This window comes from Erinaceus europaeus, chromosome 7 (genome assembly GCF_950295315.1).
Source record: "Erinaceus europaeus chromosome 7, mEriEur2.1, whole genome shotgun sequence".
NCBI lineage: Eukaryota > Metazoa > Chordata > Mammalia > Eulipotyphla > Erinaceidae > Erinaceus > Erinaceus europaeus.
This window is the reverse complement of record NC_080168.1, coordinates 56901804-57045982: the sequence shown is the minus strand read 5'-3', so window position 1 is coordinate 57045982 and position 144179 is coordinate 56901804. Positions and strand designations below refer to the sequence as shown.

General features: G+C 41.5%; 1 protein-coding gene across 2 annotated transcripts; it reads right to left on the bottom strand.

Annotated features, from left to right (window-relative positions):
* Positions 1 to 35105: 35105 nt before the first annotated feature.
* Positions 35106 to 137683, bottom strand: AEBP2 (AE binding protein 2). Of its 2 annotated transcripts, none has more exons than XM_060194471.1 (9): positions 136786 to 137683; positions 108959 to 109166; positions 93090 to 93197; positions 72126 to 72312; positions 67460 to 67584; positions 60056 to 60123; positions 55474 to 55587; positions 49835 to 49861; positions 35106 to 35321 (listed from the first exon to the last, which is right to left on the bottom strand). In XM_060194471.1, the coding sequence occupies exons 1-9, from the start codon at positions 137463 to 137465 to the stop codon at positions 35300 to 35302; spliced, it is 1539 nt and encodes a 512-aa protein (XP_060050454.1). In that variant the 5' UTR covers positions 137466 to 137683; the 3' UTR covers positions 35106 to 35299. The 2 variants fall into 2 exon arrangements, with proteins under 2 accessions (XP_060050454.1, XP_060050453.1); XM_060194470.1 differs by lacking the exon at positions 35106 to 35321 and adding an exon at positions 47715 to 49290.
* Between the last annotated feature and the right edge of the window lie 6496 nt (positions 137684 to 144179).

The following is a 144179-nucleotide window of genomic DNA, read 5'->3' as shown; positions in this document are numbered from 1 at the left end:
ACTGCTACACCAAAATAAACAAACAAACTGCTACACCACTCTGTTGTTCCCACAAGGTCACAGGGTGGCCTGGGGCTGCACCCCCAGGTCCTCACATGTGGTGATATGTGCTCTGTACCAGGTAGGCCACCTCTTGGCCCCCTCCAAAAACTCTTTCACTCTCAAAAGGTCCTGTGTATCTGTGTACCTTAATTACATGTGCCTACAAGGTCAGCTGTAGTTCTAGCTCTGTGTTCAATGTGATGGGGTCTCACCGTGTGAGGATGTGCTGGAGTTCTGAGCACAGGAGACCATCATTCCCCAAATGGAACCTGAACTGACCTGCTATTTCTTGTGACCTAGAAAACTGGTTTAGAGGGATATGTACTTCAAGGGCTTTCAAAATTGTTGTAATTATGAACTATTTTTAGAATGATTCCCCTCAGAATCTGATGAGAAAGTTTGATGAGTCTCAGAAAGATCTAAATATAGTCCTAAATCTCTCTTTAACACCTGCATGGTCAGAAACTGTTATTCCAGAAGGACTCTCTTAATTTTAAAGCAAGATCTGTAAATCGTCCCAAAATGACTGAGGAGATTACTTGATGCCAAAAACCCATGAGCCATAGGTAAAGCCACACCCAAAGTCAAAGCTACAGCATCCAAAGCCTTTTTTTTCTCCCCCTTCAGGGTTATCGCTGGGAATCGTGCCTGCACTACGAATCCACTACTCCTGAAAGGTCATTTTTTCCCTTTTGTTGCCCTTATTATTTATCATTGTTGTTATTATTGTTGTTGTTGTCATTGCTGTCATTGTTGGACAGGAAAGAGAGAAATCGAGAGAGGAGGGGAAGACAGAGACGGGGAGAGAAAGACAGACACCTGCAGACCTATTTCACCGCCTGTGAAGCAACGCCACTGTAAGTGGGGAGCCTGGGGCTCTGACCAGGAACCTTATGCAGGTCTTTGAGCCACGTGCTCTTAACTCGCTGCACCACTGCCCGGCTCCCAATCCAAAGCCTTAATGTGTATCAATATTCAAGTCAAAAGCAACTAGTGTAAATGTAAGACATCAAAATTGAGCACGAGGGTGGAAAGATGGCTCAGTAGGGGAGCACAGGCCTAGCATGTGGGAGGCCATGAGTTCCATTCCTGACACTACATAAAAACAAGGAGGGGGAAATAGAATAGCTCAAGTGGCAGAGCATTGCTCAGGTCTATCTTTCACAATAAAAAACAAACAAGCAAACTAAAACAATGTGTATATACAAAATCAAAACTACCAATTACAGGTTCAATAAAGGCAGTCTAGAAGGTAAACCAGTAGACAAAGCATTGAACTCTCAAGCTGTGGTCCTGAGTCCCATCTCTGGCATGGCATATGCCAGAGTCATGCTCTGCTGTCTCCTCTCCCTTTCCCTCTCCCTCTCCCTCCCCCTCTCCCTTCCCTTCTCTCTCCCTCCCCCTCTCCCTCTTTCTCTCTCAAATTAGTCTGTAATAAAGGCTCAGAAAAATAGCTCACTTGGACAGTGTGCAACTTTGCCATGTAAGTGATCCACATTTAAGCCTAGTCCACATCACATTGAAGGAAGATTTTCTTCCATAGTTTCTTTCCTCTCTATCTGACTCTCTTTGTTTCTATCTGGGGGGAAAAAAAAAGTTAGCCTGGAGTAGTGAAGCTCTGGAGATGACATCATAATAATAATAATAATAATAAATTAAAATACAGGAACTATCAGGAATATTTTTACTCAGAAAGCAATAAAGTAATAAATATTTATAAAACAAATGAGGGATTACTTATACTTTAAAAAATGGGGCCAGGTGGAGGTGCACCTGGTTGAGCACACATGTTACAGTGCGCAAAGATCCGGGTTTGAGCCCCCAGTCCCCACCTGTAGAGGAAAAGCTTCACGAGTGGTGAAGCAGAGCTGCAGGTGTCTCTCTATCTCTCTCCCTATTTCCCCATTCCTCTCAATTTCTGGCTGTTTCTATCCAATAACAATAAAGATAATTTTAAAAAAATTTAAATCAGATACAGAAGGGCAGAAGGTAGCTTACCCAATAGAGCACTTGCCTTGCCAAACAGAGGGCCCTGGTTCAAGCCCCAGCACCATATGGGAACACCAGGGCACTGAGGGAATCTCCATGGGTGCTGAAGCAGTGTTGTCTCTTCCTCTTCCTGTATGAAAAAATAAAACGAAGAAGGCAAGAACTGGCCTGGGAGCAGTGTAGTCATGCATGCACAAGACTCTAGCACCAGTTCAAGTTAGATGGAATCCCAGGAGCTGTGTTACATAGGCCTGGAATCTTCCCTTTCCCTTTTGTAAGATTTATTTACTAACAAGAGGCGGAAGCAAAGCATCACTACGGCACACACAGTGCCTGGGGTCTAACTCAGGCGACAGAAGTCAGGACCTCACGCCTGCCAATCCTGGGCTCCTCTGCCCTACTCTCTCCCAGGCTGCACAGGCCTGGTGTTTTGTTTTGCTTTTTCTTTGCTTCCAGGGCGTCACTGGGGCTTCAGGCCTGCACAATTCCACTGCTCCCAGCAGACTGTTTGTTTCAGAGAGAGGGTGAAAGGCAAAGAGAGAAAATCGAGGAAGAAGGACATTACAGCATGGCTTCACCTGGGTATGGTGCTCCCATGTGGTGGCTGGAGGCTCAAACCTTGGTCCTCACACACAGTAAAGTATGTGCTCTACTGGGTGAGTGAACTCCTGGTCCCTGGGCCTGTTGTTGTCTACAAAATAATAGCCGTAGGAACCCAATAATGGTACACCTGCTTAAGCACTCACATTATAGTGCACAAGGACCCCAGTTCAAGCCCTGGTCCACACCTGCAGGGAGAAAGTGGTGCAGGTGTCTTTCTCTTTACTTCTATCTCACCCATGTCCTCTTAATTTCTGCCTGTCTCTATCCAATAATAAATTAATTAATTAAAAGATTAAAAAATAATACTAGACCTGTGACTGGGAAGGTGGCTCAACTGGCAGAGCACTGGACTTGTATGCCTAAATTTCCCTGTCTGAGCCTTAGCACTGCATGAGTTGTGTCCTGGTCTGTCTTTTTCTTTCTGTCTCATGTGAACTTCTGTCTCTTTCATGTGTAACAAATAAAATAAATATTTAAAAAAAAAAGAAGAAAAAAATGCTCCAAGTCTTTGACTGTCAGAGAAATGCAAATAAAGACAACAATGAGATGCCACTTCACTCCTGTGAGAATGTCATACATCAGAAAAGGTAACATCAGCAAATGCTGGGGAGGTTGTGGGGTCAAAGGAACCCTCCTGCACTGCTGGTGGGAATGTCAATGGGTCCAACCTCTATGGAGAACAGTCTGGAGAATTCTCAAAAGGCTAGAAATGGACCTACCCTATGATCCTGCAATTCCTCTCCTGGGGATATATCCTAAGGAACCCAACACACCCATCCAAAAAGATCTGTGTACACATATGTTCTTGGCAGCACAATTTGTAATAGTCAAAACCTGGAAGCAACCCAGGTGTCCAACAACAGATGAGTGGCTGAGCAAGTTGTGGTATATATACACAATGGAATACTATTCAGCTATAAAAACTGACGACTAGATAGCAGAGTAGCGCAGCAGAAGCGTGCTGGGCCCATAAAAATTGGTGATTTCACTGTTTTCAGCTGATCTTGGATGAACCTTGGAAAATTCATGTTAAGTGAAATAAGTCAGAAACAGAAGGATGAATATGGGATGATCTCACTCTCAGGCAGAAGTTGAAAACAAGATCAGAAAAGAAAATACAAGTAGAACCTGAACTGGAATTGGCATATTGCACCAAAGTGAAAGACTCTGGGGTGGGTGGGGGGAGAATACAGGTCCAAAAAGGATGACAAGAGGACCTAGTGGGGGTTGTATTGTTATATGGAAAACTGGGAAATGTTAAGCATGTACAAACCATTGAATTTACTGTCAAATGTAAAACATTAATTCCCCAATAAAGAAATTTAAAAAGAAAGAAAGAAAGAAAGAAAGAAAGAGAGAAAAAGAAAGAAAGAAAGGAAGGAAATTAAAAGAAAAAGATCTCTGGGGCCAGGTGGTGGCACACCCAGTTGAGGGCACACATTACAAAGTGCAATGACCTAGGTTCAAGCCCCCAATTCCCACCTTCGAGGGGAAAGTTCAGGAGCAGTGAAGCAGTGCTGTAGGTATCTCTCTTTATCTCTATCTCCCCTTCTCTTGATTTGTCTCTATCTAATAAATACATAAAATTATATATATACATATATATATATTTCTAAAAAGGTAGTAAGTAGACCTTTAACTTTCTAATACTTTCTGTGATTATTAGTCTGTTTTGGTTTACCACCTCTTATTTGGTCACATAGAACAGTTTTTATTTTGGTATAGAAAAATCAACCGTTTTCTTGAAATTTTGGAATAGATCACTATATCAAACTTTTAAATTTATCTTACCTATTCTCAGCCAGAGAGTTCCTTTGTATTTTATGCACCATCATGCTCCTATTAACATAATAAAGATGATTCAAAAAAGAAAACTATAGGCAAATTCCACTTAGGAATAATGATTTGACAATTAAAAACAATGCAAAGTGAACCATTCTGGAAGTCTATTAAAAATTCATCATGACTAATTTTTATATCATTTGCAGGTCACAGCAATGGCCAAACATGTGAGAGAATGCAATGATTCTCTCAGTGGAACATACCACCCCAGTTCTCTCTCACACACAGGCACACACAATCACTTCAGCCATACGGATAGACCATGTTTTAAAATGCATCTGCTTGTAGTGTGCCCCCTCACTGCGCAGCCAGCCATGGCAGGAGGGTGCAGGGGTCTTCAGGGACAGCCCATGCTATCTTCCACAGGGACCAGTGCAGCCTCAGAGGAAAGGAGCCCCTTCCTTCATTTATTTTATTTTATTTTATTTTATTTTACTTTACTTTATTTTACTTTATTTTTACCAGAGCACTGCTCAGCTCTGGTTTTTGGTGGCATGGGGGATTGAACCTGGGACTTTGGAGCTTCAGGCATGAGAGTCTCTTTGCATAAGATGCGTCTTTCTTTCTTTCTTCCTTTCATTTATTTGAGATTTAATATGGATTTAAAAAATTGTAAGATAATAGGGGTATAATTCCATATAGGTTCTACCACCAGAGTTCTGTGTCCCATCCTCTCCACTGGAAACTGCAGCAGTTCTCCCAAGGAAATATGGGTTGATTTTATAACTGTCTGTCTACTGATTCTATAACTATCTGTCTATATCTATGTGTATATATAGTTTTCCACATTTTGTGTGGTCCGAGAGGTGGCGCAGTGTATAAACATTCGACTTTCAAGCATGAGGTCCTGAGTTCAATCCCCAGCAGCACATGTACCAAAGTGATGCCTGGTATTCTCTCTCTCTCTCTCTCTCTCTCTCTCTCTTCCTCCCTCCCTCCCTCTCCTATCTTTCTCATTAATAAACTGAATCTTGGGGGCTGGGCGGTAGCGCAGCGGGTTACACTAACATGGCTCGAAGCTCAGTTTGAGCCCCCCGCTCCTCACTTGCAGGGGTGTCACTTCACAAGCAGTGAAGCAGGTCTGCAGGTGTCTATCTTTCTCTCCCCCTCTTTGTCTTCCCCTCCTCTCTCCATTTCTCTCTGTCTGATCCAACAACAACAGCAATAACAATAATGATAACTACTACAATAAAAATAAAAATAATCTTAAAAAAAGCCCTACCTTCACTTCCTTTCTTTCTTTTTTTTCTTTCTTTCTTTCTTTTTTTTTTTTTTTACCAGAGCACTGATCAGCTGTGGCTTATGGTGGTGCATAGGACTGAACCTGGGACTTTAGAGCCTCAGCCATGAGAGTCTCTTTGCATAACCATTATGCTATGTACCCCCTCCCATCACTTCCTTTCTAGTTCATCCTACTCTTATTACTACTTCCAAGTGTTTTTTTTCTGTTTACCTCTTCTCTCTCAGATAAGCAAAACTATGCCTGGCTTCCTCTGGTGTTGTCCAGATTCACTTCTTTTTCATTGATGGTATAAAAACAAGATCCCTGGTGGCAAATACTTCAGGTCCTGGTGGAATGGAGCACAGAGCAGACAGAGCCCTCTGACTTACTCCCCCTGTCATTTACCCCTCTAGGAGTATGCACCAAAATTATTTTGGGGGGTGCAGAAGGTAGGAGTTCTGGCTCCTGTAATTGCTGAACATGGATGTTGGCAGGTGGATCCATACCCGCAGCCTGCTTCTAACTTTCCTTAGTGGGGCAGGGTTCTGCAGAGGTGGGGTTCTAGGAGGTTGTCTGACCAGGGAAGTCAGAAGGAAAGACCTGTGCACATGTGACTTGAGCAGCTCAGATGGTGTCACTTCTGGTTCTCCATTAAACAGTAGAAGACAGTCTCTCTATTCCCAAGTGAAGTGCTGGGGGATTCTGAGTACCACCACACACACACACACACACACACACACACACACACACACACACACTAAACCCCCCCCCCCCGAAACTGGCTCCTCATATAAGGACCTGCTACCAGCTTCCTCCCTGATTCCTCCCTCCTTGCTCTTCAGTTTTTAAATTTTAAGCTCACCTCTGGCCTATGGTGGTGTTGGAAGTTGAACCTGGGACCTTGGAACCTCAAACATGAAAGCCCTTTGCCTAGCCATTGTGCTATCTCCTCAGCCCCCTGCTCTCCATTCTAATACTCACCTCCTCACAACTGAGGACACTGCCCTGTATGTTAGTTCTCTTGGTCTTTTCTGAGTGTGTGGATGTGCTGCAACAGCAGGGCCTACAGAACACACCAGGCCAGACAATGAGGCCATTTGCACCTCCCTGAGAACAAGACCATGTGGTGCCATGTCATGTGGCTTTGCTGGCTCCAAATGCTAGGAGAATAGGATTTCTACAGAATCAGAAATCACTCTCAATCATGACCTGAATGTTAAGAGTGTGGGCAGAAGGAGATAGATCCAAATTCTACACTGCTGCTCCTATGTGTAACTAGGAGCAGGCCGCTGACCTCCTCTCACTTCCCTCTTCTTGACTCTAAAATGAGAATGACAACAGTACTCCCTTGTGGGGCTGTTGTGATCATCAGAGAAGACGCTGAAATAGACATATGGCTTTTCCTATGAAGTGATACACCAAGCCAGGCACTCATTTTTTCTTTCTTTTTTCTCTTCCCCAATGATTTGTTTGCCATGAGAAAGAGAGAAAGCACAACACTGTTCAGCTCTGGCATCCGTAGTAGTGGGAACTGAACCTGGGGCCCTAGGCATGCAAGTCCTGTGCTCTGTCACTGAGATACTTCCCAGCCTTTTTATATTGGGTTGTCAGAAAAGTCATGACGCATTTCTGCATAGACAAACAGAAAGATACGTCAGGATTTTTCCGGAGACCCAATATATAAGTGCATGCGTACACAAACTTTAAATTGACATTAAGGTTCACTGGCCTTCAGAGTGTGCAATTTCACTTTCTCAAAGAGATCTCCCCTCAAACCTCCCCCCTCCCCCACCGCCAGATAGAAGGTAAAAGACAGGCAGACAGACAGACTGACCCCAGCACTGCTCCACCACTCTCGGAGCTCCCCTGTGCAGGTGCTCCAAAATGGTGAACTGGCCAGGGGCTTGAATGCAGGTGCTCAAGCATGATAAAGGGTTCACTGTACCACGTGAGCTACCTCCCAGCTAGACCTTTTCCATTTGTTTAGATAGAGACAAAGAGGCAAAGAGAAACAGACAGTGAAAGAGATGGGTGGAGGGTAGATAGCATAAGGGTTTTGCAAAAAGAGTCTCATATCAGAGGCTCCAAAGACCTAGGTTCAATCCCCACCACCACCACCACTATAAGCCAGAGCTGAACAGTGCTCTGGTAAAAAAAAAAAAAAAAGGAAAGAAAAGAAAAGAAAAAAAAAGAGAAAGAGAGTGAAGGAGACCACAGCACCGAAGCTTCCCTCAAGGTAGTAGGGGCTGGTCTCAAACCTGGGTTGTGCGCATGGCTAAGCAGCACACTAGCCAAGTGAGCTATTTCACCAGACACCCTTGTCCTTGTCCACCTCTGACTTCTGCCTGCTTGCCTTGCCTCTAGAGATCTTCCCATGTGAGGCTCACCTGCTTCTCTGCAGGAAAGCAAGAGCTGCCTCTCTCTTCAAGAACACTTCTCTTCATCATGTGTCACTTCAGAAAAGACAAGAATACATAACAGACACACTCAGAAAGCGACAAAATGACACTGGCTGCCATCTCAGAGCCCCAGCCTGGACTGCCAGTGGCTTGCTCAACTGAGGCAGGTCATTCAGTCTCTCTAAGTTATATTTTTCTTAAGGGGGGAGAAAAAAAAAGGAATGGAATGATACTGTCCACTTCACAAAACTGAGAACTGCCAGTGACTGGCTCAACTGAGGCAGGTCACTCAGTCTAAGTTATATTTTTTATGAAAAAAAAAAAAAAGGAATGATACTGTCCACTTCACAAAGCTGAGGTAAAGAAGTAAGACGGTGAGACCATAAATACTTTCCTCAAGAGGATTAGAAGTTACCCTGGGGGAGTCGGGCTGTAGCGCAGCAGGTTAAGCGCAGGTGGCGCAAAGCACAAGGACCGGCATAAGGATCCCGGTTCGAACCCCGGCTCCCCACCTGCAGGGGAGTCGCTTCACAGGCGGTGAAGCAGGTCTGCAGGTGTCTCTCTTTCTCTCCTCCTCTCTGTCTTCCCCTCCTCTCTCCATTTCTCTCTGTCCTATCCAACAACGACAACAACAATAATAACTACAACAATAAAACAACAAGGGCAACAAAAGGGAATAAATAAATAAAATAAATATTTTTTTAAAAAAAAGTTACCCTGAAACTTTTCCTTCCCGTCCTCCCTCCCTCCCTCTTCCTCTTTCCTCTTTCTTCTTTCCTTTCTCTCTTCCTCCCTTCCTTTTCTTTCCTTATCTTCTTTCTTTCTCTCTCTTCTCTTCCCTCTCTCCCCCTTCCTCCTTCCCTTCCTTCCTTCTTCTGCCAAGGTTTCACTGCTTCTGGATGATTTTTCCAGATATGAAAAGAGACGGGGAGAGAGGGAAAGACAGCACTGACTCACAGCACTGAAGCTTCCCCCCACTATGGTGGGGGCCAGGGTTTGAACCTGTGAGGCCATTTCCATTTTCCACATGTTCTCCTGGATGTGTCATTTATGTTGACTTATGAGCACTAGGGCAAACAGTTCCTGAGGAAAAGTTTTTATTTTATATTTTTTAAAATTTGTACTTATAAAAAGGAAACACTGACAAAAAACATAGGATAAGAGGGGTACAACTCCACACAATTCCCACCACCAGAATTCCATATCCCATCCCCTCCCCTGATATTTTTATTTGTATTAGGAATTTTATTTTATTTATTTATTTTTTACCAGAGCCCAACTCAGTTCTGGCTTATGGTGGTGGCAGGGATTAACCTGGGTACCTCAGAGCCTCAGACATAAAAGACCTTTTGCAGAACCATTATGTTGTCCCTTCTGCCCTAAGAAAAAGGTTTTTTGTTTGGTTTTTAAATTTAATTTGATAGGACAAAGAAAAATTGAGAGGAGAGGTAGAGAGAGAGTGAGAGAGAGACAGCGACCCCTGCAGCACTGCTTCACCACTTGTGAAGCTTTCCCCCCTGCAAGTAAGGAGAGGGGGACTGAACCTGGGTCCTTGTGCATGATAACACATGCACTTAACCAAGTGCGCCAATGCCTGGCCCTGAGAGAAAGTTTTAAATCCTCGCAGTTGTTGAAGCCTCACACTAGACTCAGGCCTCATATCATGGGTTGTGTGTGATTAACTGACTCATAACTATTTAAAGTGGCTCTTCTACATTTTTTTGAGTCTCATCATTGTATCAATGCTCCCTCTGGAATGAAGCATGTTCAAGAAATATAATTCTTAACATGTGTTTGATTTAAACCAGAGAAAACAAGTCACGAAATTCATGACTGGATTTCATCTCAATCACAATAGTCTACTCTTTGTATATTATTATTATTCAGGTCATAACTATACTGCTGCCTAGTTGCATGGTTGTGCATGAACTTTCAGTCAAGTGGCTCTCTACAAAGGGAGTGTTCACTTCCCCAGCCATAGGTGTGACAGGCTAGGGTTGCACAAGCAGTTCTGCTTATGGGTGAACAAAGTGACTTTGTTTCCACCATTCTCAAGAAGGACTCTGGGTAGCTCCAGAGTTATTGCTCAAGAAAACTATGACTTCAGACTTGAAGGACATTTGCAGCCAGATAAGAGGAGTGATTCTTTTCTCCATTTTCAACTGTTCTGACACTGTCAGTTGGCTATTATACAGCTTTCTGACTACAGAGGAAGAAAGCTTAGTACTGCTCATGCCCAGATCCACTGTCAGCTTAATTTACGGTCCAGTGCATATTTCTGGGCACTAGAAGACAACACTGCGCAACCAGAGACAGGCAGCATGGAGCTATGGTGGCAGAACGGGAAAGAAAACCCCCAGGCTTTATGCATTTCCCCTGCTTCCAGCACTTGCTGGATAGGGTCAAATGGTGGTGCACCGGGTTGAGTGCACATGTTACAACACACAAGGACCCATGTCCAAGCCCCTGGTCTCTACCTATAAGGGGGAAGCTTCATGAGTGGTGAAGTTTCTTTCTATCTCTATCCAATAATTTTTTTCCAATAAATGTATATATTTTTTAAAGTTACCACTTGGTGAATGTGCCACCTTAAGTATTCTGAAGGGTGGGGGTAGATAGCATAATGGTTATGCAAAGAGACTCTCATGCCTGAGGCTCCAAAGTCCCAGGTTCAGTCCCTATAAACCAGAGATGAGCAGTGCTCTGGTAAGAAACAAAAACAAACGGGAGTGGGTGGTAGTGCAGCAGGTTAAGTGCACGTGGCGCAAAGCACAAGGACCCGAGTAAGGATCCCAGTTCGAGCCCCCCCCCCCCACTCCCCACCTGCAGGAGAGTCGCTTCACAGGCAGTGAAGCAGGTCTGCAGGTTTCTATCTTTCTCTCGCCCTCTGTCTTCCCCTCCTCTCTCCATTTCTCTCTGTCCTATCCAAAAATGGTGACATCAATAACAACAACAATAATAACTACAACAATAAAACAACAAGGGCAACAAAAGGGGAAATTAATAAAAAAAAATAATTAAAAAAAAAAAAGCAAGAAAAGGAAGTACTTGAATCTCTCCAGATCTCAATTCCCTCAACCTCTAAAAGCAGACAGAGTGACCCTTACCATGCCTACTTGAAAGGGTTGTCAAGATGCTGTCATAGAAAGCTGGTATACATACCTTACAAAGCTGCTTGGGGCAGGGGTGGGGGGGGGAAGACTCAGGTATTGTTTTTATGTGCTCATATTCCAAGGCATCGCCTTGGCTTAACTGTGGTGTTGGAGCCAGTACAGTGACTATATGATACATAGATAGTACAGAATGTAATGAATATAGTACTTTAGAATGTGTAGTATTTAACAGATGGACTGCCAGGCTAGTGTGGGGGTGCCTCTTCCAGGGCGCGTCCTCTCTGGGTTGGAGAGAATGAGACCAGAGCCAGCCTGGGCTGCTACTCACTCAGCGACGCGAGGGACATGACTCATGAACAGAGCTCGTGGTGGTGGGGCAATTCGATTCTTTATTGATCAGAGAGCCAAGGCTTTTAAAGGTCACACCCAGAAGTAGCAAGTCAGAAATGGAAATGGCTAGGAAAGGGGCGGAGAAAGGCAAAAGGTGCTGGGAAAGGTAGGAACTTCCTTAGCAACTGTTGCGAGGGTTTTAACTGGTAGGATTAATAATACCCTGGAGGCAGGGAGGGTCTTGAGGGTAGAACGAAAATAGATCAAAGGAATTGAATGGGTGGGGATCTTTCAGGCAAAACAATGATTATGTAGATAATAAGGGAGCAGGCCATAGTATCAGGAATGCAGGGTGTTTTGTGAGACAGGGAGTCTGATAAGACGAGGCAAACCTTGGGGGGGTTTTGTCCCTCCTCACTCTACCTCTCAGTAGAGAGAGAGAGAGAGACTGACAGGATGGATTTCCCCTCAAGTCAAGCCCTGCCAAGCTCAACCACATCCTCACAATTTCCCAACAATGGACCAGATTAATGGTCTACATTACACATATGTCACTGTGATTCCATAATAATATAAATACATAACTATGTAACATGCACAAACATTTCCTAGTCATACACTAACCACCCCCCAAAATTTCAGACCCCATTTGAAGGAAAGAAGCAACAGGAACTGCAGCTTCTGAAAACCAGTGAGTCCTTTACCCCAGTCAGCTCCAGAGTAATCCAGGCAAGGAGTGGAAGGAGGGAGGTAAGGGAGAAGTGGTAGGAGAGTCAGCTATACCTGAGATCAGAAGGAAAAGGATGGACGATGTTTTCCTGGGTGTTCTTAGAGAGGCAACGGGACACACAGTTCAAAAAAAGAAACAGATGCTCATGCTCCAGGGTCCTCAGCTTCTAGCAGAGAAAGTCTGTCACACTGCCTTTTCCTTTATAAGCCCAGAAACTGTCATTATGTCTCCTTAGTGGAAAGTGAATGAGACAAAAGAATCACGGAAGAAACTGAGAGAGCTACTCTTTCCCTCGGAATCATTTATGTCTGTCACATGCAAGTGGTGGTTTAGCTTTTTTAAAGAGACGTGAACAAAGTACTCAGTATTTTATTATTTTTCTTTTTTCTTTTTGCCACCAGGGTTATCACTGGGGCTTGGAGCTGGAACTACATGGCCTCGTGGCCATTTTTTCCTTTTAGTTTTTTTTTATTTGACAGGACAGAAAAAAACTGAGAGCGGAGGAGAAACAGAGAGGAAAGGGAGACTAAGCGACACCTGCAGACCTGCTTCACCGCTCATGAAGCTTCCCCCTTGCAGGTGGGGAGCAGGGGCTCGAACCTGGGTCCTTGTGCATGGTGATATGTGCACTTTACCAGGTGAGTGTCGCCTGCCCCCCCACCCCCCTGCTTATTATCTTTCTTTAGGAAGCTTTGAGGCTCACTGTTCAGAAAAGTAAAAAAAAAAAAATGGATCTGGGAATGCTGATCGCCACAAAGGACCACCCGTACCCATCACCCAGCTTTCACTCCTTTTACTGGCCTGCAGGCTTAGCAGCCAAGGAGCGCACTAGAAAAGTCTGTGCTGCTGGACACATCACTGCTATTGCCATAGTTAGTGATTCCCCCCCCCTTTTTTTTTTAAAGACCAGTTGGCACCTTAGTTCTCCAATACAAGCTGGACTTTTTTTTTTTAACCAGAGCACTGCTCAGCTCTGGCTTATGGTGGTGCGGGAGGACTGAAAGTGGGACTTTGGAGCCTCAGGCATGAGAGTCTGTCTGCATAACCATTATGCTGTCTACCCCTACCCATGATTTCCTTCTTTACATCATCTTGAATGTATGAATCATCATCGCGTTGTGGACACCCTGTGCCCTGGCTCAGTCCCCTTCGTTATTCTTATAAATGAGCTGCCATTTCAAAGTCCAGTGCCATGTTTCCATAAGCAGGAGGCTGGTCTTAAGGAACTCTGGTGTTTCTGAAAGCTCTGCCAAGTCACTCCTTCCAGACCTGGGCCCACACAGGAAGATGGAGACAGCGACTTCTTAGTTTCAAAACTTTGACAAACCATCACTAAGCCAAACAAAATAAGATGCGAGGAGCACTGTTGGATTAGCTCCTTGCATGGGACATTTTCAGGACACAGTCATCATAAAGTGGCCATAATGCTCCAAGACCCAGCACTTCTTGTAAGGGGACAGTCACTCCAGGTTGACAACTATGGGGGGGGGGCACACATAGTCATCCAGGGGACTGGCAAGCATAAAGAGAAAGTCACTGGGTGACCCAGGAAATCAACTCAGCAGGAGCCTTAATGAAGTGTCTGGGAAAGAGCTTCATCAGCTGTCTTCCTCAGTGTCTGCAGAATCAGGAAGACTGGCATAAACGAGGCACTCAATAATGATCAAATAAATAGGACGGAAAGTGTTTGAAATCATCAGCCAGTGTTTGAAATCATCCAATGATTATTTTTCTCTAGAAATTTAATTTCCACCCCTTGGCTGTAAGGGCTAGAGAAAGCTTCTCTTACTTCTCATAATTGGCAAGACTTTCAGAGCAGGAATAAACTCATTGCTCTGAAGGGTTCTCATACACATCTAGAAATTAAATCATTTCAGTGATATTAAGTTATCCCAGACAGGGGCTGAGCAGTGACACACCTGGCTAAGCACACATGCAAGGGCCTAGGTTCAAGGCCCTGACCCCCACCTTCAGGGGGGAAGTTTCATAAGCGCAGAAGCAGTGTTGCAGGTTTCTTTCTCTGTCCCCATCTCTTCTTCTCCTCTCAATTTCTCTGTCCTATCAAATTAAAGAAATATAACATATATACATATATATTTCTTTATACAAACACACACACACATACCAAACATAAAAATTCCTGCATAGAAGAACTTCAAAACCACCATTTCCTTTCTCTAGTTACTGAAATAAACCAGAAAAATTAATCCGGGAAAAACATAAAGGAATAAAGCAAATGCTTTCTGGGCCTTGCTATCAGCAAATAAAGCAGAGAACTAGAGGTTGAGTGGCTAGAAACTGGTTGGGTCTGTGTCAGAATTCAACCTCATGGGTGTTTGTGTGCTTTTCTTTTTTAACCAAGAATGTATTCCTCTTGCAAAACATTCTATTTGGATTCACACGTGCTACTAAAAACTTGCACTGTTCTTTCTAGAGGGCAGACCACTTTCTCTTTCCTCTGCTCTGGCACAGTCTATGTGCACTGTTGCAAAAATGGGGCATATAAGACAAAGATAGATGCTGCACTAGTGCCCTCCTAAGAGGAAAATCACAGAACAGGACAGGGGTCTGATTCAGAATAACAGGTCTCCGGGTAGTCTGAGGGAACAAACCACCTGTTTTCAAGAGCAGCCACTGCAAGTCCTTCCCTCCCTCACTCACTCAGGCAGCCTCGGCTCTCTCTCTCTCTCTGCTACCCCTTGTTTTTTGTATTTTTTAAATTTTAATCTGCTTTTTATTTTCCCTTTTGTTGCCCTTGTTGTTTTACTGTTGTTGTAGTTATTATTGTTGTTATTGACAGATGGAAATGGAGAGAGGAGGGGAAGATAGAGAGGGGGAGAGAAAGATCAACACCTGAAGACCTGCTTCACCGTCTGTGAAGGGACCCCCTGCAGGTGGGGATCTAGGGGCTTGAACCTTGTGTGAGTCCCTGAGCTTCACACTATGTGCGCTTAACCCGGTGTGCTACTGCCTGGCCCCACACAGTTGTGTGTTTTTTTTTAATCTTTTTTTTTAATATTTATTTTATTTATTTATTCCCTTTTGTTGCCCTTGTTGTTTTATTGTTATAGTTATTATTGTTGTTGTCATTGTTGGATAGGACAGAGAGAAATGGAGAGAGGAGGGGAAGACAGAGAGGAGGAGAGAAAGATAGACACCTGCAGACCTGCTTCACCGCCTGTGAAGGGACTCCCCTGCAGGTGGGGAGCCAGAGTTCGAACCGGGATCCTTATGCCGGTCCTTGTGCTTTGTGCCACCTGCGCTTAACCCGCTGCACTACAGCCCGACTCCCCACAGTTGTGTTTTTATCGACTGATTGATGTGGTTGTTGTGCTGAAGATGGAACCTGTGGGCTCAGCCTATGGACAATCTATACCTCTGAGCTCCAGACCTGTCTCAGGCCCATTTGGAACAAATTCACAATCTCTTTCCCATAAGTCTTTGGTTTTGATTGAGGTAAATGAGGGGTAAATGAGGGGTCAGGCAGTGGAATACCTGGTTGAGTGCACACAATACTTTGCGTAAGGACCTGTCCCCACCTGCAAGGGGGAAGCTTCATGAGCAGAGAAGCAATCCCCCCCACCCTCCCCTTTCTCTCTCAATTTTTCTCTGTTTTACCAAATAAATACATGTGTTTTACTAAAAAGATAATTATCCTTGCTTTGCCTCTTGTTCTGTTTGTATTTTAATAAGTCAAGTTATAGCTCTTTTTTTCTCTTTCCCAAATAGAGGGTGAGAGACAGAGAGGGTTATCAAGACAGAGAGAGACACCACAACACTGCTCCATCACTTGTGAAGCTTCGAATCACCTTTGAATGATGCTCCCACTCATGTGGTGGCTGGGGACTTGAACCTGGGTCCTTAGGCAAAGTGTGTGCTCCATCAGGTGAGCCAGTTCCCAGGCCCCTCCTGCTGTTTCTAGCAGAGGCAGCATCATATTGCCTTCCCTTGGCTGTCAGTCTTCTAGAGTTTCAGTGGTTCGGTTGTTAATTTCAGGCTAGGGACATAGCATCATGGTCATGCAAAAAGACTGTCATGCCTGAGGCAGCAAGGGTCGCAGGTTCAATCCCCAGCACCACTGCAAGCCAGAGCAGAGCAGCTCTCTGCACAAAAATAAATATTCATTCTTGGGTATTAATGACCTCATTTTAAACAGAGGGCTACAGACTTCACCCTACAGAAGGCAAGCCTAGCTCTCAAATCTGACTTCCTATTTCTGGCCAGCTTTGGCTGATTTGTCTCGGGGTCTTTTCACAGAAGTAAAACAGAAGTTACCACCTTCTGCCTCATAAAAACAGTGCTGTCCTTGGTGGTCAGACGGTAGCACAGCGGATTAAGCTCACATGGAGCAAAGCACAAGGACCTGGCGGTGTAAGGATCCGGATTCAAGCCCCCGGCTCCCCACCTGCATGGGGGTTGCTTCTTAGGCAGCAAAGTGTATGCAGGTGTCTTTCTTTCTCTCCCCCTGTCTTCCCCTACTCTCTACATTTCTCTCTGTCCTATCCAACAATAACGGCATCAATAACATCAATAGTAATAACCACAACAACGATAAAACAACAAGGGCAACAAAAGAAGGAAAAATAGCCTCCAGGAGCAGTGGATTCATGGTGCAGGCAGCTGAGCCCCAGTTATAACCCTGGAGGCAAAAAGCAAGACAAACAAACAAAAAGACCAGTGCTGTCCCTCTCCATATTAAACCCACAAAAATAACCCTCCAAAAGGAATTCTGCAAATACGCTTGTAACTTTCGTTGGTCTCCAAACATCAAAAGAGAACCACAGCACCAGTCCCTGTTCTTCCCCGCCTTTACCCTCTACACTGTCAGTCTCTTTCCATCTTTTCAAGGAGTCTTTGCAGACATTCCTTCTGGGATTTATAAAATAATTTCCTTCACATTAACGCAAAAAGCCTCCCACTCCCCAGTATCACAGAAACACAGATTTGATTCCAATTTTATTTCTCTCTCTTCTCTTTCCAAACTTTACCTCATGTTCCTTTTATCTCGCCTTTTCTTTTCCTAAACCTCAAGATCAACCTTTAAAAAAAAAAATAAAAAGATGTATTTGATTATTTTCTTTTTAGAAAAATTTTTAAATATTTATTTATTTTCTCTTTTGTTGCTCTTGTTGTTTTATTGTTGTAGTTATTATTGTTGTCATTGTAATTGGATAGGACAGAGAGAAATGGAGAGAGGAGGGGAAGACAGAGAAGGGGAGAGAAAGACAGACACCTGCAGACCTGCTTCACCGTCTGTGAAGCGACTCCCCTGCAGGTGGGGAGCCGGGGGCTTGAACCAGGATCCTTACTCAGGTCCTTGCGATGCGCTTAACCCGCTGCGCTACTGCCCAACTCCCCTATTTGATTATTTTCTATCAAGCAAATCCACCACAGGGCAGGTAAGCCTTTTGACCTCCCAAACTCCCACCAACCAGAGGACCTTGTTCCTTGTTCTCTTTGTCTACGAGTTCCGTTTTTTGTTGTTTTTTTTTTTTTTTACTCCGTACATTCATTGAGATCACATGGCATTTTGGCTTTTCTCAGATTTGTTTCACTAGGAATTTAATAATTTGAAACATTCAGTGGCCAGGGAAACAGCTCAGCCTGTTAGTGCGCCAACTAGCATGCCTGAGGCCCCAGAGGCCACAAGTTCAATCCCAGGTACCACCTTATGCCAGAGCTGAGCAATGTTCTCTCTCTCTCTCTCTCTCTCTCTCCTCTCAGTATCTACCTTTCACAGTAAATAAGTAAACTTTAAAACAAAATTTACTAGTGATTTAATATTGCTTTACAAAATTATAAGGTAGCAGGGGTATAATTCCACACCTCTCCCACCACCAGAGTTCTGTGCCCCCATTCCCTCCAATGAAAACTGCACTAGTTCTCCCAAGATCACAGATATGGATTGACTGTCATTATTATTATTATTATTATTATTATTATTATTATTTGCCTCCAGGGTTATAGCTGGAGCTCGGTGCCTGCACTACGAACCCACTGTTCCTGGAGGACATTTTCCCCATTTTGTTGCCCTTGTTGTTGGCTTGTTGTAGTTATTATTACTGTTGTTGTTGGATAGGACAGAGAGAAATCGAGAGAGGAGAGGAAGACACAGATGGGGAGAGAAAGATAGACAAAATTTTCCAGGCCAAACTGTTATTTTTTTTTTAAGTTCTTTACAGAGGGTGATCATACAAGTGGATCATGTCATTAACAACCAACAGCTTTCTTAAAGAGAAGATATTTTCCTGAAGCTCAAGGAAGTAGTGCCATGAATAAAGTTTTGGACTGTTAAGTATGGGGTTCTGAGTTCAATTCCTGGCATTGCAAGTGCCAGTGATGCTCTGATGTCTCTTTCTCTCCTTCTCAATTAATATATAAATCATTTTTAAAGGGTGGTATTTTCCTAAACACAATTTTACCTTCATTTAATGCACAGTCTGCAGTCTTCTTTAAACTCAATTACAGCAGGCTTATGGGGAAAAGCCACAGCTGCAGCCACCTGCAGCCCACACCCAGCCCTGGCTCAAACTCTGCCTACGCTTAGACCTTCTGTGACTTCTCACTTGAATGTGAGAACCAAGTGAGTTCTGGCTTGGAAATTTGTCTCCTCTGATCAACTTTCCTTTCCCAGAAATCCCTACATCTCCAGCCTGGTGTGGGGGCTTCCCCACTCCCTGGGAGAAAGTCAGACTCTAATTTTGTTGGAACTCTGACTCCCTAGGGCTCAGCTTCAGCACAGGACAAGCTTGTCCTTGTCCATCTCCAAAAAAAACCTTAGAATTTCCCTCACAAGGAACTCCCTCACTGCTGTTCAAAAAGTCCTTCCTTCTAGTACGAATTGAAGCAAAGGTTAAGCAATGCAAATGCTCAACCTAAAAGAAAACCACACCACAAGAAGACACGACAGCTTGGGGCCAGGCAATGGCACACTTGGTAGAACACACCTGTTACCATGACCCAGATGAAGCCCTGAGTCCCCATGTGCGGAGGCGGGGGGGGGGGGCAGCTTCTCAAACAGTGAAGCAGTTTTCTCTCCATTTCCCACCCCCAGATCTCTCTCTATCTCTAACCAATACATAAATAAATATAGAAGGAGCAGGATGAGGACAAGGACAAAGAGGCACAGCTAACTCCAAAGAACTCAGGAAAGTGCTTCCCAGGAGAAGGCAGCCATGTGGTAAGGGGAGAAGGCCTTTTAGGAAGCTGGAAAGACCCAGAAATGATGTCTCAGGGGACACTGTAGTTTTGGGGCATAGAGTTCAAGGAGAAAACGTGAGAAACGGGCCTTGAAAAGGTAATCAGAGTCAGATGGGTCTCTTGTGTGAGGGGAAGAAGCTGGACTTGGGCCCACAGCGCAGGAGCGTAACATTTAAGAGCCTGTCAGTGCCAAATAGATCGTGTGAAGGCGGTGGGGTGTGGGGTGGGGGGCAAGATCATGTCAAAGAGACAAAAGCCAGGAAGGGCAGTACTCGTGGGAAACAGGGGGGCTGGAGTACAACTGCTTGTATGCTGCCAGCAGCTGGCTTCTTAATCACAGCAGAATGCCTGGGCCCTGCCGGCTGACTCCAGTTTTCAAGTGCTGGCAGCTACAACAGGTTTATTTTCAAGCTCTCGTGAATATGTGACTTCTCCCCACACACACAATTACACACATAATACATGCTTGAAACCCGGCTTCAGACTACAGGCTTATTCTAGAGGGAGTAGAGGCCAACCTGATACAACTGTAAGCCAAGGCAGAGTCATGATCAGATGTTCGGTTTTTGAAATGGCTCTGGAGGCAGGAGAGGACAGGTGACTGGGGAAGAAAGGAACCAAAATTGAACACAGAGAGAGGGGTCTGTCATCAGGAGCAGAGGGGCAAGAGCCTAAATTAAGGTGCACGCTTTCATAGCCAAAATGGCCACCTGTGAGAGCAAGAAGGGGAAATGGTTTGAAGGATTTCCACCAGAATTTGATCTCAAATGACTGAGAACTTTCTTGGCCCTGCTGGTCTTGGGTGTTACATACAGCTTCAAAGAGAGCAAGAATGTCTCTCTCTCCTGCTATCTATAACCTCCTTTTTATTGACTTGTTTTTAATCTCATAAGTGTACAAGCCAGTCATCATAAAAGAAAAGAGCACACATGTGGCTTGTGGACCCTCTACCTCCGCTTCTGTATTCTATCAGTCGTAGAAGCCAGCAGAAATATTTCCTTCAAATGGTTCCCATGTGCCCCCATGTCAATGTAAAATAAGCAGTGCAAACCACAAAAACGGGGTTTCAAATGGAGCATTCCAGCTGGGCAAATTGTGTAAACACAAAGCCAGTCTAATGGCCTTTTAAAAAAATCCTTAACCTATTATAATAACTTTTAAAAAAAGAAGATGATGGGGGTCGGGTAGTAGCGCAGCGGGTTAAGCGCACGTTGGCGCAAAGCGCAAGGACCAGCATAAGGATTCTGGTTCGAGCCCCAGCTGCAGCAGGGGGGTCGATTCACAGGTGGTGAAGCAGGTCTGCAAGTGTCTATCTTCTCTTCCTCTCTCTGTCTTCCCTTCCTCTCTCGATTTCTCTTTGTCCTATCAAACAATGACAGCAATAACAACAATAATAATGGCAACCAAAGGTAAAAAAAAATATCCTTCAGGAGCAGTGAATTCATAGTGCAGCAATAACCAGCAATAACCCTGGAGGCAAAAAAAAAAAAAAGGAAGAAGGAGATGATGATGATGATGGTGGGGGGGGCAGAAAGAGAAAAGAGAGACACACAGAGAGGTGATCCATTTGTTTTTCTGTAGCACCTAGTACTAGCATTTCTATGCTGAGATACTGATAAATATTTCTACCACACAATTACTGCATCTAGGATAACAGGCAGAGAGAAAATCATAACCATCTTCAGGAGCTATGTCAGTATTTTTTTTTCCAGAACCAGAGCTATGCAAGACAGGTAATATTCATTTTTTGTTTGTTCATTTATTTTAATGAGAGATAGAGAAAGACACAGAGTGAGACCAGAGCACTGCTCAGCTCTGGCATATAGTGGTGCTGGGGACCTGAGCGCCTCAGGTCTGAAAGTCTTTTGCATTATCACCATTATGCTATCTTCCTGGAAGAGATCACATTCTTAGTCTCGTGATCTCTTATCAACAAAATTCATGAGAACACAATGTCCCAACTCCCAGTCAGGACTCATCACATACTAGTAAAGTTCGTACTAGTAAAAAGTTCATACTAGAAAAGTTCATCCCACCCCACCCCACCCACCCCATCCCATCCCATGAGGTGACAGGCATCAAGTCTATCCTGCTTGTTCCCAAAGCGAAAAAGAAATAGGACACCACCCCACGATCACATTTCCTGTGGCTGGCTACGTGTCCTCCAAATGCCCAGGAGGATGTAGGAGGGAGCGCCCTGGCCTGCTTCCCAGCAGTTCCCAGGCTCTGTGCTCTGTGTTCATGGTCTCCAAACTTCTTTTTGCTTTTCATCAAGATACATACGGGTAGGAACCCTGACCCCAGAGCCTCGCCTGTAAAATCCTCTTTCTTCATGGAGATAAAAGTCAACAATATGGGATCTGGGCAGTGGCATACCTGGTTGAGTACACACAATACTATGTGCAAGGACTGGGTTCAAGCCACTGCTCCCCATCTGCAGGGGGTCACTTCACAAGCTGTGAAGCAGGGCTGCAAGTGACTCTCTTTCTACCTCTCCACCACCCCTCCTCTCTCAAATTCTCTGTCCTGTCAAATAAAATAAAAATTAAAAAGAAAAAAATGGCCAGTGGGAAACAGCAATAACCCTAGTGGCAAGAGAAAAATCGACACCCGCACTCCCACCTGTGTCTGTCCAAGCCATCTCAGCTAACGGAGGGCAAAGTCTGCATCTCTCAGACCAGAATAAAGGCAGGATGGCATCCCTGTCAATCCACCTGCAGTGGTGACAGAGCGAGATGAGCTCTGGATGCCCAGACATGAAAACATTTCCTTATAGAAACAATCATGGGCTTCCCGGGCAAGTTGATGAAATCCTGCTTTGTCCCTGACGTGCTCAGACTATTCCAGAAATGTCTTGTAGGACACAGCTGTCCTCTCCCTGTTCTTCCCCTCGTTTTGCTTCTCCTTCTACTGCACAGTGTGGATATAGAGAACCTTGTTCCGTCAGGCTCTCCTACCTTTTCTGCCACTAAGTTTTCAGCATATAAGAGCCACCCCTGGATGTTAAAAACCTCTGCTAGCTCAGCCAACAGCACCAGCCCACCACTCCCACCCCGACCCCCATCAGCTACAGTGTGGGTACATTCCACAGCCCCTCCCTTGCCGGCTAACCTTCAGATTTCCTGGAAAGCACAGGAAAGTTTGAGGCTTCATTTTAATTTATTTTATTTATTTTTGTCATTGTGAGAACTTTGCCACTCTGGGTCAACTTTTTCAGCCAGAGACAGAGACAGAGGAAAAAGCACTGATGTTGCTCCAAAACCCAGGGTGGTGCTCTAATACACAAACAGACGGCAAAATAACTTTATAGACAATATGACAGAAAAGTTTGAGGTTCATTATGCGTGTGACAGAATGGCTCACTAGTCAGAGAGGCTACTGCTTGTTCTCGGCTTATGTACTCTTCAACTGAGCTGTTAGGGAAACAGGAAGGGATGTGCCCAGGAGTTAGGGTCCCATTCAGTCAGGGATGAAGCTGTGTATCTTTTGCTATACAGAGCGGTTAAAAGCTGACTGTTGGGAGTTGGGCTGTAGTGCAGCTGGTTAAGCACAGGTGGCGCAAAGCGCAAGGACCAGCGTAAAGATTCTGGTTCGAGCCCTGGCTCCCCACCTGCAGGGGAGTTGCTTCACAAGCGGTGAAGCAGGTCTGCAGGTGTCTATCTTTCTCTCCCCCTCTCTGTTTTCCCCCATCTCTCTCCATTTCTTTCTGTCCTATCCAACAACAACAACAACAATAATAATAACTACAACAATAAAACAAGAAGGGCAACAAAAGGGAATAAATAAATCAATCTAAAAAATAAATAAAAATAAAAGCTGACTGTTAGGTTTTTGCCTTGTAAATGCCTGAAGCCTGGGTTTTTTTACTGAACTGATGCTATCCTGTTAGCCTGGGAAAAGGCCTTTTTTAAATTTTATCTATTTTTCCCTTTTGTTGCCTTTGTTGTCTTTTTATTGTTGTTGTAGTTATTATTGTTGTTGTTATTAATGTCGTAGTTAGGACAGAGAAAAATGGAGAGAGGAGGGAAGACAAAGAAGGGGAGAGAAAGATAGACACCTGCAGACCTGCTTCACTGCCTGTGAAGTGACTCCCCTGCAGGTGGAGAGCCCGGGGGGGGGGGGGGGGGGGAGGGCTCAAACCAGGATCCTTCTTCTTCTAGCATTTGCCCTTCTTCCGTAGCCAGTCAACAGCGTCAGGTTGAGCCTGATGTAAAGTTTCGAGACCTCCTTTGAATCTGGAGAGGTGGCAGTCATTGACTATGTGGGTCATATTATCCTTGGGGGGGGGGGGGCATTGATCAACTCCAGGAGCCTCTGGATGGAAACTCAACATTCTAATAATACCTTAAACTCTTATCATCCAACTCCACAGACTAACAGCAAACATGCAACTGGAGTCAAAGGCTCTGCCACCATGCCCAGAGTGAGTGCTGGACATTGATGCACTCAATCAAGCATATGTTAGTTACCAAGCTCCAAGCCCCAGGTTCAAGTCCACTGTCCCCATTTGCAGGGAGGGAAGTTTCACAAGCGGTGAAGCAGGTCTGCAGGTTTCTTTTTCTCTCCACCTCTATCTTCCCCTTCCCTCTCAATTTCTGTCTCTTTGCAAAATAAAAAAAATATATATTTTAAAGTCTCTAAAAGTGAAAAAAATAGTTTGAGGAAGTATGTGCAACACTAGTGATATACATAGAGAATTTATACATAAAGAGAATTTGAGGACAACCTTACAATAAATGTGTAACTGCATACAGCTCTGCTAAGACTGAGGATTTGTGCCGCTCTGTGGCTACCCAACACAGGAAGCTGGGTTCACAGCTGAGATCTCTGGCTGGAGACAGACACCTGCTCTAGGAACCCTGCCAGTACAGGGGGAAGTTTCTCCCCAATCTCTTCTTTTTTGATGTTTGTTTGTTTGCCTCCAGGGGTTATCACTGGGGCTCAGTGCCTGCACTATGAATTCACTGCTCCTCGAAGCCATTTTTTCCCATTTTTGTTGCCCTTGTTGGATGAGACAGTGAGAAATGGAGAGAGGAGGGGAAGACAGAAGGAGGGGGAGAAAGATAGATACTGCAGACCTGCTTCACCACCTGTGAAGCCAGGCGACTCCCCCCAACACACACACCTTGTGCTTTGCGCCATGAGCGCTTCTTCTTCTTCTAGCGTTTGCCGCCATGAGCGCTTAACCGCTGCGTTACTGCCCGGCCCCCACTCCCTTATTTATTGGATGTAAATTCCTGGATGTCCTAATCTATACTGAGCAGTAGCTTCATTTTGCAATCCCAGGGCTTTGTGCATGCAGCTTCTCAGGCCAGCTTTTTCATTGTTTAAAATGAGAGAGAGAGAGAATAATTTGCTGAACACCAACAACCTGAAAGCATTCTCAGCTGAAGAAAAGGAACATAGTACTTGATGATGATGCTGATGATAAAGCAGGAAATGGGCCAGGACGTAGCACAGTGGATAGTGTGGAGACCACAGATATCTAGTCCCCAGGTCCATACCCACATTGCATGTGCCAGGATGCTGCTCAGATTCTCTCTCTTTCCCTCCCTAAGTAAATCTTGGGGCCGGGCAGTGGTACACACCCAGTTAAGTGCACATACTACTAAGTGCAAGGACATGGGTTCGAGCCCCCACTACCTACCTGTGGGGGTCTACTGCATGAGCAATGAAGCAGGTCTGCAGGCATCTATCTTTCTCTCCCTCTCTCTATCTCCCTGCCATCTCTTAAGCTCTCTCTAACCTATCTAATAAAAATTAGAAAGGAAAAAAATGGCTGCCGGGAGCCGTGGATTTTTAGTGTAGGCACTGAGCCCCATCGATAACCCTGGTGGCAATTAACTAATTAATATTTAAAGGAAAGGAGAGGAGAGAGAAGGGGAGGGGGAGGGAGGATGGAGAGGAAACTCAAGTCACACTATGAATTCCCCAAGGGACAATTGTAGAACTCTCTCTCCTCCCTTCCCCTTCAGCTTAATCAGAACAATCAAAACATTGTCTAAACCACAGCAATGTTTCTGATTACCCTCGTTTTTCACATTTCTGCAGAAGAGCAGGACCAGCAATTTCTTAGACGTCAAAGTTCAGATTCTGAGCAGGCATGTCTATGATTACGTGGCATGCATGGAGAGATTTTGGATGCGTTTGTTCAGATGGATGATTTACAGACTGTTGCTCTCCATGTGAAACTTCAGAAGAGACCAGGCCAATGAAGAGGAGATGCAGTCATCCAAAAGCAATTTCTATAAAGCAGAGGAGACCTGGCTGTTGTCCACAGCCATTTTTTTTAGGTGTCTGGGAGCTCTGGAGACCACATGTTGTTGCTCAAGGTAAGACTACTTCCCAGAAAGGCTTACAAGAACCATTGGGCTGTTGGAAGAGCCATCAAGTATTATTCTGTATTTTTCTGACAACCCAGTATAATGTGGGAGCTGGGAAGATAGCATAATGGCTATGCAAAAAGACTTTCATGCCTGAGACACCAAAGGTCTCATGTACAGACCCCAGCACCACTATAAACTAGAGCTGAGCAGTAGTCTGGAGAAACAGTAACAAAAACAAACAAAACACTATGATGTGAATAGAAATCCTTACTAGAGCTTTCAAAAATAGGTATCTAGAAAAATTCCTTCTCTTCACCTTTACATGTAATTTCTTAGTTTCTTTCGAGACTTTCCCCCAGAGTGGGGGTAGATAGCATAGTAGTTATGCAATGAGACTCTCATGCCTGAGGCTCCAAAGTCCCAGGTTCAAGCCCCTGTACCAACATAAACCAGAGCTGATCAGTGCTCTGGCTAAAAAAAAAAAAAAAAAAGAGGAAAATTGTGTTTTCCAATTTTATGAAGATATCACTGGCATCACATTGTGTTGTGTAAGTCTAAAGTGTACAAGGAAAATGAACCTTTTTTATATCGTGGTTATCTCATAATTTTGTAAATCAATATTAAATCTCTAATTAAAAAATTAAAAGGGTGGGCATAAATAGCATAATGGTTATGCAAAGAGACTCTCATTCCTGAGGCTTGGAAGTCCTAGGTCCAATCTCCTGCACCACCATAAGCCAGACTGAGCAGTGCTCTGGTAATAATAAATAAAGATAGGGCTAGGAAGATAGCATAATCTTTTTTTTCTATGTTTATTTATTTTCCCTTTTGTTGCCCTTGCTGTTTTTTATTATTGTTGTAGTTATTGTTGTTGTTGCTATTGATGTCATTGTAGTTGGATAGGACAGAGAGAAATGGAGAGCGGAGGGGAAGAAAGAGGGGGGAGAGAAAGAGAAACACCTGCAGACCTGCTTCACCACCTGTGAAGCGACTCCCCTGCAGGTGGGGAGCCGGGGGCTCGAACCGGGATCCTTATGCCGGTCCTTGTGCTTTGCGCCACATGCGCTTAACCCACTGCACTACCGCCCAACTCCCAGATAGCATAATCTTATACAAACAACTTTCATGCCTGAGGCTCTGAGATCCCAGGTTCAATCCCTAGCACCACCAAAAAGCAGAGCCGAGCAGTGCTCTGACGGATGGAAGGTCAAGAGGATCAGAGTGATAACTCACTATAGTACACAATGCTTGCACATCTAAGGACCACGGTTCCACACCCAGCAGAACACATGCCAGAGCTGAGTGGTGCTCCACTCTCATTAAAATAAGGAAATGAGTCTCTTGAAAAAAAAAAAAGAGGGCGGGGAGGGGAACTGGGTAGTGGCATACCCTGTAGAGTGAACATATTACAATGTGCAAGGAGCCAGGTTCAAGCCCCACGCCTCTACCTGCAGAAAGGAAGCTTCACAATGGGTGAAGCAGTGCTGCAGGTGGCTCTCTTCTCCCTATCTCCTCCTTCCCATCGGAATTCTGTTTCTCCAACAAATTATATTTTAAAAGAAGGTATGTTGTGATGATGTAAAATGTAGGTTACTACTACACAATAAACACAAATCTATCAAGGTTGGGGAAATAACACAACTTTCATGTCCAAGGCCTAGTGGTCACAGGTTAGTTCCTATCACCACATGACAGAGCTGAGCAGTGCTTTGGATTCTTTTCCTTTCTCATCTGTGAAAATAAGTAAATCTGTTGTGGCCTGGCAAGTGGCACAGTGGATAAAGCATAGGTGTCTCAAGTATGAGGTCCTGAATTCAACCCCCAGCATCACTTATGCCAGAGAAATGCTCTGGTTCTCTCGTGTGTGTGTGTGTGTATGCTTTCTATCTCTTTAATTAGTAAATAAATGTTTAAAAATAAATATTTTTAAACTTTTTCCTGTATTTATTATGAAAGATACAGAAAGACAGAGACTAGAGCACTGCTCAGATCTGGTTTATAGCGGTGCTGGGGATTGAACTTGGGACTTCAGAGCCTCAGGTATGAAAGTCTCTTATATAACCATTACGCTGTCTCCCCAACCCATAAATACATCTCTTAAAAAGAATTTATCAAAACTGTGATACACAAATACAGACCACACTTGGCTTCAAATGCAGTGGAGAAGTTTATTAGTTTTGGAGGAAGTTCTATATGCATTTGCAGATGCACAGAGGTCAGTACCCCTAACCGCTGGGCTGTTCAAGAGTGTAACACCGTGTTCTTGTGGTGCTGCTGTGGGAATTAGAAGTAAGGCATATGTAAAGTGTCTGGCTACTTGCATTAATTAGATTACAATATTACTATTACCAGTATTACCAATGTCTGATTAACTTACTAGCCTAAAAGACTGGTATCTAGTGAAAGAATGAACAAATGAGTAAGTGAATAGAGAAGTGGATGGAAAAGGGAATGAATGTGGATGAATGGATGGATGAGTGAGGGAAAGCTCACCAGTAGTGATCCTTTAATCTCAGTTGCTTGTACTTTGAGTCCATCTAAAGCATTGCTTCTCAGGGAAATGGTAAAATGGAGAGCACCAGACATTTTTTTTTAAATATTATTATTTATTTTGAATAGAGACAGAGTAACTGAGAGGGAAAAATGGAGAGAGGTGGGGTGGAAGAGAGACAAGACAGACACTTGCAGCACTGATTCACTACTTGTGAAGCTGCCCTCCACAGGTGAGGACTAGAGGCTTGAACCTTGGTCCTTGTGCATTGCCATGGATGCACTCAAACATGTGTGCTACCACCCTGCTCTAGCACTAGACTTTTTTTTTTTTGCCTCCAGGGTTATTGCTGGGGCTCAGTGCCTGCACCACATATGACTTCACTTCTCCTGGAGGATATTTTTTCCCTTTTGTTGCGCTTGTCCATTTATCATTATTATTATTGTTGTCATTGCTATCATTGTTGTTGGATAGGACAGAGAGAAGTTGAGAGAGGAGGGGAAGACAGAGAGGGGGAGAGAAAGACAGACACCTGCAGACCTGCTTGTGAAGCGACCCCCCAGCATGTAGGGAGCTGGGGGCTCGAACTGGGATTCTTATTCTGCTCCTTGCTTAGAGAGGCAAGCTGGAATTCCAGGCAGCAGGAACCACGTGCTGCTGTCACAGAGACAGAAGAGCAGGGAGTGGCAGGACAGAAGTGAGCCCAGTAAGGTGTGTGTGTGTGGGGGGGCGGACAGCATACGGTTACGCAAAGAACTCTGATGCCTGAGACTCCAAAGTCCTAGGTTCAGTCTCCTGAAATCCATCATGGCTGCTTTCTAGCAACATGCCAGCCACAAGTTCAACAGCTGCAGAACAAGAGTCACCACACAACTCGTACGCCCAGATGGCAAGAGTTATTTATTTAAATGAAAGAGATGGAGGGAGAGATAGAAAAAAACAGGGACAAGGAGAGAAAACAGCACTGCTCAGCACTGGCATTAGCTTTATGTGGCATACAATAAGTGCTATCAAAGTGCCATTAAATAAACATGAAAGGCCAGCAAGATAGTTCAGCTGGACAGTGCACTTCCTTTACTATGTACTCAACTTCAAAACAAGCCTGCACTGAGCTGAAGAAACGTTGCTGCTGTGGTGTTTTCTCTCCCATTACTCCCCCCACTCTGTGCTCGGCCTCTTTCCCTCTCCCTCTTTCTCCCTATGAAATGGTCTGCTCAGAGAGGTGAAGCCTGTGCCATTAACAACAAAAAGTAAATGCATAAATGCATGAATGGGGGGGTCAGGTGACAGCAGGGTTGAGCGCACATGGCGCAAAGCGCCAAGGACCAGCGTAAGGATCCTGATTTGAGCCCCCGGCTCCCCACCTGCAGGAGTTGCTGAGTTCATGGGTGGTGAAGCAGGTCTGCAGGTGTCTGTCTTTCTCTCCCTGTTTTCCCCTCCTCTCTCGATTTCTCTCTGTCCTATCCAACAATGAACGACATCATCAACAACAATAATAACCACAACAAGGCTACAAGAGCAACAAAAGGGGGGAAAAATGACCTCGAGGAGCAGTGGATTCATGGCGCAGGCACTGAGCCCTAGCAATAACCCTGGAGGCAAAAAAAGAAAGAAAAAAAAAAAGCATGAATGGATACATAATTAAATGTACTGCTGGCAGACTTCATTCTTCAAGGTGACTTGAGATAGTCTGCAAGCAAACAGGACAGAACCTCTTTAGTCAACTATAGAGGGAAAAAGTCATTAAGAAACCTAAATAGCCTGGTTTCACTAAGAAGACTGTAAACTAATGAATATGTTACATATTTGAGAGTGGGGATTTTTCCCTCTTTAATAGAGTGAAGGTGAGTAATAAGAAGACTGAAAAATAATGTTTCCAGAGCAAAAAGCTCTGAAAGCATTGTCTGTAAAATGGTTGTGCATTCAACTCCTAGAGCTTTTAATTATGAAGAGGTACATTCATGTCCCCCCTTTTCTGTGAATTTTTATCACTGATTAGTTTGCTAGAGGTTTTCATTATGAAGAGGTATATAGGTGGGAATTGTATAGACATTCATGTTCCCCCTTTTCTGTGAATTTTTTATCATTGATTAGTTTGACTTTTGTGTTAACCTGCTCTCACAAGGTGGGGTTAGTGGGCAGTTCAGTAAAGCAGGACTTGGAAGTGTGTCCATGCCACATGTTTCCCCACAGTCATTCAAGCATTCTGGGAGGTCAAAGTATGAAGACATGAGGGAGGGGCTATGGGCAGTGGTGGTTGTCATGGCTACCACTGTTCCACCACTCTCCCAAAAGAAAGCTGGTGGCCCCTGGAGGTGGTGGGGGTGTATGTGGGTGGGGGTGGGGGCAAAAATCCCTCCCTAAAGTTTAATTTCAAGAGTAGGGCCATGGAGGCATGGCAGAGGTTGCCCTGGAGAGAACTATTCATGTAAACATCTCCCTTGAGGGCATCCCAGAAAAAGATTTGATTTCTAGAGAAGAGAGAATTTAAATCTATGTGCCTTTGTTTGACTAGGCCCCTTTTGGGTAACCAACCAGCCGGCCTGCCTGCCTTCCTTTTTTACCAGAGCACTTGCTCAACTTTGCTTATGGTGGTGCTGGGAATTGAGCCTGGGACTTCAAAGCCTGAGGTGTGAGGGGCTATTTGCATCTCCCCAGCAATCCTTAAAAAAAAAAAAAAATTTCACTTATTCATTTATTAAGAGAGAACATGTATGTGCATTGCAGCACTGCCTCACTGCTCCCAAAGTTTTCCCCCTGCAGGTGGGGACTGAGGGCTTGAACCTATATCCTTGTGCATTGTATCCTGTATCTACTGGATGTACCACCACCTGGTCCCGAGTGACCTTTCTAGCATGCCTCTCCTTTCTTTCTCCTATCCCACTGCCCTCTGTGTTGGCTGAGCTACTTAAAGGTGGCATCTAAGGCCAGTTGCTGAGTTACAGAGAAGCTCTGGGTCTCACCCATGTGTGCAGGAGGTACCCTTATTCACATTTAATTTTTTTTTAATTCTGATTGTTGATGTTTAAGTGAGAGAGGCATATAGAGAACTAGAACATCACTTGGGAGCATGGGATGCCAGGGATGAAACTCAGGACATGATGCTTGAGAGTCCAACACTTTATCCACTGTGTCACCTCCCACACATTTTTCTTGTTTCTAAAGATAAAACTATACAACATTAGAAGGAAGCATAAGAGAACATCTTAGAGCCTCAGGCAAGAAAGTCTGTTTGTATAACCATTATGTTATTTCCATCACCCAAGAGGACATCTTTAGGACCCCAAAGTAGGCAAACTATTTTAGATAGGACACACACAAAATGCATAATTATTAATAAAAAGCAAACAGATTAGACTGAAGCCTTAAAACTTTAAGACATTGTTAAGAAAACAAAAAGATAAAATGTCTTACTTACACACATACAGCTAATCAAAAAGACTTTATACCATCTCCAGTGGAGAAGCAATGAGAGAAGCCAGAACTCCCACCAAAAAGAATGTTGGTCTCTACACCCAGAGGGTGGAAATGTTAGGGGATGATGAAGGACGATGAAAGTCAGTTCAATCAGCACCCAAAGAGGAGGGGAAAAAGGAAGGACATTTATAAGTAGCAATAAGTGTAGATGTGTCTTAGGAAGAGAAAGCAGCACCATAGGAAAAATGGGGATATATATATATATATACACACACATATATTAACACTTTAAAAAATATTTATTTACTTTTTGTTGCCCTTGTTTTTATTGTTGTAGCTATTGTTGTTGATGTCGTCGTTGTTGGATAAGACAGAGAGAAACGGAGAGAGGAGGGGAAGACAGAGTTGGAGGAGAGAAAGACACCTGCATACTTGCTTCACTACCTGTGAAGCGAACCCCCTGCAGGTGGGGAGCCAGCGACTTGAACCGTTATCCTTACACCAGTCCTTGAGCTTTGCGGCCCCGAGCGCTTAACCCGCTACACTACTGCCCGATTACCCTTTTTTTTTTTTTTTAAGATTTTGTTTGTTTATGAGGAAGATAGGAAGAGAGATAGAAAGAACCAGACATCACTCCGGTACATGTGCTGCAGGGAACTGAACTCAGGACCTCACACTTGAGAGTCCGATGCTTTATCTACTGCGCCACCTCCCGAGCCATTTCTCTTCTCCCTTCTTTCTCTGTGTCTGTCTCTCTCTCCAGCTAACACCTCTCCTCGCCAGCTCTGTGGCCGCCATCTCTTAAATACCCCCCCAACAGCGTCTCCCGTGTCATTTTTCTATTTCATTACTTTCCATTTTTTCGACTTTTCAAAGACTAGACCCTGGAATAAAGATAGAAAGTATTCATCAGGGGGTAGGACGATAGCGCTGCGGGTTAAGTGCATATGGCCTGAAGCGCAAGGACCAGCTGCCGTAAGGATCCTGGTTCGAGCCCCCGGCTCCCCACCTGCAGCGGGGTTTCTTCAAAGGTGGTGAAGCGGGTCTGCAGGTGTGTCTTTCCTCCATCTCTGTTTTCCCCATCTCTCTCGATTTTTCTCTGTCCTATCCAACAACGACGACATCAACAACAACGATACAAGGGCAACAGAAGGGGAAAAAATAGCCTTCAGGAGCAGTGGATTTGCACCAAGCCCCAGCGATAACCCTGGAGGCCAAAAAAAAAAAAAAAAAAGTATTCATCAACAAAAGGCTAGTCGACTGCCTCTGATGGCTCTATAATAAACCTGTCAATTTCCTTTCCACTTTAAAACTTCGAATTTCAAAACCATTCAGTGTCTTACAGTTTGAAGTTGGTACAAGTTCCTTTCCAGAAACTTTTTTTTTGGGGGGGAGGGGAAGTGTGTATTCACACCCTGGAACACTGTCGACTGTAAACAATTAATCCTCCCCATAAAGGAAAAAAAAAATTTTTTTTACTGCAATTCCAGGGAACGAGCTCAGGGTCTCACAGCGGTCCCGAAAGAGAGCGGACCCCCCCAGCAGCCTCTAACACTGTGGAGCTACGGGACTCAATCCCAGGGCCTCGGAGGCGGTGGTGGGGTGAGGGTGGTGCACCCCCGGGGGTGTGCAGTGATGCCACTTCCTGTGTGGAAACACTCCGTGTCCCCCGGCCGCCCCCACAGCACCCGGTGCCTTCAGACCCAGCTGCCCCGCACCCTGCAGGTTGCTCACCTCAGGGACCCGCACTGAGAGGCCTGAGGCGCGTCCTGACAGCCTGGTGTCCTGGCCGAGCCTCCGCTGCACAGCCCGGCTGCTTGCAGAGAGCCGCCGCAAGAGCAGCCTCCACTCTGCCTGACACCCCCCAAAATAAGCCTCCCGAGCAGGAGCGCGTTCATGCGCCAGCACAGCTGCTCTGCGTGCACATGGAGTCCATGTGTCACCTCCGCACGTGCGCACACAGCCCCGCCCCACTACTAGCTGCTCCTGCTGCAGGGCAGGTTTGAGCCCTGTGGCAATTGAACTAGCCTCACGTCCTACTTGCAGAGAATGGAGACTAGGGGAGAAAGAAGCTCCTACTGGAATGTTGCTACTGCATTTTCATCTTGCATGGCAAGGCTCAGTGCAAAATGGACACACTCATGGTCTGCAACCATGGATGGATGGATGGATGGACGATGGATGGTACAACCAACTCTTAGCCACCACCCCCCCCATACACACAACTTAAGTCACAGGGCAAAGCTCTGCCCCAAATTTGGAGACAGAAACACATGACTTACTGGAACCAAGGGGTTGACACCTGAACTGTAGGGCCTGGGACACAGCTCACCATTCAGTGGGGCACCTATCTTGCCACACCTGAGGCCCTGGGTTCCAGCTCCAGTATTGGGGGTGGGGGAGGCATGCTTCATGAACCAGTTGCTTCCTCTCTCTTGGCCACCCTCACCCAACAACCAGCCAGCCAAACACTCCAAGGGAACAAACACAATTTAGGGGAGGGCAATGGTGGAAGACTTCCTAAGTTCAGTTAATTAAGATAGAAGATAGAGAGAGACTCCTGCTTTGGGCATTAAGAGGGAAAAGACAACTTTTTCCCTCACTCCTCTTAAAACTTTTTAAGATATACACTTATTATATATATGAGAGAATTTCACGAGGCAGAGAGAAACCAGGGATCAAACTGGGGATTTCAGGCATGAAAGTAATGCTGGGATGGGCACGCCCAGTTGAGTGCTCACATTATGGTGCAAGGACCTGGGTTCAAGTCCCTGACCCACCATGTGCAGGGGGTAAGCTACAATGAAATGAAATGATGATGCAGGTGTGCCGGGTGTGGTGGCATGCGCCTGTAGTCCCAGCTACTTGGGAGGCTGAGGCTGGAGGATGATGCAGGTGCAATGAATGCAATGAAATGGTGATGCAGGTATCTCTCTCCCTATCTTCCCCTCCCCTCTCCAAAATGCCCCCAAATAGTCTACATATATGCATGTCTTAATCAAACCTCAGATAAAGAAAACATAATATTGCAATAAATCAGGGAAAAAAAAACACCTTATCAATAGAAGAACAAAAAGATAACTCAGAAAATGGGGTTATTTTATAAAGTGTTGGAGGTGAGGGGAAAGAACCAATCTAGAACTCAGTATCCTGAAAAATGATGCTACCTGGGTGAAGAGAAAATACTTTAAGTGAAACTTGAAGGAATTAATTCAGAGCTACCTCGCAAAAATTAGTAGTAAATTCATTAGAGGAGGAATTACTACAGATTACAGACTTCCAATGGTTTTGTTCTATACTTATCTTGTTGCTATTCTTAGTTTAATTGAAATTCCTAGGCAATCCTTGCATTAACAAATGTAAACAGCTTGGAATGATACAAAGAGAAAGGTGAACAAAAATCAGTTGAGATCTTCTTGATACTAATTAAAACGTACTTTTTTTCAGATGTCTGTTCTCTTAACACACTCTTATACATTGAACAATTAACCACTTGTCAAGAGGGCATAATGGTAATAAATCTGAGTTTAGAATCAGGCAGGACTGGTTCAAACTCCAGGCACAGCAATCTCCTGACGGTACAGTCTTGGGAAAGTTACCTGAGTAACTCATCTGATCTGTAAAACAAAAATAGTGAAACCCATCGTTCACATTTTAACTGTAAGGATTTGATGTAAAGGATATATTCACCCAGCCCACTGTCCTTGTTAATCCTCAAAGCTTAATGATGACTCATAAACACTGATTCTTGGGGGGGGAAATCTCATTACGATAGCTTCAGTAGTAGCATATAGCTATCAAGAACATGCCCAACCTCTATGCAACATTTTTCAGAGGTGCTGTACTTTTTTTTTTAAAAATATTATTCCCTTTTGTTGCCTTTTTTTTTTATTGTTGTAGTTATTATTGATGTTGTTGTTGTTGGATAGGACAGAGAGAAATGGAGAAAGGAGGGGGAGACAGAGGGGGAGAGAAAGCTAGACACCTGCAGACCTGCTTATGAAGCGACTCCCTCCCCTGCAGGTGGGGAGCTGGGGGCTCAAACCGGGATCCTTTTACTGGTCCTTGTGCTTTGCACCACCTCCTGCTTTACTTTTTCTGTTCCTTATCTTATATGTATTGGTTGGGGGACTATATATATAGTCTTGTTGTATTGTGAAACCATTTTAGAAACGGGGGGGGGGGGGGGTACAAACCAAACTAGCAGTTCCATATTTTTTCCAAAGGACAAATGAAGCAAATTCTACAAGGGCTTTGAGAAGCAACTTGACTTGAAATCCTTCTAACAAGACATCCTTGGCATACATTTGCCACATACTTGTTACTATGACTTCTGCATTTTGATTTTTCACTTTTTATCCTAACAAAAATTTCAGTTACTTGATGCTTACTAGACATAATTTGAAAACTTGCCTCATGCTCAATTTTCATTATAAATTATAAGTATCAACTAATCTTTTTTTTTTTGGGGGGGGGGGGGCTCTAGGGTTATCTCTGGGGTTTGGTGCCTGTACCACAAATCCACTGCTCTTGGAGGCCATTTTTTTCCCATTTTGTTGCCTGTTATTATTGTTATTGTTGCCATTGCTGTTCTTGTTGGATAGGACAGAGAGAAATTGAGAGAGGAGGGTAAGACAAAGAGGGGGAGAGAAAGATAGGCACATGCAGACTTGCTTCACTGCTTGTGAAGCAACTCCCCTGCAGGTGGGGAGCCAGGGGCTTGAACCAGGATCCTCATGATGGTCCTTGTGCCTTGCGCGCTTAAACTGCTGCACTACTGCCCAACTCCCTCAACTAACCTTTCTGTTAAATATCATCATTTGCAGGAAACATTGCCTAAGTTTCTAAGTGATCTGAACAATACCATAAAACAAGCCACAATGCAAATGGCAAAGATTTTTTGCCTCAACCCCATGTTTCCCTACTTGAGGACAAATACCTCTGGGTGAGACTTCTTTGCTGCTTTAAATATGGCATACTGAAAAAGCAGCATCTTTTCACTCATTTTTACTTGAGCATGGGTTGGCTCTGGCTTGTGGTGCTACTGAGGATTGAGCCTGAAACCTCTTAGCCCCAGGCAGGTCTTTCTGGCTCTCCCTCTCTATCTCCCCTACCCTTTCAATTTCTAACTATCTCTAGTCAATAAATAGAGAATAAAAAAATTTAAAAGGTTCTTTAAAAAAAAGAAAGAAAAGTTAATGATGCCCCTACTTCCAAGTCTGCAATGAACAAACAGCATATTTTACTGAATTTTTTTTTAATCTTAAGACTAAGTAAATGCTGGTACTAAATGTTTACATAATCATAATAAGCGCAAGCTATTTCCACTGGCAAATAACTTGTCAAGCTCATCATTCACAAATGCATCAAGAGAATCCCCCCCCCCCCCAAATACTTACCATCTTCGTGACCTTGGGAACCATTACCTCACTTTACTACCTGTAAATGAGTTCACATACTAGAAGCATGGCAGAAAGAAATCAGCACTTGGAACTTGCTAAACTGTGCCAAGTGAAGTCAATGCCTTTATGCTGTACCATCAGCAGAAAGTGAGGACGGCTCATTGAAACCAGTGCATAAGCCCTAAGGAATGTGCAGTTATCTATCCGTCCCTAAATTTATCAGAAGCTACTCAAAGGACTTTGGGTGACTACTATAAACAGCACCCTCAACAAGTGCCCAGCTGGGACTCAGGAAGTAGCGCAGTAGATAAAATGTTGGGTTCTTTGGCATCACGTGTGCCTAAGTGATGCTTTAGCTCTCTAACAAATCTACACACACACACACACACACACACACACACACACGGCCCTGCTCTTGTGCAAGGCCCATTCACAAAGAAGTTCATTCACTGAAGGTAAAATAAAACCCATCTTTATGAAAGTGCAACAAAAGGAGGATGGGCCCTCTTATCCTATGGTCTTGTCAATATTTCCACTTTATAAATTTAAAAAAATGGGAGGGGGGGCTGAGCACTGGTGTGCCTGATCGAGTACATGCACAAAATAAGCAAAGACCTGGTTTAAGCCCCGAGTTCCCACCTGCAGGGGAGATGGTTCACTAAGCAGTCAAACAGGGCTGCAGGTGTTTAGCTCCCTTTCCCTTTCTGTCCAAACAACCATTAAAAGTATGACATGAAAAGTCAAAGAAAACATGGTAACTACACTTACAGTTTGTTTTATTTTTTTACTTTTCATCATTTCCACTATAAATTCCTGACTGGTGACTACACCACTTGAATGTTTAGTGAGCATTCCAAATACAGACCATGTAGTGGCTCTTGCTATTACTGGTTTGGCAGTTCTGTCTCAGCAGTAAGCAAGGAACCTGAATTCACTATTTTGTGTCCTCACCCCCACATTACCTTCAAACCTATCTTCAAATTAATGCCCAAGTTCCAACTATCTGCCACCACCCACTCTGAGGTTCAAGCCACTGATACCTTAACAGCCTTTTTTTTTTTTTTTTTAAACCAGAGCTCTGCTCAACTCTGGCTTGTGGTGGTGGTGGGGAGGGATTAAACCTGGGACTTTGCAGCCTAAGGCATGAGTCTCTTTGCATAATCATTATGCTATCTACCCCTGTCCCTTAATAGCCTTTTAATTGCTATTTGTCCCCTCATTTCTACAAAGGGTCATGGAGTGGGTGGCCCAATGAAAACAGTCTTAGCTTTGTGCAAAGCCCACCAGCAGCTTCCCCCTCTCAAGGAGAGGTTCTTTCATAGCAATCCCAACTGTACAACAGAGAGCATGATCAAAGTTCTAAGAAGCTGGGGTTATTTCAAGTTCTACAGCACTAGCAACATCTGAGGCCTGTGCAAGGCAATGTTAATACCTGCAAAGAGCTAAACGCTCTTGCCTTACGCAATTGCCACTGCTGTTCTGTCAAGTATGCCCTTCCCCCAGTTACACGCACAACTTCTAGCTCAGCCCCCACAGGGCCTCACTCAAGTTACCTTGCCAGTTCCACAAATGCACTCCATCCCTAAATTCCTAGTATGTGTCTGAATTATTTGCAAACTGCTTGTCATTTACCATCTACATATTTTTGAGTTCCATGAGATGGCTGTGGGCTAACAGTTAACTTCTCAAGGCTCCTAGTGTATCATCAAGCTTTTCAAAAGATCTATTTACTTATTAGCATGAGAAAGAGAATCAGAATATCACTGTTGCATAAGCAAGATCAGTCACTCAATTCAGACCACGTGCTTTCAAGGCCATAGAAGATGTGCCACTATGCCACGAGTGGGTACTACAACTATTTACTAACAAATACTCCAGTAAAATTTACTAGATACATTTATTTTCAAATCTCCAGTACATGAAAATACCTAAGATCTATCCTAAGTCGTGACTTCTTAAAGTTGATAAAAAAAATATGATTAAACCGATGTAATTTATGTCTTTAATATTGCCAACCACACCCCAAAATTAGCCATCTTTTCTTACTAGAAATTTTTAAATAATATGTCAGAGAAGCAGGTGATTTTAAATGTCTCCAAGGTCTCTTGAAAACACAAATAGCTGGGGAGTCGGGGAGTCAGGTAGAGTAGTGGGTTAAGCACAGGTGGCACGAAGCACAAGGACCAGTTAAGGATGCCGGTTCGAGCCCCAGGCTTCCCAACTGCAGAAGAGTCGCTTCACAGGCAGTGAGCAGGTGTCTCTCTCCCCCTCTCTGTCTTCCCCTCCTCTCTCCACTTTTCTCTGTCCTATCCAACGACAACGACAACAACATCAATAACAACAATAATAACTACAATACAATAGCATGGGTAACAAAGGGGAATAAATATTTTTTAAAAATCTTAAAAAAAAAACACAAATAGCCAAGAAATAAAGGTTCACTGTCAGTAGTTGAACAGGAATGTAAAAACATTTATTTATAGCATGTATTGTTGAATTCCAAAGTCATTATGAAGAGTGGTAGATGCCAGACACAAGAGTACAAATTTTATAATTCCATTTATATAAAATGTTAGAAAATGTACAGCAAACCATAACAAAGGGACTTTTCAAAGTTAACCCAATTAACAAATAATGTGATGATAATATTAACTATCGATTGTCTTTTTGAACCCTAAGACAGCAGGAACCTCACATCTCCACTATAGAGCCCCTACTTCCCCCAGTCCTGGAACCCTTGGACAGGGCCCACTTTCCCGTATGCATCTCCCAATCCAAACCAAATAATATTGCATCCGCCGATCACAACCTAACCAAAGCAACGATTGCCACCTCAACATGCTTCACCTCAGACTGTATCCAGAGACTTCACGTGTGGAATGACAACCCTTCAACTTCATTACTTGGGTGAGACCTTTCCTTTTATAGTACACTCTAATTTCATCTCAGGTAGTTCACTTTCTAACAAAGTCCCATAATCTAGATATACACCAGTTTCTGTGAGAGAGAGCTTATGTGCACACATATCCATAAACTACTGCAAAATATATGCCTGAAAGCAGTAGTACACTAGAGTTTGCAGTGAGTACCTCCCTAACACTTCCTCTCCACTATTCCAAGCTTGGGATCCATGATTGCTCAACAAATTGTTTGGCTTCATATGTTAACTCTCTTTTCAATCACCAGGTTCCAGATGCCACCAGGATGCTGGCCAGGCTTCCCTGGATTGAAGACCCCACCAATGTGTCCTGGAGCTCAGCTTCCCCAGAGACACACCTTACTAGGGAAAGAGAGAGGCAGACTGGGAGTATGGACCGACCAGTCAATGCCCATGTTCAGCGGGGAAGCAATTACAGAAGCCAGACCTTCTACCTTCTGCAACCCTCAACGACCCTGGGTCCATGCTCCCAGAGAGATAGAGAATGGGAAAGCTACCATGGGAGGGGGTGGGTTATGGGGATTGGGTGGTGGGAATTGTGTGGAGTTGTACCCCTCCTACCTTATGTTTTTGTTCACTAATCCTTTCTTAAATAAAAAATTAAAAAAAAAAAATTTTAAAGAACCAAAAAAAAATGTTAGAAAACACAAACCAATCTACATTAAGAGAGAACAGATCCCAAGTTTACAGCAAGAAGAGAAACAGACTGCTAACAAGCAAATGAAACTTATGGAAGATGTTGGTTTTTTGTATTGTGTACTGAATATATTGCCTGTGCACATCTGTCATTCAATTGCTTAATTAGATTAAAAGGAATATTCAAAGTATATGGTGATTTTATGAAGTATTAAGAGATTACTGGCAAACGCTAGAAGAAGAAGAGATTACTTTGGTACCTACACAACTGAAGTGTTTAATCACTCAAAAATGATCAGAAAAAAAAAAAGGAAACTACATTCCTATAGCAATATCATATTCAGAGTTCATTTGAAGTGGCAACAGTTAAAATAAGCATGACTAGGAAAATATAATTCCTGGCATCTTATGTGCCAGAGTGATGCTCTGGTTCTCTCTCAAATAAAAAGGAAAAAAAAAAAAATCCAGGGCTAGACAGTGTTGCATTCTGCATAGCATATAAATTAAAAACACAAAGATTTTAGTTCAAACCTCCTATGCCCCACCTACAGGAGGAAGCTTCATGAGCAGTGAAGCAGTGCTTTGCGCAAGTGTCTCTCTCCTTTGTCCCTCTCTATTTTTGTCTCCATCCAATAAATAGTTATATCAAAAAGAAACTGTCAGGGGCCAGGTGGTGGCATACCTGGTTAAATGCACAGGTTACCATGTACCAGAACACTAGTTTGAGCCCCCACTCCCCACCTACAGGTCTCTCTTCCTTTCCCAATTTCTGTCCTATCAAATGGAGGGGAAAAAAAGAAAAGAACCATGTGAGAACTATGTTGGTTGAGGGGAGGGGAGGTAAAGAACATAGAACTTCAGTGTTGAGTGTATAACACAATTTTATAAACCATTACTGAATCATTAATAAAGATTAAAAAAAGAAAAGATAAACTAGCTACATTAAGTATATCTTTCCTAGAACTGGTCACTTTTCAAATGAACTACAGAAAACAAATGTGGGCAATTCTCATTTTCACCCTATTTTTAGTCTTAGACTAACATTTCAAGACAAAGAAAGTGCTGGTATTCATATCTAATCAATAAGAATATATTCAGGTACCTTAATTTTAGTGCAACATTTTGCAGTATCAAAACTTATAAAACACAACCTACAAACTCAATTAAAATTTCCTTCCACAGGAAATCAGTATAAAATTAACTTTTTAAATGTACTCACAAAGATGCTCCTGTATAACTCATGAATATCAACCAACTTGGGAGGATTCGATTAAAATATTGACCTGAAGATCTGGAAAGGGTGGTCAGCTGAAAAGCAGACACACTTTCTAGCCTACCTACTACTACTACTACTTACTGTCTTTGGTTCACCAGTCATTCTAATATTTAAGACAAATTCCTAGCAGAACTCCAGACTATTGTGAATTTCATATAAAAAGAAATGACAAGGATGTTGGGCAGTGTCCCACAGTGGAGGGACATGGCACCTTGGTGGTGGGTACAGTGTGTTGGCACATATTAGTAGATGAAATCAGTTCTCGGGAAAAATAATAGAAATGATGGGAGGTGGCTCAGGGGAGAATACAGCTCACATGGTAGAGCATCTGCTGCACAATGTACAAGTCAGAGTTTCCCATCCCAAACATGGGTCCACTACAGCAATGGGGGGGCGGGAAGCTTTGTTGCTACAAACTCTTCCTGTCTCAGCCCAGAGCAGTGAAACTGCACGTCCATGAGGTCCCAGACAACAAATAAGAAAGCCACTGTTAGGAGGCCGGGTGCACCTGGTTGAGTAAATTGGTTACAGTGCACAAGGATCCAAGTTCGAGACCCCGGTCCCCACCTGCAGGGGGAAAGCTTCACAAGCGGTGAAGCAGGGCTACAGGTGTCTCTCTGTCTCACTCCCTATCTCCCCCTTCCCTCTCAGTTTGTATTTATCCAATAAACAAACATAATAAAAAAAAAAAAGCCACTGTCACTGCAAAGACAGACCTGTAAGACATTTATTATAATCTTTTTTGTTTTTGTTACCAGAGCACTGTTCAGCTCTGGCTTATGTGGGAATGAACCTGGGACTTTAGCGCCTCAGGCTTGATAAGTCTTGTTTGCATAATCATTATGCTATCAACCCTGCACCTAATCATTTCTTTTTCACAGCATAACTACTACACTATCTCCCCAGCCCTTAAAATGCAATCTTTAAAGGTATTAAGTAGATAATAAACAGGCAGATATGATAACCAATTAAGTGTTCAATGTATGACATTCAAGAAACTGAATTTTTGTGAACCACCCTTCATCAACACTCAGTATTTATTCTATTGATAATTATGTGTGCTGGGCCTATTATTATACCCTAGCTACAAACTCCCCCCTCCCAAGAAAAATAAGAGGTCTTATGTAAGACCTATTAAGCATCCATCCAAATATAATTTTTCTCAAAGTATTTTTGGTCTAAAAAAAGTAACATACAGTTACATGTCAATTTCGTTACAAATTGTAGGTTTTGCATAACAGGCATTTCTATAGCAAAGCATATATAAAAACAGTTGGGGGGTAGGGGATGACGCTGAAACCGAAATAAAACAAACAGTAACGCCTTCAAAATATTGTCACTCAAAAATGTTAATTATCAGTCAGTAGTGCAGCGGGTTAAGCATAGGTGGTGTAAAGCTCAAGGACATACATAAAGATCTCAGTTCGAGCCTCCAGCTCTCCACCTGCAGGGTAGTCGCTTCATAGGCGGTGAAGCAGGTTTGCAGGTGTCCTTCTCTCCCCATCTTCCCCTCTCTTCATTTCTCTCTGTCCTATCCAGCAACAAAGACATCAATAACTACAATAAAACAATGGAACTACAATAAAACAATGCCAATAAAAGGAAACATAAAAAGATCTTTAAAAATGTTAATTATATCATAAATATAATTAAGGTCTTAGGGCTAGGGAGACAGTATAGGATGATGCATGAGAACGACTCTGGTTTAATCCCCAGCACTGCAAACAGCCAGAGCTGAGTGGTGCTCACTTTAGTCAGAAATATAAAAAGTAGAACACATACACATAAAGAAGTCATATTATTAAAAAGGGGGCGGGGGGCATCTTTATTGAAAATAAGAATGAAGGCAATTTCAACAAAATTAAACCTTAAAATGACAATACAAATTCAAATAAAAAAAAACGCAGCACCTGTGGTCCTGGAAGTGGTGCAGTGGATATAACACTGCGCTCTCAAGTATGAAGTCCCAAGTTCAATCCCTGGCAGTACATGTACCAGAATGATGTCTGGTTCTTTCTGCCTATTCATAACTAAATTAATGATTTTTTTTAAAAAAATGCAGCATCAAAATTCCTTTACATAAGTAAGAGGGGGGTAGATAAAGGGTTGGTTCCCTTTGGAATGACACAGTGACTTTGGTGGTGAACTGTATGCACATAAAACACACACACACACACACACACACACACACACACACACACACACTTGGATGGAACTTGAGGGAATCATGTTACGTGAGATAAGTCAGAAACAGAAGGATGAATATGTGATGATCCCACTCATAGGCAGAAACTGAAAAACCAAGATCAGAAGAGAAAACACGAAGCAGAACTTGGACTGGAGTTGGTGTATTGCACCAAAGTAAAAAAGACTCTGGTGAGGTGGGGGCTTGGGAGGGTGGGTTCAGTACCGGAACATGATGGCAAAGGACCTATTGGGGGGTTGTTTGTTACATGGAGAACTGGGAAATGCTATGCATGTACAAACTATCGTATTTACTGTTGAGGGTAAAATGTTTATCCCCCATTAATTTAAAAAAAAAACAAAAAAAAACCATAGCATAGCCCATAGTGCAAACAGTGGAGTATAAGCCAGGTTACATCTACCGTACTAGAGGTTCACAGCTGCCACTCTCAGATACACCTTGATACATAACAAGCACTTACTCACCTGTAATATCCGTTCAGTTAGGTATTCCAGAGACTATTTTGTGCCACGTCTCATGCTAGGGCTTGACTATGGCAGAAATACTGGAAGCAACTTTACAGAGGAATTAAAATGTACATTTCCGTCTACCTAACACTGAAAAGCAGTCAGATACTGTGTTGACAACTGAGCTTTTTGGGAGTGCAGGGGGCTAGGTGGCTGGGTGGGTGGGGAGAACTGGCTGTAGCTCCTACTGACATTCACACTGAACCATGTGTTAAAAAAAAAACAAAAACAGGAAACTTAACTATGCTTTTGTTTTTAATTAAAAAAATTAGAATATTTTACCATTTTTCAGGCTTAGGATAACCATGGGGGGGGCTGAGTATAGGGGACCACCCTAACTTAAAAAGAGCAAACCTACAGAGGTCTGTGCTAAAGTTGTATTAGAATTATGCCAGATTCTTTTTTAACATTTTTTATTGTCTTTATTAGATAGAAACAGTCAGAAATCAAGAGTAAAGGGGGAGATAGACACCTGCAGCACTGCTTCACCACTTGTAAAGCTCCCCCCCCCCCCCGGCAGGTGGAGATGGGGGTAGGGACACTCAAATCTGGGTACGGCCTGCTGTATGGCAACATGTGAGCTCAACCAGGTGCACTACCACCCACCCCTGCCAGATTCTTAAAAATAAGAAACACTCTTGCTTGTCCCTACAAAAATACTTTCTAACCTGGTGAGCTCTCTCCCCAACCTTAAAAAGAGAGAGACAGAGAACTAATTGTATATGAACTAGGAAGACAGCACCATCAGTAGCACAGACTCTCATGCCAGAGGCACTTGATGTTCCCATGTTCAAATTCTAGCACCACTACAAGTGAAATCTGGGGATGAATCTTGTTGCTTGTTTGAAGGAGGGCAAGTGGCAAAATAGCTTACTTGGATAATGTGCTATTTTGCCTGGTCCCTAAGGAAACTTCTGCATTCTGTCTCAGTCTCTAATTTTTTTTTCTTCTTTGGAAAAGTATTTTCCACTCAAGTCCTCCAACCTCCCCCCACAAAAAAATGCACTATTTCCTTCCTCAGAAAACTGAAATACTCAAATGATATATATGATTTAGATCCCGTTTTAGAAAAAGGTCATACATTAGTATTACTTTGCATGTCAGCAGCCACACAAGTAAGTAGAAATTTTCAAACCAAGAAACTACATAAATGAAAGGCTTGTCTTTTAAAGGACTTTTGCAGAAGTAATGACTTTAAAGATTAATTACGAGACGGGGGGTGGGGGAGAGAAGAAACACTGCTCTTGGCACATGCAATGGCAAGGGTCAAACTGGGGGAAAAAAATTTTTTTAAACCAGAGCACTACTCAGCTCTAGCTTGTGGTGGTGTGGGGGGATTGAACCTGGGGCCTTGCAGCCTCAGGCATAAAAATCTCTTTGCATAACCATTATGCTATCTACCCAATCCCCAAACTAGAATTTTATGTCTTTTTAAGTTCAGCATTCTAGCCACTACAAAACCTCCAGATCATTTAAAGTATATATATATTAAAGCTACGGATACAGTTAAACAGGGGAAATAGTTCAAGTGATAGAGATCTGATTTTCATGCCTGGGGATCCTGGTTCAATGGTATCACTGCATATGCTGGAGTGGTGCTCTGGTTTCTCTCTCAAATGGAATAAATCTTAGTAAAAGGAAAAAAAAAAACTATGCATAGACAAGATATTCCTCCTAGGAGAACATTAACAGTTTACTTGGATAGCACTGCTTTGCTATGTTTGCAGCTCAGTTTTGAGCCTGGTCCATACTTGAACTGAAGAGTTTTAATGCTGGTGTCATTTCTTCTCACTAAAAAACCCAGCTCAGAGCAATGAAGCCCTGGAGACAGCAAAAATAAAACTTAAAACAAAACAAACAAAAAATAACCCCATCATTTTCCCTTTTTGTATTTTGTTTATATGCCCAACACTTATGTTAATTCCTACAGGCATAGCTAAATAACTCAAAGAACAAAGAAAAGAAGCCTAAAACAACGGTCCCAAATTGTGGCCTTCAATGAGTACTTGGACATTAACTTTAAGGTGTCAAAGGACTAGTTTTACAGGCATTATGATCAATGCTTTGAATGGGAGTAAAAACTTAAAATGTGTTGAGTTATACTATTCACTTCAATTTCCTTTCATCTGAAATTCAGAAGTAATGTGTGTTCACTTTATGGAATATTTATATATGAAAAAGTAAGTTTATTAGAAAAATAAACAACATTAATTCTTACAATATTTTCCATTTCCAAGATTCCTTTAAATAGAGCAGAAGCGCCTTATGGATTAAACATGATCTGTTTTACAAAAGCTTATTTAGTTTGATTTAATGAAACGATACAGAACACAAATGGTGAAATATTAACAACTGCTTTTAAAGATGCAAACATTTGAGGGGGTTAAAAAACAAAAAACAAAAAAACCACCATTTGTTGGTACCTAATGTGGCACTGCTTAATAAAAAATGTATCAAATAGTTTTCACTACACTTCAAAGTACTGACATTACCAAGATTAATACTATCATATTAAAATGCAACTAAGGAAGTTTATTTATGCAAAAATTTTTAGAAGCTGTACCAGAAGTTGCACATTTTCCCTCAATGTCAAACACAGTCAAAAATATAGGTTTCATTGCTCTCACTAAAAGAAAGCAATCATAGACAACATGTGCATGACTGTTTGTGGGTGGCTGCAAATGTCAACTGAACCACACACCAGGGTCTCAAGAAAAGACTGAATTTCAGGTGTGCCATCAGAAATATGTTATATATGGGGGTCAGAAGGAATACAACATAGATTTCTAGATGTCAGTAAATGAAAATTATAAATTAGAAATTTCACTTCTCAGTTTTCACTTCAAATCCATATTCTCATTGGGAATGCTAAATAATGTAGGACGTAGGTCAAATAGGCAGCAAAGGACCATAGTAAGTACTCAAGAATAATTCTGGCTGACATCTAAAATTTTCTATATAATAAAAAAAAAGTTTACTTACTGTGCCCCTAACATCAAATGTATATTTAACAGGTCATTTTAAAAATTCAATTGAATTGTTACCATTGTGAAGCTAAATGTGATTTGCTTTGTTTTATTAGAAAAAAATACTCAGGCAAGGTCTACAATCATCGGTCAATTAAAAATGACTTACAAGAACATGAGGGAATAAAATTAAAAATACAGGTACAAACTATATATCTGAAACACTTCTATTTGGCAATTTATAACAAATCAAAATTTAAAAAGAACAAAAAAGATTGCAGATTACTTCATAGATACAGAATAAAGCAATTGATGAAGTGCTTAAGCAAAAGAAATTTAAAAATAGTAAAACACACTGCTGTTTAAAAAAAAAAAATCACATCTGCTACAGATCAAATGGATAATACCCTTATTAAACAACCATTCCAGAACGTCTTGTAGTAGCAGTGCTTTTGTATTTGCACTTCATTTAATTTTCTGACTCATTTCATGTACATAGCGCTTTAACCCATTGTTAACAAATAACGCCTCCCATAACTTTTATTCTTTTCTAAAATTTTTTAAAATAAATGAGTAATGAAACTTGTGTGTCATGGAATCTTTCCTGGTTTTGGAAGCAAAGGTTTGATTTTATAATTTTTCCTATTCTTTCTTTAAAAAATTTTTTGTGTAAAAACTGGTTTTTTAAAATTTTTTTATTTTAAATACATCACTGTAGTAAAGTGAAAACTCCTCAATTCGGAGTATTTTCTGCAGTTTGACTGCATATAACCACATACTTTACAATATGTCCTTCCAACAGTAAGGAAATATATGATTTCATGGTCACTGTCAGAAATGAGTGCCATAATTCTATTATGGGCATAGGTCCTCCCTCAAAGACTTTCTGGAAGGATGTTCAATGTGTTTTGTTCTTATAGATATTAACAGTAGTACATAGTCCCTTAAGTCTGCAAAAAGACATTTATTGTTAAAGAAGGTGCTTTATTAACAATTCCTCTGGCAGCACTAGTGAATTACAATATCCTTCAATATTATTTCTAACCATAATATATACATTTAACTTTCATGCCTCTAGAAAAACATCTACAGTACATTTCATAATATAAAAATATATTACAAATCTGCTGAATTATTTACAAGCAATGTTCTATTATCTCTATGCAACATTTGTTTGATACAATACTAACAAGTTACACATATTTCCATTTCTGTAAGATAAAAAAAATCCGTATGGCTTCTTGCTAACCAAGCAAGAAAGTGATTTTATTTTCCTTTCAAAACCAACTTTGGTGCATAAAGGATTCAGTTTGAAGAAAATTTAAAAAAAAAAAATACAATTTTTCTTACATTAAGGAAAAACTCAACCAAATGCTCTCCTCAGGGAAAAAAAATAGTCTTTTATATAGGTTAAAATGAAAACATGAGAATTAAATAATTTGAGACAGGTTTTCCAAAAACCATTAACAGATTATATAGGTGAGTATTAACATACTGTGCTCCATGAAAGCCCTAGTCCTGAAAAGGGAGCCACCATACTGCAACACTCTTTAACAGAAAGTTTCAGCCCTAATTCGATAGACGAATTTTTAGTTGATTGCAAATGTCCTTCACTGTTTGCTTAAATACAAATTGAACACTTTTCTTATCAGAGTTCTGCAAAAGAACACAAATGGCAACCAATCACAACTATTTATCATAATTGAAAGGTAAATTATCTCTTGATAATTTTCATTGTCTAAATAGTTCCTATTATGATTCAAGTCAATAGACACTGTCAAGACAAATATCCTTACAGTGCTTTTGGTATTTGTAAGGGAATGTTGTAACTGTTTTACTTTCCAACTACTGTAATCACTTAAGAGGGGGGGGGGAAAGCAGCTTAAAGCAGCAAGCATGCAAAAAGCCTTTAAGTTGTTCAGCTAAGTTGCCAGAAGAGTGTTTGCTCAGTCTCCCACAGTACCATTCCATGAAAATGTGGATATACAGTAATATATTAATATATTCCACAGAAGAGCCTACTTCATTCACAGAATGTTTACACTTAGCATAAATAGTACTCTAAACACTGGGTTTAAAAGAAAAAAAAAAATAGAGGGGATTGACTCTACTGTGCAACTTTGACTAAACCCATTGTCAGTGACTAAGACTGCAGGTGTCCCTGCTTGTTTGCTTTTTATGTATTTATTTATATTTTTACCTCTTCAACCTCTTCTGCGGCATTGTTCTAGAAAGAGAAAAAATAGGAATATTCATTTATTCAGGTGAATCAAAAAATATACTAAGTACTTCATAACATAATGATCATTTATTGCCAGTGCATTTACACATAATGGGTGCACTTACTTAAGAGAATATAGCTTTTTTTAATCCTTTTAAAATAGGCTTCCGGGGAGTCGGGCTGTAGTGCAGCGGGCTAAGCGCAGGTGGCGCAAAGCACAAGGACCGGCATAAGGATCCCGGTTCGAACCCCGGCTCCCCACCTGCAGGGGAGTCGCTTCACAGGCGGTGAATCAGCAGGTCTGCAGGTGTCTATCTTTCTCTCCTCCTCTCTGTCTTCCCCACCTCTCTCCATTTCTCTCTGTCCTATCCAACAACGACAACAACAATAATAACTACAACAATAAAACAACAAGGGCAACAAAAGGGAATAAATAAATAAAATAAATATTAAAAAAAAATTTTAAAAAAATAAATAAATAAATAAAAATAAAATAAAATAGGCTTCCAAATGCATTTCTTTTTAACGTATCTCATATCTAGCTTTATTTATTTATTTGGCCAAAAAGTAATCTAAACTGATGTTTAAGAACCAGAAAGCTTTTGATTTCAGTTTTATTTCTAAGTCAAAACTATTTCTGGAAGGTCTATCCTGTTTACATTTTGAGATATATGCAAAAAGTAATTTTTTAAATATTTATTTATTTCCCCCTTTTTTGTTGCACTTGTACTTACTATTGTTGTTATTGATGTCTTCGTTGTTAGATAGGACAGAGAGAAATGGAGAAAGGTGGAGGAAAACAGAGGGGGAGAGAAAGACTAGACACTTGCAGACCTGCTTCATAGCCGGTGAAGCGATTCCCCTACAGGTGGGGAGCTGGGGACTCGAACTGGGATCCTTACGCCAGTCCTTGTGCTTTGCGCCACGTGCGCTTAACCTGCTGCACTACTGCCTGACTCCGTAATTTCTTTTAAATTAGAAAAGTACTCCCCTTACTTACTTTGATGAGCTCTCCCAACCAAAGCCCATGCATTGCTAAGATAGTATACTGTGACAACTGCAGTGGGCTGTATTACTCTCACTTTACAGTAGACTCTTTTGTCCAGAATATTAGATGCATGGTAAGTTTAGAGTAAAAATTATTGCTTCTCAGCCTTTTGGCTAAGATCAAGTGTCAAGTAAAAATTAAATATTGATATTTTAGGGGTTGGGAGTAGTATGGGATAGCAAAAGGAATTGCAGGTAAATAAAACGAAACCCAAAAAACCAGGTCTAGGTTTTATAAATATACTTACTACCCTAAGAACATGCAATGCTCACATACTTCTTGGCATCAGTTCTGTGCCTCAATAATACTATTTTACGTCATTTTCACTAAAATGTCCAATTTGCTTCCTACAAGACAGCCTCTTAAAAAATAAAGGGCCAGATGGTGGTTCAAGCCCCTGGTCCCCACCTACAGGGGGAAAGCTTCACAAGAGTTCGTGAAGCAGGGCTGCAGGAGTCTCTCTCCCCACCCTCAATTTCTTTTTCTCTATCCAATAAAAACTCGTTTGCATGTTCCAGGTTCAATCTCGTGTCACATATATCAGAGCTGAGTAGTCTTCTCTCTCCACCTCATAAAAAAATAGTAAGTAGGTCAAAGAAATATCCAAATGGTTATGAAAAGTACTTCTTTTTTAAATATATTTATTTTCCTTTTTGTTGCCCTTGTTGCTTTTTATTGTTGTTGTCATTGTTGGATAGGACAGAGAGAAATGGAGAGAGGGGAAGACATAGGGGCAGAAAGAGAAAGACACCCATAGACCTGCTTCACCGCCTGTGAAGCAACTTCCCTGCATGTGGGGAGCCAGGGGTTCGAACGGGGATCCTTACATAGGTCCTTGCTCTTGGAGCCACGTGCACTTAACCTGCTGTTCTACCACCTGACTCCCAGCAAAGTACTTCTACGCCTGAGAATCCAGCCTCCATGGTTCAATCTCTTGCACCACCATAAGCCAGAGCCAAGCAGTGCTTTGGCTAGTAGTAACAACAACAAGAGTAATCGGTGGTGTTGGACATTCAAGCATGAAGTTCCAAATTCATCTCTCACACTCCATGTCCCCTAGTGATGGTATGGTGTTCTCTTAAGATAAAAAAAAAAAATTGTTTTTTCCTTTTTGGAGGGAGTGTGTCTTTTGCTTTTTCAGATACAGACAAGAGAAAGGAGTGGTAGAGGAGAGAGAGAAAAGACACTCCTGTAGCACTGCTTATGATCACTTTCCCCCTGCAGGTGGGAAACAGGGGCTAGAACCCAGGTTCCAGCTTATGATGATAACATGAGCTCTACAAGTCTACACCATCTATTTCCCCTCCACTTTTTTTTTAACAAAAGAAAAATAATAAAGCTTAAAATGTTTTTTTTTTTTAAAGATTTTATTTACTAATGAGAAAGACAGGAGGAGAGAAAAGAACCCGACATCACTCTGGTACATGTGCTGCCGGTGATGCTTGAGAGTCCAGTGCTTTATCCAGTGTGCCACCTCCTGGACTATAAGCTTAAAATGTTTTTACTGTTTTGACTTTCACTAAAAACAGTCGGGGGAGTTGGGTGGTAGTGCAGCGGGTTAAGCACAGGCGGCACAAAGCACAAGGACCAGCGTAAGGATTCTAGTTTGAGACCCCAGCTCCCCACCTGCAGAGGAGTCATTTCACAAGCGGTGAAGCAGACCTGCAGGTGTCTATCTTTCTCTCCCCCCGTTTCTCCCTGTCCTACCCAATAACGATGACATCAATAACAACAATAACTACAACAATAAAAAAAATTAAAGGCAACAAAAGGGAATAAATAAATATTTTAAAAAATTTTTAAAGGGAGGGAGAGTCGGGCGGTAGCGCAGGGGGTTAAGTGCAGGTGGCACAAAGCTCAAAGACCAGCATTAAGGATCCTGGTTTGAGCAGCCAGCTCCCCACCTGCAGGGGAGTCAGTCGCTTCACAAGCGGTGAAGCAGGTCTGCAGATGTCTATCTTTCTCTTCCCCCTACCTCCCACTCCTCTTCCATTTCTCTCTGTTCTATCCACCAACAATGACATCAATAATGACTATAACAATAAAACAACAAGGGCAACAAAAGGGAATAGTTAAATAAATTTTAAAACTTAAAAAAAACAGGTAAATAACTCTGTGGTCAATGGAAAACTAAAAGCACTCAAGTCTTTTTTACTTAGCAAAGTCCATTTTGCTAGAATTTCATTCTCCTGTCTCAGTACAGAAATCCTATTAAATAACTTTCCCAAAAGCTGAATAATTACTTGATCAGAATCTTGGCTTGGTGGTTAAAAAAATCTGACATAGGACATAAAACTTCGTAATAATGAAAGTCTAGGGAGTCAGGCTGTAGCCCAGCGGGTTAAGCACAGGTGGCACACAGCACCAAGGACTGGCTTAAGAATCCCAGTTCGAGCCCTGGCTCCCCACCTGAAGGGGAGTCGCTTCACAGGCAGTGAAGCAGGTCTGCAGGTGTCTGTCTTCCTCTCCCCCTCTTTGTCTTCCCCCATCTCTCTCCATTTCTCTCTGTCCTATCCAACAATGACAACAACAACAATAATAATAATAACTACAACAATAAAACAAGAGCAACAAAAGGGAATATTAAAAAATAGTAATGAAAGTCTATCCAGGATTATCAACTATTAGATATAGTTATTTTTATTTAACCAACTCCATATGTGAAATATATTAATGAGAATTTTATTAATAAAGAAATCAGGGGGGCTCGTTGCTGGAGCACCTGGCTAAGTGCACACACTATAGTGGGTTCAAGAAAATGGCCGTGAAAACAGCGAAGTTGTACTGACCCTACCCACTGGGGGCAAAAAAGCAAAGTAAAAGGGAAGGGGAAAGAGAAAGGGCAAGGGAGAGGTAAGAGGAAAAGTGAGAGAAAAAGAAAAGGAAAGGAGGAGGCCAGGTAATGGTGCACCTGGGTGAGTGCACGTTACCATGCAAAAGGTAAGGACCCAGGTGCAAGTACCCAGTCCCTACCTGCAGGACGGATGCTTCACTGCTAGTGAAGCAGTGCTACAAGTGTCTCTTTCTCTCTATTTCCCCTACCCTCTCAATTTCTATCAATAAATAATAAGTAAAATAAGAAAAAGGAATGGGGAAGGAAAGAGAATAAAACTGGGGCTGGGGGGTTGAGTATCAGGTTGACTTGCATATGTTACAATGCACAAGGACCCGGGGGTTCAAACCCTGAGCACCCACCTGCATGGGGGGGAACAGGACAGGATGGACAAGACTTCATGAGCACTGAAACAGCAAGCATCTCTCATTCTATCCCCCCCCCATAAATTTTATTGCCCCATCAAATTAAACATTTTAAAAAGGAAAATATCTTTTTAAAAATCGCTACGGAATTTATACTGAACGACTTTAAAAAATTGCTTTTAAGTTGGTTGGAAAATAGCATGCACTTAACTCTGTGTATATATGATCCCTGTCCCTGGCACCAAGTAAGTACCATGGACAACACCAAACAAACTTCATAAATGATGGATTGGTGCTTTGGCCTCCTTCTGACTCTCCATGTAAGGTTGGGTGAGGGATGCCACTCAGTAGTATCACATAAATGTGAGATACTTAGTTCAACTCCCAGCACCATATTGACAAATATAAATAAATACCGTAAATATTTTCAGCACCTATTTCACAGGACTACTCTGAGGGAAAGTACACTTAAAGCTTGAAATGTGGGGGTCGGGCGGTGGCGCAGTGGGTTAAGCGCATGTGGCACAAAGTGCAGGGACCGGCGTAAGGATCCCGGTTCTAGCCCCCGGCTCCCCACCTGCAGGGGAGTCGCTTCACAGGCGGTGAAGCAGGTCTGCAGGTGTCTATCTTTCTCTCCCCTTCTCTATCTTCCCCTCCTCTCTCCATTTCTCTCTGTCCTATCCAACAACGAATTGCGTCAACAAGGGTAATAATAATGACCACAACGAAGCTACAACAAGGGCAACAAAAGGGGAAAAAAAATGGCCTCCAGGAGCGGTGGATTCATGGTGCAGGCACTGAGCCCAGCAATAACCCTGGCGGAGGGGGAAAAAAAAAAAAAAGCTTGAAATGTTAGCTTCTATCCCCAGCACTAAATACATTCGAAAGCACAAGGTCAGGGTCAGAAAATTATTATGAAAATGGACATTCAGAGTTATTTTCAAAAACACAGTATTATCTGAGTTGCACTTTGGAAGTTTGGGAAGTGTATACACTTTCAAAAATTCAACTATTTATAGGACTTAGGGCAAATGATATGTATCCCCAAGTTGTGTGAAAAGGTATATAAAAAGAATGAGACATTTAGACAGAAGATTTATTTTCAAAATTATATGCATATTACAATCTGAGCAATTTTATCTGGATTTAAATTGATATATAAATTTTACGAAACCACTATTTTTGGGATCTGATCTATTACAAATTTCTGGTATAAAATTCAATATACAAAGGTCAAGAAAAAAAGATGAAATTCACTATATCCACTGTAATTCAAAATACTTTAAAACACTTCCTACTCTTATTGTTTCTAAAATTTAGGAGACTGACAGATTTATGTTCAAAAAGAAAAACAAGCTAAGAAATAAATTACCTGTAAATGTTTGGATCCAAAAGCAAGGCGGTATCTTTGGGTAGCTTTGATAAATGAACTACTTTAGTTTTTAATTGGTGTCGTTCACTTTCATTCACCCATACATCAGGCAGGCTATGAATTAAAAGATAATTGGTGAATAAAATAACATTAATTTCAAATGTATCCTTCATATACCTTCACATATCCCCATCCTTTTTGATAGTTTGATATTAACAAGTTCTTCAGAAGCCACAAAAACTCAGGAATCTATTTAAGTAGCAGGCATAAAGTCCCATAAGAAAACTGGAAAGGAGTACATTTTAATCATAAATTAATCAAAATCATGTTGAGTGAAATAAGTCAGAAACAGAAGGATGAATACGGGATGATCTCACTCTCAGGCCGAAGTTGAAAAACAAGATTAGAAAAGAAAACACAAGACGAACCTGAAATGGAATTGGAGTATTACACCAAAGTAAAAGACTCTGGGGTGGGTAGGTGGGTGGGGAGAATACAGGTCCATGAAAGATGATGAATGACATAGTGGGGGTTGTATTGTTAAATGGGAATCTGGGAAATGTTATGCATGTAAAAAAAAAAAAAAGTAGAAGAAACGCAAAGCAGAAATTGACTGAGTTTGGACTATGGCACCAAAGTAAGAAAGCAGAAGTACACTAGAGTTTGCAGTGAGTACCTCCCTAATACTTCCTCTCCACTATTCCAAGCTTTGGGTCCATGATAGCTCAACAATTTGTTTGGCTTTGTATGTTAACTCTCTTTTCAGTCACCAGGTTCCAGATGCCACCAGGATGCCGGCCAGGCTTCCCTGGACTGAAGACCCCACCAATGTGTCCTGGAGCTCAGCTTCCCCAGAGCCCCACCCTACTAGGGAAAGAGAGAAGCAGACTGGGAGTATGGACCGACCAGTCAACGCCCATGTTCAGTGGGGAAGCAATTACAGAAGCCAGACCTTCTACCTTCTGCAACCCTCAATGACCCTGGGTCCATGCTCCCAGAGGGATAGAGAATGGGAAAGCTACTGGGGAGGGGGTGGGATATGGAGATTGGGCGGTGGGAATTGTGTGGAGTTGTACCCCTCCTACCCTATGGTTTTGTTAATTAATCCTTTCTTAAATAAAAAAATTAAAAAAAAAAGAAAACTGGAAAGGAGTACATTTTAATCATAAATTTAAAAATTATATCAACACTTTTTTGGGGTAAAAAGTCCCATCAAATGTATTCTGACACATTGCCAGCTGTCTCTAAGCTCACTGAGTAAAAATTCAAATTTGACTTTATGGAAATAGTGTGGCAAGTTTCTTTATTAAAAAGTAAATAGTAATGAGCTGGGGAGGTAGCACAATGCTTATGTAAAAATACTTTCAGGGAGTTGGGTGGCAGCGCAGTGAGTTAAGCGCACGTGGCATGAACTAGGTAAGGATCCCGGTTCGACCCCCCCCCAGCTCCCCACCTGCAGGGGAGTTGCTTCACAGGTGGTGAAGCAGGTCTGCAGGTGTCTATCTTTCTCTCCCCCTCCTATCTCCATTTCTCTCTGTCCTATCATACAACAACGACAACAATAACTACAACAACAATAAAAAACAAGGGCAACAACAACAAAAAAATTATATATATATAATATACTTTCATATCCATAGCCTCAAAGATCCCAGGCTCAATACCCAGCCCACCATAAATCAATCAGAGCTCAACAGTATTGTTTAAAAAAAAAGAGTAGTTAGCATAATGGTTATGCAAAGAGGTTGTCATGCCAGAGGCTCTAAAGTCCCAGGTTCAATCCCCCACACCACCATAAGCCAGAGCTGATCTGTACTATGGTTTAAAAAAAATAAAATAAATAAAAAGTATGCGGCTGGAGGGAGGGCACTCACCTGGTTTAAAGCACATATTATAGTGCATGAGAACCTGGGTTCAAGTCCATGGTCCCCACTTGCAGGGATAAAGCTTCACAAGTGGTGAAGCAGGGCTGCAGGTGTCTCTCCCTTCCCTTCTCAATTTTTGTCTCTAACTGATAGTAAGTAAATAAACAAAAATTTAAATATCCAGCAGTAGAGATAGCATAATGGTTATACAAGGAGACTCTTATACCTGCGGCTTCAATGTCCCAGGTTCATTCCCCACAAGCCAGAGCTGAGCAGTGCTCTGGTTTTAAAAAAAGTAATGACTCCACAAAAACAGTTCTTTAAAAGGTATAAAAAAACACATGCTTTGCAAACCTAAGGCCCTAGGTTTGATCCCTGCCACTGCGTATGGACTAGCAGTACATACTAGTCGGTTTCTTTTTTTTTTTTTTCTTTTTCTCACTAAATAGATCTTAAGTAAATAAGCTAGAAAGATAGGATAAATACAGATGATCAGACTCACAGATGAGATAGATCTAACAAACAAAGCAAAGGACAACACAAGATGTACCCTCAAAGAGCTTGGTCTCCTGAAACAGACTTGAGGATTCAGAAAAGGGACAGGAGGAGCAGTAAAGAGAGGCTGGCAATCCACACTGTCCGGGTAGAACAAGATGGTGTGGCTGAAGTGAAATGTAGCTGTCTTGGGGAACTACAGGAATATATTATAACAACAATCCTGTAGTAAAGTGGTACTGTAGTTGGTGGGGGAAAAAAAAATTAAAGGCAAAAGCATAAATATGTTGTTAGATATTCTGCTTTAGGATTTTGAACATTTGGTTTGTCTATTTTTAAATTTGTTTGTGAGGGAACAGTCAAAGACAAGATCTTGCAACTTAAAGAGACAAAGATCAGGCCAAACCAGTTCTATCAGGATCTGTAGAATTTGTCACAAAGCTCACTCTACTACTCTGAGAATCCTTTTTGGCATTTAGTCATCTGGCTATAGAGTTGAGGACAGAGTTGGTGTGGAACAGGATTTAGGAATAACAGTCTACCCATCCACCTTTGAGTTGTTCTTGGCACTGAATGCCACCACAAAGCCTTGTGTCCTCAAAATGAGGCACAATCTCACCAGAATTGATGACCAATTGTCATCCAGATAGTAAACTATGTGTGATTATCACACATAAATCAACTTAATGAATGACTGACAAGGTAATCAACAAAGTATTTCAGATAAAAGGATGTAATTTTGAGTTAGATAATTTTGGAAAGCATGTATAAGTTTGGGGAAAACTTGTACACAGGCTCTAGTGAAAAGTAAAAAAAAAAAAAGTTTAAAAAAAAACCCACAATATTCAATTCCACTTGATAAATCAGAAAAAGTAATTATTGTGCTAAATGGGGTTATCAACTGGCATACATTTTGAAGGGAATGTCTATGTAAGAAAGAAATTTTAGCAGCCCTAGAGGTACTGTTTAGCTGGAGAACTAGATTTATGAGCTACGAACTTCCAAGTTTGACACCCCCCTCACACTCACCCAAGCACTTTTTTTCTAGGAAAGGAAAAGGGGGTAGAGGAGTAAGGGGAAGGGAAAAGGAAAGGGAAAAAAAAGTGAAAATGAAAAAGGAGAAAGATAGAAAGAAAGGGGATAGGATGAGGTTAAGTTTTACAAAACCTGGAGAGGTAGGGGGAATTGTAAATATTATGTTCTTTACTAATGAGGTTTGATAGTCACAGGCATTTTTTTTAAGTTAAGCAAGTTGATATGAAAGATGCTAACGTGGATTGTAAACTCACAAATCAATGAAAGAATTCATAACTGACATCACATTTGTGATTATTTCCTTAGATCAGTTTTTAGAAAGAAAATTAGAAAAATATTTTGTAACATGACAATAATATATTGTCAATTTTTTGGATTAAGAAAACATAATGAGATTCCATTCACTAGTGCTTTCAATTTTATCCAGCTCTATGTATGATACAAACTATTCATGACATTTTCTAACAAGGGGGGAAAAAAGAAAGTAAACATGGAAAAATCTAACTTACGGAGCATTTAGATCAGAAGGTCTCAAAAGAGAAGACTATAATTTATACATATGATATTGGCCTGTCATTTCTCTATAATTTATTGTGCCTGGAAATTTTTACTTTTAAAATACAGTAATAGTTCAAAGGCACAAGACTGCCTGAAGACTGCTTAAGGATCACTAAACAAAATCTATAATCACAAAAAAAAAAAATAGTGGAATGATTAAAGACTGCGTGACAATTTATTAAAATCAACTAAAAGGCTTATTTTAAAAGCTTTTAACTTGGGTGCAGTTAATAAAGCTTATAAAATTATCTTTTTAAGTTTCTAATTGTTCTGCAATCTCTGTAAACCTTTTATTCTTGGAATTAAATAAAAAGTGTTTTTTTTTTTTTAGTCTTCAGGGTTACAGCTGGGACTCAGTGCCAGCACTAAAAATCCACAGCTCCTGAAGGCCATTCCTCAACCCCGTTTTAAAAAAATTATTACTGAACAGAGAGAAATTAAGAGAGGAGGGGACAGAAAGATAGACACCTGCAGACCTGCTTCACCACTTGTGAGGTGACTCCACTGCAGGTGGGGAGGTAAGGGCTCACTTAACCCAGTATGCTATCTGGTCCCCACAAGCAATTTTTTAGCATAGACTTTAATGAAAATAAGGACATTAATGCCAAACAGCTTTCCCAAATACTTACATGTCCTCAGGCATCCAATGAAGCAAAAGTTTTATCTTCCCAGAATCCTCTTTTCTCTTAGCTATTACCTGGTAATAATATGAAAGAAAAGTGCTGTAAATGATTTGTGAACATAACTCTAGATATTAATCAAGAACTTGAAGTGTTCATGTACTGAACTAGACAACACAATATCCCAATTCTTTCCTGGTTGGTAGCAATTTCATATCTGATGATATATTTTCAAAGAAGGGGGGCACAAGGAGAATCGAATAGAATTGTCTATTGCCAAATATTTTTAAAAAGTCACTATATTTTATAGGGCTGAAATGGTGTTTAATTGTTTATAATATTAATAGCTAAATATCTGTATCTAAATGCCAAACAAAATTATCCATACTGGCTGGAGTATTATTAAAATAAACAGTAAAGAAAAACTACTAATCGGTAGCCAGGGAAGCGGTTCAGCTGGTCAAGTGTCAGACTTGCATGCATGTGATTCCTGAATGAATCCCATGGGGGAAGGAGGGAGGGAGGGAGGGAGGGAAAGGGAGACAGAGGGAGGGGAGGGGAGAGAGAGAGAGAGAGAGAGAGAGGCAGACAGAGAGCACAATGTAAACTCTCTTCTCACATGTAATAAATAACTCTTGTGGTTGTGCAAAAAAATGTCATGCCTGAGGCAAAAGTCCAAAATTCAATACCTCCCACCAAGGGGCAGTGTTCTGGTTTTCAAATAAATAAAACTGATGGAGAGAGAGTTTTTTTGATGAGCACTAGCTCATCAGTAATATGGGCCAATGTTATGGAGTCAAATTGCCAGTGTATGTGTGTGTGTGTGGGGGGTGTTAAAGCGTATAGAAATGTTAAGAAAAAAGCAATATACTTGTGTTTTATCATACTTTTTAAAAAAGTAAAGCAGTCCAATGTAAAACATTCTTCTTCTAGCGTTTGCCATGTAAAACATTAATTCCCCAATAAACAAAAAGTAAAGCAATACTTAAAATTGAGCATGTAAACATATACTGTAACTCTTATAAACTTCCACAATGACAAAATTAGCAAATTTATTGTTAAAGTCTAATTTTCAGTATCTTGTTGAGTTACATTTTCAGTCACACAAATGATTCTATGTCATCTTCAAAACATTTTAGAAAAATAACACATTGAAAAAATTAAAAGCCTAATTGTTGATGAAGCAACAAGATTAATTAAAAAGCCCAAAGTTGAACCAAAGATGCTATACCATAATGTTTGTATAATGTAATGAGATATTTAAAAAATAACGCACAAAACAACAAGGGCAACAAAAAGGGAATAAATAAAATAAATATATAAAAAATAATAACGCACACCAAGCCAATAGACTGGTAAGTAGGCTTCTGCTGACCTCTCCTGGAGAAGGCTCAAATTTAAATGTTTCAATTAAAGAAGACAAATTAAGCAAAGCGTACAGGATAGCATTGCACCACACACACACACTTTTTTTTTCATTTTTTTAAATTTATTCATGAGAAAGGACTGGAGAGAGAGAGAGAGAGAGAGAGAGAGAGGGAGGGAGGGAGGGAGGGAGGGAGAGAGAGAGAGAGAGAGAGAACACCAGACATCATTCTGGCACATGTGCTGCTGGGGACTGAACTCAGGACCTCATGTTGAGAGTCCGATGCTTTATCCACTGTGCCACCTCCCGGACCACAATACACACACATTTCTGCAACATTTCTTTCATCATCAACATGGTCATTTCTTATGAAAACTAAATCGGTAACTGACAAATTTAAAATTGTTATAAGAGTCAACATTCTGATTATTAACCAAAACAACTCTGCTTAGTATATACAGCCTCCACCAAAGCACTCCCAGTTACTGTCATAGTCTTTACTAAGGCAACTCCTTCCCTCCCCAGCTATGTGACCAATGAAGACTCCATCCCATCAAAGATATCTGTTCCTCCCAGAAACAGCTTCTTCAGATCCCATGCTACCTGTGTGACTTTGCTTCAATCATAACTGAGCCCTCTCAATGTGACTCGGAAGTGCCATTCTCTTATTCAGTTAAGTTTTCTATTTGTTTTAATTTACAGAAAACAGGTGCTATCTTAAATACTGTCAAATTCTTTTTACAGGTAGAAAACTTACTTTCATCTTCACAGAGGATTTTTATTTCAGTAAAATTTAAATTCTTGGGGGCCGGGTGGTAGAGCAGCAGGTTAAGTGCACGTGGCGTAAAGCGCAAGGACCGGCATAGGGATCCCGGTTCAAGCTCCAGGCTCCCCACCTGTAGGGGAGTCGCTTTACAGGCAGTGAAGCAGGTCTGCAGGTGTCTATCTTTTTCTCCCCCTCTGATTTCCCCTCCTCTCTCAATTTCTCTGTCTTATCCAACAACAATGACAACAATAATAGTAACAACAACAGCGATTAACAGGGCAACAAAAGGAAAAAATTGGCCACCAAGAGCAAGTGGCTTTGTAGTGCAGGCACCGAGCCCCAGCAATAACCCTGCAGGCAAAAAAAAAAAAATTAAATTCTTTCCATACTTCGAATACCACCATTCTATTTAGTTTCTTCATTGGGGAAGAGGTATGTCTTCTCATGGTGAGTTGAAGGATTCACCACATACAAGAAACTGATCTGGTCAAAAGCTGATGATGCTTTACTTTTTTAAGAAGGTAAATTTTATTTTTTTAATGGGATAGGTAAAGACACACACACACACACAGTGTCACAACTCAACTCTGGCTTATGGTGGTGCTGGGTATCAAACCTGGGACCTCAAAGCCTCATGCATCAAAGTCTTCTACATAACTATTATGCTATCTCCATGCCCGGTGTTTCATTTCCTAATCACTATTCCCTTACACCTAGAGAAACTTACTCACTATTCAAGTATTCTTTAAAAATATATATATTCTTCTCATCTCATTTCAGACCAACTGCCTCTAAAAAATATATAAAATATATCTTGTTAATTAGAGAGGGAAAGATAAAGTTACACAGAGAGAGACTAGAATACTGCTCAGCTCTGATTCATGATGGTGCTGAGACTGAACCTGGGACAGAGGGAGCCTCAGGCATGAAAGTCTTTTTGCATAACCATTATGCTATCTCCCCAGCCCACTAACTGGTTTTTTAATCATGAAGTACTCAATGATAAAGAGGAAGTCCCCAGTTTTTATTCTGTTGATATTTATACTCAGATTTTAGGTGATCTTGCCTACTATGACATCAATTTCAATATCACTAATAGGGTGAAACTTTTTTTAGTTTCTGTTAGCAAAATTTATCCTTTTACTTCAAAGTGTCTGTGACAATGGCAACAGACACTCAACTGAATATGCACAAATTCCTCTTCTCCCAATCTGCCTGCCCCAGGGCCTCTCTAAATGACAACTCCAGGACCAGAAATACAGTTTACAAGGTAAGGCACCTGCTTTGCCATGCATGTGACCTAGATCAAAGCTGGGGCACCATGTCAGAAGTGCTGCAGCACCTAAGGAAGCTCTAGTTCTGTGGCGTCTCTCCCATTCTCAGTATCTCTATCGGTATGAAATATATCACCTGGACCCCAACAAAGCAACACACACACATTTAAAAACAAACAAACAAACAAAAAAACCTCTACATATATATATAATGACTTAAATAGCATCTCCACCCATTTGGCAAGTGCTCACAACAAAATTACTGCAATTGTCCTGGCACATCCATAATTCCTGTTGACGCTACTTTTATGTCCATCACAATTCCAGTTCCAGTTTTTTCTCACCTCAGACAAAGACTGATCAACTAATCCCTATTTCTCTCCTATCCTAACCTAAAATCTGTTCTCAACATAGAAATCCAAGTGAGGATATTAAGCCCTACATGAGAGAACGGAAATTGGTAGAGTCTTATGCCATGGGGATAAAGAGAGATATCAAATACATAGAAGTTGTAATGAAAAGTTGTGACTGATGGGAACATTCTACAGTTTTTTTTCAAATATTTATTATTATTGGATAGAGACAGAGACATTGAGAGGGGAGGGTGAGATAGAGAGACAAGAGAGACAGCTGCAGCCCTGCTTCACTTGTGAAGCTTTCCCCCTGCAGGTGGGGAATAGGGGCTTGAACCCATGTCCTTGTGCACTGTAATGTGTGTGTTTAATCAGGTGTGCCACCACCTGGCCCTGTGTTTGTTTGTTTTAAAGATGCATGTCACCTGGCACAATCTCTTACTAGTTAAATCATAAATTTCATTGGTAAGTATGACTATTATTTCATAGAAGTGCATATTCTACATTGATATAGTTTAATGCAGCTCAATATATATTTTTTAATTGCCACCAAGTTTGTGCTGGCGCTCAGTGCCAATACAATAAGTCCACTTCTCCAAGCAGTCATTTTGCCTGTCCTCACCTCCCACGGACTGATTAGATAAGACAGAGAGGAACTGAAAGATAAGAGAGGAAGAGAGAAAGACAGAAACCTACAGACCTGCTTCACTGACCATGAAGTGTCCCCACCGCTGCAGATGAGGAGGAGGCACTTGAACCCAAGTCTTTGTACATGGTAATTTGTGCACTTAACTGGGTGCACCACTACTCCACAACCTCTAAAAACTATTTTTTTAAAATATTTATTTATTCCCTTTTTGTTCCCTTGTTGTTTTATATTGTTGCTATTGATGTCGTCATTGTTGGATAGGACAGAGAGAAATCGAGAGAGGAGGGGAAGACAAGAGAGGGAAAGACAGACACCTGCAGACGTGCTTCACCACCTGTGAAGCGACTCCCCTACAGGTGGGGAGCTGGGGATTCAAACCGGGATCCTTACGCCGGTCCATGTGTTTGGCACCACCTACGCTTAACCCACTGTGCTACCGCCTGACTCCCTAAAAACTATTTTTAAAGCTGGGTCATGTTTATGACTTCAATGAATCCCCTTCACACACAAAACAGAACTCATACTCTTAGTCAAGACAGAGGTTGAAAATTATTCCTATTTCCTCTCTGGCTTTAACTCCTAATCTCATTCCCTAATCTCAATCCCTACACAGGCACATAGTTTCAAACAGCTGGTGTGTTCCCCCATCAGGATTTTATAGCTGATTTGCCCCCTCTAGTTATGACGGTTATCATCCAAATAAAGAAGTTGGACATACCCTCAACTTCCTTAGTAGTTTTTGGAATTTTAATTACATAAATAATTATAAAATAACATATACATAATCATAATTTATATAATTGTTATATAAGTAACTTTAATGACTTAAAATGAGTGCAGACATGGTTTACCAGCTTGCTATGTTTTAAGCTGCTCAGTTTTACTATCATTTGCATCTGGGACACAGTAACTGCTCACTCTCTAAGAGAACAAATTGGCCCTTAATGTCACACTCTAGATTTGGTGGTCAAATCTTCTAACTTTTGGAGGGGGGGGAAACCCCACTGACCTACCATCCATAAATGCACATCAACAAACTTGATAGGACCTGAACTATGACTGCTGATAAAGTCCATCGCTATCTTGCTAAGTCCTAACAGGACCCATTGTGCTGTAATTTAATGTCTGTCTTTAAATGTTTTAGTTTCCCTTCCAATTCTTTCATTTTAGAGAATTATTCCCAATGTTCCCAAAGTGTAATTGAGGGAGTTGGGCGGTAGCAGTGGGTTAAGCGCACGGACTGGCATAAGGATACTGGTTCAAGCCCCCAGCTCCCTACCTGCAGGGGAGTTACTTCACAGGTGGTGAAGCAAGTCTGCAGGTGTCTATCTTTCTCTCCCCCTCTGTCTTCCACTCCACTCTGCATTTCTCTCTGTCCTATCCAACAATGACGTCAACAATAATAACTACAACAACAAGAAAAACAAGAGCAACAAAAGGAAAAATAAATAAAATTTTTTAAAAAAATTTTTTTAAAGTGTATCCCTGGACAGACAACCCCACCAATGTGTCCTGGAGCTCCGCTTCCCCAGAGCCCTTCCCCACTAGGGAAAGAGAAAGAAAGGCTGGGAGTATGGATGGACCTGTCAATGCCCATGTTCAGCAGGGAATCAATTACAGAAGCCAGACCTTCAACCTTCTGCATCCCACAACGATCTTGGGTCCATACTCCCAGAAGGTTAAAGAATAGGAAAGCTATCAGGAGGGGATGGGGTATGGAGTTCTGGTGGTGAGAATTGTGCGAAGTTGTACCACTCTTTTCCTATGGTTTTGTCAATGTTTCCTTTTTATAAGTAAGAAAAATTTTTTAAAAAGTGTGATTGCATGCACATTTCCTTAAACACAATCTCAGAAATGATTCCTTTCTAAATCTTCCACTTAAATGTTGTAAATCATAATTAAAATTTGAAATAAGTAAATATGAAAATGCCAGAAAACCCCTTTTTTCCTTCAGGAAATGAGAAAAATAGATTCAAAACTAAAGCTACCAAAACTTACACTGATCTTTTAGATGTAAATTCATCCATTTTTGAAATAGGAAAGTAAAATGTAAATTTAAGACTTTATATTTCAATAGTCAAAATTAAATAATCAGCTCCCTCCAGAAAGCTTTACTCTGATGAACATTATCTAATTTCCTGCTTAAAACAAATGACAGACATATGTGGGGGAAGTACATGAAGTATACAAGCTGTGAGCTAGGTTTCACAAGTGGTGAAGCAGAGCCGCAGGCAATCGCTGTCTTTTTCCCTCTCTATTTCTGTCTCTGTCCAATAATAAATTAATTAAAAGAAAAAAATCTTAAAAACAAAGATGTGAGCTAGATAGAGTCCAGTGTACATATTTTATAAATGAGGAAGTAAGACACCAAAACTTCTAGTTAAGGTCTGAGCTCATCTTCATTTGACTCATAACCAAACTGCCACTTCAATATCCCTAAATTACTTAAAGGCTATGATATTTAATTTAATCATAAACTAGTGTAGTTGTGAGAAACACTTGTTTCATAACCAACGATGTAAGAATACAGGAAAAGGGTCTGATTTTTGTTAAAATGTATTTCTTTTTTATTATCTTTATTTATTTAATGGATAGACAGAGCCAGAAATCAAGAGGGGAGAGTGTGGTAGAGAGGGAAAGACACCTGTGGTGTATACAAAGTAGAAGACTATGGGGAGGAGGGAGTACAGGTCCTGGAAATGGATGAAATTTTATGCATGTACAAACTATTGTATTTACTGTTAACTGTAAAACACTAATCCCCCAATAAAGAAATTTAAAAAGAAAAAAAGTAAGAAACACTTGCAACAAAGCTTTCCCCCCTGTAGGTGGGGACCAGGAGCTCAAACCTGGGTCCTTACACATTATAACATGTGTACTCAACCACATACACCACCACCTGGCCCACTGAACATGTATTTCTATGGGTTCCATGATGCTAAGTCAAAATACCCATTTCTTGCAAACCTACTCATACATCATTTTAAAAAATGTCAAATACTTACAGTACTATGAAAAACAACACTGTGTCCCTTCCCTAAACTTTCTATATGAGCTGAGAGATTAAAGCATATGGCTCGGTGTCTTATAGCATCCAGCGTCTGTGCATCGAAGAAGTCGTGTGGCCGTGCTAGAAGTAAACACAAAGAGCAAAACATTTAGAAAAATAAGCAAGTCTGCCAAACAATCCATTTCTCACCAAAAAACAAAACAAAAGAATAAACAGAACATAGGAAGAAAGACTTAAGCAATTAAGCATGTACAAGACTAGGAATGTCACAACATTGGGAAATTTAAAAGCCATTTATGGGATAAAAGAAAGCTGTGATTTTTACCTTACACTGAAAAATCCCCTCCAAACATGTGCATGTTATGTGTATTCTCTGTACACTCCACATGTTTTCTCCAGAAAAGGACAAGCTCTAGCCAAGTAGTAAGAATTCTATTCTACATCATTCAATCACCTCCCACTGATAATTGAAACAAATTCATGACGAATTAAATTCACAATGATACACACAGATCATTAATATCATGCTCACATGATCAGAGTAAAGGTATCAATAGCACTAAACTAGAAGAGTCTCCAGGGACCAGGTGGTGGTGCACCTGGTTGAGCGCACGTTACAGTGTGCAAAGACCCCCCAGGTTCAAGCCCCTGGTCCCCACCTGCAGGGGGAAAGCTTCACAAGTGGTGAAGCAGTGCTGCAGTTGTCTCTCTGTCTCTCTCCCTCTCTATTACCCCTTTCCCTCTCAATTGCTGACTGTCTCTATCCAACAAAGATTTAAAAAAAAAAAAAAAAAAAGGCTCCAAAACAGGCTTATTGTGCTATGACTTTGTGTTTTACTTTTTCAATAATCCTCCTTGCTATCTGGTTTATAATGTGTATCATTAGTATTACTGTTTAGAATTGAGTGTGTAACATTCTTTCTCTTCCATCCAAGTACTAACCAAACCCGATCCTGCTTAGCTTCTGAGATCAGAAGAGAACAGGCGTGTTCAGGGCATTATAGCCAGACTTTCCCTCTCCCTCTCCACCAGAACATTACTTAGCTCTGGCTTATGGCAGTGCTGGTGACTGAACCTGGGACATCAGAGCCTCAGGCATGAAAGACTTTTTGCATAATATTATGCTATCTCTTCTACCTGTGTGTATGTATTTTCAGGAAAAAAAATTGTAGACTGATAAAAGTGTTATTTTTTCTATAGGTTAAAATCATAGTCTACCAGGACACACACACCATACACACAAACCTTTTTAGGTAAAAAAAGATCACTATGGCTATGTAAGAGTATCTGCAACTTAAAAATATCTTCTTAGAGAGTAGAGAGATATAGTACAGCATACACTTTACTGTGTATGAGGACCTGGGTCTGGGACATCACATAGGAGTGCCATGCTAAAAAGGTGGTGGTGGTGTTCTCTCTCTCTCTTTAAAAAAAAAAGAGAGAGAATTCCACTTGGAACAGTGGAAAATAATGCAAGAGCAGAGTCCCAGGAATAAGCCTAAAAGCATAAAACACACACTTAATTTTAAGACATTAATATGACAGAAGGGAAAAGAGAAGTAAGAGCATCACTTTAGCACATGTGATCCTGGTGGTCAAACATAAGACCACATGGTTGGTTTTTAAAAATTTTTTATATTTATTTATTTTCCCTTTTGTTGCCCTTATTTTATTGTTGTAGTTACTGATGTCATCATTGTTGGATAGGACAAAGAAATGGAGAGAGGAGGGGATGATAGAGATGGGGAAAGAAAGATAGACACCCGCAGACCTGCTTCACCACTTGTGAAGTGACTCCCCGGCAGGTGGGAAGCTGGAGGCTGGAACAGGGATCCTGATTCTAGCCCTTGGGCTTTGTGCCATGTGTGCTTAACCCGCTGAGCTACTGCCTGACTCCCAAGACCACATGTTTTTAATAACACTCTAGCCAATATGTTAATACTTGGATCATGAAACAGCACTTTTTTAAAGTTCTGGAATGGGGGGGCTGTATATAAGGAAATAAAATGTGTGTGGCATATCAATGGCTCTAAATGAAGGGTATACAATGTTTTTCCAACTTTGTTTTTCACTTTAATATTTAAACTACACCAAAGAAAGCTGAAACAGCTCCCTTGGACAGCATGCTACTTTGACATGTGTACAACTCAGGTTTGAGCCCAACCCCTACACCAAATTAAAGGAAGTTTCAGCATAGTGGGTTTTATTTGGTTTGTTTGTTTTTTGCCTCCAGGGTTATTTCTGGGGCTCAAAGCCTACACTACAAATCCACTGCTCCTGAAGGCAATTTTTTTCTCTTTTGTTGCCCTTGTTGTTTATCATTGTTGTTGTTACTGTTTTTATTGCTGTCATTGCTGTTGGATAGGACAGAGAGAAATGGAGAAAGGACAGGAAGACAGAGAGGGGAGATAGACACGTGCAGACCTGCTTCACAGTGCAGATCTTTTTATTGGACTGTTGATAAAGTCACAACGTATTTTCCTAGGCAAAAATACACCAGGACTTTTCCGACAACCCACTATTGTTTTTCAACTACGTCATTAAAAATTTACATTTCGAAGTTGGGCAGATTAAGCTAATGCAATGGATTAAGCACACATGACATGAAGCACAAGGACCAGAGTAAAGATCCCGTTTTGAGGCCCTGGTTCCCCACCAGGGGAGTCGCTTCACAGGTGGTGAAGCAGGACTACAGTGTCTGTCTCTCCCCCTCTCTGTCTTTCTCTCCTCTCTCCATTTCTCTCTGTCTTATCCAACAACGACATCAATAACAATTACAGCAACAGTAAAACAAGGGCAACAAAAATAAATAAATAAATATTTTTAAAAAAATTTTAACTACATTTCAGCAGTAAGCTTTGCACAGGCATTCTATGCAGTAACGCAGAAAAATAAGTTTAAATAATGGCGAGGTACAAGGAAATTACTATCTTCGGTGCTGAATGCTATTATTTAGATATGAATTCTCTTGTGTATGATACCAAGTATTTAAATCAATACTCAGGTAAAATGACCAGGAAACAGGCCAGGGAGGTAGTATCACTGATAGCACAGCAGACTTTCATACCTCAAGCACTAGAGGTCCCAGGATGAGACCCCAATACCACCATAAACCATAGCTGAGTAGTGACTGGTCAAAAATAAACAAGGGATGTAAAACTATACACTGTAATCTTGCAATCTACTACATCAGGCTCAACCTGACACTGTTGACTGGCTACGGAAGAAGGGCAAACGCTAGAAGAAGAAGGGTAACCAACCTATTACTAATCATAATTATTTTCTTTTTAAAGGTTAGTTCTGTTTTTATAAACACCAGTCTCCAGGGACAGGGGCAGATAGCATAATGGTTATGCAAAGACCCTCCTGTCTGAGACACCAAAGAAAGTCCTAGGTTCGATCCCCTGCACCACCATTAGCCAGAGCTGAGCATTGCTCCATTAAAAAAAAAAAAAAAAGACACCAGTCTAAAGACAAATGGCATCACGATCTAAACGCAATAGCCAAGTACAAAGTATGTGTTCCCTTCAACAACAAAGAAAGACTGATAAGTTTAGGAATGTTTATTTTTCACCAGCAGCTTACTCATTCATCTACTATCATTTTGTAGCAACAAAACACCTCCGATGTTTGAAAGACAAGCTTTATAATATGGATTAGTGCTTGCAATCTCTTCTACATAGTAATCAAATCCCCAGAGAATTAGTAAAATAAACCCTGTTTTCCTTCTAGCTTAACCTTACAGGGACTTCTTTCTCAATGAAAAGCTTCAATTGGGAGGTATTCAGTGAGCTAGCTGGCACTGTGCTAGGTTCTGGGCATTCAAAGTCATTTCCAGCCTCAACTCTTACAGTTTTGCTGTCCACATATCAATGAGAAGCAGATATATTTTTGTTTGATTTTTATCTCTATTATAGTCCCATTTCATAAATTATTATTATAAACACCAAGTCATAATTTAAAGTTTCTTCATTTAGAAAAGGATCAAAATATCCCCTAATCTAATTCTATGAGTTTGTTTTACAACAGCATATCCTTACTCTTACTTAACTGCCACAGATAAACTGCTATATATAACACTGAAAGCTCCTGGAGTGGGAGACAGGTGGTGGCACCCCTGGTGCCCACTTGCAGTGGGGAAGGCTCCACAGTAGTGAAGCAGGGCTGCAGTGTCTGTCTCTCTCTCCCTAGCTCCCCTCCCCTCTAAATTCTGTCTCTTTTCAGTAATAAATAAAATATTTTTTAAAAAAAGATGACAGAGGGAGTCAGGCTGTAGCCCAGTGGGTTAAGCGCCGGTGGTGCAAAGCGCAAGGACCAGAGTAAGGATCCCAGTTCGAGCCCTGGCTCCCCACCTGTAGGGGAGTCGACTCGCTTCACAGGCAGTGAAGCAGGTCTGCAGGTGTCTATCTTTCGATCCCTCTCTCTTCCCCTCCTTTCTGCATTTCTCTCTGTCCTATCCAACAATGACGACAACAATAATAATAATTACAACAATAAAACAAGGGCAACAAAAGGGAATAAATAAATATAAAAATTTTCAAAAAAAGGGGGGGAAAAAAGATGACAGAGTTGAAGAATGGTTAGGAACTAGATTTACATAAAGCTCAAGACTTATTTTTTTCTAAGTCATCTAAGATGAGTTAATAAGAGAAAACACTTACGTAATGAGCGCCGTCTCTTGTTCTTTAATTTCCTCCTTTTGTTCATTCCAGCTTTAGAAGGAGACTCTTCTTTGGCCTTTGGCTGGCTAGACACTTTTGAGGAGTTCTGCTGACTGAAGTGTGTGGGTACATGGCGAGCAAGCCCTCCCTGAGAAGCAAAGCTGGCATTGCAGCCACCAACGACACACTAGATGGGAATAAAGAAAGAATGTGAGGGATGCTGTTTAGGGCACAGGGATGAATGAATGAGTAGATAAAAATTCTGTATTTGCAGAAATAATCAGAGCACTATTAAGTCCAAACAGGACCATGAGTTACGACCCTTTCGTAAGATGTGCATAACAATGAATGCACTATAAGCAGTGACAGAGATGGAAAAATCAATCTCCCTATTAAATGAAGATAAAAGGTGTGATCCTTCACCCAGAAAAACCTGAGTTAATTACTTCCTAGCATGACCCTGGCTTATTTTGTTTTTCATTTTTCTTTTTCTTTTGCCACCAGGGTTATTGCTGGAGCTTGGTGCTTACACTACGAATACACAACTCCTGACAGTCACTTATTTCTTGTTATTCTTTTCCCTCCTTTTATTTTATTTTTTATTAGATAGAAAACAGAGATTGAGATGGGAGACACAGCAAGAGAGAGACACAGAGACCTTTCCTTTTTTCTCTTGTGAAGCTTCTCCACTAAAGATGAGGGCTGGGGGCTTAAACCCAGGTTCTTGGGCATAGTAATATGTGCACTCAATTGGGTTCTGGTTTAAGCAGGTTTTAGGGACTGAACCTGGGACCTCCAGTTTTATATTTCTAAAGCCCTTTGGTAGTAGCCACCACAACTTTATCGACAAAATTTCTCTAAATCTGCCCAAGTGGAAAGGAGGCTCGTCTGCCTTTAAGGCTAATCGTGCCATGTGAGCACTTAATTGTCTCAATACTCTCATACTACCCCAACTCAGCCTTTCCAGGCCCTCTGAAATGCATTATGCCTTATCAGGAGTACCCTGTAATCAGAGTATTTCTGAATACATCAGCAGAAGAGAACTGCTTATAAGTCCTGTAAAAGTCATGTTGGCCAAGAAAAGACTTCTCATGTCACTTAGTAAACATGCTATCTTTGAGTACTAACGGAACTGAGAACTATTAACAAAAAGCATTTTGCTGTGAACAATGGGATGACAAGAAGCAACATTTAATAAACTGTAGCTGTTAATTAGGTCTTCAAGTTTTCTGTTGTACTTCTGAAGTACTAAAAGGAAATTTTCTTAGTTTGTTTTCTTGTTTTAAGGCTTCTGTACATGGTAAAACCTGACAGTTTTACATAATAAAACTTTCGATACAAGTCAAAAAAGATCCTTTGCCTATTCTAGGGTACATACCACTAAGTTAAGAGGCAGAGAAATAGGCAAGGAAGATAGCAAAGCAGCTTACACAACAAACTTCCATGCCTAAGTCTCAGATGTCCTAGTTTCTAACCCTGGTGGCCACTATAAGCCAGAGATGAGCAGTGAATGCTCTGGTATTGATTTGAAGGGGGGAGGCAAAAAAATAATTCATAATGTCATTCACACACATATTCTAAGCCCAGTACAATACAAAGTGCTACATATGTAAAGATACAGATGCCACTCTGAAGAATCTTTTATGTGGTCAGCAAGACAAACAAAATATTAAATGACAACTTCCAAGAGCTATATATTAAAAGGACAAGTCACACATACTACAGGAGTATTGAAAAATCATTTCCTTTTACTATAGCAACAAAAACAACAAAATATCTAGAAGTAAATCTAACCAAGGAAGTGAAAGACTTGTATATTGAAAATTATGAGTCACTACTCAAAGAAATTGAAAAAGACACAAAGAAGTGGAAAGATATTCCATGTTCATGGGTTGGAAGAACTAACATCATCAAAATGAATATATTACCCAGAGCCATCTACAAATTTAATGCTATCCCCATCAAGATCCCAAGCACATGTTTTAGGAGAATAGAAAAAATGCTACAAATGTTTATCTGGAACCAGAAAAGACCTAGAATTGCCAAAACAATCTTGAGAAAAAAGAACAGAACCGGAGGCATCACACTCCCAGATCTCAAACTATATTATAGGACCGCTGTCATCAAAACTGCTTGGTATTGGAACATGAATAGACACACTGACAAGTGGAATAGAATTGAGAGCCCAGAAATGAGGCCCCACACGTATGGATGGACATCTAATCTTTGACAAAGGGGCCCAGACTATTACATGGGGAAGCAGAGTCTCTTCAACAAATGGTGTTGGAGACAATGGGTTGAAATATGCAGAAGAATGAAACTGAATCACTGTATTTCACCAAATACAAAAGTAAATTCCAAGTGGATCAAGGACTTGGATGTTAGACCAGAAACTATCAAATACTTAGAAAGAAAATATTGGCAGAACTCTTTTCCACATAAATTTTAAAGACATCTTCACTGAAATGAATCCAATTACAAAGAAGACTAAGGCAAGTATAAACCTATGGGACTACATCAAATTAAAAAGCTTCTTCACAGCAAAAGAAACCACTACCCAAACCAAGAGACCCCTCACAGAATGGGAGAAGATCTTTACATGCCATACATCAGACAAGAGTTTAATAACCAACATATATGAAAAGCTTGCCAGACTCAACAACAAGACAACAAATAACCCCATCCAAAAATGGGGGGAAGACTTGGACAGAATATTCACCACAGAAGAGATCCAAAAGGCTGAGAAACACATGAATAAATGCTCCAAGTCTCTGATTGTCAGAGAAATGCAAATCAAGACAATAATGAGATATCACTTCACTCCTGTGAGAATGTCATACATCAGAAAAGGTAACAGCAGCAAATGCTGGAGAGGGTGTGGGGTCAAAGGAACCCTCCTACACTGCTGGTGGGAATGCAAATTGGTCCAACCTTTGTGGAGAACAGTCTGGAGAACTCTCAGAAGGCTAGAAATGGACCTACCCTATGATCCTGCAATTCCTCTCTTGGGGATAGATCCTAAGGAACCCAACACATCCATCCAAAAAGATCTGTGTACACGTATGTTTTTGGCAGCACAATTTGTAATAGCCAAAACCTGGAAACAACCCAGGTGTCCAACAACAGATAAGTGGCTGAGCAAGTTGTGGTATATATACACAATGGAATACTACTCAGCTGTAAAAAATGGTGACTTCACCGTTTTCAGCCGACTTGGATGGACTTTGAAAAAATCATGTTGAGTGAAATAACTCAGAAACAGAAGGATGAATATGGGATGATCTCACTCTCAGGCACAAGTTGAAAAACAAGATCAGAAAAGAAAACACAAGTAGAACGTGAAATGGAATTGGAGTATTACACCAAAGTAAAAGACTCTGGGGTGGGTGGGTGGGGAGAATACAGGTCCATGAAAGATGATGAATGACATAGTGGGGGTTGTATTGTTAAATGGGAAACTGGGGAATGTTATGCATGTACAAACTACGGTATTTACTGTTGAATGTAAAACATTAATTCCCCAATAAAGAAATAAATTATTTAACAAAAGAAAAAAAAAAAAAGAAGAAGGCTAGAAATGGACCTACCCTATGACCCTGCAATTCCTCTCCTGGGGATAGATCCTAAGGAACCCAATACATCCATCCAAAAAGATCTGTGTACACATATGTTCTTGGCAGCACAATTTGTAATAGCCAAAACCTGGAAACAACCCAGGTGTCCAACAACAGATGAGTGGCTGAGCAAGTTGTGGTATATATACACAATGGAATACTACTCAGCTGTAAAAAATGGTGACTTCACCGTTTTCAGCCGATCTTGGATGGACTATGAAAAAATCATGTTGAGTGAAATAAGTCACAAAGAGAAGGATGAATATGGGATGATCTCACTCTCAGGCACAAGTTGAAAAACAAGATCAGAAAAGAAAACACAAGTAGAACCTGAAATGGAATTGGCATATTGCACCAAAGTAAAAGACTCTGGGATGGGTGGGTGGGGAGAATACAGGTCCATGAAGGATGATAAATGGCATAGTGGGGATTGTATTGTTAAATGGGAAACTGGGGGATGTTATGCATGTACAAACTATTGTATTTACTGTTGAATATAAAACATTAATTCCCCAATAAAGAAATAAATTTTTTAAAAAAATGAATAGTTGGGTGGGGGTAGATGGCATAATGGTTGGTCACACAAACAGGCTCTCATACCTGAGACTCCAAAGTCCCAGGCTCAATTTCCTGCACCACCATAAGCCAGAGCTGAACAGTGCTCTGGTAAAAAAAAAAAAAAAAAAAGGAAAGTAAAAAGAAAAGAAGAAAACTGAAATGTCACACCCAGTGAATAAGAAGGTTCTATCTCCTATTGACTACAACACTGACACAAAACTAGTGTACACTAGAGGGGCCCCTGGACAAGTGTTGCTATGAGCCTTTAAGTGAGACTATTGTAACTATAAAACTATATCTAGTTTTATTTCACCACTGCTGAGTGAGGTGAAATTCACAAATATCCAATTTTGAAGTACGAAATACAGTGGTTATTAACTTTAGTGGTAGATTCACAATAATGGATAACCATAAGCTCCACATTCTTGACAAGACTAATTATTTTAATTAAAATCATGCTAGTGAGTTTTTATTTGCATTTCCTTAATAATCGCTTTGTGTTTTAATTTGGAACCTAATATTCAATTTACCTACTAAAAACCCTTTAATTTGGAATAATTTAGTTATGTGAACCTACTTTTTCAATTGCAAACTTTATGAGGTCTAAACATAGATCAAGTATTTTATGTCTGAATTAAGAGTACTCAAAATATAATTCCTTGACTGATATATCTCTATACAGTACAGTACACTGATAGTAAGCACACCGCAACCTATTAGTTCACTATAATATAATGTAAAGGACACACTAAATTAGAAAGACTTAAAAAGTCATTAATTGGGATGCCAGGTGGTGGCAAGGGGGTTAAGCGCACATGGCACAAAGCTCAAGGACTGGCTCAAGGATCCCGCTTCAAGGCCCTGGCACCCTACCTACAGGGTGGGTGGTCACTTCACAAGTGGTGAAGCAAGTCTGCAGGTGTCTATCTTTCTCTCCCCCTCTCTCTGTCCTATCCAACAACAACAGCAATGGCAACAAAGTGGGAAAAAATAGCCTCCAGGAGCAGTGGATTTGAGCCCCAACAATAACCCTGGAAGCAAAAAAAGTCATTAATATCATAAACTGACAAGATGCTGAAGTAACAGAGCAAGTCAAAGATACATTATGTTCACCTACTTCACGAAGCAGGGGCCAGGAGATGGCTCACCTGAGAAGAGTATATACTTAACTATGTGGGAAGAGCCAGGTTTGAGCCCCTGATCAACACATAGGGGTGCCATGAAAAGGCCAAGCCCCAGAGGGAAGTGAAATACTGCAAGCATAAAGTCCCAATAATAAACTGAGGGTGGGAGAACCAACAGTAGAAACAAATTTCTATTCCACAGTACTATCCAGGAGTAAGACATACTTCAAGAAAAACATGCACAGTTTTTTTTTGTCTTATTTTAAAATATTACATATGAAGGAGTTTCCAACTGAGACACAGAGAAAGATTAAACCAGAGGGAGTACAGGCAGTGGCACACCTAGTAAGGCACACACATCATAGTGCACAAGGACCCAGGTTCAAACCCTTGGTCCCTACTTTCAGGGGGGTGAATTAAAAAGTCTAAATATAGATCAAGAGTTTAATGTATGGATTAAAGAGTACCTGAATTCTTCAACTGATTTAACTCTACAGTCTAGTACATTAATAGCAAACATATATCATTATTGATTAGTTCACAATGACATGATGTAAAGGACACACTAAATTAGGAAGATTTGGTGCCGCTCCCCACAAAAAAGTCATTAACTGGCAAGATGTGGAAGTAACAGAGTAAGTTACTCTGAATTAATTAGTGTTACAAGTGTCTCTCTCTTTCTCTCCCTTTCTTTCCTTTTTTCTGCTTCCAGGGTTATCTCTGGGGATTGGTTCCCGCACTTCATATCCACATCTACCAGCGGTGTTTTTTGTTTTTCCTACTTTTCTGAATAGGACAGAGAGTAACTCAAAGGGGAAGATGAAACAGAGAAGGAGACAGAATGATAGACACCTGCAGACCTGCTTCACCACTCATGAAGCATTCTCCCTACAAGTGGGGAACCAGGGGTTCAAACGCAGATTCTTGTGCAGGCCTTGTACTATGTGAACTTAATTGAGTATGCCACCACTTGGCATCCCCATGTCTCTATCTTCCCCTTTCCTCTCAATTTCTGTCTCTTATCTAAAATGGATAAATAAAATATTTTTAAAAAAATAAGCAGAGTCGGGCGTAGCTCAGCGGGTTATGGGCAGGTGGCACAAAGTGCAAGAACCAGGATAAGGATCCCGGTTCGAGCCCCCGGCTCCCTACCTGCAGAGGAGTCGCTTCACAGGTGGTGAAGCAGGTCTGCAGGTGTCTATCTTTCTCTCCCCCGTCTTTCCCTCCTCTCTCCATTTCTCTCTGCCCTATCCAACAACAATGACAGCAATAACAACAACAATGATAAACAACAAGGGAAACAAAAGGGAAATAAATAAATGTAAAAAAAATTTTTTTTAACTTTTTTAAAAATAATAAGCAGAGTACCACTCCAGCACATGCCACATCAGGGATCAAACTGAAAGCTTCAGGCATGCAAGTCTGATGTTTCCCTGAGTATAAGACAGGTATTGCCCCTATGATTTTGAGTGGCCAGTTCAGTTTTAACTATTCAAACAAATATGTCTTAAGAATTAGATAAATAAAAACACTGTAGTTTAATTTTTAATAATGAAAATAGTAATGACAATGAAAAGTCAGATCTAAGCCCCCAGGTTGAAAAGTAGATGAATTTCCCTTAACTTCACCCAAGAGATAAGTATATTCATTTTATTCATAGACTCTTCAGAACTGCAAAGAATGGACCTTGGCAGCATCTAGACCTAGTAGAATAAATAAGAGGGGTTTTAGTGAAAATTCTAATAGAAAATTATCTTCTTGCTTTTGATAAAATAAATAAAACAAGCCAAACAAATCTAAGTAGGAATACATAAAAGTACAAGAATTTAGAATGCTTTTTACTTAAAATAGTATGATGGTGAATTAGCAAATTGCTCACCTGAATGGTGCACCTGCTTTGCCATGCACATGATTCAGGTTTAAGTTCAGCTCCACTGTACTGGGAGAAGCTTCAGTGTTGTCTTGTCGTTCCCTAGCTCTCTCTGTCTCTCTTTCTCTACTAGAAAATGTCAGGTCAGAACAGTGAAGCCACGGCAACAATGGCGGGGGGGGGGGGGGGGTGCGCATATATATATATATATATATATATATATATATATATATATATATATATATTAGAATCACACATTTCATTTAAATACAAACCCTGAGAAAAAAAATTAATGTCTTCTAACATCAACATCCTATCATTAGGGTATGTCCCAGAGAACGAGAGAAATGTATTGTCACCTCAAATAGCTTTCACTCCTCTTGACATAAATATTTCATTGGTATTGACTGTAATTTTAGTGTTCAAATATTCATGTTATATTTTCACCCCCACATAAAACAAATGACCCCTGAATTCAAACAGCCAAACATGGTCTTCTGATGAAAAGGCAATTTTTTCCATTAGGGAAGGCCTGGCTAGCAGATATTAAGTGTTTTAAACCATGTATCTCTCACATCCACTGAAACATGCTATATAAGCTACAACTGTTGTGGTCAAGTTACTATTCTAAAAGGTGAAAAAAATAAAATTACTATTCTTTTAAATAGATTTACCCCAATGAAGCAATATTAAGACTATTTTGCTAATGCTGAGACAGCTGTATTTATATTTGTACTCCCTAAAAATAAAAAATAAAAAAAACATGAAAATCTACAGGGGCTACGGACAAAGCAGAAACCAGCAAGTTTCACAGGATTTATTAACAACAGATAGTAATCTTAGTGTGTGTGATAATAAAGAAAAACAAAATCCCTTGTAGAAATGTTGGTTCCTTAGGGTTGACAAAGGTATTGGGGGCAAGGGTAGACAGCATAATGGTTATGCAGACTCCCATGCTTGAGACTCTGAGGTCTCAGGTTCAATCACCCACACTACCATAAACCTGAGCTGAGCAGTGCTCTGGGGAAATAGGAAGGGAAAAAGAACTTTACAAAGGTACTAGCATAAAGTGAGAACATCAAAGGATACAAACTGGATGGATGTACAAGATTACTACTTCCCCAGCTGTCTTCACAATTTCTCTGTCAATCTAAAGGATTTCCAAAACAAAGCATTTATACAAATCTCAGCTAATATACAAGTAGAACCTGAAATGTAATTGGCATATTGCGCCAAAGTAAAAGACTCTGGGGTGGGTGGGTGGGGAGAATACAGGTCCATGAAGGATGATAAATGACATAGTGGGGGTTGTATTGTTAAATGGGAAACTGGGGAATGTTATGCATGTACAAACTACTGTATTTACTGTTGAATGTAAAACATTAATTCCCCAATAAAGAAATAAATTAAAAAAAAATCTCAGGTAAAAAGCACAACCTACATGAAACTACAATGAGGTCAAAGTATGACTCATTTGAGTAATCTAAGTACTACAGTATAGCTGGAACTCTTCAAGAATGGCGTTAAAATATCTTCAATCTTTGATATCAATAAATGTCAATGGCCTGAATTCACCTATTAAAAGACACAGAGTAGGAAGATGGATCAGAAAACACAACCCAACAATATGTTGTCTACAGGAAACTCACCTAACTCAACAAGACAAACACAGACTTAAAGTGAAAGGATGGAAAACTATCATACAAGCCAATGGCCCACAAAAAAGGGCAGGAACAGCTATTCTCATATCTGACATGATAGACTTTAAAACAGATAAGATTAAAAAAGATAGGAATGGACACTACTTAATGCTCAGAGGATCAGTCAATCAAGAGGACTTAACAATTAGTAATATCTATGCAACCAATGAGAAGCCATCTAAATACATCAAACTTCTACTGAAGGAGCTACAGCAATATATTAACAGTAACACAATCATAGTAGGGGACTTCAACACCCCACTCTCTCAACTTGTCAGATCATCCAGGAAGAAAATCAGTAAAGACATAAGGGAGCTAAATGAAGAGATAGATAAACTAGAACTATTGGACATTTTCAGAGTCATTCATCCCAAGAAACTGGAATACACATTTTACTCAAACTCACATGGATCATTCTCAAGGATAGACCATATGTTAGGCCACAGACAGCATCAGCCTATTCAAGAGCACTGAAATCATCCCGAGCATCTTCTCAGACCACAGTGGAATTAAACTAACACTTAACAATCAACAAAAGATTAGTAACAGTCCCAAAATGTGGAAGCTCAACAGCACACTTCTTAACAACTTCTGGGTCAAAGAGGAAATCAAGGAAGAAATCAAAATGTTTCGAGACTTCAATGAAAATGAAGACACAAGCTATCAAAATATTTGGGACACAGCTAAAGCAGTACTAAGAGGGAAGTTCATACCTATACAAGCACACATTAGGAAACAAGAAAAGGCACAAATAAACAGCCTGATTGCACATCTTAAAGACCTAGAAGAAGAACAACGAAGGAATCCTAAAGCAACCAGAAAGACAGAAATCACTAAAGTTAGGGCAGAAATAAATAACATTGAGAATAGGAAAACCATACAAAAGATCAATGAAAGTAAATGTTGTTTCTTCAAAAGAGTAAACAAAATCGACAAACCTTTAGCCAGACTCACAAAACAAAAAAGGGAGAAGAACCAAATAAATCGGATAGTAAATGAAAGAGGAGATATCACAACAGACACCGCAGAAATTCAACATATCATGCGAGGCTTCTATGAACAACTATATGCCACCAAGCTAGAGAACCTGGAAGAAATGAATAATTTCCTAGATACCTACCAACTTCCAAAACTAAGTAAAGAGGAAGTAGATAACATGAACAGGCCCATCACAGCTAATGAAATTGAAAGTTATCAAAAATCTTCCCAAAAATAAAAGTCCTGGACTAGATGGTTTTACAAATGAATTCTACAAAACTTTCAAAGAAGAACTAATACCTCTACTTTTAAAAAAGTCTTCCAGAAGATTGAAGACACTGGAATACTCCCTGCCAGCTTCTATGAAGCCAACATCACTCTGATACCAAAAGCAGACAGGGACACAACCAAAAAAGAAAAGTACAGACCAATATCTCTCTGATGAACATAGATGCGAAAATATTGAACAAAATTCTAGCCAACTGGATACAGCAGTATATCAAAAAGATTGTTCATCATGACCAAGTGGGGTTTATCCCAGGCATGCAAGGTTGGTTAAATATACGTAAATCAATCAATGTGATCCACCACATCAACAAAAGCAAGACCAAAAACCACATGGTCATATCAATAGGTGCAGAGAAAGCCTTTGACAAAATACAACATCCTTTTATGATCAAAACACTACAAAAAATGGGAATAGATGGAAAATCCCTGAAGATAGTGGAGTCTTTATATAGCAAACCTACAGGCAACATCATACTCAATGGTGAAAAAATGGAAGCATTTCCCCTCAGATCAGGTACTAGACGGGGCTGCCCACTATCACCATTACTATTCAACATAGTGTTGGAAGTTCTTGCCATAGCAATCAGGCAGGAGCAAGGAATTAAAGGCATACAGATTGGAAGAGAAGAAGTCAAACTCTCCTTATTTGCAGATGACATGATAGTATACATGGAAAAACCTAAGGAATCCAGCAAGAAGCTTTTGGAAATCATCAGGCAATACAGTAAGGTGTCAGGCTATAAAATTAACATTCAAAAGTCAGTGGCATTCCTCTATGCAAACACTAAGTTAGAAGAAATTGAAATCCAGAAATCAGTTCCTTTTTCTATAGCAACAAAAACAATAAAATATCTAGGAGTAAACCTAACCAAAGAAGTGAAAGACTTGTTTACTGAAAATTATGAGTCACTACTCAAAGAAATTGAAAAAGACACAAAGAAGTGGAAAGATACTCCATGTTCATGGGTTGGAAGAACTAACATCATCAAAATGAATATATTACCCAGAGCCATCTACAAATTTAATGCTATCCCCATCAAGATCCCAAGCACATGTTTTAGGGGAATAGAAAAAATGCTACAAATGTTTATCTGGAACCAGAAAAGACCTAGAATTGCCAAAACAATCTTGAGAAAAAAGAACAGAACCGGAGGCATCACACTCCCAGATCTCAAACTGTATTATAGGGCCATTGTCATCAAAACTGCTTGGTACTGGAACATGAACAGACACACTGACCAGTGGAATAGAATTGAGAGCCCAGAAATGAGGCCCCACACGTATGGACATCTAATCTTTGACAAAGGGGCCCAGACTATTACATGGGGAAAGCAGTCTCTTCAACAAATGGTGTTGGAAACAATGGGTTGAAACATGCAGAAGAATGAAACCGAATCACTCTATTTCACCAAATACAAAAGTAAATTCCAAGTGGATCAAGGACTTGGATGTTAGACCAGAAACTATCAGATACTTAGAGGAAAATATTGGCAGAACTCTTTTCCGCATAAATTTTAAAGACATTTTCAATGAAACGAATACAATTACAAGGAAGACTAAGGCAAGTATAAACCTATGGGACTACATCAAATTAAAAAGCTTCTTCACAGCAAAAGAAACCACTACCCAAATCAAGAGACCCCTCACAGAATGGGAGAAGATCTTTACATGCCATACAGCAGATAAGAGTTTAATAACCAACATATATAAAGAGCTTGCCAGACTCAACAACAAGACAACAAATAACCCCATCCAAAAATGGGAGGAGGACTTGGACAGAATATTCACCACAGAAGAGATCCAAAAGGCCGAGAAACACATGAAAAAATGTTCCAAGTCTCTGATTGTCAGAGAAATGCAAATCAAGACAACAATGAGATATCACTTCACTCCTGTGAGAATGTCATACATCAGAAAAGGTAACAGCAGCAAATGCTGGAGAGGGTGTGGGGTCAAAGGAACCCTCCTGCACTGCTGGTGGGAATGTCAATTGGTCCAACCTCTGTGGAGAACAGTCTGAAGAACTCTCAGAAGGCTAGAAATGGACCTACCCTATGAACCTGCAATTCCCCTCCTGGGGATATATCCTAAGGAACCCAACACATCCATCCAAAAAGATCTGTGTACACATATGTTCTTGGCAGCACAATTTGTAATAGCCAAAACCTGGAAACAACCCAGGTATCCAACAACAGATGAATGGCTGAGCAAGTTGTGGTATATATACACAATGGAATACTACTCAGTTGTAAAAAATGGTGACTTCACCGTTTTCAGCCGATCTTGGATGGACCTTGAAAAAAATCATGTTGAGTGAAATAAGTCAGAAATAGAAGGATGAATATGGGATGATCTCACTCTCAGGCCGAAGTTGAAAAACAAGATTAGAAAAGAAAACACAATGAGAACCTGAACTGGAGTTGGCGTATTGCACCAAAGTAAAAGACTCTGAGGTGGGTGGGTGGGTGGGTAGAATACAGGTCTATGAAAGATGATGAATGACATAGTGGGGGTTGTATTTTTAAATGGGAATCTGGGGAATGTTATGCATGTACAAACTATTGTATTTACTGTTGAATGTAAAGCATTAATTCCCCAATAAAGAAATAAAAAAATAATAATAATAACTACAACAATAAAATAACAAGGTCAACAAAAAGGAATAAATTTTAAAAAAGAATTTTTATTTAAATCATTAGTAGGACTATCTCCAACATCAACGCCTCTCAACTCCCATTCTGAGTCTTCTTTCCTAGTCCCTATTAAATTGATCCCTAATCCAGGTTTCCAGAGACTCTTTCATAAGTACTATTAAAGCACATGAAGCATCTCATTACTTATATCTATTTAAATCTGTAAAAAGCAAAAGCATGGGGTCAGTAGGAGGCACCCCTAGTAGAGGACACATGCTATAAAAAGCAAGTACTATGATAAGCCCACAGTCCCTTCCTGCAGGGGTAAAGTTTTACAAGCAGTGAGGCAGTGCAACAGGTGTCTCTCTACTTCCCACTTCCCTCTCAGTTGCTGTCACTAACTAAAAAAATAATAATAATAATAAAATGTTTAAAAGGAAAAAAAGGTTTGCAGTCAGTTTTAAAAATTAAAAATACAAATATTTAAGGATTAAGGTACAGGGTTAGGTTCAAGCCTATGATCCCCACCTGCAGCAGGGAAGGGAAACCTCATGAATGGCCAGGAAGTGCTGCAAGCATCTTTCTTTCTCTATGCCTATCTCCTCTTTCTCTCTCAATTTTCCCGTCTCTATGAAAAAGATGGGGTGGAAGAATAAAACAGGCCAGAAGGAAAGGTGGATTCATCATGCAGAGACCAAATCCCATCAATAACCTGGTTGGCGAAATAAATAAAAAATAAAGCAATAGGACATACATGACAACAGAAAGATAAATGAAACAGACCATCTAAATTATATAAAAGCAGCCTGGAATGTGGTGCAGCAAGCAGCATTCTTGGTCAAAAGTCCAATCCCCAGTGCTACCAGAGTGCTGCAGTGGCCTCTCCACCTTCTTGTGAAATAAATAAAATCTTCTTAAAACAATCATAAAAAAACAAATGAAAAGATGCCCAAATGTACTCATCTATTAGACTGGTGGAGGGAAACTAAGTTTGACAAAACACTTTCAGCTAGGTTGTGGAGAATTCAGACACTTGACATTGTTGGTACAGTACTGATCAAAATCGCTAGTGCTGGAGTGATGTCTGATCTACTTTTCCATAGTATTGTGGACTTTTCCCCAATATATTTAATTATTTTTACACACACACACGCACGCACGCACACAAACACACACTTTTCCCCAATATATTTTTACACACACACACACACACACACACACACACACACACACACACACACACACACACACACACACACGTGCATCTTACCATGCTCAAGGACTGGGCTCAAACCTTCGCTCCCCATTTGCAGGGGGAAGATTCACGAGCAGTGAAACAGGTCTGCAGATGAGTCTCTCTTTCCTTCCCTCCCCTCTCAATTTCTCTAATAAAAAGTTCAAAGTGTAGACACCAAGCCCTAAGGGTGACCCTGGTGGCAATTAAAAAAATAATAATAATAAATAAGTTACAACCAATAATTTTAGATTTTGTGTACAAAAGGATGAAATTACTTATCTACGTTTACTTCCATTTAAAAAAAGAAGAAATAGGGGTTCAGACAGTAGCACAGTGGAGCAAAGCAGAAGGGCAGGCATAAGGAACCTGGTTTGAGCCCACAGCACCCAAACTGTATGAAGGTCACTTTTCTGTCTCCCCTCCTCTCTCGATTTCTCTCTGTCCTATCCAACAACAACAACAAAATGGAAAAAAGAAAAAAAAAAGTCTCCAGGAGCAGTGGATTCATAGCAGGCACCAAGCCCCAGCAATAACCCAGGAGGCAAAAAAAAAAAAAAAAAAAAGAAAAGAAATAGAACTAAACAAATTCACTACAAATAGTGGTGTTTACATATTTGGAAGATGGAATAGAAGAGTAACATTAAATTTTCTCACCTGCAAGAGGTGAAGTAGTGCTGTAGTTCTCTTTCCCCCTTTCCCTTCCCTATCAATTTATCTCTGTCTGAAAGAGAGAGAGAGAGAAAGAAAGAGAGAGAAGGGGAGGAAGAGAGAAAGAAATGATACTCAAAGAACAAACAAACAAAGGCTTATATCCAGAATGTGTGGAATGAAATGGCTGGTTTATCCAAAGGTACAAACATCAGTTATAAATAAGCTTTAGTGCTATAATATGCAAAACAGCAACTATAGCTAATAATAATGTAGTGCATATTTGTGAGCTGCTATGAAAATAAAGAAAATATTTTTAAAGAAAAAAATCATTTCTTAATGTAAATTGTTTTTTTTAATTTTTTTAAATTTTTTAAATATTTATTTATTCCCTTTTGTTACCCTTGTTTTTTTATTGTTGTAGTTATTATTGTTGTTGTTGGATAGGACAGAGAGAAATGGAGAGAGGAGGGGAAGACAGAGAGGAGGAGAGAAAGATAGACACCTGCAGACCTGCTTCACCGCCTGTGAAGCGACTCCCCTTCAGGTGGGGAGCCAGGGTTCAAACCGGGATCCTTATGCTGGTCCTTGTGCTTTGCGCCACCTGCGCTTAACCCGCTGTGCTACAGCCCGACTCCCTGTAAATTGTTTTTAACTTATAAATGGAGAGGAAAGGGAAGGCAGATAGATACGGAGAGAGACACCTGCAGAACTGCTTAGAGTAACCCACCCCCTCACAAGTGGAGACTGGGAGCTTCAACCCAGGTTCTTGTGCCTTGGAACACATGCACCACCAATACCCCCCAAATAATTGTCTTTAAAAAAAAAATTAAGTTGGGCAAGGAAGACAGTGTAATGGTTATGCAAGAAGAATCTCAGGCCTGAGTCCCCAAGGACCTGGTTCAGTCCCATAAACCACTATAAGCCAGAACTGAACAGTCCTCAGGTATAAAAAGTCATTTTTAAAAAAGCAATTAACAGGGGGTGATGTTGGTTTCAGTGTGCAGTGATTCTGGTATAAGTTCCTGGTCCCCACCAGCAGGAAGGATGCTTCACAAATAGTAAAGCAGTGCTACAGGTCCGTCTCTCTAAGATTTTATCTATTAATGAGAAATATGAGAGGGGGAAGAAAGAGAGAGAGAAGAAAACAGCCATCACTCTGGTTACATGTGCTGCCAGTGCTCAAATTCAGGACCTTGTGCTTGAAAGTCCATGGCCCCATCCACTACGCAACTTCCCAGACCATGGACTCTCACTCAAAAAAAAAAGGCAATTCCACAATTATTTTCTTAATAAAACAGGCCCCTTTGTGGAACCCCATAGGACCTTGCCCTCAACTTGGATCAATAAAGGTAGAGAATAGAATGTTCAATGTTCCATCCTCTGAAGAGAGGCTGGACAACATACTCTCTGCTACACCTGAGGAAGATGGGTCCCGATACTGGGGCAGCTTGGAACGTTCCTACTGTGACCACAGAATGTGAGCTCAGAGCTACAAGGATGCAGAGGTCACAAAGGCTCCTAAGCTGAATAGGGCCCCAGAACAGATCTAATCGATGGGATTTACAGTCAACAATATTATACACCTTTCCCTTATTTGGGAGCTACTCTCTTCCCAGTACCAGCTTTCTGGTCCTTTTTGCAGCCATGACATCATCTCCCCAGACAATAACTTGGATCCACCTGCATATCAGATTTCAGGCTCAGGGGGAAAAAGAAAAAAAAAAAAAAAAACCTAGTATAGCCACAGGTCCTTGGGAATATAACTAAAATATGCCTGCAAGCTATCTACAAAATGGAGGACCCCCCCCCCCCAATTCATCTGCACTATTCTAGCCTTTAGGTTCATGATTAGGCAACAACTTGTTTGGCTTTATATGTTAACTCTCTTTTCAGCCACCAGGTTCCAGATTCTAGCATGATGCCAAACAGACTTCCCTGGATAGACAACCCCACCAATGTGTCCTGAAGCTCTGATTCTCCAGAGCCCTTCCCCACTACGGAAAGAGAGAGGCAGGCTGGGAGTATGAATTGACCTGTCAATGCCCATGTTCATTGGGGAAGCAATTACAGAAGACAGGACTTTGACCTTCTGTATCCCACAATGACCTTGGGTCCATACTCCCAGAGGGTTAAAGAATAGTAAAGCTATCAAGGGAGAGGATAGGATATGGAGTTCTGGTGGTGGGAACTGTGTAGAGTTGTACCCCTCTTATCCTATGGTTTTGTCAATGTTTATAAATTTTTTTTTTTTAAAAAGGAACTTACGAACTGCATCTACATGGCAATAGTACATTTCTGGGGTTTAACAACCACTGACCCTTTTTTTTTTTTTAAACATGTCTTTTTCCTTTGCCTGCAAGGTTATCACTTGGGTTCTGTGCCTGCTCTATGAACCCACTGCTCCTGGTGGCCATTTTTTCATTTTGTTGTTGTTGGATAGGACAGAGAAAAGTTGAGAAAGCAAGGGGGGAGGGGAAGATGAAGAGAGAAAGAAAGACACCTGCAGACTTGAACTGGTGTCCACAATTATATCCACCCTTGCACTTTGTGCTATGTGCGCTTAACCCAGTGCACCACTGCCAGGTCCCCTAAGAATCCTTTTTTACAGCATTCTTTTAGTATTTATGACAAATATTTTCCACATTCCAAATTCATTTATTTTGGTAAATTTTTTGATAAACTGGTTTTGTAGAAATGTGCTTATATAGTATGATTTTCCAGAATAATCTATTTGACAGTGGTTTACAACAAAGCTCAGGAGCATAACCTCAAGACTAGGTAAGAGCAGCAGCTGAGGAAGAAACTCCATGGCAGAACACAAAGCCTGCACATGTGAGGGTGTTAGTTTAGCCCTGACACTGTGTGCAGAGATGCTCAAGTCTCTCGTTTCCAATCTCTCTGTAAACAAGTCTTGCTTTAAATATATATATATATATATATATATATATATACATACACACACACATGTATATATGTATGTGTGTGTGTGTGTGTGTGTGTGTGTGTGTGTGTGTGTGTGTGTGTGTGTGTGTATTTAGGGGTGGGGATAGACAGCATGATGGTTATGCAAAGAAACTCTCATGTCTGAGGCTCCGGAAGTCCCACGTTCAATCCCTCCCCCACCCACCCCCACCCCCGCACTACAATAAGCCAGAGCTAGGGAGTCAGGTGGCAGTGCAAGCAGGTTAAGCGCACATGGTGCCAAGTGCAAGGACCAGCGTAAGGTCCACAGGCAGTGAAGCAGGTCTGCAGGTGTCTGTCTTTCTCTCCCCCTCTGTCTTCCCCTCATCTCTCCATTTCTCTCTGTCCTATACAACAACGAACAAAATCAAAAATAACAGTAATGACCACAACAAGGCTACAACAAGGGCAACAAAAGGGAAAAAACAGCCTCCAGGAGCAGTGGATTCATGGTGTAGACACTGAGCCTGAGCAATAACCCTGGAGGCAAAAGAAAAAAAAAAAAAGAAAGAAAAGAAAAAAGCCAGAGCTGATCAGTGTTCTGGTAAAAAAAAATAAATTTACGGTTAAGCGCACATGGCACAAAGCACAAGGACTGGTGTAAAAATCCCGGTTTGATCCTCCAGCTCCCCACCTGCAGGGGAGTCACTTCACAGGTGGTGAAGCAGGTCTGCAGGTGTCTGTCTTTCTCTACCCCTCTGTCTTCCCCTGCTCTCTCCATTTCTCTCTGTCCTATCCAACGACATCAATAACCACAACAATGGCAACAAAAGGGAAAATAAATATTAAAAAATAATAAATAAAATTAAGGGAGTCGGGCAGTAGCACAGCAGGTTAAGCGCATGCAGCGCAAAGTCTAAGGACCAGCGTGAGGATCCTGGTGCAAGCCCCCAGCTCCCCACCTGAAGGGGAGTTGCTTTACAGGCAGTGAAGCAGGTCTGCAGGTGTTTATCTCTCTCCCCCTGTATTTCCCTCATCTCTCCATTTCTCTGTCCTATCCAACAATGACACCACCAATAACAATAACAACAATAAAAACAGCAGGGGCAACAAAAGGGAAATAAATTTCAAAAAATAATTTATTATTGAATAGAGACAGAGAAATTGAGAGATATAGAGAGGGAAAGAGACAGAGACTATTGCATTCCTGCTTCACCATGAAGCTTTCCCCCTACAGTGAGGACCAGGGGCTTGAACCTGGGTCCTTGTACACTGTAATGTGACCACTTAGCCAGGCGCACCACCACCTGGCCCCAAGGATTTCACTTTGTTGCTGACACACACACCCAGCCCGTTTCTAGGTTTCTTATTCTTAAGTAGTGCAGAGCCCAGGGAGTCGAGCGGTGGCACAGTGGGTTAAGCGCACGTGGCGCAAAGCGCAAAGACTGGCATAAGGATCCCGATTTGAGCCCCCAGCTCCCCAACTCTAGGGGAGTCGCTTTACAGGTGGTGAAGCAGGTCTGCAGGTGTCTATCTTTCTCTCCCTCTCTCTGTCTTCCCCTCCTCTCTCCATTTCTCTGTCCTATCCACTAACAACATCAATAACCACAACAATGTTAAACAAGGGCAACAAAAGGGAAAATAAATAAATATAAATTTTTTTTAAAGTGCAGAGCCTGAAGAAATCAGAGTTTATGTACAAATATAAGTTGTTTTGTATATGTATATACATATGTGTTATTTAAGCAGAGAGGAATTCAGGTTAATTCCATTTTTTCCCCTATATATTTCCTCTGCTAGTTGATGCAAAAAATAAAATTTTTTTTTCATTTATCAACTGAATTTTTCACTTTAGTGAGCACAATTCTCTGCTTCTCTTAACACTTTTAAATTAATTAATGCATTTGTCATTATTACATAGCCAGGCTCTTAGACATATTAAATTTAACTGCTCGGGGCCACAACAAATGTTGTTTTTTGTTTTTAGAAAGGGGCAAAAAAAATAAAAAGGGAGAGTGCAGAGAGAGTGAAAGAGACCATTGCAACAAAACTTGAATGCAGAGGGGGTTGAGCTTGAGCCTGGTTTGTGCATATGACAAAGCAGTGCACTGCCCAAAGGAGCTGTTTTGCTAGCCCTCAAATGTCTTGTTTCCATATTTTTTACACTATATTAATTCATTAAGATATCTTTCTAGTACATGGTATGTTTCATGCATTTCTTTTTTTTGCTCTATCCCATAGTGTGTAAAAATCCACATCCTCTTGTCAAAGAACTTGAGTTTGACTCCAACACCTTAGTGCCATACTGTTTCCACAGGAGACATTTTCTGTTACATTTAGATGTGGACTTTCTAAGCCATAAGGTGAACCCGAGTGCAACCAGTACCACCTCAGCATGTTTCACTTTAGACTGTGTCCAGAGAAGTCAGGCATGTCAACCCTCCAGCTTCATTACTCTGGTGAATGAAGAGTGAAGTTTTCCTAGCTCACAGGACTCCTTATGTCCATTTCAGGTGGTGCGCTTCTTAACAAATTCCCAAAACCTAGATATAGGCCAGGGCCCATGAGATAGGGCTCATGTGCAAATATATCCATAAGTTAGGGGAAAATATATACCTTAAAGCAAAAGTGCACAATAGTGTATTAAGAGTCAATGGATACACCAAGCAAGTAGAAAGACCTAAAAAAAAATGACACCATAAAGTACCTAATCAAATAGTTTCTACTTAGAACCTAGACACCCTCCTCACCTACTTCCTATTTCACTTCCCTCTATCACTCCCCAAAGCTAACCTTGTCAGACAAAGTAAGGACTACAAAAGCTGGATATGGGCGAGAGACCAGCATACTTCAATGATGGCTCTTTGGTCACTACCAGGCCACCCCATCACCTGGGGCCCTAGTCAGGGAGTCCTGGGATTCCCACACAGACATGATAAACCTAGACCTCTAACAGAGTCCTCTCTCCACTGTCACTGGTCATCTTCATCAGGAACAACATAATGGACCCCGCTGTGGGCCCCTACAGGACCTTGCCCTCAATGTGAAGCAGCAAATCTATCTTTTCATAATTCATGTTCCTGGAGGGGAAAAAAAAAAGTTGAATCCCCTGACAGCGAGAAACTAACAGATCATGAGGTTTTAACAGACAACCAATTTATAAGATGTGTTTTCAAGTTGGGGCCAGTCTACTAGCTATTTTCAAGATTTGTGTTCCTAAGGACTTCTCTTGTTCTCCAAATATTGAAAACGAGGTTATCTTATCCCTACTCATTTTTTTTAAATCTCATAAATCTACAAAAGTCTCCCCCCCAAAACTCAAGAGTTTTAGATTGTCAAAGGTATGCCCACCAAGAAACATGCCAAGTGAAGTTGAGACTGAAAGAAAAAAGGAAAACTCACACACCTACCTTGAAAGGTTTGTCTCCACTGTGTGTCAGCATGTGCCTCTGTAACCAACTCTGACTGGTTGATGGGGTATTGTAAACTTTACAACCTTTCCATAAGCAAACGAAGACCTGTTAAGAGAGTCAACAGTTTTCATCACTTGCCAACACATATTTATTCCTAAGTTCAAGTGAGCATACTATCAAAAAAAAAAAAAAATTCTTTGAAATGTATGAGCCATTCTCTCCCTCTATCTAATGAGAAAGGGGCCTTAACATGGTAACATCACAAATGTCCAAGCTCCACAAAGACCTAAATAAATAAAAATTTTAAAATAGTTACATGAGCCAATCAAAACACAAACTGCTACATGTACCGATAATTGGACTTTCCACATTTTATTTCCAATATAGCAAAAACTAGGACTACAGATAATTTCTGTATTCTGTATTCACTGCCTAAGGACATAGCATGTATTAGTATAGATATAACTAATGAAAACAGAGTCAAATGTTAACTATCAGATACTAATAGTTTCATAATCAAAGATAGGTGAAACAAAGTATGATTTCTGTCCTCTTCTAGTTATTACTTACATTTCCAATTATCTTCATTATGAAGCAAAATTTAATATAAAATATTAAATTAATATAGTTGCAAAAGGAATATGAATATAATCAACTATGTCAGCTTAGTAAATTCCCATCCTCAGATTCAAGCAGCTAAGGGCAACTAAGCTGAGAAAATACCAATCTAACATCTAACAATCTAACCTTTACCATCTTCCTACCTGATCTATCAATAATCCTGATTATTCAGCCACCAAACTAATACTAAAAATTGCTCCCTGACACCAATACTAGAATGGGCCATGGCTAAGAAGATAGTTCAACTGGCAGAGACTCAAGACTTGCACACCTAAGACTCTCAGTTCAAGCCCTGGAACTGTACAGAGTAGAATGGTGCTATGGCTTCTATCTCACACTCACTTTCATTTTATCTCATGTGAAACTCTCATGTAATGAAATAAAAAATAAATAAATAAAAACAAATCTTCTAAAATTAATGGATCTTTACCAATTGTTACTTTTAAAGTGCATTTTATAGCATCTATTCTTTTCAACATTAGGAACAATTATAGACAGTCACACTTTGAAGACTAAATAGAACTGAAGAAAGAACAACTAAAAGACTAAACAGTCTAAGATCAATTTTTACTAAAACCCATCTTATATCAAATAGGCCACTGCTTGTGAAGTCTTCCATGTGATGCTAGGGCTCAAACCCAGGTATCTGAGCAAAGAGTGCACTCAACTAGGTACAGTCTCTCCCAGCCATAAGAATATTAAATCCGGAGTCGGGCTATAGTGCAGCGGGTTAAGCGCAGGTGGCGCAAAGCACAAGGACCGGCATAAGGATCCCGGTTCGAGCCCCGGCTCCCCACCTGCAGGGGAGTCGCTTCACAGGCGGTGAAGCAGGTCTGCAGGTGTCTGTCTTTCCCTCCCCCTCTCTGTCTTCCCCTCCTCTCTCCATTTCTCTCTGTCCTATCCAACAACAACAACAACAATAATAACTACAACAATAAAAAAACAAGGGCAACAAAGGGAATAAGTAAATAAAATAAATATAAAAAAAAGAATATTAAATCCAAATTAATGAGGGGGTTGGGGAAACAGCATAATGGTTATAAAGAAGGAGGCTTTGATGTCTGTCTCTATCTCTCATTAAAATAAACAAACTGGGAGTGAGGAGGTATTGCAGTGGGTTAAGCGCACGTGGCACGAAGCTCAAGGACAGGAATACGGATCCCGGTTCGAGTCCCCAGCACCCCACCTGCAAGGGAGTCGCTTCACAGGCGGTGAAGCAGGTCTGCAGGTGTCTGTCTTCCTCTCCCCTCTCCATTTCTCTCTGTCCTATCCAACAACGACAACAACAATAACTACAACAATAAAACAAGGGCAACAAAAGGGAAAATAAAACAAAATCTTAAAAAAATAAAAAATAAACTATTTAAATTCAACTAATAAACATGAACTACACGTTGATTTAAACTTTACTAACTTCCTAGTAGGTGAACAGAAATGTCTTATGACCCAGAAGTGGCAAAGTAGGCAAAGTGCTGAGCCCTCGAGGGCTAATCTGGTGCTTGATCCCTGGCAATGAAGAGTAATACTCTGGTTCTTCCTGATTATTAAGTCTTTTAAAGGAGGAGGAAGAGGAGCAGGAGGAGAAATGGGGGAGGGAGGAAGAAGAATCAAACCTCACATAACTGTCTTTAAAAAGTGAAGATTTCTGGGGGTCAGGCGGTAGCACAGTAGGTTAAGCGCACGTGGCGCAAAGTGCAAGGACTGGCATAAGGATCCCGGTTCTGGTCCTGGCTCCCCACCTGCAGGGGAGTCGCTTCACAAGTAGTGAAGCAGGTCTGCAGGTGTCAATCTTCCCCTCCTCTCTTCATTCCTCTCTGTCCTATCCAACAACAATGACATCAATAACAAGGATAATAATAACCACAACAATGATAAAACAACCAGGATAACAAAAGGGAAAAAATGACCTCCAGGAACAGTGGATTCCTGTGGGCACCGAGCCCAGGCAATAACCCTGGAGGCAAAAAAAAAAAAAGTGAAGATTGCTGTTGTCTTTTAAGTGACCTCTGTATTGTGTATTCCAAAAGAAATAATCAGATAAACATTCAAACACCTGGGCTGGGTGGTGGTGCACCTGGTTGAGTGCACGTTGGAGTGTGCAAGGACCCAGGTTTGAGCTCCCAGTCCCCACCTGCAGGGAGAAAGCTCTGGGAGTGGTGAAGTAGTGCTGCAGGTGTCTCTGTCTCTCTCCCTCTCTATTACCCCCTTCCCTCTTAGTTTCTGCCTGTGTCTATCCAATAAATAAAGATAATTAAAAAATTTTTTTAAAGATTTAAAAAAACATTCAAACACCAACTATTACTACCTAATATTATCCAACCACTACACAAGAGAAATATCTATGGCTCCAATTAGCTTTTCTGAGTAAACACACACGTGTATGTAATGACAGAACTTATAATTCCATCAGATTTCACCTTAAGTCATGAGTAGGTGTGGTGTGAGTTAACAGTATATATTAACATTAGGGCAACATGTTGTTTGATATAGAAATAAAATTTATGTTTATATTTGAATAAAATATTTGAAGACCCTTGGGGGGATTTAATTTGCACTAGGGTAGTCTTGATATACAAAACGGGCACAAAAAATTCACATCAAGGACTCACAAAGTATGTTTCTGTGTTTTTTTTTTTTTTTTTAATTTGGATAGAGACAGAGAAATTGAGGAGGGAAAGACAGAGACAGAGATACCTACAGCTCTACTTCACCACTCATGAAGCTTCCCCCTTTAGGTGGGGACCTGGGGCTTGAACCTGGGTCCTCGTGCATTATAATGTGTGAACTTAAACAGATAAATTTCATTCCTAATATATATTAGAAAGACTTTAATAACAGGTAGTATAAAATTGGATCTCTCTCTTCAAACCTGAGATTCTTTAGACATACAATTTATCTTATTTCTATAACCTTTCTCATGTAAAAAAAAAAAAATAGTTCCAAAACCAAGTACCATAGGAATCCAACCTAAATTTGGATAGAACTATTCATGAGTAAAATCTGTCATGATTCTTCTACATTATCTTAAAAGGAATCAAAATCATATACTAACAAGAATATGAAGGGACAGAATTAAAAAATCCAGTCTCTTGTTACTTCTGAAAGGAACTTGTACTAGGTGATACTAGATATAATAGAAACAGAACTAAAAGTGATCAACTGACTATAACCTACCTCTTTAACACTTTGTAGCTATGTAAACTTTAAAACCTTATTTAGGAGGGGGACCTGGTGGTAGCACAGCAAATAAGTTTTATTATTCCAAGTTAACATAGAGAATAAAAAGCACAAGGACCAGTGTAAAGAACCTGGTTCAAGTCCCCACTCCCTACCTGCATGAGGAGTCGCTTCACGAGTGGTGAAGCAGGTCTGCAGCTGTGTTTCTCTCCCCGTCTTCCTGTCCTCTCTTGATTTCTCTCTCTCCTATCCAACAACAATGACAGCAATAACAAGAATACTAACAATAATTAAAAAAAAAAAGACAACAAAAGGGAAAAAAATAGCCTCCAGGAGCAGGCAGCAAGCCCCAGCAATAATGGGGGGGGGGGGGGAAGGCCTTATTTAGGGGTTGAGTGGTAGCACACCTGGCACCATGCATAGAGCTCAAATCCCCCACCTGCAAAGCTTTAGGACTGGTGTAATTATTACTGGCGTGTTCTGTCTCTCCTTCTCTCTCTTCTTCCAACCCCCTTCACTCCCCCATTGTATCAAAAAACTTTTTTAAAAATGCCTGAACAATGAAGCTGTGCAGGCACAGAACCTCAACCCTTATAGGGAGGGGGAGAGAAAGAATCATTTCCTTTTTTCATAGTAATACATAGTAATTAATACATAGTAAGAATATATTTGGTTAACTCTAAAACAATGAAAATGTAAGGTAGTGGATTCTCTCAGTGAAAAACTGGAGTGGGGGTAGGTAGGGTTTCCAGGTCAGTGTACACTTGCAAGCTTGAGGAGCGTGACATACAACTGCCATATGCTGTCCTATGTACTTGTTCTATCTGGCTGTTTCTTTTTCACCTCTTTTTCTTAAGACATAAGGAGAGAACAGAGCCATCACTCTACTGCATGAAATCAAACTCAGGGTCTCACGTCGGAGGGTGCAAAGGCTTACCACAGAGCTACATTCCGACCACTGTGTTTCTTAGTGCCAACCTTTAATAATTAGTAAGCAATCTATATATATCCCAACAAATGCCAGAAATGATTAGCTACCAAAAACCGATGCATCCCTAGAAACTTTGTGTGTGTGTGTCAAAAACAACTCCAAGATATGCCTGGCTACTTGCTGGAAATATAATTTAGGGTCAGGAAATAGCTTACTTGGTAGACCCAGGTTTGAGTCTCCAACACCACATGGGAGCACAGAAACAGCAGCAGTGCTGTACTGTATCTCTTTTCTGTCTCTCTCTTCCTCTGTCTGAAATTGGAAGGGCAAAAAGTTCACTGAGAACAGTGGAATTTTGCAGGCAGAGGTGCCAGTAGATCAAAATCAAACAAAGACAGGGCAGGAGATAAAGCAAATGTGCAAAATAAAGTTGTTTTTTTTCTTTTTCATGTCTAAGGTTCCAAAGTCCCAGGTTCAATCCCCCAAAGTAGTACTCTGTTTGAAAAACAAATTAAAGTATGATTTAGTAGAGACCATTATGGAAACCAGAAAAGACATCTGACATTCTGAGAGCATTTCTACTTGTCAGAATCAGGTATTCTGAAAGGATTTATTTTTGCCAGCATCTGAGGAAATGGTGGATGCTGACTCTGTGCCTTTCTTAATTTGCTATAGATAAACCAATAGAAGAGCTTGTTTTGAAATAAGTTGAGAAGACACTAGAAGAAAAATACTGATACCTGATCTTTTAACATTCTTTGCTCACAGTAATTTCTGGATTAAGAATCCCAAGTCCCGGGAGTCGGGCTGTAGCGCAGCGGGTTTAGCGCACGTGGCGCAAAGCGTAAGGATCCCGGTTCGAGCCCTGGCTCCCCTCCTGCAAGGGCGTCACTTCACAAGCAGTGAAACAGGTCTGGTCTGCAGGTATCTATCTTTCTCTCCCCCTCTGTCTTCCCCTCCTCTCTCCATTTCTTTTTGTCCTATCCAACAATAACATCAATAACAACAAGGGCAACAAAAGGGAATAAATAAATAAATAGAATTCCAAGTCCCCAAAATTTCCTGGATTTTGTCACCAGGACTCAGGTGTTGGGGGTAGGGGGGCAAACTCTTGACTTAAAAAACAAACTATAACATAAGGATACCAAAGCCATTAGGTTTGGAAGGGTGGGAAACATGCACAAAAATTTGGTTTATACTTGACAATGGAGATTCCCTTCTCTAACTGCCATCAGGCTTTCTTCCCAGATTATTGGGGGAAGAGGGGAGGTAGAGATACAAAAACACCACACAATCATTCAAATGATTAATTTTGAACCACCAAAGGCTCGTTTTTCAATGACCAAATGAAGGAGTCTGAAATCTCAATGTTACTGAGAGATCTGAAAACCTTTTCATTACTGTCTAAATCAGCTTTACTTCAAGGAACTCCTCCAAAATACCCCAAAATGGAAAGGCTATTGCAAACCTGAAAAGCCCAAAGGAAGTTTAGTCCTAACCACTTTTGTCCTTGAACAAATTAATCAGCCTATTTACCTAAATGATGGTCTATACCTAATACCTTTATTTATGCTGGTGAAAATGAGTAACCTTTACACTCATCTGGCAATTAGTATTGCACACTTCAAATGTAAGCAACGAGTGCATCAAGTTTCTGTGAATCAATTTTAAAATTGGAGAACACAGTGCAACCTGACAGTCTAAGTAGGTATTCCAGGGCCATGTGCACCACTCCAGTTCCAGCTCAGTGCCTACTGCTCCAGAGGAAGCTTTGGTGCTATGTCGTCTTTACTTCTGCCCCTCCCTTTCTATGTAGGAAAAAGTCAGCTCAGAGAGGTGAGGAAGAAATGTATTTATGCATACAAAATATTCACTCACTGATAGTACAGTACATTAAGATCCCAAAAATCTATTCTAAATAGAGAGGTATGACTGACATTTCCTACAAAGGTTTTACTGAGAAAGAAGATTTTTTTCCCCAATAAAATGATTCAAATAAGACTTCATATAGTCAAGAATACTTCTTGGGGGTGGGAATAGATAGCATAATGGTTATGCAAAGAGACTCTCATTACCTGAGGCTCCTATGTTCCTGGTTCAATCTCCCTACCCACCATAAGCCAGAGTTGAACAGTGCTCTGGTAAATAAGGAGAAAATAATAATAATAGTACTTCTTGGGGGGGAATCCAACTCATGTACTTAGAAAGTGTTAAAATAATGAGAAGCAAAAATATTTCTCGTATTTAATTTGTTTCAAACCAGTTATTTCAAAAGCTAATATGACAGCTATAAATTTTGTTTCATCCCCAATAAAATGGGAGAAAAATGTGTATTTTACTTTTAGCCGTGTTGAATGTATTTTTTTCTAATTTTCTCTATTAAGAGTTATTTTCTTTTTTATTTTATTTTTTTACTTATTTATTCTCTTTTGTTGCCCTTGTTTTAGTTATTATTGTTACTGGCATTGATGTCGTCGTTGTTGGATAAGACAGAGAAAAATGGAGAAAGGAGGGGAACACAGCGGGGGGAGAGAAAGACAAGACACCTGCAGACCTGCTTCACCACCTGTGAAGTGACTCCCCTGCAGGTGGGGAGCCAGGGGCTCGAACCAGGATCCTTACGCTGGTCCTTGCACTTTGCACCACCTGTAGTTAACCCGCTGTGCTACCGACTGACGCCCATTTTCTTTTTTTTTAACCAGAGCACTGTTTAGCTCTAGCTTATGGTGGGGGGGGGGGGAATTGAACCTGGGACTTTGGAGCCTCAGGCATGAGAGTCTCTTTGCATAACCATTATGCTATCTACCCTCTGCCCTATTAAGAGTTATTTTCTATGGTCAGGAAATACCTTGCCCAGTTGGGTATATATCTTAGTGCACTCACACACACACAACCCCCAAAGCAACAACAAAGCACACACACACACCCCTTTCACAAAGTTCAAGCTCAAACTTCAGTACCACATGGAAGTGTCACAGTACCAAGGGGAGCTCCTGGAATGATGAAGCAATGCTGTGGTGCCTTTCCCACTCTGCCTCCCCCATGAACCTCTCCTCAATATATACCTATCAGAAAATAAAAAGGGGGCACATGCACAAGGTGACCCTGGGACTGCAAAAACTTTTAAGTGATTTAATAAAAAAGGGTTAAGTATATAACAAAATTGGCTCAGGTCTGGTAGGAATCTACCAGATTAAAACTACAAGAATAAAATAAATTTCATGAATTGCAAAAGATGTCACCAATTTTATTCTATGCTAAGACATCAGAAACCTATCAAAACTCAAAGTGAATATTGATTCTACTTCCTAGTAGCGTTTCAATAGCTGAAATCTACAAATATCATATAAAGGTTATGACATATACAAATAACTGGCCTCTTTTAAGGTTTTGAATAAACGTCATCACCTCTCCTCTCATTCTTTGTCTGGCCTATTCCCTTCAAACTCAGAAAAGAGCATAAACATATACAAAAACAAACTCATTAAAATGACAATATAACTTCTGCATCAAGAAAAACACATATGGAGGCCGGGCAATGGTGCATAGTATCAAGCGCAAGGCCAGTTCAAGCCCCCAGCTCCCATCCTATAGGCAGGTTGCTGCACAAGCGGTGAAGCAGGTCTTTCTCTCTCCCCTTCTGCCTTCCCTATCCCTCTCAAGTTCTCTCTGTCCTATCCAAAAAAATGGAGGAAAATATAAAGAAAAACACACTGTTTCTTCTGACATGTTTTTAAAGTATGAAATAAATTAGAACAAAGAACAAAACACCAGTGGATTTTATCATACCATCCTACAAGATGCAAGGCAATGTGAATGTGCCTAATACTACTGAAGTGTATAATACAAAATAGTCAAGATGATTTTTAAGTTCCTTTCAAAGAAGATATTTCAAAAAATGGCAAAAATGCTCCAACTAACCATCATTCTATTTTAAAGCACAAAGCCAGACGAATTCCAAATTTTACAAAAACAGTATCATGTTTTGAAATTCCCATCCATACTACAAATTTTAAGAAAGTCTAGAAGACATACCATTAAGTGGTATGTAGAAGTAGCTAGGGTAAGGCTGGAGGAATAGCTCACTTGGGTAGTGTGCTGCTTGGCCAGGTGCATGACCCAGGTCCAAACCCAGCCCCCACTGAGTCACTCATTCCTGTGGTCACTCTTTCACTCTCTCTGCTGTTCTGTCTCAATCTTGATAGAGGAGAAGGAGAAGAGGAAGAAGTAGGATATATCTTGTTTCTAATATCTTCGACATTTGCAGTTACGCATTTAATGTCTCTCAAAGATGAAGGCTGCTCAGTTCTTTGGTCAATACAGCATAGCCCTTTTAAAAAAAGTGTTTTTTGGGGAGTCGGGTGGTAGCGCAGTGGATTAAGCGCAGGTGGCGCAAAGTTCAAGGACCGGCTTAAGGATCCCCGTTCGAGCTCCCGGCTCCGTACCAGGAGGGGAGTTGCTTCACAGGCAGTGAAGCAGGTCTGCAAGTGTCTTTCTCTCCCTCTGTCTCTCCCCCCTCCATTTCTCTCTGTCCTGTTCAACAATGACTACAACAAAAAAACAAGGGCAACAAAATATATAAATAAATAAATAAATAAATAAATAAATTTTTTTTAAAGTGTCTTTTGTTTGTTTTAACTCATTTGCTTATTTATGACGGGGGGCACCCAGATCATAACCTTGGTGTATGCTACACTGTGTTATCAATCAAATTCAGGACCACATGTGTGTGGTTCCAGCATTCTAGTCACTGTGTCACCCCGAGATGCACAAAGCCTTTAAAACTAGAGAACAGTCCAGGAGAATGGTCCAGTGAATAAAGCAATGGACTCTCAAGCATGAGGTCCTGAATTTAAACCCTGGGAACACATGTACCAGAGTGATGTCTGGTTCTTTCCTTCTCTCCTTTCTTGTTAATAAATAAAATAAAATTTATAAAAAATAAAAAAAGAAAGAAAAGAAAACTTAAGAGAATGGTCCAGGAGATGGTGACGTCTATCAAGTGCTGGGCTCTCAAGCATGACATCCTGAGCTCAATTCCCAACAGCGCAGAGGCTTTTTCTCCTCTAGTCCTCTAATAAAATACTTTAAAAATTAAACAGAATCTCATGTGTAGTTCTTATAATAAAACAATTTGGGGGGGGGGAACAGTAGCGCAGCCGGCTAAGCGCGCGTGGCACAAAGCACAAGGACCAGTATGAGGATCCCAGTTCCCCACCTGCAGGGGGTTGCTTCACAGGGAGTGAAGTAGGTCTGCAAGGTGTCTATCTTTCTCCTACCGTTTTTTCCCCATCTCTCTCTATCCTATCCAACAACAACGATAAACAACAAAGGCAACAAAAGGGAAAAAATAGCCTCCAGGAACAGTGGTTCGTAGTGCAGGCACTGAGCAACAAACAAACAAACAAGCAAAAAAATGTTTTTGAGTAAGGAACTAAGAAATAATATTGAGTCCTATTTCAACAAAACTATACTTATTGTAGAAATACCAAGAGAGATTGAATTTCTCAAACTTTTCAATGTGTAGACTTTAGTTCTGAATATATATTCCTGCAATGTAAGCATTTATGGTTTCAAATTAGTAAACAGATTGAAATTTAACATTGGGCTCAAATTGTTAATGCATTTCTAGTAACTTTTTTTTGGATATATTTAATCACCTATATTAGGCCAAGGAGACCAGAGTAACCACTCTTTTAAGTATAGAAGATAGTTATTTGTAAATAGTATTAATATAAATCATGGTAAGGTCTTGTATAGTACAGTAAATCCTAACCATGGGATTTTCAAAGTAAATCAAGTTCCCAAATAACTTGGTTATAATAATAATTATCTATTGGAGCTGGTTGAGTGCACATGTTATAATAATTATCTACTGCCTTCTTAAATTCTTAAGATAGCAAGGAACCTTCCTCATTCTTTCGCTTATTTTGTATACAGGCAGAGAAACTGAAAGGGGAAAGGGAGCTAGAGAGGGGGAGACAGACAGCTGGAGCACTGTTTCACTGTTCATTAAGATTTCCCCTCTACAGGTGGGTCCAGGGGCTTGAACCTGGGTCCCTGCACCCTGTGATATGTGCGCTCAACCAGGAATGCCACCAACCAGCCCCTAAATATGAACTCCAGCCATATCTACTAACAGAAGTCTAGTGAAGTCTATATATACCTGCTAAGTCGTGTGATTAAAAAAACATACCATGGTTCAAAAAACAATCTGTTATTGACAGAAAGCAATTAACATCAAGCAGTGACTCACAAAATGCAACTCTGCAATCAACAGGAAATAAATCTGGTTAAATGGTTCATACTAAAAATCTGTTATGTGTAGGTATGGGCAAGTTGGAGGAAAGACTTGTTAACAAATAACCTAACCAGTGAGTTGGGTTATCACTGTGAAAATACTATATGGGGGGTGGGAGGGAAGGGGACGGGTGGTGGTGTATCTGGCTGAGTACACTTTACAATGTGCATGGACCCAGGCTCAAGCCCCACCCCCCTTCCCCACCTGCAGGGGGAAAGCTTCTCACGTGAAGCAATGTTGCAGGTGTCTCTCTCCCTCCCACCCTTCCCTATCTTCCCCTTTCTCTCAACTTCTGGCTGTATTTATCCAGTAAATAAATAATGAGAATAAAAAAAAAAGTTCAAAAAATATTTTTAAAAATATTTAATGAAGTGTCTTTTAATACAACTACTACCTATAGTAAAACAAAATATTGTGAATTCAATAGTAAGATATTTAAAGACCATGCTTGAGCAATTTAGATTGCTAGAACCATGAAACATAATTTAAAACTATGATGCCATAGTTTTAAACAAATTATAAGAAATTTTAATTCCAACACCACTAATTAAATTATTAGAGGTGTTATATACACCTATTTCTGGGACTTGGAGCTTGCACTAAAATACACCACTCCAGGGAGTCGGGCGGTAGCGCAGCAGTGGGTTAAGCGCACATGGCGCAAAGCGCAAGGACCAGTGGAAGGATCCCGGTTCAAGCCCTCGGCTCCCCGCCTGCAGGGGAGTCCCTTCACAGGCGGTGAAGAAGGTCTGCAGGTGTCTGTCTTTCTCTTCCCCTCTGTCTTCCCCTCCTCTCTCCATTTCTCTCTGTCCTATCCAACAACGACATCAATAACAACAATAACTACGACAATGAAAAACAAGGGCAACAAAAAGGGGGAAAAAATAAAATAAAATACACCATTCCCAAAAAACATCTTTCCATTTTTTTTTAACTTTTCTTTTTACTTAATAGGACAGAGAGAAATGAGAGGGGAGAGGGAGGGATATAGAAACACACCTATAGCCCTACTTTATTACTCATGAAGCTTATCCCCCTAGCAAATGGGCTAGAAACTTGTACGTGGTATTGTGCTCAACCTATTAATCACCACTGACCCCCACTTATATGTCTTTTTTTTTTCCTCCAGGGTTATTGCTGGGCTCGGTGCCTGCACCACGAATCCACCGCTCCTGGAGGCCATTTTCCCCCCCCTTTTTGTTGCCCTAGTTGTTGCAGCCTCGTTGCGGTCATCATTGCCATTGTTGACGCTGCTTTTGTTGTTGGATAGGACAGAGAGAAATGGAGAGAGGAGGGGAAGACAGAGAGAGAGGGGAGAGAAAGACAGACACCTGCAGACCTGCTTCACCGCCCATGAAGCGACTCCCCTGCAGGTGGGGAGCCGGGGGCTCGAACCGGGATCCCTATGCCGGTCCCTGCGCTTTGCGCCACGTGCGCTTAACCCACTGCACCACCGCCCGACTCCCTTATATGTCTTTTTTAAATGATCATGAATTTGGTATCAGACTTGTAAGCTAAAAGATGTAAATGCTGTATAAAATTAGCCCACTATATTAAATCTGCATATCAAGCCTTTACTGTGCTTGACATTAGCCTGAATTTTTAAAAGCGTTCAAAACTGATTTTTTAGAAAGCATCTGAATGTATTTAGTTTGGTATATTTCTTCAATAAAGTACTTAATTAGTGTTAAGAGTGAACTAGACTGTTGGTGAGCCCCAGGAAGCAATCACATCCTAGTTGGTGGAGATTGGGCGGTAGCACAGCAGGTTAAGCACAAGGACCGGTGCAAAGATCCGGGTTTGAGCCCCCGGGTCCCCACCTCTGTGGGGGGGGTGGGGGGGAGGCTTCACAGGCAGTAAAGCAGGTCTGCAAGTGTCTCTCTCCCACTCTGTCTTTCCCTCCTCTGTAGATTTCTCTCTGTCCTGTCCCAACAACGATGGCAATGACAACAATAATAATAACAGCAACGGCAAACAACAAGGGCAACAAAGGGGAAAAATGGCCTCTAGGAGCAATGGATTGGAGTGCAGGCACCAAGCCCCAGCAATAACCCTGGAGACAAAAAAAAAAAAAATCCATATCCTAGTTGGTTTAAAACCCCCAGTTGGAAGTCAGGCAGTAGCACAGTGGGTTAAGCGCACGTGGTGCAAAGCGTAATGACTGGCATAAGGATCCCGGTTAGAGCCCCTGGCTCCCCACCTGCAGGGGAATTGCTTCACAGGTGGTGAAGCAGGTCTGCAGGTGTCTTTCTCTCCCCCTTTGTCTTCCCCATTTCTCTTGATTTCTGTCCTATCCAACAACAACAACATCAATAACTACAACAATAAAACAACAAGGGCAAGAAAAAGGAATAAATAAATATTTTTTTTAAAAACTCAGTTAAGGGGCCGAGTGGTGGCACACCTGGTTGAGCGCATGTATTACAATGTACAAGGACGCGGGTTTCAGTCCCCGGTCCTCATCTGCGGAGGAAAGCTTTGCGAGTGGTGAAGCAGTGCTGCAGGTGTCTCTCTGTCTCTCTCCCCCTTCCCTCTTGATTTCTGGCTGTCCTTATCCAATAAATGAAAATTTAAAAAAATAATAATAAATTTTAAATAATTTTAAAAAAACAGTTAAAAAATTACAAACAGGACATGGGTAGATATCATAATGGTTATGCAAACAGACTCTCATTCTTGAGGCTCCCATGTCCCAGGTTCAATCTCTCGCATTACCATAAACCAGAGCTAAGCAGTGCTCTGGTAAAAACAAAATTTTAAAGCAAACAAAAAATAAAAGCCGTAAAACTGCCATATTGTATGTCTTAATGAACTCTGAATGGTAAATTAAAAAATTTACATTCACTTAAAAAAATCACTAATATAATTTAATCAACAGGTCTAGGGAGACAGCTCAACATGTTAAAAGCACCAACTCGAGGCAGGTGGTGGAGAATCTGGTTAAGCATACACATTACAATGTACAAGGACCTGGGTTTGAGCTCCTACTCCCCACCTGCAGGAAGAAAACTTTGCAAGTGGTGAAGCAGTACTTTAGGAGTCTCAGTGTCGCTCTATCTCCCCCCTCCCTTAATTTCTGGCTGTCTCTACGCAAAAAAAAAAAAAAAAAAGCACCAACTGAAATGACTGAGATCCCAGAGGCCTCAAGTTTAGTCCTCAGCACTATCTTAGCCCAGAGTTAAATAGTGCCTTGATACTTTCTTCCCTTCATCTCATAAATAATAAATAAGTGGTCCAGGAGATGGTACAGTGGATAAAGCATTGGACTCTCAAGTATGAAGTTCTGGGTTCAACCCCCTGCAGTACATGTACCAGAGTGATGGCTGGTTCTTTCTCTCTCTTCTCCTAATTAATAAATATTCAAAAAATAATAAATAATTTTTAATTTTAAAAAAGTAGAAATAGTGGGTAAAACTGTGAAATAGTGGGTAAAACTCATAGCTGGGACAACCAATTTGATCCCTGGTGCCGTGTGTACCAGAGTTATGCTCTGGCCTCTCTCCTCTCCTATTTCTCATATGAAATAATTCTTTTTTTAAAAAAAAAAAAAAAAAACAGAGCACTGTTCAGCTCTGGCTTATGGTGGTGCAGGGGACTGAACCTGGGACTTTGGAGCCTCAGGCAGGAGAGTCTGTTTGCATAACCATTATGCTATCTAACTGCCACAGTGAAATAAATCTTTAAAATGCATGTGGTCCAGGAGGTGGTGCAGTGTTGGACTCTCAAACATCAGGTCCTGAGTTCAGTTCCTGGCAGCACATGTGCCAGAGTGATGCCTGGTTCTTTCTCTCTCATAATAAATACATAAAATGTTTTAAAATGCACACATACAAATGCAGGCTTCCAAACAGTTACTCACTCACTTGTGATGACTAGGTTAGAATCTCATTAGTGACAGCAGGCTGAGAGGAAATGTGTAGTCATTATGATAAGTATGTACTTATGATATAAAAATCAATTTCTGAAAAACATACCAAGTGTCTCAACTGCCATAGAAAAACTTAGATCAACTGGGGGGAAAAATTATAATTACTGCAGCCTGGGAAATGGTTTAACTGGTATAGCACCAGACTTGAGTGCCAGGGGCCTAGCCTAGTTCAATCCCTGGTGCCACAAGTACTAGAATTGTGCTCTGGCTTCCCTTTCTCTCTCTCCTGTATAATAAATAAAAACAAATCTTTCAAAAAGTCTAAGTGTTACATCAATAAATAACAGTTTCGTCCATTTAGTACTTAAGATTCACACAATGTGCTTACTAGCTAAAAATCCACTATCTACATGGCCCAAATTCTGTACACTGACAGAAACGAGCATATTCCTGAAAGAGGAAAAAACAATACTAAATAATCAGAACTTACTTTCTAAACCTAGACCTGAGAAAGGTTACTCACAAATAAGTTAGACTGTTGTTTTAACAGGATTTTATAGACTAACCCTGGTACCAATGGTCTCTCCGGCTATTGTCATCATCAGGGATAATTAGAACCACTTCAACAAAAGCCCAAAATAATATCAATTCCAAAATAACCACAACTCAAGAGGAGAACACAGGAACATATTGTAGTTATTTATAATATTCCTACTATAGCTTCATGACATCTAATTTCAGCCAAGGACTGTACCTGCTGGCAAATCAAAGTCCAACACATGATGTGTTCTATCTAGTAAGCTTGATTCCCTAAGTGAGAAGTAAATGAAACAATTTAATTTGTAAAAATGAAGCTCGTGTAGAAACAATACTAAGTTACTCATTTAAAAAAAATAAAAACCTAACTAGGAAGTACAGATTAATAAAGCTAATGATACAAGGAATAAAAAAGAAATGATAAAACCAACCCCTCCTCGCTGACCATCTACATGTATGGAACGGATGTGATCTGCCAGGTCTGGACTAGAGTTGAAGCAAGCCTGGCACTGGTCCCAACAACAATTATAGGCAATATTTTTGCTTGAAGATGTAGTGCTTCCTTGTCCATTCATCATTGCTGGAGTTGAACGCCCACTGGAAATTGTGCTGTCTACATCCATTATAGTACTGCTTATGCTACAAAAGAAGAAAAAAGGCTGTGTTATTCCTAGAAATTCACTAACATGAATATGATCTTATAAATATTTAATTAAGTACCAATTGACATTCTGTTCCATACAAAGAAAGCATACTAACCATATTCTCCATTAGTAAAAACACTCTTTAAAATTATTTAGTTGGCAAATACAATACAAATCAAGGCAAGGAAAAAAAAAAAAAAGAAAAACACTAATACCACAAAACCAACTATGAGATATTTATTTATTTATTTATTTATTTATTTTGCCTACAGGATTATCACTGGGGCTCGGTGCCTACACTACGACTTCACTGCTCCAGGAGGCCACTTTTCTTTATTGAATAGGATAGAGAGAAATTGAGGGGGCAGGTAGAGGAGAGAGACAAAAGACACCTGCAGACCTGTTTCACCACTTGTGAAACATCCTCCCTCACACCCCACTTGGGGAGCTGGGGGCTTGAACCCGGATCCTTGCGCAAGGATTGTGCTTCATACTGTGTGTGCTTATTAACCCAGTGTGCCACTGCCCGACCCCGCTATGAGAGAAAGCAGCTTTTGGCAAACATAAACTAAACATTATACTATACCCTACAAAAGACACACAGACACACACACAGTTTTCAAAGTTTTGTTTCTTAATTTTTTTTTAAGTTTTCTTTCTTTATTCCCTTTTGTTGCCCTTTTTATTGTTGTAGTTAGTTTTCAAAGTTTTAAAAAAGCAATGTAACAGTATTTAGCTATTAATTCAGTATCAAAAAATTGTCCTTAATTCTGCAAGTCGTGGTCTGGGAGGTGGCACAGTGGATAAAGCACTGGATTCTCAACCATGAGGTCCTGAGTTTGATCCCCGGCAGCACATGTACCAAAGTGATGTCTGGTTCTTTCTCTCCTATCTTTCTCATGAATAAATAAATTCTTTTTAAAAAAAATTCTGTAAGTCACTAACGCAAGAATACAACTGCTGTGGTCTGGGAGGTGGCGCAGTGGTAAAAGTACTGGACTCTCAAACATGAGGTCCCGAGTTCAATCCCCAACAGCACATGTACCAGAGTGTTGTCTGGTTCTTTCTCTCCCTCTCCACCTTTGTCATTAATAAATAAATTTTAAAAAAAACACACAAAAAAACTGCTGTGACATCCTATCTCTTCCCAATTTCAAACCTGTTACAACATTCTGCTATATTTTCCCTTCTAAATACGGACACACACACACCCCCACACCCATTGTGACAGTTATGCTATGTCTTTTCCAAATCTCTATCTGTCCCAAATGCTGAAAATGTTCATCTTTATTACTTTCTATTTACTGAACGATATAACAATAACCCGTCTTAGAAATAAAAAGTAACAAAACCGGGTGGGGGTAGATGCCAGAGCAAAGTAGTGCCCTGATTAAAAAAAAAAACAAAAAACTAAATTGTGACTACTCAAGATTCTACATCTTAATGAACTGACATTTCTAACTTCATTTTCAAGCAACTTTTAGTTAGCTTTCGGGGGGGGGGGGGAGATAGGGGCCAGGTGGTCATACATCCACATTATAGTGCGCAAAGACCCAAGTTCAAGTCCCTGGTCCCCACCTCTGGGGGAAAGCATCATGAATGGTGAAGCAGGGCTGCAGGTGTCTCTCTGTCCCTTTCCCTCTCTAACTCATACTCTCCCCTCTCAATTTCTGCCTCTATACAACAACAAATAAAAACATTTTTAAAAAAATGCATGGTAGCTTCAATCACAAAAGATCAACATAACAATTTTTTCAGACTATCCCCATCAAAAACTATGCATCTGCCTTCAATTTAAGCACCAATAAGTTCTGAAAGTCACAGGAAAGTAGTCACGTATAACACATCAGACTTGCATGCCTGAGGCCCAGTCATAGGTTCAAGACTTGGCACCCCCATAAAGCAGACCTGAACAGTGTACTAGTTCCTTTTTAAAACAGTGTCTTTTAAGATGTGTTTTCCTAACCACACGTTGCTGCCTTGGAAACTTTTTTTAAACAGGGGGCTGGGTGGTGGTGTACTTGGTAAAGCACACATAGTACAAAGCACAAGTACCCACGCAAGGATACCAGTTTGAGTCCCCGGCTCCCTACCTGCAGGGGAGTCGCCTCACAAGCAGTGAAACAGATCTTTCTCCCTATCTCCCCCTCCTCTCTCAATTTCTCTCTGTTCTATCCAACAAAATGGAAAAATGAAATGGGCTCTAGGAGCAGTGGATTCGTAGTGCAGGCACCCGGCAAGCCCCAGTGATAACCATGGAGGCAAAAAGAAAAAAAAAAAAAAAAAGAAAAAGAAGAGGAAGGAAGGGAGGGAGGGAGAGAAGGAGACAGAGAGAGAGGGAGGAAAATTTTAAAGACACAAATAAGTTTATCTAAACCTAAACTTAACATTTTGCTCTACATAGTTTAACTTTATTTCTGGATCATCTCCAAGTTGCAAATATGATTCTTCTACTACCATTATTTCAGCACATAACCTTCTAAAAATAAAATCACTATGATTTTACTTGCCTCACATCTAAGAAATACACTGAATTCTGACCTATTAAATAGCTTAAAATTATTTGTGTCTAACACCAAGTGTACCCATCTAAACAAGCAGGGGTTGCGGGTGGATGTGGGTAACAAGGGTTTGATAGGATGCTTCAGATCAAAGTGTCCTCTTTTTGCTCTCCTTCAATGATATTCCATGGACAACAAGATAACTCATCTGCAAAGGTGTGTCTGTCTTGCAATATAAATGTAGGTGATCTAGGTTGGAGTCCAGCATCTGCTACACAAGGGGAAATCACTGTAGTGCTTTGGTGTCTTTCCCTTTCTCACTGCCTCTCTCTTATCTGAAAATGGCAGCAATAGCCCAGAAGCCCAGGTGACAATGATAAATAAATGGTATTTAACAATAATGACACTAATAGGCTGTGGAGAAAGTCCCAATGTAATATAATTTGGCCCACCTGAAACCTATACAGTGTTATAAACCAACAAAGCCTTTTTATTAAAAAGAGGGTAGCTTGGGAGTTGGGCGGTAGTGCAGTGGGTTAAGCACAGGTAGCACAAAGCGGGAGGACCGGTATAAGGATCCTGGTTCAATCCCCCAGCGCACCACCTGCAGAGGAGTCGCTTCATAAGCAGTGAAGCAGGTCTGCAGGTGTCTGTCTTTCTCTCCCCGTCTTCCCCTTCTCTATCCAATTCTCTGTCCTATCTAACAATGATGACATCAATAACAACTACAACAATAAAAAAAGCAGGGGAGTCGGGCTGTAGCGCAGCGGGTTAAGCGCAGGTGGCACAAGGACCGGCATAAGGATCCCGGTTCGAACCCCGGCTCCCCACCTGCAGGGGAGTCACTTCACAGGCGGTGAAGCAGGTCTGCAGGTGTCTATCTTTCCTCCTGGTCTTCCCTTCCTCTCTCCATTTCTCTCTGTCCTATCCAACAACGACAACAACAATAATAACTACAACAATAAAACAACAAGGGCAGCAAAAGGGAATAAATAAAATAAGTATTTTTAAAAAAAGCAACAAAAGGGAAAATAAATAAAACTATTTAAAAATTGTAAAGAATATCTTTATTTCAGTTCACATAGCTAGCTTATATTAATCAATGTAGACATTCTAAATTTAACTCTTAAGATTTAATCTCGGGAGTCGGGCAGTAGCACAGCAGGTTAAGCGCACGTGGAGCAAGGACCAGCACAAGGATCCCTGTTCGAGCCCCCAGCACCCCACCTGCAGGGGAGTCGCTTCACAGGCGGTGAAGCAGGTCTGCAGGTGTCTTTCTCTCTCCCTGTCTTCCCCTCCTCTCCATTTCTCTCTGTCCTATCCAACAACGACGACATCAGTAACAACAACAGTAAGTACAACAACAACGAAAAAAGACAAGGCAAGGGAAAATTTTAAAAAAATTAAAAAGACGATCTCTGCTAAATACCCAAATATAAAAAGGAGTAAATCGGGGGTCAGGCGGTGGCGCAGTGGGTTAAGCGCATGTGGCGCAAAGCGCAGGGACCGGCATTAAGGATCCCGGTTCGAGCCCCCGGCTCCCCACCTGCAGGGGAATCGCTTCACAGGTGGTGAAGCAGGTCTGCGGGTGTCTGTCTTTCTCTCCCCTTCTCTGTCTTCCCCTCCTCTCTCCATTTCTCTCTGTCCTATCCAACAACGAATTGCGTCAACAAGGGCAATAATAATGACCACAACGAAGCTACAACAAGGGCAACAAAAGGGGGGAAAAATGGCCTCCAGGAGCGGTGGATTCATGGTGCAGGCACTGAGCCCAGCAATAACCCTGGAGGAGTAAAAGAAGAAAAAAAAAAAAAGGAGTAAATCCCCAACTATGTATCAGCTCATAAACATCTTTCCCTAAACTGTTTGTCTTTGCAAGAATATGTAAGTATGATTTTTCTCTTTATATATATTTATCTATTGCCTCCAGAGTTATTGCTGGAGCTTAGTTCCAGCACTACAAATCCACTGCTCCTGGAAGTCTTTTGTTTTTGGATAGGACAGACAGAAATTGAAAGAGGAGGATAGAGAGGGAGAGAGAAAGACAAGCACCTGCATACCTGCTTCAACGATTGTCAAGTGACCCTCCTGCAGGTGGGAAGCCCAGGGCTTGATTTGAAATCCTTTTGTGGGTCCTTGCACTTCATGCTATGTGCACTTAACCCAGAGTGCTACCACACATTCCCAGTATACACTGAAATACAAATTTTTATTTAAGTTCTAAAATTTCAATTTTCATAAGGCCCTTAACCATTAAATTTATTTTGCTTAATGCTGGTTTCATATATTTTTAAATATTTTAACTGTAGAAATCAAACTTAGATATAGCAATTTTTTAAATTTTTTTTATATTTATTTATTCCCTTTTGTTGCCCTTGTTTTATTGTTGTAGTTATTATTGTTGTCGTTGTTGGATAGGACAGAGAGAAATGGAGAGAGGAGGGGAAGACAGAGAGGGGAGAGAAAGATAGACACCTGCAGACCTGCTTTCACCGCCTGTGAAGCGACTCCCCTGCAGGTGGGGAGCCGGGGTTCGAACCGGGATCCTTATGCCGGTCCTTGTGCTTTGAGCCACCTGCGCTTAACCCGCTGCGCTACAGTCCGACTCCCAATTTTTTTTTTTTTTTTTTTTTTTTTTTTTTTACCAGAGCACTGCTCAGCTCTGGCTTACAGCGGTGTGAGATTGAACTTGGGACTTAAGAGCCTCAGGCATGAAAGTCTCTTTGCATAACCATTATGCTACACTCCCACCCAAGCAAATAAAATATTAACTGGGGGGCTATATCAACCAAAATGTGTAAATTTTCTGAGGAAAAGAGATAAACCTTAGTGATCTATTGTGTTACAGTCTCCAATATACAAGGAAAAAAACCCAAACACTTTGGGCAGTGTTGTTGAGGTGGTCTGGTGTCGGGCTGCACCGCGGAGAAGAGAGCCGGACGTCCAGAGCAAAGGGGTACACAAATCTTTATTATAGGATGGGGGGGGTTGGTTCAGACCACGTGGAGGCAGCCAGCAAAGGCCGACCACGGGGGGGGGGGGGGGGGGGGGGGAGCAGGGAGCGAGACCTCAGAGAGGGAGAGCTGAGAGCCCAGAGAGAGCAAGGGGGGGGGTGAGGGGGCTTTTTATTGGGCGACAACCAGAGGTGACATGTAGGGCCAGGATTGGTTGAAGGGGGCAATGCTAGGGTTTCGCATGGTGTAGTAAAACCTGGGGGCGGAGACTGCATCAGAATAACTCCTCAGCAACAGGGCAGTGATAGTTCAATTTGCATAAGTAAGGGATTTATATAAACATAGTTACTTGCAAGGCAAATTTTGTGGTTTCTTAGAGTACAGCATGGTATTGCAGTTCATGTCTGCCAACTTAACTCTTCAATATTTTTTTTATTTATTCATTTATTGCCACCAGGGTTATCACTGAGGCTCAGTGCAGGCACTATGAACCCTCCCCACTCCCGAAGGCCATTTTTTTCTTTCCTTTTTTTTTTTTTAATTAGATAGGACAAAGAATTTGAGGGGGGTGAGGAAGATAGAGAGGAAGAGAGAAAGACAGACACCTGCAGACCTGCTTCACACACAGTGAAGCTTCTCCCCTGTGAGTGTGGCCTGAGGACTCTTATGTGGGCCCCTGAGCTCATTTTATTAGCATGTTCACTCAAGTGTGCACACTCACATCCAGCCCCATATCCCACATCTTAACCACATACCTGTATATAAAAGTCCAAAATTAGTTGAAAATTAAGCCAGATAACTTTTCTTTAAGTTGACAAAGTATACAGTAAGATTAAGAGAATGATACAGTAGTAACAAAGTCAGCTAATAATATAGTTTATATATGTAAGTGCTTAACATTCTTTTCCCCCATCTCAGGGGCTTTACTGCTCCAGACTTAGCAGACAGAAAGAGCAAGAAAAGAGTGAGGAAACCAGAGTATTGAGGCTTCCTTCATTACAGTGGGGCAGGCAGAAACTACAGTGGGGCAGGCAGAAATGTAGGCGAGCACATGGAAAAGCAACCCATTATCCAACGGAGCATTGTTAGCAGTCCTGGGCTTTACATAATTTTGCTTATTAACTTACCACAGAAAGGGAAACTTACAGGTTAAAATATTGAGAAAAACTAAGCAACATTCAACAAGTGTATGTCATTCACTTCAAATAAGTACTTGAAGGGGGCCAGGCAATAAATAGTGCGCCCAAAGCACATGTTGCCAGGTGCAAGGACCCAGGCTCCCCACACACAGGGAAGGCACTTCAGAAGAGGTAAAGCAGGTCTGCAGGTGTGTCTCTTTCTCTCTCCCTCTCCTCTCTGAATTTCACTCTGTCCTATCAAATAAAGTAGAAAGAGGGAGATAAAAATAAAGATGGTCATCGGGAATGGTGGTGGATTTATAGTGGCAGCACTGAGCTCCAGTGATATAACTCTGGTGGCAATTAAAACAAAAACAAACGGGGCTGAGCAGTAGCGCAGTGGGTTAAGCGCACCTGACGTGAAACACAAGGACCGTAAGGATGCCGGTTTGAGCCCTGGCTCCCCACCTGAAGAGGAGTCGCTTCACAAGCAGTGAAGCGGGTCTGCAGGTGTCTTTTTCTCTCCTCCTGTCTTCCCCTCCTCTCTCCATTTCTCTCTGTCCTATCCAACAATGAAGACATCAGTAACAACAATAAAACAAGGGCAACAAAAGGGAAAATAAATATATATGTATTTTAAAAGTACTGGTTCCAGAACCTCAACAAAGAACAGCATACTGGTGTTAGTAATATCACTAGTGTCTGTGCTCCTTGACCTACACATTACACCTCACACATGGGGTATAGCACCCCAAAAGCAACCCAGCCCACAGCTCAGCAGCACCAGGTGCAGTCCTGCTTTGGCTCCTCCAACATCTAGGACCTGCCCAGTAAACTCTCTGTGCTCCCTTTTGGCCCCAAATACATGCAAGAATCAGTGGTTCTGTCCACTCTTATAACTGATGAAGGCAACAATCTTGATCACATGAAAAACAGGAGATAAGTTACAAGTAACTTCTGATTGACTGGACCCTGAACTATAGCTACATGTAAATATTTTGTTTTATCTTTTTCCCTTTTGTTGCCCTTGTCATCATCATCATTATTGTTGTTATTGCTGTCGTTGTTGGGTAGGACAGAGAGAAATCAAGAGAGGAGGGGAGACAGAGAGAGAGAGAGAAAGATAGACAACTGCAGACCTGCTTCACCGCCTGTTACACAAACCCCTTGCAGGTGGGGAACCCAGCACAAAATCCTGATACCGGTCCGTGCACTTTGCGCCATGTGCGCTTAACCCATTGCACCACCGCCCAGCTCCCATAATTATTTTTTTTATCTTTATTTACTTATTGGACAGAGACAGCCAGATATCAAGAGGGAAGGGGTGATAACAGGGGAAGAGAGACAGAAAAGACACCTGCAGCCCTGCTTCACCACTCACAAAGCTTTCCCACTGCAGGTGGGAGGCGGGTACTCAAACCTGGGTTCTTGCACATTGTAACATGAGTGTTCAACCAGGTGCACCACCACCCAACACCACTATAGAGATATATAATTCTTACAGTGTCTTTCAGCCTTGACAGTAAGATAATAAGATAATCACATTTAAAACGTGATCTTAAAATATATCAAAATCGGAGTTGGAGATGGTACAAGTGTTTACATTTCAAGAGTTGTGAGGGGACAGGTACAATCCCTAGTGTCAAAAACCAGATCTAGGGAGTCGGGCGGCAGCACAGCAGGTTAAGCGCACGTAGCACAAAGCACAAGGACCGGCGTAAGGATCCCAGTTCGAGCCCCCGACACCCCACCTGCAGGGGAGTCGCTTCACAAGTGGTGAAGCAGGTCTACAGGTGTCAGTCTTTCTCTCCCTCTGTCTTCCCCTCCTCTCTATATTTCTCTGTCCTAACCAACAATGATGACATCAGTAACAACAATAACTACAATAAAACAAGGGCAACACCATCAGGATGCCGGTTAAGGTTTCCCTGGATTGAAGACCCCACCGATGTGTCCTGGAGCTCCGCTTCCCCAGAGACACACCCTACTAGGGAAAGAGAGAGACAGACTGGGAGTATGGACTGACCAGTCAACGCCCATGTTCAGCGAGGAAGCAATTACAGAAGCCAGACCTTCTACCTTCTGCAACCCTCAATGACCCTGGGTCCATGCTCCCAGAGGGATAGAGAATGGGAAAGCTACTGGAGAGGGGATGGGATATGGAGATTGGGCAGTGGGAATTGTGTGGAGTTGTACCCCTCCTACCCTATGGCTTTGTTAATTAATCCTTTCTTAAATAAAAAAAATTTTTTTTAAATTAAAATAAAATAAAATAAATAAATAAATAGAAGGTACTCCAAAAAAAAAAAACAAGGGCAATACCAAAAATATATATATTAAAAAAAAAAAGAACTAAGCAGTGCTCTGGAAATAAATTGATTAATTAACATGTATTTTCCAACTTTCATATATACATTACAAGTTTTCACCCAGTTATTTTTCTGCTCAACACTGGCTGAGCATAACTATTATGCTACCCTCTCCCCACCCCCTTTTAATTGGATAGACAGCCAAAAATCAAGAGGGAAAGGAGAGATAAAAGGAGAGAGACACCTGCAGCACTACTTCAGCACTCACAAATTTTTCCCCCTGCAGGTGGGGACGGGGGGCTGGAATCTGGGCCATTGTGTGTTATAGCATGTGCACTCAATCAGGTACACCACCACCTGGCCATATTGTCCCTTTTCTTTTCCTTCCCTGCTTGTCCCCTTCCCATCCCACCTGAGCACTGCTCAACACTGGTTTATTGAGGGGTGGGGGGAGGGGTTTGAACTGAGGACCTCGGAGCCTCAGGCATAAAAGTCTTTTGCATAGCCACTGTTATCTTTCCAGCCTTAATTCTACTTTCTAATGAACATTTATAAAATACGAATAAAAGCAATGAATATCTGATAGAAAAGCAAATTTCGGGGGCTGGGCAGTAGTGCAGTAGGTTAAGAGCACAGAATGTCATAAGGATCCCAGTTCAAGGCCCCGGCTACCCACCTACAAGGGGGTCGGTTCACAAGCAGTGAAGCAGGTCTACAGGTGTCTTTCTCTCCCCCTTTCAGTCCTCTCTTGTTTTCTCTGTCCTATCCAACAACAGCAATAACTATAATAGCAACATCGATAAACAAGGGCAACAAAGGGGAAAAAATGGCCTCCAGAAGCAGTGGATTCATAGTGCAGGCACCTTGCCTCAATAAGCCCAGAGGCAAAGAAAGAAAGAAAAAGAAAGAAAAGAAAAGAGAGCGAGAGAAAGAAAGGGAAAGGGGGAGGGAGGGGAGGGGAGGGGGAAAGGGTTAGGGTTAGGGTGGAAAGGGAAGGGAAGGGAAGGGAAGGGAAGGGAAGGGAAGGGAAGGGAAGGGAAGGGAAGGGAAGGGAAGGGAAGGGAAGGGAAGGGAAGGGAAGGGAAGGGAAGGGAAGGGAAGGGAAGGGAAGGGAAGGGAAGGGAAGGGAAGGGAAGGGAAGGGAAGGGAAGGGAAGGGAAGGGAAGGGAAGGGAAGGGAAGGGAAGGCTCAGGGCTGGGTGATGGTGCAGCTGGATGATTGCACACTACAATGTGCAAGGACCCAGGTTCAAGCCCCAAGCCCTCAGCTGCAGGGGGAAAGCTTGGCAAGTAGTAAAGCAGTGCTGCAACTATCTCTCACTTTCTCTTGCTGGGTCTCGGTGCCTGCACTATAAATCCACTGCTCCTGTGGCCTTTTGTTCGATTTTTCTTTGTTCAATAGGACAGAGAGAAATGAGAAGGGAGGGCAAGATAGAGAGAAAGACACCTGCAGACCTGTATTACTACTTATGAGGTGACCTCCCTGCAGGTAGGGAACTGGGGGGGGGGATGATTTGAACCTGGATCCTTGTACTTTATACTATGTGCACTTACCCGGGTGCACCACCACCTAGCCCCCTCAAATTTTCTTCTTAGTTCAAGCAATGTAATTCATTATGACATACGGAGACAAATGGGGGAATTTGCAAGGGTCACTGTTTAACTGGAAAAGTTACTTTGCACTTGAAAAACATACTCTTGGGCAGGGGAGATAGTATAGCAGATATGCAAAAGACTTTCATGCCTAAGACCCTCTTTTTTTTTTTTTTTTTTAGTATTTATTCTCTTTTGTTGCTCGTTTTTTTCTTGTTGTAATTATTGTTGTCATTGACGTCGCCGTTGTTAGACAGGACAGAGAGAAATGGACAGAGAAGGGGAAGACAGACAGGGGGAAAGACAGACACCTGCTGACCAGACCTGTTTCACTGCTTGTGAAGCCCCTGCAGATGGGGAGCCAGGGCTCGAACTGGGATCCTTACACTGGTCCTTAAGCTTTGTACCACATGCCCTTAACCCGCTGCGCTACCGCCCTCTCTCCCCGTCTTCCCCTCCTCTATCCATTTCTCTGTCCTATCCAACAATGACAGCAATAACAAAACAAAAAAAAAGATACATTTAGTTATGTTTTTATTTGAGCTAGAACTGTAGGATGTGGGAGAGAACACACCAGAGCATATAACTATGGCACATGAAATGACAAGAGATCAAACACAGGACCTCGTGTTGAGTCCAATGGTATACCCACTTTGCTTCTTCCCAGGCCACTTAATTTTTAAGTCAATGGCGTTAATTTTTAATTCTGCAATGGTGCCAAACATAACCCATATAAACAAAAGCTCTTTGGATCCATTTACAAGATTTTTTAAATGGCTTTTAATTATAATTCATATTAATATTTAAGAAAGCAAAGAATCTCTGGTCAGAAGATAGATGGCATAATGGTTATGCAAACAAATTCTCATGCCTGAGGCTCCAAAGTCTCAGGTTCAATCCCCTGCACCAACATAAGCCAGAGCTGAACAGTGCTCTGGTTAAATAAGAAAAAAAAAAAAAAGGTGGTGGGTATATATGTAGCTTAAAAAATTTCTCACAAAACCAGGAACCTACTTACTTCTGACCCTCCACTCTTGGTAACTATTCAGTGTTTTGTCATGTGTGTCCTGCATATGTGAGCACTTAAAGACTATTATGATGTGCTAAGGTTATTTTCTAAACACATCAACATATGCCTTTCCACATCACACATATACACACACACACACACACACACACTCTTACAATGTGGCATCAGGAGCTGGGGTGACTCTACATGCCTCCCTTTGTCTAAGTAGCTGTGTGACTGCATACATTATACTGCAAGATTTGCAGGGCTAGCTCACAAAAAGCAATGTAGCTTCTTAGGGCACAAACTTAATGAGTCATGAAGTGACATGTAAGACAACATACTGAGGGGCTGGGTGGTGATACACCCAGTAGAGCATACATGTTACAATGACTAAGAGCCTAGGTTCAAGCCCTGGGTCCCCACCTGTAGGGGGAACCTCACAAGTGATGAAGCAATACTACAGGTCTCTCGCTTCTATCTTCCCTTTCATTCTCAATGTCTCTGTCTTTATCCAAAAATAAAACAAATGATAATAAAGCATTAATTTAATAGCATACTGAGGGGCCAGGTGGTGGCGCACCTGGTTGAGCACATGCATTACGATGTGCAAGGACCTGGGTTTAAGCCCCAGGTCCCCCCCACCTGCAGGGTGAAGGCTTTGTGAGTGGTGAAGCAGTGCTGCAGGTAGTTCTCTGTCTCTCTCTCTCTCTCTCTTGATTTCTGGATGTCTCTATCCAATAAATAAAAATAATAAAATTTAAAAAAAATTTAAATAGCATACTGAAGGGATCCTTTGAAAACAATACAGAGCTAGAAAAAAAGCTGCAGAGTGCCAGTTGTTCTAGGTGCCAGCTGTGAGTCTACTCAGTCCAGGAAATGGATATGACAGATACATGAGTGAGCTTTCTAGAGATAACAGTGGACCCCCCCACCCCTTTTACGCTGCTCCAAGCTGACACAGAGTGGAGCAGGAATGATCTAACCCTGTCAAGAGTCCTGCTCAGATCTGGGCTCTATAAGCAATGCAACTGTTTGAAGTACTAAATACTAGTTTGGACATCAAGCAGCCACAGTAACTAGAACCATGTCAGATGTGCATTAATTACTATTTACATATTAGCTTCTCATATGCATTAGCTTGCAACATTCCCCCAAAGTAATTGTTAGTAGTTTCATGCCACAAATGAAGAATAAGACTCAAAAAGCATTTAACTTGACAATGTCCCACAACTGTGAAAAAATAGTAATGGCAAACAATTTTTTTTTAAAGATTTTATTTATTTATGAGAAAGGAGAAAGAACCAGACATCACTCTGGCACATGTGCTGCCGGGGATCGAACTCGAACTCAGAACCTCATGCTTGAGAGTCCAAGCTTTACCACTGCACCACTTCCTGGACCGCAATGGCAATCAAGTTAACTGTTACCTCTATACAGGAAACGTCTGAGTAAAGTATTTACTGAAAAGCTACTCAGGACCAGAGAGGTAGCTCACTGAATAGTGTGTGTGTTAGCCATGCGCAGAGCCCAGGTTTGTGTTCCAGCATCACACAAGAGTTCTGGTACTGTGGTGTCACCCCTCTTTCTCTATGGGAGAAGGAAAATGCAGGCCTGGAATGGTAAAACCACAGGAATATGAGGATTAAGACAGACAGACACACACACACACACCCTAAGCACGGCTAGTGCCTTGCATATAAGTAAAACTAAGGCAGATAATAATAAAAATTAATTGGCAGCACACTAAAAATCATTAGCCAAAACCAAGACATTATTATTACTACTACTATAATTACAGGCTATTATCACTATAATTTACAAAGTGAAAATGGATTTTTTTCTAATCAAGAAAAAGACTACCTTCTATGTCCACAATTATTTCTCTGAATAAAGACAAAAGACTTTTCCCTAAGAACCAGAGCATACATTAAATTGGCCAAAGGGGACCTTATGCAACAATGATGAAATTATATACCCATGGCAAACAAACAGGCTGTACTTGTATACTATGATGCACTGCGTTCACTATTCTGAATTATTCCTCTCCTCTAATCTACTGATTTTTAAGACTACTCCATCCACATTCTTCTATTTATTTCTTCTACATAGATACAAAAAGAAATTGAGAGGGAAGTAAAAATAGGAAGAGGAAAGAGAAACACTTGCACCACTGCTTTCCTGCTTGTGAAGCTTCTCTCCAACCCCCACAAACAGGATCCGGGGGTTTGAACCCAATGAACTGCAATGTGTGTATTCAACCAGGTGCACTACCACCCTGCCCCTCCACCCACATTTTTTTCCAACCAGATTAAGAGATCACAAGTCTGTCCCAGGTTCAATCCCCTGCACCACCATAAAGAGCTGAACAGTGCTGGGGGACACGGACACACAAAAACACACACAATCACCTTTCAAAAGACCAATACTAAAAAACATTCTACTTTATTTTTTTAATATTTTATTTTTTAATAAGAGAGATACAGAGAGAAAGATACAGGGAGAAAGGAGAGAGAAATCAGACAATTGCTCAAAAGCATGAAGCACCAAATTCAATCCTTGGCATCACATATACCAAAGAGATGTTATGGTTCTCTTAGCCCTCTCTTTTTCATTAACAAATGAATCTTTTAAAAAAATAGTGAAAAGAAAACAATACTCATTTTACACAGAAATAATCATGTCTTTTTACTTACTGGGCATTTTAATTAGTGTTATATCGTTAAGCACTTTACTGAATGACATACTGAATGTTCAAAGAATAGCTAACGTGGATTTACAGCACTAGAAAACCCGCTGACTCACTCTCTTAGTACAGGACAGGAGTGGGCAGAGGCACAGCAGACAGAACACACAGTTCACCATGCAGAAGGACCAGGGTTCAAGCCCTAGTTGCCACCTGCAGGAGAGAAGCTGAGCAGTGCTCCAGCTTAAAGACAGAGAGAGAGAGAGAGAGAGAGAGAGAATAAAGAGTGTGTATGGGGGCACTAAAAGCACAGAAAGGTTCTCTTGTTCATTCACTAAGGACAGTCACACACTAAGTGAGAAAGACAGACACATCTGGGTAATTCCACTCCCTTGAATTCAAATAACCCCTAAATTACTAATGTGGGCAGTACAGCAGTAGCATGTAAGTGCTGGAAGTACAAAAGATACATAAGGACCAACTGTACTTTTTAAAATGTTACAGTCTGACCCAGACTGGTATAGTGAATAAAGCACTGGGCAGGCTCTAATGATGTAGTTCCAAGTTCAATCTCCAACATCCCATGTGCCAGAGAGATGCTCTAGTTCTTTCACTCCCTCATTAATAAGTAAACCTTTTTTTCAAGTGTTAAGTCTAGGGTCAGACAAGTAGCTCACCTGGGAGGATCCCTCCTTTGCCATGCACAAATCCCAGGTCCAAACCCAATCCCACAACACTGAAGAAATCAAGCTTTGGTGTTTACTCCCTTGTCTCTTGAAAAAGTTGGCCAGGAGTAGGAGAGATGAAGTCCCAGTGATAATTAAATAAATAGTTCTATCTAAAAAATGGCAATTCAAGGGCTGGGGAGATAAGGCATAAGGGGATAGTGATTATGCAAAAAGGTAAGCTACTGTTCCAGTTAAAGAGGAAAACATTACTCAGAAATATTAATACATATTTTTAATTATATATTTTTTTTCCAGAGCACTACTCAGCTCTGGCTTAAGGTGGTGCAGGGGCTGGTGCCTCAGGCATGAAAGTCTTTTGTATAACCATTATACTATCTCTCTAGCCCTTAACATTTTTCTTAAACTCTATTCAGTAATTAGATTTTCTTTCCAATTCAGTTTTCCCAGTATGACTTTACCCTAACTCAAGTATCTTTATTTTACACCTCTACTATTTCTGCTTCTAATTGGTCTCCCAGCTCCACAAAGTTCCTTCTGTATATATAATTAATTTTCCTGAAGCACATGTTACATCATTCACCTGAAATAAGTTAATGGACACCAAAACGAGATGGGTAGTAAAGCACTATGCTGGGAGCTATCAATAGAGCGACATTCAGATACAAAACAGACATAGTTATTTTCTTTGGAAGTTCACAATCTAGGAGAGACCACACTTGATTTGCATGCCTGAGGCTACCCATTCCAGCCACAGCAACCCATGCACCCAAGACTGGAGCTATGCTCCAGTTTCTATCTAGGAATCCTTGTTTCTATCTTTATTGTGAAACATTCTCTTGCCATGTGTAATAAATCCTGATAGAACTCACAGGTTACAATGTACAAGGAGAGATGCTCTAGTGTGTTCTCAAATAAGTATGGGGGGGGTCCTTCACAGGGTTGGACAGTAGCAGCCCCAGTAGAGCACACATATATTACCTGTATGAGCGCTGTGTTTAAACCTCTTTTCCTACCTGCAGGGGGGAAGCTTCATGAATGTCCAGCGGTGCTTGCAAGTGTCTCTCTTGCTCTTTCCCCTCCTACACCAGAAAAAAGGAGGAGAAATGGCTGCCAAGAGCAGTGAGGTAATATAGGCCATCAAATTCCAGCAATGACCCTACAGGAAATGAAGGAATGGAGGAAGGAAGGAAGGAAGGGAGGGAGGGAGGGAGGGAGGGAGGGGAGGGAAGGAAGGAAGGAGGAGAAAGAAGAGAGGAAAAGGGAGGGGTGGGTAGGTTGGTTGCTTCATAACTATCCAGTAAGATTTCTTAAAATATTTATTTATTCATTCCCTTTTGTTACCCTTGTTTTATTGTTGTAGTTATTGTTGATGTCGTCGTTGTTGGATAGGACAGAGAGAAATGGAGAGAGGAGGGGAAGACAGAGAGGGGGAGAGAAAGACAAGACACCTGCAGACCTGCTTCACTGCTTGTGAAGTGACTCCCCTGAAGTTGGGGAGCCAGGGGCTCGAACCGGGATCCTTATGCCAGTCCTTGCATTTATGCATAAGGACTCCTGCCCAGTGATGAAAAGATAAAGGCAGATGTGGGATGGGGGTAGATAGCATAATGGTTATGCAGAGACTCTCATGCTTGAGGCTCCAGTTTCAATCCCCCACCCCACACCATAAACCAGAGTTGAACAGTGCCCCAGGGGAAAAAAAAATAAAAATAAACTAAAAAGAATGTTTAAAAAAAAAAAAAGAATGTTTAAGGGTGGTAGATAGCATAATGGTTATGCAAAGAGACTCTCATGCCTGAGGCTTCAAAGTCCTAGGTTCAATCCCCAGCACCACCATACACCAGAGTTGAGTAATGCTTTGGTAAAGAAAAAAACAGATAATAATAAATTAATAATAATAGTTAAATTCATAAAGAAATTTAAAACTAAAAAAATAATGTTTAAAAAAATACACTTAATGGAAAAAAAAAAAAAAAGAGGCAGAGGGAAAGAGTGAAAAAGACCACATCAAACTGATGGGAATCAGGCTTGAATGTGAGTCTCACATATGCCAAAGCAGCACAATAATGTTCAAGTGAGCTATTTTGCTGACCCTCCACTGCATATTTTCCATTCATAATCTGTATTTACTGTACATCACTGGATCATCAATCCTATAGACAACATTCTGATCTTAAGTTGCTGGCATTTCAGAGAAATGCCCACATACAATTTTGCATCTGAACACCACTTAACACTGCACCAAATCAAATCATCAAATCAAAATGTATTAGAGACCGGGGTATTAGACTAGAAACTCTAAAATTTATAGAAGAAAATGTCAGTAAAGCATTCAGGATCTTCACAACTAAGATGTATTTGGAGATTCAAACCCATGGATATAGGAAATGAAAGCAAGAGTAAATAATGGGATAATATTGAAATAAAAGACTTCTACACATAGAAAGCAAACTACACAAGGATAACCAGGCAACCCAGTAAAAAGGAAGACATTTGCATATCATACATCTGATAAGCAACTACTAGCACCAAGCATCTGTAAAGAACTGGTACAGCTCAACAAAAGAAATAATAATCAAGTGGGCCTATGAACTGAACAGTTTTCTAGAGAAGAGCATGGACCACAAACATTTCATTAGAAAAGTGAAAATTAAAAGTACACTGAGATTCCATATCACACCTGTGACAATGTCCTACATCAACAAAACAGGAAACAACAGGTGTTAAGAGAGGTTGTAGAGAAAAGGGAACTGCTTCATTGCTAGTAGGAATGCAAACTTCCCTTTGGAAGATTGTATGGAGAGTCCTTTCACAAAATGAAAATGGAATCACCTTATGACCCAATAATACTTCTCTTAGGCATTTATCCAAAACACACAATCACTAATTCGAAGGGATATATACACACCTATGTTCATAGCTGCATTATTCACAATAGCCAAAGAGTGGAAGCAGACTAAATGTCCATAAACAGATGACTGGCTAAAGAAGTTATGCCAGGTGGTCTGGGCAGTGGCACAGTGGATAAAGCATTGGATTCTCAACCATGAGGTCCCAAGTTCAACCCCCCGCAGCACATGTACCACAGTGATGTCTGGTTCTTCATCTTTCTCATGAATAAATAATTTTTTTTAAAAAAGAAGTTATGCCAGGCAGCAGCACACCTGGTTGAGCACACATTTTACAATGTGCAAGGAAGGGCCCAGGTTCAAGGCCCCCGTCCCCACCTGCAGAGGGAAAACTTCACAAGCAATGAAGCAGAGCTGCAGGTCTCTTCCTATCTCCCCACTCTCTCAATTTCTGGCTGTCTCTAATAAATTAATTTAAAAAAAAAAGTTATGGGATAGTAAGTCTGGGAGATGGAGCAGTGGATAAAGCACTGTACTCCCAAGCATGAGCTCCTAAGTTCAGTCCCTGGCAGTACATGTACCAGAGTAATGCCTGATGTTCTCTCTCTTCCTCCTCATTAATAAATAAAATCTTTAAAAAAAAAAAAAGTTATGGGATATGTACTTTATGGAATACAACTCTGCAAATATATATATATATGGTATCCTTTGGGACTAAAGGCAATTATGCTTAGTGAAATAAAGAGATGAAAGACAACTATCAGATGGTTTTACTCATATGTGGCCTCAAGAGAACTGAAATACATGAACTTGGGGCCAGGCGGTGGTGCAACTGGTTGAGCACACACATTACAGTGCACAAGCACCCAGCTTTGAGCCCCTGCTCCCCACCTGCAAAGGGCGACTCACAAGTGGTGAAGCAGGTCTGCAGGTGTCTGTCTCTCTTTCTATCTTTCCCTCTCTCAATTTCTGTCTCTATCCAATAATAAAGAAAGGGGGAAAGGAAGAAATGAACTTGCTAAAAAAAATTAAAGGGCAGAGGGTAGATAGCATAACGGTTATGCAAAGAGACTCTCATGCCTGAGGCTCCAAAGTCCCAGGTTCAATCCCCACACCACCATAAGCCAGAGCTGAGCAGTGCTCTGGTTAAAAAAAAAAAAATCAATGTACGCAGTCACATGAAAATGTGAGTTGTGGGGAGTCGGGTGGTAGTGCAGCGGGTTAAGCGCAGGTGGCGCAAAGCGCAAGAACTGGCATAAGGATCCCGGTTCGAGCCCCCGGCTCCCCACCTGCAGGGGAGTCGCTTCACAGGCGGTGAAGCAGGTCTGCAGGTATCTGTCTTTCTCTCCCCCCCTGTCTTCCCTTCCTCTCTCCATTTCTCTCTGTCCTATCCAACAACACTAACATCAATAACAACAACTACAACAATAAAACAACGACAACAAGAGAATAAATAAATATTAAAAAAAAAGAAAATGTGAGTTGTGTCCTTCTACTGAATTAGATTCATTTAGTCACTTAATATTAACTTACAAAATAACAAAATAGTGAGATCTGGCTGGGCTAGTGGCTCTTTCTGTGGACTAAGAGACAGACAGACAGAGTTTTCAGGTTCAAAACCTATACTTCCCAGAAGATGGTCATTCACTTCGGTAAAAAAAAAAAAAAAAGGCTTTTTGCACCAAAGTAAGAAAGCAGAAGTATACTAGAGTTTGCAGTGAGTACCTCCCTAATACTTCCTTCTCCACTTTTCCAAGCTTTGGATCCATGATTGCTCAACAATTTGTTTGGCTTTGTATGTTAACTCTCTTTTCAGTCACCAGGTTCCAGGTGTCATCAGGATGCCGGCCAGACTTCCCTGGACTGAAGACACCACCAATGTGTCCTGGAGCTCCGCTTCCCCAGAGACCCATCCTACTAGGGAAAGAGAGAGGCAGACTGGGAGTATGGACCGACCAGTCAACGCCCATGTTCAGCGAGGAAGCAATTACAGAAGCCAGACCTTCTACCTTCTGCAACCCTCGATGACCCTGGGTCCATGCTCCCAGAGGGACAGAGCATGGGAAAGCTATCAGGGGAGGGGGTGGGATATGGAGATTGGGCGGTGGGAATTGTGTGGAGTTGTACCCCTCCTACCCTATGGTTTTGTTAATTAATCCTTTCTTAAATAAAAAATAAAAAAAAACCTCAAAAAAATAAATAAATAAAAATATTTATTTATTTTCAAAAAAAACAAAAAAACAAAATAGTGCCATAATTTCATAATGTTCCCACCATCAGAGTTGTGTCCTCATCCCCTCCACTGGAAACTATAATAGTCACAAATAAGGGTTGAGTTTCTATATCTTACTACCTATTATTACCCATTTTTTTCTACATTCCTACCTTCACTTTCTCTCTTCTTTATATCACAGAAATCTGCATTCTTCCACCTATAGATTAAGTCACCAAAGAGGCAAAAATAGAAACAAATTCAGAGATGGACAATAGAGGGAGGGTGGGGGTAGATAGCATAACAGTTATGCAAAGAGACTCTCATGCCTGAGGCTCCAAAGTCCCAGGTTCAATCCCCCACATGAGCCAGAGCTGATCAGTGGGGAAGGGAAGGGAAGGGGGAAGGGGGAAGGAAGAAAATAAAGGGAAAAATAATTAAAAACCCAGGAGAAGATTCAACTGAACCATTCTGATAGATTCTGAAGAAAAAAAAACCTGCAACTATTCTGAGCTTCAGAATATAAATAAAAGAAACAAGTCTGCTAAATGAAGTATAGAGAAGAAAATGGGAAAGCTTTATTTGGATCATAAAAAAGGAATCTTGCTCACTCAGATCACTTGTTTTGGGGGAACCAGGTGTCATATGTCATGTCTAAATATCCCTACAAGATACTGACTTCATGGGTAACTGAGACCTCTTGCAAAGAGTTACATAAGAGAGCTCTCTTGGAACTGGATTTCCAGTGCCATCAGATGTTTGGATGACAGGAGTGCTGGCCACATTTTCACTGCAAACTCATGAGACCTTGAGAAGAAACCATCCCACTAAGCCTCTTCCATTCTTGACTCTTCAGAAACCAAATGTTTAGGTTTCAAGTTACTAAGCTAGGGGATATTTGTAACATAATAGTGAATGCCTTCAGCAGTAGAAAAAGTGGAAAATCTCTAATTCTGTGTGTACATTAGAGTTAATGAAGTTCTGTGCAAAGAGCTATGGCAAAGCCTACATGTTGAAAGCTTTGGGTCACAAGCAGAAGTGGTGATTTGACTTTCCTACCCCATGTGAAATTTTGAGTAAAATAACCTTTTCATTTGATTTTTTTATTTCACCACTCATGAAGCTTTCCCCCTGCAGGTGGGGACCAGGGACTTGAACCTGGGTCCTTGAGCATACATAAGTGCTCAACCAGGTGTGTCATCACCTGGCCCCTTCATTTGATTTTTTTTTAATAGTCTAGTAGTGAATGGCCTTGGACGTGACAGTGACACAGAGTATAAATTGTTGGACTCTCAATTATGTGGTGAATTTGAGCCCCAGCATCACAGGTGCCAGAAATGTTCTGGTCCCTCTTGCACTAAATAAAAAGTCTAGCAGCAGTAGATGAAGTAGGAAAAGTACCCAACAAACAATCCTGCACACTGTAAATACCTGCACTTGGTTGCAAAGGACCTTACAGATTCCTCTAATTGACCCTAAAAAGTAGTTTTAATGTTTCCAAAAAAAATAAAACCTTCAGGGTACCGGGGGGAAAAATAATAAAATAAATAAAACCTACAGCCCAAGAGGTAAGGCAGTGAGTGTTGGGCTTAGCAAAAAGTCTGATCTCAGGTATGGTGTAAACGTGAGCAATTCTGTTGGTAAATGTTAAAAAAAAATAATTAATTAGCTAATTAATTAATTAGGGGCCATTCAGCTGAGCACATTTTACCCTAAGCTAGGACCTGACTTCAAGCCCAGCTGCAAGAGTAAGCTTAAGGCGTGGTGAAGCAGGCCTGCAGGGGTTTCTCTTTCTCTTTACCTCCCCTTCCATCTTGGTTTCTCAGATCTCTATCCAATAAATGAGTAACTGAGTTCTGTGGCTTAGTAGATAGCACAGAGGATGGACATTAGATTTGAGAGACCCAAGTTGATCCCCAGTATTGTATGTGCCAGTGACTCTGGTTCTCTTCCTAAATAGATCTTTTTTTCAATTATTCCTCCTCAAGAATAAGATGGGGAGGGATAATCAGTGGAGTTATGTAGCGTTCTTGAAGGAAAAAAGGGGGGGGGGGCAGGCGGTGGTGCATCCAGTTTGCCCACAGTACCATGTGCAAGGACCCATGTTCGAGTTTTGAGTCCTCACTCCCCACCTGCAGCAGGGACACTTTGTAAGTGGTAAAGCCACAAGTGTCCATCTTTTTCTCCCCTTACCTTCCCCCCACTTCCCTCTCAAATTCTGTCTGTTCTATCGAATAGAATTTGGTGAACTGCACCAAAGTAAAGAACTCTGAGGCAGGGGTGGTATTCATGTCCTGGAACATGAGGGAGGAGGACCTAGGTGTTATGTGAAAAAGTGAGAAACGTTACACATAGACCAACTACTGTATCTTACTGTCGACTGTAAACCATTAATCCCCCCCCCCAATAAAGAAATTAAGTTGAAAAAAAAAAATCCACCACAAGCAGTGGATTCATAGTGCATGCACCAAGCCCCAACCCTTGAGGAAAAAAAAAACTTGTGGACTGTGTAGTATGAGGTTTGACTCCCCTGACACTGCATGTGTCTAAGTGATGCTGTGATCTCTTCCTGTCATAAAAATTTTTTGAAAATGTTTTAAAAATTAGCCTTTATACTAAGAAAAGATCTTTCCAATCCCAGGACCAGGAAAATGGGCAATATAGTCCTGTTCTTCCAGTGTCTAAGCAATTATCTTAGTTATGCCTCACCCTACAAGTCTGGAAGTCTAAACTTTGACCCACATAAAAGGCTGTCTTGCTAACCATTAACTGTCATACTCTGTGTCCTTCCTCACAGGACACCTGCACTTATGCAAAAAACTAGTAAAAGTGATCCAACAACTGGAGGTGGTCTTGGCTTTTATAAAGTATGCCATAACTTACATACTAGTTGAAAACACACGCACACACAACTGAGTCGACCACAGAAGACTCCATAACCATTTCCCTATATAGATAAGCCAAGTATAAGTAACTTTCATATATAAGTTGATCAAACACTAAAACTAATTTGTAAACAAACAAAATAAATAGGCATTTAAATTCTAAACTTCTATAAATTTAAATATCAATTTCGGGGGCTGAGGATATAGTTCGCTTGGGAGGATGCCTGCTTTGTCATGGCCATGACCTAGATACACCACACTGGAGCATTACAACTCTTAAGAGAAACTTCAATACACTCCCTTCATAAAAACTGGCCCAGGTTGCTCAACAAATTGTTTGGCTTTGTATGTTAACTCTCTTTTCAATCACCAGGTTCCAGATGCCACCAGGATGCTGGCTAGGCTTCCCTGGATTGAAGACCCCACCAATGTGTCCTGGAGCTCAGCTTCCCCAGAGACACACCTTACTAGGGAAAGAGAGAGGCAGACTGGGAGTATGGACCGACCAGTCAACGCCCATGTTCAGCGGGGAAGCAATTACAGAAGCCAGACCCTCTACCTTCTGCAACCCTCAACGACCCTGGGTCCATGCTCCCAGAGGGCTAGAGAATGGGAAGGCTATCATGGGAGAGGGTGGGTTATGGGGATTGGGTGGTGGGAATTGTGTGGAGTTGTACCCCTCCTACCTTATGCTTTTGTTCACTAATCCTTTCTTAAATAAAAAAAAAATAAAAAAAAACTGGCCCAGGGGGAGTCGGGCTGTAGCGCAGCGGGTTAAGCGCAGGTGGCGCAAAGCACAAGGACCGGCATAAGGATCCCGGTTTGAACCCCGGCTCCCCACCTGCAGGGGAGTCGCTTCACAGGCAGTGAAGCAGGTCTGCAGGTGTCTATCTTTCTCTCCTCCTCTCTGTCTTCCCCTCCTCTCTCCATTTCTCTCTGTTCTATCCAACAATGACAACAACAATAATAACTACAACAATAAAACAAGGGCAACAAAAGGGAATAAATAAAATAAAAAAAAATTTTTAAAACTGGCCCAGAGCAGTGAAGTCAAAGCTGCCCCAAATCACATAATTTAGATTAAGGGTGTAGCTCTGTAATAGAGCACATGTTTAACATGTATAAGGTCCTGGATTCAGTCCTTAGCATGCACACAAAAGGAAGTCAGTTTAACCTGAGGCTAATCTTAACGGAACTTAAAAAAAATACTTAAGCCTAAATTCAAGGTAAAATAAAACTCGCTTTTAGTGAATACAGGTAAATATCTTACTTTACAACCAAAGCAAAAGCAAATTACATATGAACTTCAAGATTTTATAAATTTAGCAAACTGAACATACCAGTGCACTTATGCTGGTTTTGAACAACTTTTTTTAAAAAAAAAAAAAAAAAAGAGTACTGCTCAGCTCCAGTTTGTAGGGGTGCTGGGGACTGAACCTGGGCCCTCAGAGCCTCAAGCATGAAAATCCTTTGCATAATCATTATGCAGTCACCTCAGCCTTGAATAACTCTTTCCTGAGGAAAATAAACAGTATTTTTTATACCAGCTGTCAATTAATCATTTGAGTCAATCACTTTCCACTACACATTTCCAATATGCGTTTGTAAAGTGACACTTTGGATCATAAGCTTTAATAAGTCTTCATATTTTTCTTTCTTTTTTTTTATTTTTAAACCAGAGTACAGTTCAGCTTAAATTAAACCAGGGGCCTCAAAGTCTTAGGTATGAGAGACTTTCTGTATAACCACTAAATTATCTTCCCCACCTTCACATTTGTTCTTTCCTTTCTTTTTTTCTTTTTTAAAAAATTCTTCTTCTGTGGCCCCAGGTTCAATTCCAGAACCACCATATGCCAGACCTGAACACTGCTCTGATCTCTCTTTCATTTAAATAAAACTTTAAAGCAGTTTTCATTAAAAGTATTTCAGCGATTTCAACAATCTCAAAAGAATACTACATAAACTGAAAAGACCTAAATTCAAGTGATAAAATTTTCAGTACATTTTAATGATAATAAAATCAGTAAGTATGCCTGAACACATTTTTATGTATGTGTTTTTACTAGAGCACTACTCAGGTCTGGCTGATTGGCTGGTGCTGGGGATAGAAGCTTGGAGTTTTTGTTTTGTTTTTAAAAGCACTTTAAAACCACAATGTCTTTTCATCAGTTACAGAAACAGACTTCCTACTGTAAAATTAATCTATGAAGTTCAATTATATTAGTATGATCTGCAATATAGTTTACCTAAGAACTATAGGTGATTCCCAAATGTAAAGTGACTTTTTGTTGCCCTTGTTTTACTGTTGTAGCTATTATTGTTGTTATTGATGCCATCGTTGCTGGACAGAACAGAGAAATGGAGAGAGGAGGGGAAGACAGAGAGGGAGAGAAAGACACCTGTAAACCTGCTTCACTGCTTGTGAAGCGACTTCCCTGCAGGTGGGAAACTGGGGGGCTCCAACTCGGGTCCTTAAGCTTTGGCCACCTGCGCTTAACCTGCTACACTACCACCAGACTCCCAAAGTAAGACTTTTTAAATGAGTGATAAATCTATTACCCTGAGATAAAATGTGACATAGTATTGTTTCTAATTTTAAGCATTATAAAATGTCATTTAACTAAAGTGACACTAAAGTGGAGGCAGAGGAGAAGCAGGTAAATTTAGTACCTTATTTACACATGCGGACTGGAGGGCTCCTTAAAGTGAAATACGATGGGAGACTCAAGAGTTTTCAAGTAATAAATGAAAGTTAAAAAAAAAAAAATCGTTTCCTGAAACAGTATATGTCCAGTAATTCACCAACTCCTAATGGGATGGACTGACCATATATTAACTCAAAAAAAAAAAAAAAAAAGAGTAACAACTTGCTATTTACAAGTCAGTTATTCTAAATCTTGTAAAGTGGAAATAGGGGCTCTGGAACCTTATGGATGCTGCTCCACCACTCTCTCGCTCTACACTGTTTGGAGGAAAAAACTTCCTCACACCTATCTTGCATCAGCGTCCTAACAATGCAATGATTGAAGCATTTAAACTGTGCTGGGCTAAGGCTCATTCACCTGGGAGAGACCTGTGGCTACATAAACTCAATTTCCCAATCTGCAGGCACCATGAAAGAAGTTATAGTTAAGCACACCCATCACATCAATTCTTAATTTTCTAGAAAGCAGTCTCCCTCCTTCCCGTAACTGCAGAGATCAAACAGTTTCACCAAGATTTACACTACATCCACGATGTTTAAGAATTAAAGTAAATGGCAAACCAAATGTAATGCTGCTTCCAAATTTAGAACTCTATTCTTAATAATACTAAATAAGCCAAAATGTCTGCTTTATCAGTTAATCAGAATTCCTAGAACTCCAGAACATTTGAACTTTGAAACCCAAGTCAAAACCAATTGTTAAAAACTCCACGGCTCATCAAAACATTAGATGATCCAGAGAAATGCTAACACACTTCTGAAGCACTTGGTTCCCTTTAGTAAGTGCGTAAAAACTAGTTCAGTACAAAGTTTTCCAGAGTTCATCAAAAATGAAGTAATGGATTGTAGTAACAGGTGTGAAAGTCCCAAGGAGGCGGGAAAGTGTGTGTTTTCTTTTTAAATCATTTTCCCCGTTCTAACAAGCTTTAGAAAACTGCAACTAGTGCTTCCTATCAGGTACATGATTCAAAATACCCAAAATCATCGACTCCAATGATTATCTCTAAGTTATCTCTAAAGAGATTTCACACCGCAGACGCCTTGGTAGCTTCCAGGCCGCACCTCTCTGGGGCCGGTGGAGCAGGTGCTGCACGTGCGGCAGTGACCGCGGGCGGAAGCCCGGGCACACGGACAGAGGAGACCGAGGACCAGCTCCTTCTCCGACTTGAAGGTGGCACAGGAGTCGCTGGGGGTCCCCCCGGGGCCTCACCAACCAACACCGCCTGCCAAACCCAGGCGGCCCCCGCCGGGGAATGTCAGTTCCGGTTCTGGCAAGGGTCCGAGCCCAGGGTCCTGGGCCTGAGAGATGGGGGTGGAGGGTGGCCTAACCCGGGGTCCCAAGTGGGGGAAGCAATTGATCCAGGGATGCGCCGATTCTGGGTCCTGGGTGGGGGCGAGATAACCCGGATCCCACGGCTTCTGGGGATGAGGGAACACACGCTTTCCTGGGGTCCCAGGTGGTGGGGGGGACACGAAACAACTCGGGGTCCCGGGCCTGCAGTTGGGGGACGCGCTAACCCGGGGTCCCCGGACCTGGGGGGCAGAAGCGGACATGACACGCCAGGGACCGGGGTGAAAAACGCGGTAACTCGGGGACCTGGGCCCAATGGCCGGGGTGTATGGACACCCCACCCTGGGGTCCCGGGTGCAAGGACGAAATAACTCCGGGTCCCAAGACCAAGGGGAGGGGGTGGGGAGACGAACTCGCAAGCCCGGGGTCCCTGAACCAATGGCGGGAGGTGGGGGGGGGCGGAGGAACAGGCCACCCTGGAGTCCTGGGGTCCCGGCTCAGTGGCGGTGGTGTGTGGACACCCCACCCTGGGGTCTCGGGTGCGAGAACAAAATAACTCGGGGTCTCAGGCTTTGGGGGCCGAGGAGAAGGGCACACCACCCTGGGGTCCCGGATGGGGCGCACCCGAGGCCCTCCTGCTGAGGGGAGGGAGGACAGGCGAGTCGCGAGGGGCGCGGGGACCGGGGTCCGAGAGCAGGAGGAGGATGGAGGGACAAGTGTGGAGGACTCGGGGTGCCCACGGGGCGCAGGAACCCCCTCTGCCCTCCCGCGCGCCCCCCCGGGACAAGCTGGGGCGGCAGGGCGGGCGCACCGACCTGTCCTCGGAGTCCATGCGGCTCAGGGGCTCCCCGTCCGACGACATCTCTAGGCTGCCGCGCCGGCCCCCCGAGGTCGCGCTGCTGCCGCCGCCGCCGCCCGTGCCGTAACCCTCGTCGCCGCCGCTCGACGCCACGCTGCTGCTGCTGCTGCCGCCGCCTCCGCCCGAGCCGCCCCGCGCCCCCTTGGGCGCCCCCAGGCCCTCCTTGCCGTCCGCGTCGCCGCTGCTGCTGCCGCTGCTGCTCGCCGCGCCGGGGCTGAGGGAGCGCGTCTCGTCGCCGCTGCCGCCCGCGCTACTGCCCACCAGGCTCTCGGCGCTGCTCTCCTCCTCGGGGCCGCCGCTGCTGCTGCTCGCGTCCTCTTCCTCCTCCTCCTCCTCGTCGTCGTCCTCGTCGTCGTCCTCGTCTTCCCCGGCCTGGCTGGCGCTCTCGGGGCTCGGCTCCGACATGGTCTCCGCCTCGCCGCCCCCCGCGCCGCCGCCGCCGCCGGCCCCGCCGCCGTTGAGCAGCAGCGCAGCCACCGCCTCGGCCTCCGCCTCCTCCTCCTCGTCGTCGTCGTCTTCGTCCTCCCCGGGGGGCTCGGGCCGGCCCCGCGCCGCCGGGCTGGGGCTGCCGGCGGGCAGCGGGCTGAGGCGGGAGAGCTCCTCCAGGTCGGCCATGTCGGTGAGCGCGGCGGCCATGGTGGCGCCTGCTCCTCCGCCTCCTTCACTCGCCTTGCGCGTCCTCGCCCTTGCCCCCTCCCCGCCGCCGCTGCCGCCGCGAACTCCGCCGCCGACACCGCCGCCGCCGCAGAGCAGGAGGAGGGCCCGCGCACTGCGTCAGCAGCCACATGCGCTACGGCGTCCGCGCGGGGACAAGAAAGCCACGCTTCGCGCACGCAGTCCGCCCCCCCCCCCCCCCGCCCAGCTCCAAGGCGGCGGCGGCGGCGATGCGCCTGCGCGGTGGGCTCCATAACCCCGCCCGCCGCGCCCGGCCACGCCCCCACGCCCCAGCCGGCCGCGCGGACTTTCCTGCGGCCCTTCCCACGCCTTTCCCTTAGCGCCTCCAGCCTGGGGATTTCAGTCGCTCCGCGCGTTCTCACTCTGAACTCATTCATTCCGGGCGTGCCTGGGGGCTCCCCCTCACAGCACCAGCGCCGAGCCCAAGACTCGAACGGATCCTGCTCTTTTGAGAGCTCTGCAACCTGCTAAGGGAAACGCTTCAAATGCATCAAAACGAAAAATTAAAAAAAAAAAAAAAAGGAGCCTGTGCAAGGTACTAAATCCTGAAGTGCATGCAACCTAAAGCCACCGATGTGCATCTGACCTGCGTCTAGGTAACCCCCAAGAAACAGTTCTGTCGGTCTCAGATAAAACATCTCCGATGTGCAAGAGCTGCAAACTTTTTTTTAAACCTTCTCAAAGCACGCCATGCCTCCCCGTACAGTTTAAAATAATATCTTTGATATTCCAGCTCGTTTGATTTTTCTCTCACACATCTTAAAATAGAACCAACGTACTCAATACCGCACAATAAACCCAACTACAATCCACTTTGCAAAATAGAATCTCTTCTACTTGGGCAATTCCCAGCCTTCCTCTGTCTTCTTGCCTCATTTGTATGCCATATCCTCTCCAGAACTTTCTTCTTATAATATTTGGAATAATAATATTCTTCTAATGATATTTTTATATTTGGACTCATTATTCCTGTATATAAATTGGGAGTTGTAAGTTGAATTTTACTTTTTTTTTAATTTTCTGTGACCACAAAGATCTAAGTCTTACTTCAAATGAATGGATATATTTCAGTTACTTAAAAAGGAATGCTATGTACAAAAGTAAAATTTTGGTGGAAGGCATCTTACAGAGAAAAAGTTGGACGCATTTTTTTTTCTTTTGACGAGTTTGTTTTAGCACTGAATGAGTGTTACTGCAGTGAGAAAGTGTTCCACATCAATTCTATTCCAAGTCTTCAATTCCATGGATGGAAGCACTAGAAAACTTGTGCACATAACTAAGTAGACAAGAATGAATGGAGTTTTGTTATAGTAATGCCACTCAATTCTTTGAACTCCTTCCAAACTATATGCCAAAATATCACATAAAGACCTTACAAAGAGAAAATACATTTAATGATCTATCAGCTGACAACTCTGATTAGGTTCTCTTTCAACTTTGTTGAAAGCAAGTAACTGAAAACCCCCTGACTTGTAAAAGGATGTGTTGCCCATTCTCATTCACCAGTCCTCATTCAGCAATTGTTCCTACTGGGTGAATCCTGCAAGTTCTGGCATCCCTGGGGTACAGAACTCTAAAAAAGATCTAAAGTGGAGAAGAAACGGTGCCTTTCTTTTATAAAATAGGGGAGAGGATCACTTTCAGGTAGATGAATTTTAGGGGTAGTTATGTGAGGGAAGTCAATCTCAGAACAGGTGACTTCCATGCTCCAACTAACTCATCTTTGGAAAGTCTTGCCCATGCCTTAGTTCTTCTGACAGCTCTTACATGTCCTACGTGTTAACCACAATCCCCCAAAAAATAAAAACAATATTCTTAGGGCATGATGGTTTACAAATATCTTCATACACATAACACACACAAAAACCGTGTAAATAAAACACTAAACTCAAAAACCACAGCCCATTCTCCAGGAAGGACGTATTTGAATCCTGTTTTGAAACAGAGAATACTGGAAAGATAGTAGAATGGTTGTGCAAAGAAGGCTTTTGTGTCTGAGGATCTGAGGATCCAGGATTCAAGCCCGAGCATCAAGCAATGTTTTGGGGGGAAGGAAAAAAAAAAAACACCTTAAAAAGTCTGTTACTAGGGTGGTCTGGGAGGTGGCGCAGTGAATAAAACACTGGATTCTCAACCATGAGTTCAATCCACGGCAGCACAAGTACCAGAATGATGCCTGGTTCTGTCTCTATCCTCCTATCTTTCTCATGAATAAATAAATAAATAATTCTTTAAGAAAAATGTACTAGATTTATGTACTAGGCACTATGTTTAAAGAGAAAATCAGAACATTACTCCTAAATACACAGGGCTATCAAGTTTGAACTCAGAGCCTCTTCCCAAGCTCTACCCACTGAACCACCTCCCTGACTGTGCAGGTCATTATACTTAATTCCTGGAAAATGGGGGCAGGGGAGTTAGCATATACAAAAATAGCTTCATGCCTGAGGATTGACAGTCCCACTGCACCACCATAAACCAAAGCTAAGCAGTGTTCTAGTACTTAAAAAGAACTAGTGGGGGGCAATGGTAGCACAGCGGTGCCCCTGGCTTCCCACCAGCAGGGGGGGGTCACTTCACAGGCGGTTCTTCTTCTAGCGTTTGCCATTCTTCCATAGCCAGTCAACAGCGTCAGGTTGAGCCTGGCGGTGAAGCAGGTCTACAGGTGTCTGTCTTTCTCCTCTGTCTTCCCCTCTTCTCTCAATTTCTCGCTGTCCTATCCAACAAAACAACAGCAGCAATGGCAACAATAATAATAACAAGGGCAACAAATTGGGAAAAAATAACCTCCAGGAGCAATGGATTTGTAGTGCAGGCACTCCTTCCCAGCAATAACCCTGGAGGCACAAACAAAAAAGGAAGAAGAAAAGAAAAGAGAAGAGAAGAGAAAAGAAGAGAAAAGAAAAGAGGAAGTCAGGCGGTAGCGCACCGGGTTAAATGCAGGTGGTGCAAAGCCCAAGGACCTGAGCAAGAATCCCAGTTCCAGCCCCTGGCTCCCCATATGCATGGGAGTCTCTTCACAGGAGGTAAAGCAGGTCTGCAGGTGTCCTTCTCTCTCCCTCTCCCCCACTGTGTCTTCCCGTTCTCTCTCCATTTCTCTCTATCAACAACAACGAGATCAATAATAACTACAACAATAAAACAACAAGAGCAACAAAAGGGAATAAATATTTTTTAAAATAAAGAAATAGTAATTTTTTAAAAATAAAATTAATTCCTAGGGGCTGGGGTTATACATTCAATGAAGATTGTCATGAAAAATGTAGGCTGGGCTGGAGAGACAGCATAAAGGTTATGCAAAAGCCTTTCAAGCCTGAGGCTTTGAGGTCTGAGATTCAATCCCCAACACCACCATAAGACAGAACTGAGCAGTGTTCTGGTAAAAAGAAAGAAAGAAAGAAAGAAAGAAAGAAAGAAAGAAAGAAAGAAAGAAAGAAGGAAAGGAAAGAAAAGAAAAATGTAGACTATGTAATGATAAAGAAAGCAGATGGGGGGCCAGGCCATGGTGCACCTGGTTGAACACACACATTACAGTGTGCAAGGACCCAGGTTCAAGAACCTGCTCCCCACCTGCAGGGGGAAAGCTTCACAAGTGGTGAAGTAGGGCTGCAGGTGTCTCTCTCCCTCTCTACCTCCCCTTCCCTTTGAAATTTCTCTTAGACTCTATTAAATAATAAATAAATTTTTAAAAGAAAGCAGATGTATATAATAAGACCTACATTTCCATCTAACTTTGAGTTGTATCTTAAAGGTGAAAAAAAAAACCAACAACAGATGATTGGCTGAGCAAGTTGTGAGATATATATATATATATATATATATATATATATATATATATATATAGGAATACTACTCAGCTATAAAAAATGGTGACTTCACCGTTTTCAGCCGATCTTGGATGGACCTTGAAAAATTCATGTTAAGTGAAATAAGTCAGAGACAGAAGGATGAATATGGGATGATCTCATTCTCAGGCAGAAGTTGAAAAACAAGATCAGAAAAGAAAACACAAGTAGAACCTGAACTGGAATTGGTGTATTGCACCAAAGTAAAAGACTCTGGGGTGGGTGGGTGGGGAGAATACAGGTCCAAGAAGGATGACAGAGGACCTAGTGGGGGTTGTATTGTTATATGGAAAACTGGGAAATGTATTTACTGTTGAATGTAACACATTAATTCCCCAATAAAGAATTTTTTTTTTAAAAGGTGAAAAAAACAGAAGTCTGTGTGATGGGAAATTGTAGAACTGAGAAGCAATAATGCAGAAACACAGAAAAATACATTCATGGCCCTGTGAAATCACCACTAGAAAGGTGTTGTGACCCCAACAGGAGTTTGGGACTATTAGCATACAAATTATGTCACTCTGAGGCAGGACAGGCAGAAAAGGGAATGTATTTGGCTGCTGCTGCTTCTCTTGGTCAGATGCATCTCGACAGAGGTGTGACAGATATCCACCATGGCTACTTCTCCTGAGAACTGAACATGTGTGACTCTACTAGCTGGTAAACTTTCAGACCCTTCTACAACCATGAGCAACCTTTACAGAGTTGATAACTGTTTATCTTATGGGACTAAACTTTTGATAACTATACTAAGACTTTATGAACCTAGCGTACTCTTAACCCTTGATGATGATTGCTTATTTTGCCTTTTACCTGTTTCACCCTAATAAACCTTGTATTGTTTAAACCGGTTCCCAGCTCCCTGCTATGAATCCTTTTTAGTGCTGCAGCAGCCCCCACAAACCCCTTTTTAAGTTAGATAACAACAGAATGGTAAAAAAAAAAAAAAAAAAACAATGTTAAAGATTAAATTACACAAACTCTTAAAAGTTTGACAGACGGGAGTCTGGCAGTAGCACACACAGCGGGTTAAGCACACGTGGTGCAAAGCACAAGGACCCGAGTAAGAATCCCAGTTCAAGCCCCCGGCTCCCTAACTGCAGGGGAGTCGCTTCACAGGCGGTGAAGCAGGTCTGCAGGTGTCTATCTTTCTCTCCCCCTCTCTGTCTTCCCCTCCTCTCTCCATTTCTCTCTGTCCTATCCAACAATGACGACATCAATAATAACTACAACAATAAAATGACAACAAAAGGGAATAAATAAATAAATATTAAAGAAAAATTTTTTTAAAAGTTTGACAGACAATGGGTGTTCATCTAGGAGGCAGAATTGCTGAAAAAAAAAGTGTGAAGAGTGAGAATGAATAGAGATTGGACTCTTGGGAATGACAACTACCAAAGCCACAAAGGAATGTTCTCACTGCACTATTTACACTTCAAGACTAAAATAAGTTGTCTCAGAATTGACTTTCTGGAGAAAACTGTGTTTCCCATCACTAGAGAGGTTTTCCAAATTTCAACATTGTTGATAATATAAGACTAGATAATATACACCCATAGAACTACCTAGATTCATGTAATAATATTCATCCACTCATATTAACTAAAGATTTTGCCACCTTTGTGTATGTCCCTCTGTCTTTCTCTCCCTTTCAGTCTCTCACCCATTCCTGCTCTCTCCTTTGTTCTCCCTTTATCTTTTTATTCGTATTATTTGATAGGACAGAAATGGAAAAAGGAGGAAGAGTGGTCCAAGAGGTGACGCAGTGGATACAGTATTGAACTCTTAAGCATGAAGTACTAAATTTGACCCTCAGCAGCACATGTACCAGAATGATGGCTGGTTCTTTCTCTCTGCCTCCCCTGCTGTCTTCTTCATGAATTAAAAAATAATAAAAAGGGAGAGACAAAGAAGAACTAATACCTCTACTTTTAAAAGTCTTCCAGAAGATTGAAGACACTGGAATACTCCCTGCCAGCTTCTATGAAGCTAACATCACCCTGATACCAAAAGCAGACAGGGACACAACCAAAAAAGAAAACTACAGACCAATATCTCTGATGAACACAGATGCAAAAATATTGAACAAAATTCTAGCCAACCGGATACAGCAGTATATCAAAAAGATTGTTCATCATGGGTGGGTGGGTGGGGAGAATACAGCTCCATGAAAAATGATGAATGAAATAGTGGGGGTTGTATTGTTAAATGGGAATCTGGGGAATGTTATGCATGTAAAAAAAAAAAAAGAAGAAGAAGAAGTAGAAACGCAAAGCAGAAATTGACTGAGTTTGGAGTATGGCACCAAAGTAAGAAAGCAGAAGTACACTAGAGTTTGCAGTGAGTACCTCCCTAATACTTCCTCTCCACTTTTCCAAGCTTTGGGTCCATGATTGCTCAACAATTTGTTTGGCTTTGTATGTTAACTCTCTTTTCAGTCACCAGGTTCCAGGTGTCATCAGGATGCCGGCCAGACTTCCCTGGATTGAAGACCCCACCAATATGTCCTGGAGCTCAGCTTCCCCAGAGATCCACCCTACTAGGGAAAGAGAGAGGCAGACTGGGAGTATGGACCGACCAGTCAACGCCCATGTTCAGCGGGGAAGCAATTACAGAAGCCAGACCTTCTACCTTCTGCAACCCACAATGACCCTGGGTCCATGCTCCCAGAGGGATAGAGAATGGGAAAGCTATCGGGGGAGGGGGTGGGATATGGAGATTGGGCGGTGGGAATTGTGTGGAGTTGTACCCCTCCTACCCTATGGTTTTGTTAATTAATCCTTTCTTAAATAAAAAAAAAATAAGTTAAATAAATATCTTAACTGTACAA

Bases quoted from the DNA above. Each gene is read 5' to 3' on its own strand.
- AEBP2 (XM_060194470.1), bottom strand. From the start codon at position 137,465: ATGGCCGCCGCGCTCACCGACATGGCCGACCTGGAGGAGCTCTCCCGC. The intron at 93,198-108,958 runs GTTGGTTTTATC...CTCTCTTAACAG, and splicing joins TAGATGGTCAGCGAGGAGGG to GTCTTCGTTTGCTTATGGAA. The intron at 60,124-67,459 runs GTAAGTATTTGA...TATTATTACCAG, and splicing joins GTGTTGTTTTTCATAGTACT to GTAATAGCTAAGAGAAAAGA.